Source organism: Mixophyes fleayi, chromosome 3 (genome assembly GCF_038048845.1).
Source record: "Mixophyes fleayi isolate aMixFle1 chromosome 3, aMixFle1.hap1, whole genome shotgun sequence".
NCBI classification, from domain to species: Eukaryota; Metazoa; Chordata; class Amphibia; order Anura; family Limnodynastidae; genus Mixophyes; species Mixophyes fleayi.
The window spans coordinates 238,011,275-238,155,453 of NC_134404.1; the positions used below are offsets into that span (position 1 = coordinate 238,011,275).

Below are 144,179 nucleotides of genomic sequence, written 5' to 3' on the forward strand. Positions count from 1 at the left end.
CTACTGAGGCTGATTGTCAGCCCTGTCCTCCTCCTTTCTGATTTGCCCATCAAAGTATTTAAGGCAGGTTAGCTAACCTGCTCCTGTGCTGTGTTTGGTGAAAGCCTTTTGGATTGACTTCTGTGTATGACCTCTGCCTGTTTCCTGGACTCTGAACCTTTGCCTGTGGCCCTGACCTTCTGCCTGTACCCGGACTCCAAACCTTTGCCTGTGGCCCTGACCCTGCTTGTACCCGACGTCTCCGCCTGTGCTCTGTCAGGCCAGTCAGACATTATCATCTCTGTCCAGTCCGCAGACCTCTGGCCTGTCCCTACTCTGTGTATTACCTCCCGTTCCTGTGTGCCGCTGTGTCACCATAAACTTGTACTACATTGAGTGTAAGACCTGGGGGCATCTGAGTACCTGTGAGCATAACCAGTCTCTACGGGAAATGCGGCTGCTATAGGTGAAGACCTCTTCCGCTAGTTCTACAAGTTTATGACGCACTGGTGGCCATAACATTATAACGGACCAGTGAGGATTGGAGGTAAATTCTGTCATGGAGGACAGCGGGACGAATCTTTCCCCAGCTCAGGTCCTGGTGAATCAGATCCAGACCTTGTCACAGGTGGTACAGAGTTTTTCTCGTCGCTTTTCAATACAAGAGGAGTCCTCCAGAAATCCGCAGGTTCAACTGAATTGAACTTGCCCGATCGATTTTCTGGAAGCAGATCCTCCTTCCGCAACTGTTATGGCTACCAGTGCGGCATAGACACATAGAACAGGTAGACGCGGTCTTCACTTTTAGCAGCCACCTTTCCCATAGAGACTGGTTATGCTCACAGGTACTCAGATGCCCCCAGGTATGCTCAGAGTAGTATGTGTTTATGCTATGTCAGGTATAGGCAGAAAGGTCACAGGGACAGGCACAGGTTCAGGATCCAGGGACAGGCGTAAGATCAGGGTCACTAGCAGAGGTTCAGAATCCGGGTTCAGGCAATAGATCAGGGTCAGAAGCACAGGTTCAGAGTCCAGGAACAGGCAAAGGTCATACACGGGTAATCAATCCCAGGTTAAACACCAAACATAGGAACAAATAGCAGGCAGCAGTACTGGAGACAGGACGCTATAACCGGCAGTGAGGCTCAGATCTCACTGCCTTAAATAGTAGTAGGAGCCAATCAGGACAGAGGAGGATAGGGCTGACAATCAGCCTCAGGAGGTAGCTAATTAATTACTAGCTAGAACTAGCATAGGTAATAACATAACCAGGAAGCATGTATAAAAATATAAGTGAACCAGTTTAAATCATATGAGAGCTCCCCCTGGTGTTGGAGGATGTCCCTACACCCTCCTACATCTATGCCACAAGGATAATAACAGCACAGACACTAAAGCACACGCCCGGCTGCTAGTTCACGCCAGGATGTGGCGTACCGCCGCGGCTCGTGACAGCAACTTCAAGGAGAGTTGCAAACTATATTTTCGCCTGAGACCACGCTCCTCTGGCTCTGAGCAACCAAGACTTGGTATTATAATCTCCTTACTGCAGGGCGATCCCCAGTTCTGGGCCTTCACTCTCCCACCAGCAAGTCCCTCCTTACAAACCGTGGATGCTTTCTTCTAGGCCTTAGGCTTGCTATATGATGACCCAGACAGAGTGGCCTCTGCTGAGTCTCATCTTCGGGCTTTGAGACAAGGACGGCGCACAGCTGAGGAGTATAGTGCAGAATTCAGACGGAGGTCGACTGATAGTGAGTGGAATGATCTGGCACTTCGGAGTGAGTTCCACTTAGGCATTACTGAACAAATTAAGGACTCCTTAGTGCAGTATCCCACGCCATCCTCACTTAAAAGTTTGATGCAACTTGTAATAAAAATTGATTGCAGAATCAAGGAGAGAAAAGCCGAGAGAGTCATCTTTACCTCCTTGCTCACCAAGTCATGTTCTACCTTTCTGGACACCCCTGAGCCCATGCAGTTGGGCGCTTACCGTCTGCCTCCTGAAGAGCATTACAGACGGCGCTCCCTGGGCCTCTGCATGTATTGTGGCCAATCGGGCCACCTAGTTCGTACCTGCTCTATCAAGTTGGGAAACGCCTAAACCTAAGTGCTGGTGAAGGGGTGCGCTTAGGTCTCCAAATAATCTCTTCAGAAAATTCTGTATTAGTCCCTGCACGCTTAATCTTTAAAGATTATTCTACAGATGTGTCAACCTTCCTCGATAGTGGTGCAGCAGATAACTTTCTAGATATCCAGTTGGCTCAGTCACTTGGTATTCCTAATATCAAATTGGGTTCAAGCGTTACCGTCTGTGGTTTGAATGGTAATCCTTTAGTTGGGGGTAGAATACTCGCTAAGACTCCATTGGTTCGCTTATCTGTAGGAGTCCTCCATACGGTGGACCTCTCATTCTTCCTGATCGCCTGTCCCTCTGCTCCTTTACTTCTGGAGTATCCTTGGCTTCAGAGGCATAATCCCCTCATTGATTGGAAAAAGGGGGAGATCATCTGTTGGAGTCCAGAGTGTTCTTCTACATGCTTGACCCTACCTCTCAGAGTTCTTCAGCCTACTCCGGAATTGTTACCTGAGCACTACCAGGATTTTAGTGATGTGTTCTGTAAGAAGAAAGCTAACTCTCTCCCGCCTCATCGGGATTATGACTGTGCTATTGAACTTGTACCTGGTTCTAAGTTGCCCAAAGAGCGCCTTTATTCTTTGTCTATCCCTGAGACCCAGGCTATTGAACAGTATGTGGAAGAGAACCTGCAAAAAGGATTCATCCGCCCTTCCAAATCTCCTGTAGGAGCTGGTTGTTTCTTCGTGGCCAAAAAAGATGGCAGCCTCAGACCTTGCATAGATTTTCGCGGCCTGAATAAAATCACGGTTAAGAACATGTATCCGCTATCGTTAATTTCCATCTTATTGGACCAGCTTAAATCAGCCACCATTTTCTCGAACATTGACCTCCGAGGTACCTACAATCTTATACGTATAAGAAAGGGAGATGAGTGGAAGACGGCCTTCAACACTCATTCAGGACACTATGAGTATTTAGTTATGCCGTTTGGTTTGTGTAATGCTACGGTGGTCTACCAAGACCTCATCAGCGATGTTTTACGGGAACTCCTTGGAAAGACAGTTGTTGTGTATCTGGATGATATTCTAATTTATTTGCAATCCTTGGTTCAGCACCGTCAACATGTTTGTGAGGTTCTGCAAAAACTACGTCAACACCATCTCTATGCAAAACTGGAGAAGTGTGAGTTCGAGGTCTCCAGTGTAGCCTTCCTGGGGTACATTATCTCTTCGTCTGGTTTCGCAATGGATCCCAGTAAGGTTCAGGCAATTCAGGACTGAATCCTTCCTACTAATTTGAAGGCTATTCAAAGATTCCTTGGCTTCGCCAATTACTGTTGAAGGTTTATACGCTCATTTTCTTCCTTGGTGGCTCCTATCACTGCCCTCACTCGGAAAGGTGCTGACACTGCTAATTGGTCTCCAGAAGCGTTGGCGAGTTTTTCAGCCCTTAAAGAGGGAGCAATCCACGTCATTACAATCTTCACTGACCACAAAAACCTTCAGTATATCTAGACTGCAAAAACATTGAATCCCAGGTTGGCCAGCTGGGCTTTATTCTTTACCCGGTTTAATTTCATCATTACTTTTCATCCAGGTTCAAGAATAACAAAGCTGATTCTTTGTCCCGAAGTTTTATGGCATGCCATCTTCAGCCTCCTGACCCGCAACCTATCATTCCCTCCTCCTCCATTCATGTCGCTCTAACTCAAGATCTTGGAGCTACACTCCGCCAGTTCCAAAAGAATGATCCAGCACAGACTCCTGCAAATAAATTGTTTGTTCCGGTTCATCTCAGAAAGTCAGTCCTCATTGAATGTCATGACAATCAATCGGCAGGACATCCAGGAATCCACAGGACCATCGAGCATTATTTCGCTGGGTTTGGTGGCCCACCTTATCTTAGAATGTTATGAATTATGTCCGCGCCTGCCCAGAATGTGCTAAAAATAAATCCTCTAGGAACCGTCCTCCTGGTCAATTGGTACCTTTACTAACTCCAGGTAAACCTTGGACACATCTCTTGATGGATTTTATAGTTGATCTTCCGTGGCCCTCTGGTCATAACACCATCTGGGTGGTTGTTGATCGTTTCAGCAAAATGGCCCACTTTGTACCATTACCCAAGCTACCGGACGCTAGAACCCTGGCCACATTATTCATTTCACACATTTTCCGTCTTCACGGTCTCCCAGAAGACATCGTCTCGGACCGAGGGTCCCAGCTTATAGCCCAGTTTTGGAGATCCTTTTGCAATTTACTCGGGATCAAAGTCAGCCTGTCTTCTGCTTACCACCCACAATCTAATGGTCAGACAGAAAGAACCAATCAATCTCTGGAGCAATTCCTGCGCATATATGTATCCAAGTATCATGACAACTGGTCCTCTCTTCTACCTTCAGCGGAGTTTGTGTATAATTCTTGCCATTCTGCAACCCGTACTTCTCCTTTCTTCTGTAACCTCGGGTTCCATCCGAAAGCAAACTCTTTTTCCTCTGTCATTCCTGCTGGTGGTTCCGGGACTCCTGCCTTTACATCTCGGCTAAGGTCCATCTGGAAAAAGGTACACTCCGCATTACGTCAAGCTTCCTGCAAGTCCAAGTCCCTTGTTGATCGTCATCGTGGTCCTTGTCTATTGAACGTTGGAGATCAAGTCTGGTTGTCCAAACGGAACATCAAATTAAGGCAACCTTGCAAAAAACTGGGACCCCGATTTATTGGACCCTTTACTATTGAGAAGAAAATTAATGCTGTGGCATAGAGACTTAAGCTACCACCATCCTTAAAAATTCCAAGTACCTTTCATTGCTCTCTCTTGAAAAAAGATGCTTCTCCTAGCAAGTTCAATTGGCCTTCTTCAAATAGGCCTCGACCTCTTCTTGTGAATGGAGATCGTGAGTTCATCATGGAAAAAATCCTTGACTCAAAAAAGGTTCAAGGTCAGATCCAGTTCCTAGTGCATTGTAAGGGTTATAGCTCAGAAGAGCGATGTTGGGTACCGCAGAGGCATCTCCACGCTGATAAACTCATAAAGGAATTCTTTAAGATATTTTTCATGAAACCAGGGTGCCTTCACTCCTCAAGGGGGGGGGGGGGGTACCTTCACGAGCCACGGCTGTTCGCCGCATCCTGTCCTGATCTAACAGCCGGGAACGTGCATTAGTTACAATGCACTGTTATTATTCTTTGGGGTTATCTTTGTGGCATAGAGTAGCAGGGTGTAGGGACATCCTCCATCTCCAGGGGGAGCTCTTGTATGAGTTTAATTTGTTCATTTATATATTTATACATGTTCCTGGTTTATGATATTACCTATGATAGTTCTAAGCTAGTAATTCATTAGCAGCCTCCTGAGGCTGATTGTCAGCCCTGTCCTCCTCCTTTCTGATTTACCCATCAAAGTATTTAAAGCAGGGAGTGCTTAGCCTCTCTGCCGGTTATAGTGTCCAGTTTCCTGTTAGCTAACCTGCTCCTGTGCTCTGTTTGGTGAAAGCCTTTTGGATTGACTTCTGTGTATGACCTTTGCCTGTGGCCCTGACCCTGCTTGTTCCTGATGTCTCCGCCTGTGCTCTGTTAGGCCAGTCAGACATTATCATCTCTGTCCAGTCCACAGACCTCTGGCCTGTCCCTACTCTGTGTATTACCTCCCGTTCCTACCGCTGTGTGACCATAAACTTGTACTATGTTGAGTGTAAGATCTGGGGGCATCTGAGTACCTGTGAGCATAACCAGTCTCTACGGGAAAGGCGGTTGCTATAGGTGAATATCTCTTCCGCTAGTTCTACAAGTTTATGACGCACTGGTGGCCATAACACTTACAAGTATTTCCTCATTTATTTGTTACTTGCTTCTGTATACGGCGCTACGGAATCTGTGGTGCCTAATATATAATAATAATCTGCTCTCATCAGCTTTTGTTGTCAAGTGAGTCATGGGAAGGCTCCTAATCACTGGTTGCAGGACATGTTTGACCAGTATGCCCTTGAGGTGTCTTGAGTTTTTTGATGGGGTTGCCACTTCTGTTAAGTGTGTTGTGGGCACCTGTTCAGGCACCTGACAGTGATGTCTCCTGTTCCTCTCAAAAGTATTGTACTCAGCCTGCACCACTAACTGTTTGGATGTGTGGACTGTCCTATAACAGTAGCAAGTTGGTCACAGCCGCTTGGAGTCTTCATCAATTTCAGCAGGTTCTGAGTAAGGCAAGTGTGCACAAGAGAGAGTCAGTCACATAAAGTTCTTAGTCCTGCTTGTATATCACGTCAATGTTATACTGTTGCAATGTGAGCATCATGTGCTGGATGCGTGCAGATGCAGTGTGTCGAAGTCATATAATTGGATGAACGAAAGTATATTGGTTTATATTGTTTTGCCGTGCGATTGCGATCCGTACGCCACCTAACACAGCGCATGGTGCGATCGCACGGTAAAATACGCACGCACACACTCGCATTATAACATTTAGTTATTTATATAATTCATATTCATATTGGTTCCGTTACACTGTAATTTATGAGCAGATAGTATTTGGTTTATTATTAGTCTATATATATATATATATATATATATATATATATATATATATATATATATATATATATATAATGATTATATGTACATTTTAGTGTTATTAAAGGTTTAGGTTATAGGAAAGGTGTCATGTCTGATATCATATTGATCCCCTATTCATCAGCAGCTGTCCGATGCAGTCGGCGAAGGGATCGCACATTGCATACTTTAGATATTGATATTAGGGAATAAACCTTTGTATGATGCTGGCTATGAAAGGAGCAGACCCCCTGGAGAGACGACCCCCACCTTTGGATTCCTTAGATTGAATCAGCCTATGACCTGTTTACCCTGGAGCCACCCTTTGTCTGGACCTATAGAAACAATCTACGTCATCTCTATTGTTCTCTGTAACACTGAATGTGTATACATGATCATAGTCGGGCACCCAGTCTGCAGTCAACTCTGACACAGTATTCTAAGCAGATATACTGTCCATTGGGTCCCGTGGATGCACAGCGAATGCATGCAATAAGAGCGCGGTATGCATGTATCTTTTGGTATTGGCTGTGCTGTACTGTACTGTATTATTTAATAATGTATTGAATTGTTAACTTTTTACATCTGCTAAAATAAATCACTTTGTGCGTTGGAAAGACATACAATCGATTGGGCAATGCTTATTTGAAAACGATAGAAGTACTTTAATAAGTGGGAAGCAGTTTCAGTAGTATGGTGATCAGTGGTTGATCGTCTCTACTGTTACAGGATGGCCATAAATATAGTTGTGTAACTTTTGGCATGATGTGTGCATATCATGACTCTGTTTCTGCTAAGGCTCTGGAAACAAAAAAACACTGGGTTACTGCACTAGAGGCAGACCGCACAGCATCCATGCTGGGAGGCATTAGCTGATAGTACTACCAGAACGTGTACATTAAAATATGGAAGTGTTTGTCAGTAGCTGTTTGGCAAAGTGGAGCAGTTACCTCGCTGTACTGTAGTTTGTTATGTCCTCCGTAAGCTAATTAATCATGCTGAGGAAACAATGGAGCCCAAGTTTGTCCTGAAGTGGTGGCATTTGGCAGAAACACTTGTTATCTTGGGATCAGGCTTGGCGCCCTTGTCTGTGAGGTGTCGAATGTAGGGCATTTCATTGCAATGAGTGGCCTCGGATCTCATCAACATCTATTGCACATGGCTGGCCAGCGAAGAGTTGCTCCATACATCTTTGAAATACCTCTCAGCCTGTCAATATGCCATGAGGCATACTGATTAATGTACATTTTTCTATTGGATATATGAAGCTTGTGTAGAATAATTTGACAGAAACCGCACTTTGCATCCAAAATGGATGACACTTTCACATTCGGCATGTCAGCAATGACCTGCTCCACATTTTTCATGGTTTCTTGTTATGTTAGGTCTTGATCTGCAGTATTTGGCAAAATGATTCCATTCGCCATGAGTTGTACCTTTTGTTAAATGCTGGACATCTAGGGTCTGATTCATCAAGGCACGCATAATGAACGCAGTCTGTGTTTGGTATTAAATGCACATATTTATTGCTTTGCGCACTCCCGACTTCATCAAAGCATGGATCTAAAGATACGTGCACTGTTGAATTTGGGTATAGGTCTACTGTGCTCTTCGACACAAAACACTGCACAATATGTCCAATATCTATGTGGAATATAAATTTGCCAACGAGTGCACAGAAAAGAATATATATATATATATATATATATATATATATATATATATATATATATATATATATATATATATATATATATATAAATAAAACGAACGCCACCTGTCAATAAAGGCATTAATGATCAAACGATGATCTTTTAGTGCAGGAAGTTCTTAATGTAATGTCTACTGAACATAAAATAGTTGCATACAATACAGTTGATCCTGATTTCAAAGACGTTATAGCATGCATACAAGACTGTCATCACTACTGATCAGGACTTTGAGATGCTCAGAGCTTGATTTGGAGGTGGCTGCATGCGCTTGAGTTTGACACGCCCCTACAATATTTTGACTCTGCAAAACTCCCCTTCCAATGCACTCCCACAAAATCGTAGGCTGAAGTGTTAGAAGCCGCAGTGGTGCTCAGCTGCCGTGACTTTCTACTCACCTGCGTTTCGGCCGTCTCCATGAAGAATGGGACATCACTACCTGTTCTCGTCCGGCCGTTGCCTAGGCAACAGTCGGGACGCCGTGTAGCCATTTCCCAGCATTAGGGGCAGCCGGGCGCGTGCGCAAATCTGCCAATTTATTCATATTTATTAAGCAGCTCCTTAGGCTGATTACTCCTGCTGGCCTCCTCTGCAGCCATTGGCTATTTATTAAGGCAGGGAGGGCTTAGCCTCCCTGCCGATTATAGTTCTCAGTTGCTGCATGCTAGCCTGCTCCTGTGCCTTTGAACCTGTTGCTGTATGACCCTTGGCTTACTTTATTGGACTTGATTCTTGCCTGTTGCCTTGACCTTTTGCTTCAGTTCTGGATTCTCCTTGTTTTCTGCCAGCCCTGACATCTTGCCTGACTCTGACCGCATTACGTGCTTCGGACCTAGACCTCAGCTTGTTTCCTGACCGCGTTAAACTCTACACCCCGCTACTCTGGCTCTACGGTACGTTCATACACCTGTACTACTCTGAGTATAAGACCTGGGGGCTTCTGAGTACCTGTGAACATAACGACCTCTACGGGAAAGGCGGCCGCTATAGGTGAAGACCTCTCCATCTGGTTCTACAGGTTTATGAAAAGACCGGTAGCCGTAACATGAATTAAATTTCCTTTTGGTTCGAAGACGGAGCAGAGAGGGCTGCGTTCACGGACGTATCTCCCAGTTCTGGGCATGCACAAGATGCGTACAATATGCTCAAAATCGGCACATCTATGCCTTAATGAATCAGGCCCGTAGGGTGCTCTGGCAGGTGCTGGCCACTGTAGTTTTGACACCGCACCTTTTGTGGCAGCACATGTTGATGTGTATACCACAGAAAATCCTCTCTCTTATCAGTTCATTTGAAATGGCGCCAAAATAGCATTTCTTTGCCGAAATCTTTTTAAAATTGAGCCACTTGTCTTCACTGTGCTCACTGAAAACCAGGGGTTCAATGTGATGGGGACCTTTTTCCAGACCTTTGCGCTTCTGACACCATGTAGAAATGTGCAGTAACCACAGAACAGTCGCTCAGTATGTGTGCTCAATTCAAGCTCTCCTGTAGTGTGATTTTTCCAGAAGCCTGTCTGTTATACTGATGACATCACAGACTGGCCACTTCTACAATGCCTAGCATGTGCTGATGTGCACTGACCATGGAGATAACAGAACATTAATCTTGAAGAGCTAATTACTGAACTAATGCCCAATACACAATGTTTGGGACAGGCCCACCAAATGTGCTAGAAGATTCCGCTCTGGCCACAACCCCACCAGCAAGATGAGGATTTTATGAAGTCTAATAGGTACTAAATACCAACTAGTATAAAATTTTATGAGAGTGTATTTGATTATGATTGCAGAAGAAGCCTTAGTCACTCTTCTCCTAATTTTATACCACGCATACTTGCCTGGAAGAGAGCACAAATTTCTCTACCAGTCCTCCTTGTACTTCAATAATGCGAGATTGTGAATTAGTTCAACATATCATTTTATATAGAATAGAGATTATACCAGTTCTGAGAGTTTTATAATAACAAATGTTTGAAGTGAGAAAAAGGTCTTAAGAGTTTATCACTTGGTAGGGACTGTAAAAATTTTCAAGTACCTATAAATTGTAGGTCGGGGACTCTATTTGACAGGGAAGTGATCTCCATGTTGTCCAGTCTATAAAATTGAAAACAAGTTTGGGTCCAGAGATAGTCTTATGCAGGGATGAGAAGAACAAGATGCATGGGGAGGAAAGTCTGGATTATCCTGTATTGATGTTAATGAGGAGGAAAATATTGTTAGTTTAAAACGACAATACACTTGCAATATTTATAGAGAGAGAAAGATAATTTAATGATTGGCTCTACCAGATTACCAGGGGCAGTGCATATTCTAGATGATCCCAGCACAGGTACCAATGATAGAACTCCAGCAGTGGACATTTCTATCTGTAACCTACTAAAAATAGTAAGGAGGATGAACAAAGGCATAAATTCTAGTGTGTTGCATAAAGTTGGTAATTCCCTGCCCCTATTAAAATATATATCTAGGTAAGACAGAAAATATTAGCCTGGATGATTTACCATTCTAGATAAATTGAGTAATGTCTCTCTGGACTTTGAGGATGTTCCATGGGGACATGAACCGGCATCATCTAAAAGAAATATAGCATCCTGGGAAGAGCATTATTTTTAATGGCTACAATTATTCTCAACCAAGATATATTCCCATGGGCCAGCATGTCATATCTTATATATATATATATATAATCAGGGGAAAAAAGACTGGAAAATATTACCTGTATTGAGAGTAACATGTCCATCTTTATCTAAAATGTGTATAGGGAGGTCTTCAGATTTAGGATTATTCATTTTATAACCTGAAACATTAGAATATGAATTTAAGGTCTCAAACAAATTTGGGAGAGAAGTATAAGGAGAAGAAAGGATAAGAAGGATATTATCAGGGATTATTTATATGCCTTATTACAAACTTTAATTCCCTTTAGGAGTGCAAAATAGGAGGGGATAATGGACAACCCAGTCTAGTTCCATGTCTAATATGTATGAGCCAAGAGAAGGGCCCACTTCTAGTCAATTTAGGTGAGGGGTTTGTGTACAGAGCTCTAACATATATGAGGAAATCATCACTAAATCCAGATTTATTCAATGAAGACACATGATCTTGTCAAATGCCTCCTTGGCAACTAAACCAGATTAAGCCTCTAAGGCTACACTACTGAGGGTGAAAAAAAAAAGCTGAGGAGTAAAGAGAGAGAAGGGGTTCAGTGTGGTCGAAGAGGCAATGCGTCCTGCACATATAACTTCCCAAGAGCACAGAAAAGCATAGAGGGTAATTGGGTCTCCAAAATACGGGTAAAAAAATGCCCTGAGGGGGGTCCCTTCTCCACGGGGCCTATTAGGTGCAGAAATAAGGGGAAAAAGAAAAATATGAAACTCACGTGTTGTAGCATTTTACTGGGAATGAAGAATCGTAGAAGGAGTACCAGCGTAAAAGCGTGAGATTTTATTTTGTCATGCGGGAGACTGGTGATATTATCCATTGAGGCCACGTACCAGATCCAAGAAACTATGCTTTGGAGGCCTGGAGGGCGGGCGGCGGTTGGGGCACTTCCAGCCTTTAGCTATCTGCATACACGTTGCGGCACAAACATTTTGTACCATCTTATCACTGTGTCTAGTACCACTAATTCACTAATCTGTATTTAACGCTTCACTTTACAGCATAGTATTGGAGCAGACGTACCCATTACTCAGTGTCAGGGGTCACACAGGACAGACAGTCTGACACAATGTCAAAAAGAGACTAGCCTACAATCTGGGTAAATATCCATGGTACCTCTCATACTACAAATTCCCCTCAGGAGAATGCCGACCATCACTGATGCAAAAGCCGTATTATATGTTAATTATCTGAACCTTGCTTATAGAGTTTAAATGAATTTGCTGGCCACTGAATGGCACACAACTTTGCTTCTTGTCGCCCATTGCAGGTTATCAGCAATTCCTTAAATACCAAATCTTCAATGGATATTTTACATTCACTTAGCAAATGAGTATATTTTTCTTTTCTGTTCATGACAATAAGCACCGAACTGTCGCTATGCTGCCATATATATTCCATGTTTAGTCCCATTCCCATCTCATGGATGACTGTGATGCCTGGCACACTTGACAGTTTATTTTAAAGCTTTCCTATATGGGTTGTTTACTGGAGTTATACAGAAATTTACTGGGTAAAAAGTGTACACACTGTGTACAATCTGTGACCCTGCATTGTCCAAACCCCAGTCACATGGCTTATATAAAGCTGGTCCCCACCTTCATCTGCGATACTCCCCTTCCACACTCCAGAACCTAATATATTACTATTTCACGTCCTGTATGTCTGTATGATAGTAAGGGGCATCCTTACCATCTTTCTTTCATGCAGAGAACATTCTATCAGCTGCTCTGACAGTGACCTGTCCAGCTGTTTGGGTAACACCATGCCAGTTGGCTTTCCCACATCACTTTTCCAGTCTCCTATTCTGCCTTTACATCCGTCATCGTTGCTTGCGGACACATTTTACTTTTGACTAGACATTAAGATTAGACATTCTACACTGACTTGCTACTGCTGTAGCAGACTAGGAAGAATGCATGGGTATCACAACTTTATTGACTGAATTTCTTATTAAAGATATATTGAAGTGGACAGGTGACTTCAAACATGTTGATGTATGTTCTAATTGGAAAGGCACAATATTATTAGCCAATCCTGCTGTAACTTTCATTTGTATTTTTTAATGTAACTAGATACTATTGATCTGTAATAACTTGTCCCATATTTGCAGACAGCTGCAGAGTAAACTGACTTAAGGCAACAAAGCTAAGTTGGAGTTTATTGTTGAAAAGTAATAATCGTGAGCAGCATAATTTGCCGTGTATAATATGTGCTATATGCTAGAACGGAGCTGGCATCAACAAGTAGGAGTACATCTGTCCTCACATCAGTTTCACATTAATCAGTATAATGCACTGCTCATTATTAGGCTTTATTAAGTGCCATCATATCCTGCAGCACTGCACATTAGAAAATAAAGGAAACCTATTGATTACAATAAAGAGAAATACAATGAGGCAAAAAGGTAAGAATGTCCTACTGCCTAGTGCTTACAACTTTTATTAAATAAGCAATATTTATGCTTCACAGTTGTACAGTCAAAGCACACCTTAAATAAGCCTTCATCTCAAAGCAGGAAACCACTTAAAAAAAAAACAGCAAAATGTTATGAGAAACACACTGTCCTAATTTAAGGGTAGGAAAAAAGTTCTGGTGAAGCACATTAAACTGATAAAATATTCAATGATTAGGTTGTCAAAGAATGAGCTCAAACTTAATAATAAAATAAATTTCTGTTGGAATGCCTCGAGTAGCGATTAGTTTCTGCATTCTTCAGCATCATGGATTCCATGCTTCTGCCTTACCATCTCACCAGTATACAGTCTCCATTTTCCATGGAGTAAAACTGCAGGGTCTTTAAGTCATTCTCTAGTTCAATCTCTTTGCCTTCCATCTGTTGTTAAAAAAATGGTTATATTATAGGCAGATATAAATATAATAAGATGTTCCCGATCTACATAAAAATAGTAATTTAAAGTTTTAATATTGCACAATAATAGCAATTCACTTACAGTGGTGTTTCACAAACTGTTAAGCCACCTGATGAGAAAAGCCATACCCCTTTAACAAAAAAGAAAAAGATAATCGCCCTGTCCTGCCCATCCTACATTCAACATATTAAAAGAGCCGTGACTGACCATGTAAGTAGAGGTACAGTGCCAGTCAACACTTTGCTAACGGAATGACTGCAGTAGATTGTGCAGGTGACTGGTGTGCTCTGCATGTAACCTGTAATCAGAGTTATGACTAAGTAGCCATCTGCATCTGGGGACTGGGTGGCGAGTGTGAACCTAGTTTTCACCCTAGAATGATGCTGCCTGACAAAGCATTGTCTGAGTAACAGTGTAAGAAAAAACATTAATAATAATATACACCTAAACATTAGTGCTGCAAGTGGACAACATTAATCTACCCAAAACCTGTAAGATCATCGTGTGCACAGCTACAGTGAATGTTAAAAACAAACCTAGAGACACAAGTGATTCTCATATATGTTGGGATACAAGGCCTGGATGGATGATTTGCAGGAATTAAGGTGTCATAAGTAAAAACATTTTTCTTAGGTGAAATTGGTCATATATATGTCTGCCTGTCTAGATGTGTATGTTTGTATGTCTCCCCCTGTTCTCCTATTGCTGGGCAGCAAACCTCTCCTTCTATCCACTTTTTTCCCCAGACATAGCAATTCACTGAACACTACAAATAGTTACCTTGTGATGGTCCCAGTCTGTGTGAAAAGATCCAATCTAAGCAGAGAATGTGTCCAGTTTATATAGACTGCATTATATTAATGCAGTCCAGTGCACAGCAGCAGTTAAAATGTTTTTAACTTAATGATAACAATGAAACATTTGTTTATGTATTGGTCATGCTAAGATTAGGATATTGGCATTTATAAACTCAGTTACCAGGTATGTGTCTTTAAGATTGTGTACCCAATGGAGGACAAGTACCCAATGTAGGTCCAAAGTTCTCCTGTTCAGAGCAAGTCACCTGAGCCTACAATTGCTACCTGAACCTAGGTAACAGTTTAAGTGTATTGTTGGGAATTGAAACTACTCTTATACAAAGGCTTAAACTTTTGTATTGTCTATTTTTTTGGAAATGATTTTTGCAAGATTCCTTAACAGCCGACGTCGAACACTGAAACTGTTTTCTTATTGCAAGGACCCGTTGCAACAATTTTAAAAGTTAAAAAAATAAAAAAAATGCAATGGGGATGATTGGAGAATATATTTTGATTGAAAATTAAAAGAAAATTATTTGCATTTCTTTCTCATTTGATTCTAGTTTTATTTATCACAACATGCTTTGTCAAGAAAAACGGGTGGAAAAAAACAGCACAACTATAACAACAAAAGGTGGTAAAGGGACAGCTTGTTATATGTATTCACGGTTTGTATTTGGTTTTAGTGCACTCTTTCGCAGAGCACATCATTTATTTTTTGTATCAATATTATTACAGGCAGTCTGCCCCCTCTTTAGGGCAACTTCACAGTAGGATTCAGTTTGAGCTTTACAAGTGGTTCAGTCAAGACATGCCCGGTGACCTCAGTATCTTTGGTCCCAAGGCAGTGCTCCTCACCCATTCATTTAAACACCCAATTAAAGCTACTTGAAACATTCCTGACTTCATTGTCTTTAATGTGTGCTATAGTGTGGGGAGGCATAATGACCATATGAATTAATGATCCCTAGGTCACTGTGTGTGTTACGAATGACAGACATGTGCACCCTGACTGCACTGCTTGTAAAGCACAGGCAACATCCTAGTGTGAATAAGCTCTTAGACTACTCCCTTAATAGATCACAGTTATCTTATGCTTTCCTTTTGTTCGCTGAGGAATAGATGGATGTTACTTTTCTGTAGACTTTGGTCATGTTGTGTAATATGCAGTATTATATTATAAAAAAAAGGGGGAAGGGGGTTTATAGGAAAACGCAACTTGAAAATATTACTTACTTTGGAACTTTCATATGACAATTTTAACTCTGAGCCAGGCACTTTCAATAAACGATAGAGCAGTCCCTTTACCTTTTGCACAGTCATAGAATCTACAACAAAATAATAGCAAAAAATCTTTAAGCCTCAAAAATCAGGCAATTTTCTAATTTTTTATTAACTTTTTCATTTCTCCTTACCATGCACATTGCTTTACTGCAACATAATCATATGTAGGAATTAAGAGCAAATCTTAATTTTAACTTAATTAAAATCCAATTAAGCAATATTATTTGTACTATTGTTAAACATGTTAAATGAAATCAAGTCAAATCTAAAATCACTTCTTTGTTGGTCCACCCAGGTGACAGACATCTTGTGATGGCTGATGATGAGCCCACACTTCCATATACACACATATATATATATATATATATATATATATATATATATATATATATATATATATATATATATATATATATATATATATTTATTGGGCCTTATGAGAATGCCTATGATAGCTAGCGGATAATTCAGCTCTGAATAAAACTATGAAATAACCCAAACTGTTGACCTTTTCCTAACGTCAACATTGTATCTAGTGTACAATTTTAATGAGACATCACTGAGCAGTAGGAATACCTTAATCTCAGAAAAGAACCTGTGTACTATATTGCTCTTTGAACGCAAAGAAGCGTGGACAGAAGAGAACAGCACACAAGCAACTTCAGAGTTTTTCTGAATCAATAAATTATAATCAATTTAGAGAAATGTATTAGCATTATAGAGTGTTTAATAATGAATTAGAACTACAATTTAGAGTACTATAAATACATGACAACAAGGAATATAACCAAATCAAGAGCTTGATGTACAAATCAGAAATATAAATGACAATTTAAGATTTGGAATAAATATAATGCAACACTGTCTGTATATTACATAATGGCCAAATAAAATCAGCCCACAATTGATCAGGAGTATTCTATAGCTATAGATTGCTTCATCAATCCACTGTTACCATGTGCAAAGAGTATATTACACATAATATAAATAAATAAAACAATTGCATAGTTTTGGCTGGTTACTTCCAAGCCACAATTTCACAATGTGTTGAACAAGTCACTTTAAAACCAACACCGTTAAGTAAAACCAAAATATACTCTTTAATTTCATCAAAATCATATTCAATGTATGTAAACTTAAATGTCTGCAAATGTGGGCTATTACTTTAACTTTTTTGTTAATATTAAAATTTATTGGACACTTACGATTTTAAAAGTTATTTGTTCTGTACAATTCACACCCGCAAACAAATGGAGCTGCGATGAGGGTAGGCATGTATGCATGTCAGCAAAAAAATACTTTCCGATTTTTATCAGATTTAAGTACTGTTGAATACTTTCTAATAAAGAGTGTATCTAACCAATGGTTTACCCTACATGAGGCTTTTATACTCACCGCAAAATCAATTTCTCCGACTCCACTGGGGGACATTGCAACAATTGGGTATATTGTAGATGGATCTGGAGTAAAGGCTCTTTAACTCTCAAACATTTTGAGTGACTCTCCTCTGCTATGCCCCTGCATCTGGAGCCAAATTCAGTTTTTGTATAGCAAATTCCAGAAGAGAAGGCCTAGCAGAGCGTAACAAGAAATCGCTTAAGAGGAAACCCCAACAACAATAAAACACCAAAGTAATGAGAGGGAGTGCAGTGTCTCCCAATGTCAGAGAAATTGATTTTACGGAAAGTAAAAAATCCTCTTTGTTCTTTCTTGCCATTGGGTGACACTGCGACAATGGGGATATACTAAAGCTGCCACTGTAAATTGTAGAGCAACCCAGCATAATTTTTCAGCCAAAGCACCGACAGCCCTAGTAGAATGAGTCTTTAGGACACCAGCACTGGTCTAGCCACTTGAACATAACCAAATAAATGGTGGACGTAAGCCAGCAAGCAATGGCTTGCTTAGATGCTGACCAAACATAATTGTGGACATCACACAGGATGAAAAGGTCATTAGTCTTATGAACGAAAACCGTACGGTCGACATACCACCAGAGGGCCCGACCACATCCAGAAGATGCAAGAATGCTTCAGAAGTCTTAGACCTCAGACAAAACGCTAAAATGACTCATGGCTCAATTGAAAATGGAAGACGACCTTCGGCACAAATGAGTGTTTACTAATCAGAATGAAATTTCAGAAGGTGGGGGGAATTACAGCACAATGTCCCCAACTCAAACACCAGACAATCAGAGAAAATAGCGAACAAAAACACCACTTTCCAAGTAACATAACGGAGATCAGCAGAATCGAAAAGGTTCAAAGAGTTTTTAGTAAGTGCCCTGAGCACCAAATTAAGATTTCAAGGCTCTATGGCATGTACAAAGGGGGGCTGGGCATGTAGAGCGCCTTGTAGAAAAGGGCCGAAAGATAAATTCAGAGCACCAAAACTTGCAGTTTCAGAGAAGAGAGACGGAGGTCCTTATCAAAACCATCCTGCAGGAAAGATAGCAAGCGGGAAGTTTAAAAACTGTGACCTTTACACTACCAGATGTAAGCCTGCCACACAAGATAGTAATTGTCAGAAGTAGATGGTTTCCTTGCCTTAATCATGGTCCGCATAAACTTGCGCGAGAAACCATGGGACTGAAGAATAAGGGGGTGTCAGCTGCCACACCGTCAAACCAAGACAACCACCATTCTGCTTCCCTGAGCGGCAGTGAAGAGGACCTTGTACCAGAATATCTGAAGGAAGAGGCAACCAGAAAGGTGGACATACCGCAACGCCTACAACATATGAGTACCACATTCTGCACGGCCAATCTGGAGCCACTAGAATGGCAGGAACCCATTCTCAAACACCCGTGGGAGCATGGGAAACGGAGGAAACAGGTATTCCAGGCGAAACCACCACAAGATAGACATACCATCTGTGTATCCCGCCTCCAGATCCTTGGATTTCACCCAGAAGAGAGGGACCTTGTTGATCCAGAAGAGCAATGACCTCAGTGTGATTCTGCTGCGGATAAGGTAATTGGCCTCCTAGTTCTCCACCCCTGGAATGAAAATGGGCAATATCACGGGACATAACATTCGCCAAGGCTATGATCTGTGCAGTCTCCACATTGCCATGGCACCGCGTGATCCCACTTGACGGTTCAGGTAGGCTACTGCTTTAGCATTGTCTGATTGGAACTTCAGGGGCCCATCGGCCAGAACCCTTTGTACCTGAATGAGCACCCTATATTGCTCTGAGTTCCAGAACATTGATGGGCAAGGACTCCTCCTGCGGAGAACAGAGGCCCTGGTACAGTAGATGACCAATGACCATGCCCAAGTCTGGAAAGACTGAGCCTTGACCAGATATGCTCTAGTCAACCACATGAGGAAGCGACACATGGCTGTGTTCCTGTCCAGATGAAAAGATCTTTATCATTTCAGGAGCGGTCGTGAAAGAAGCTGGGCAAAGGGCACAGCTTAAAACGAGGAGAACTTCGAACACAGCCACCATGGTTCCTAGCAGTTTCATGCAGCGGAGAAGGGACACTTCCTGTTTGGCCAGAAGGGACCTGGTCTTGTATTGAAGGGAGAGAACACCTTCTGACACACTGTGTCAAAGTCAAGGCGCAGGAACTGCATCCACTGAAAAGGAATCAAGAATGACTTGGGTAGATTCAGAATCCAGCTGTAAGATGACACAAATTGAACAGTCAGTTGAATGTGCTGGAGGAAGACACATTCAGATGGCAACTTTAACAACAGGTTTTCCAAACGTGGCATGATAAGTGATGACCCAAGAGCACAGGATACCGGCTATGACAGTCATACTTTTGGTGAAGACCAAAGGGAAAAGCCGGGAACTGATAATACGCCTCAGGGACTTCAAAGCGAAAGAGACACCAATGATCTTCCAATATGGGGACGTGCAGGTAAGCATCCTTTTATGTCTAAGGATGTCAGGATCCTTTAAATATAGGCATCTCATATTTTCGGTCAGGCTTCTTCCAGGCCTCAGCAACCAACTCTAAGAGTGGAGGAGACTGAGGGAAACAGTCTGATTATTTTGCCTTTTAAAAAGGGAGCAGCCAGAGGAATCCATAATTTGGGGTTCTGCAAACCCAAAGTTCTGTCTAACACCCAGGATTAAATCCTTCATACCGTGTGATGTTGAAGTGTCCTCTCCACTATAAGCATCCTCCAACTCAGATTCCTTAGTGATAAGATGAAGAAAGATCAGATTCAGAAATAGGGGCACAATTGCCTAAGAGATGCGCTAAGAAGGCATTCCAATGAGGAAGCAGCCTTTGTAAGACCCTGAGTGGACTCAGCTAGAATCAACACCAATACTATACTCTCAGACATGGAGATCTGTGTAGGGTCTTTTCTGCCCCCTCCACACTGTCAGACAGCTGGGTCTGCAGAGTCTTGTGGCACCCACATGGCCGCAGGATCTGTATTCTCCGCGAAGGAGATCTGCTCCAGCGGTCCTCCCTGCAGGAGTCATGCTCCTTGCAAGGGAACGTCTGACAGCCATCGGAGCTCTGTGGGAGTTGTGCGACAGCTAAGTATACCACGCATTGCTCATTGGCTGTCACCACGACAGTGAAAGCAGCAGGCAGGCTGCAGAGGTAGAGGTCAGCCTACCGGCTACTCTCCCTTGATCAGGTACTCAGGGTGAAAGCAGTGGACAGGCATTCCCTCATCAGTAAATATTATTATTTACTATTAATAAGTAAAAAAAAAACTAAAGATAAAACATAAAATATAATTGCAAAAAATAAAACACTGCAAGAGACCACTAAAAAAATACCATACTCCAGAAGGCACTTTACTAAAACTGAATATGGCTCCAGATGGGAGAGGGATAGTAGGGGAGGAGAAAAACACTCAAAACGTTTGAATGTTAAAGTGCCTTTACCCCAGATCTCCCTAGTATACCCCATTATCGTAGTGCCTCCCAACAGCAGAAATGAGGAATTATAAAATCGGTGGATTACACTGAAGCACATGAGACAAACCCTTGGAAAGCAGAAGATTCTCTGCTGGCCTGCAGTAATTGGGAAATTTACATTAAGGAAGTTGTCCACCCTGTGATATCCCCGCTCCATGATAAGGACCTACCCTTATGCCAGCTTTTTCAGAGCTGAAAGACTTTTTACCGATTTGGGCAGTCACCCTGCTAGGATAGGATATTTTTATTGAATGCAGCACGTGACCCAATAAGTTGCCACGTTCAATATACAGTTATGGCCAAAAGTTTTGAGAATGACATGAATATTATTTTTCACAAAGCCTGCTGCCTCAGTTTTTATGATGGCAATTTGCATATACTCCAGAATGTCATGAAGAATAATCAGATGAATTGCAATTCATTACAAAGTCTCTCTTTGCCATGACAATGAACTTTAACCCCAAAACAACATGTCCACTGCATTTCAGCTCTGCCACAAAAGGACCAGCTGACATCAGGTCAGTGAATCTCTCAATAACACAGGCGAGAGTGTTGACGAGGACGAGGACAAGGCCGGAGATCACTCTGTCATGCTGATTGAGTTAGAAAAAGCTTTAAAAGGAGGGTGGTGCTTGAAATCATTGTTCTTCCTCTAGTAACCATGGTTATCTGCAAGGAAACATGTGCAGTCATCATTGCTTTGCACAAAAAAGGCTTCACAGGCAAGTATATTGCTGCTAGTAAGATTGCACCTGAATCCAGCAAGCGCCAGGACTGTCACCTAAAGTTGATTCAGCTGCAAGATCGGGCACCACCAGTGCAGAGCATGCTCAGGAATGGCAGCAGGCAGGTGTGAGTGCATCTGCACACATAGTGAGGCAAAGACTTTTGGACCATAGCCTGATGTCAAGAAGGCCAGCAAAGAAGCCACTTCTCTCCAGGAAAAACATCAGGGACAAACTGATATTGTGCAAAAGGTAGATGGATTGGACTGCTGAGGACTGGGGTAAAGTCATTTTCTCTGATGAATGCCCTTTCAGATTGTTTGGGGCATCTGGAAAAATGCTTGTCTGGAGAAAGAAAAGGTGAGCGCTACCATCAGTCCTCTGACATGCCAACAGTAAAGCATACTGAGACCATTCACGTGTGGGGTTACTTCTCAGCCAAGGGATTGGGCTCACTCACAATTTTGCTTAAGAACACTGCCATGTATAAAGAATGCTATCAAAATATCCTCCAAGAGCAACTTCTCCCAACCATCCACGCACAGTTTGGTGACAAACAATGCCTTTTCCAGCATGATGGAGCACCTTGCTATAAGGCAAAAGTGATAACTAAGTAGATCGGGGATCAAAAATTTTTGCATCCATGACCAGGAAACTCCCCAGACCTTAATCCCATTGAGAACTTGTGGTCAATCCTCAAGAGGCGGATGGACAAAGAAAAACCCACAAATTCTGACAAACTCCAAACATTAATTAAGCAAGAACGGGCGGCCATCAGTCATTATGTGGCCCAGAAGTTGATTGACAGCTTGCCAGAGTGAATTGCAGAGGCCTTCAAAAAGAAGGGTCAACACTGCAAATATCGACTCTTTGCATAAACTTAAAATGTAATGATCAATAAAAGCCTTCGACACTTATGAAATGCTTGTAATTTTACGTCAAGATAACATAGCAACATCTGACAAAAAGGTCTAAAAACACTGAAGCAGCAAAGTTCTTCAACTTCAGCACTTAAAGGAAAAGTGGGAGTCCTTTGGAAGTATATAACTGGAGCCTTTACTTCTCAAAGAAGAGTGGTTGCCTCAAGGTAGAAAATCTCATGTATTTTGCAACTCATTTAATAGAAAGATTTATAATTAAAATATAAATTTAATTGGCATATATTTATTAATATACAAAGGACAAAAAAAATTACGTTGTAAACCTCATACTCTGACAGTGTAATTAATGTCAAACAATAAAATGTGTTCCTATCTTTGTATATTTATGGGAATATTATATATTATATATATTTTACGTATACCTTTACATTTTGACAAACCTCGTTCTACTACCAGGAAAACACCACATTAACACAAAGTCAAAATATTGCTAGAATAACAATAGAAAGCAATAGCATGTATGTGTCTAACACTTGGGTATACCTATATAAAAATACACGGAAATATGTATATGATCATACACTATGTGTATATATATATATATATATATATATATATATATATATACATATAGTCCATAGACAAAAAACCTTACGGTTTAACATGTCCGATTAAGGTTCCTTACACACCATCTAAAACATAAAAAAAACTATTGAAACTCTTTCACACAAACTCCAAAAAAGCAATGAAATTACGACGATTAAGGCAGAAGCCTTAATGGACGTGTTCTTTGAGCAATACAGACATGGTGCCATCACATCCTGTGGTTAGCTGCAGATTCAGCACCATCATGTAGTGAGATTGCTGTCACTCACAAAATGGTGGATCTGCTAATTCACAGATTTGTGTGTTCACTGGAATACACACATACAGTACTATTACATTTTCTTAATTTAGCTTTATCGTAGTTTAGGGCCTGGGTGTCTTAGAAAGAGACAGTAAAGCAACTTCATAAAAAATTAGAACTACAAAATCCCTACAGAGCATTTTTCCCTCCAAGACTGTGCCTGCTTATTAAAGATACCTGCAGAACATAGCTCATCACCAAACAGTATCTGCTCCCGAAAGATCCCTGCAGAGCATTCCTCCACCCAAAACACTTCCTGCAGCTGACAGACCCCTGCAGAACATCCTTACACTCAACATACTACCCCCTCCTAACAGATCCCTGCAGAGCATTCCTCCCACCAACACTATACCTACTCCCAGCAGATGCCTACAGAATATTCCTCCACCTGAAACACAATACTTGCTCCCGACATACCCCTGCAGAGCATTTCTTCCTACAAGACACTGCCTGCTCCTTAAAGATACCTGCAGAACTTAGCTCATCACCAAACAGTATCTGCTCCCGAAAGATCCCTGCAAAGCATCCCTCCATTCAACTACCGCTCCTGACAGATCCTTGTAGAGCATTCCTCTCTCCAATATTGTGCCTAATCCTAAAAGATATCTGCAATACATTCCTCCTCACCAAATATGGATCCTGTGGCTGATGCATTTGGATTACACTATTGTGCAATTTGCTAAAATAGTCTTGGTGGTTTTATGTATCCTTTAAAGTTAGCTTAGGGGTTGTGAAAGAATGTAATGTCAGACATTGCTTACTGAAAACCAAACTAAGAGGAAAATAACTGTATCGCACCAGAACAATCCTATTATTTCAAGGTGGTGGAATATATAGTAAATAATATTTATTACACGTGCCGTCCCCTCTGTGTTTATAAACATTATAATAATATGGGTGCTTGAATTACTATGAACTGAAAGGGATTATCGGATATTTAGGCTGTTTTAACTGGCTCGATATTTCAGTCAGAGCAAGGAACCTTCAATAGATAATATTGAGATCTGTTACAACTATCTCTAGGAAGGGAACACGGCAGCTTTAACTGTCAGTGACAGCTGCTTTCAACTCACGCTCGTATAAAATATCACACAACAAGAAGCTACAGATTTAACCATCTATGCTATATAGTATTATGCTGAATGAGGGAGCAACTGTCACTATAGAATACGATTTACAGATACATTCTTTAGCTCTGCTGATAAGAGTTTAGACGACGCTATACAGAGCCCCTCCCCTTCTCTGGAGACTGAGTATAAATATATGAATACTATCTCTAAGAAGGGAATATGGCAGCCTTATGTATCAGTGTTAGCTGTTCTCACTTTATCAGTGTTTGCACACAGTGCCTAGCAGGAGGCTGAAGATATAGCCCTCTGTGTTATAAAGTACTGTCTGCAGTAAGGAGGTCCTAACAGCTATACAGCATAATTTATGGATATACTTCACAGTTCTGCTGTAAATGATTTAGGAGCCCTATATAAAGCTCCTTCCTTTCCAAATGTTACATTTATTATGATATACTAATACCTTTATTATTTAATAACTGTATTATTTAACTACAAAGCACCTATACCTTATTACCTTCATTTGAGTAAGGGACGGCACGTTTAGGCAGATTTTCTGCTGATATTAACAGTTATTGCTGATTTAGGTCAATTTTTCCATATACATGTTTTAATATTTCACTGTTCTAAGTATTATGACATTTTTGTGATATTATTTTTAAAGCATACCAATAAAAATTTTGTTTTTATTTTAATTTCATTCCGATATCCTTTGAGTGCCCTTAAACACAAACCTGCTCTCTGTTGATTCCTGAAAACCAAACTAAGTAGAGGCTTATACATCCATTTAATTTAACTCTATTGTTATTTTGTAGTTCTAATTTTTTATGAAGTTGCTTTACTGTCTCTTTCTAAGACACCCAGGCCCTAAACTGCGATAAAGCTAAACTAAGAAAATGTAATAGTACTGTATGTGTGTATTCCAGTGAACATGCAAATCTGTGACTTAGCAGATCCACCATTTTGTGAGTGACAGCAATTATTATTATTATCGTTTATTTGTAAGGCGCCACATGGTTTCCGCAGCGCCGTACACAGTACAAACAGTAGACCATACAGGGCAAAACAGTACAGAACATTAAACATAAAATACCAATACTTCGTAAACTCCGGGCAGGCAAATGCAGTAGAGACGGAGTGGAAGAACAGGTATGGAGACAGGAGGAAAGAGGGCCCTGCTCATACGAGCTTACATCCTAAGGGAGGGTGGACAGAATCAGGCACAGAAGGGAGCCAGTGAGGCAAAGGGGAGAACCGAAGAGATGAGAGGTTAAGTGGATGGTTGGTAGGCCTTAAGAAACAGGTGAGTTTTAAGTGCCCGTTTGAAGGAGCGCAGGTTGGGTGAGAGACGGATGGAGCGAGGGAGGTCATTCCAGTGAAGGGGGGCAGCGCGGGAGAAGTCTTGGATTCTAGAGTGGGAAGAGGTGATCTGAGTGGAGGAGAGTCGGCGATCATTGGCTGAGCGCAGGGAGCGGACAGGAGTGTGAATGGAGAGGAGGTTAGAGATATAAGGGGCAGTAGACTGGGAGAGAGCCTTGTAAGTGGTGGTAAGGAGTTTGAAAAGGATTCTATAGGGGAAGGGGAGCCAGTGTAAGGCAAGGCAGAGGAGGAGCGGCGTGAGAGGAAGATTAGTCTCGCAGCCGCATTGAGTATAGAGCGGAGGGGGGCGAGGTGGGAGCAGGGGAGGCCAGTTAGGAGAAGGTTGCAGTAGTCGAGGCGGGAGATGATGAGAGCATGGATGATAGTTTTGGTGGCATCTTGAGAGAGGAAGGGACGGATGCGGGCAATGTTACGGAGTTGGAAGCGACAGGCTTGGGCGAGGGATTGAATGTGGGGGGCAAAAGAGAGAGAGGAGTCAAGAGTGACTCCCAGGCAGCGGAGTTGGGTGACAGAGGAGATAGTGGAGTTGTTAACAACAATGGAGAGGTCGTGGTGGGAAGGGAATCTGGGTGGGGGAAAGACAATGAGTTCAGTTTTGGAGATGTTAATTTTAAGAAAGCGTGAGGACATCCAGGAGGAGATGGCTGAGAGGCAGTCAGTTACACGAGAGAGGAGGAAAGATTAGGAGAAGAGATGTATAGTTGAATATCATCAGCATATAGGTGATACTAAAGACCGAATGAGGAGATGAGAGCCCCAAGGGAGGAAGTATAGAGTGAAAAGAGTAAAGGGCCAAGAACAGAGCCCTGAGGGACTCCTACAGGGAGAGGGGAGGGGGTGGAGGAAGAACCAGACGTGGATACAGAGAAGGAGCGGTTAGCAAGATATGAGGTGAACCAGGCATGGACAGGACCAGAGAGGCCGAGGGAGAGAAGAGTTTGCAGTAGGAGGGGATGGTCCACAGTGACGAAGGCCGCGGAGAGGTCAAGGAGGATAAGTATAGAGAAGTGACCCTTGGATTTGGCTGATAGGAGATCATTGGTGACTTTAGCCAGGGCTGTTTCGGTGGAGTGGAGGGGGCGGTAGCCGGATTGGAGAGGGTCAAGGAGGGAGTTGTCAGAGAGGTGCCTGGTGAGGCGGCAGCAGACAATCCGCTCAAGTAATTTGGAGCCATATGGGAGAAGAGAGATAGGGTGGTAGTTTGCAAGAGAGGTGGGGTCAAGATTGGGTTTCTTGATAGGGGAGATAAGAGCGTGTTTGAATGAGGATGGGACAACGCCAAAGGAGAGTGATAGGTTGAAGAGGTGTGCGAGGTAAGAGCAGGCAGTAGGAGAGAGAGAGCGAAGGAGGTGGGAGGGGATGGGATCAAGAGGACAGCTAGAGGGTGGAGAGGAAAGCATAAGGGAGCGAACTTCTTCATCTGATGTAGGGATGAAGGAGCACCAGAGCCGGTTGATAGCGGGAGGTGAAGCGGTGAGGGTGGCGGGAGAGGGATGGGAGGAGGAGATGTTCTGTCTGATGGCTTCAATTTTGGAAAAAGGAGGCGAAGTCAGACGCAGAGAGGGAAGGCGGGACAGTGGGAGGGGGGGGGGGGATCTCACTACATGATAGTGCTGAATCTGCATCTAACCGCAGGATGTGATGACATACCATGTCTGTATTGCTCAAGGAACACGTCCATTAAGGCTTCTGCCTTAATCGTCGTAATTTCATTGCTTTTTGGAGTTTGAGTGAAAGAGTTTCAATAGTTTTTTTTGTGTTTTTTTTGTGTGTAAGGAACCTTAATCGGACATGTTAAACCGTAAGGTTTTTTGTCTATGGAATTTCATAGCTTTTTGTAAAGTTAAAATATTTATAATTTTCAAATTCTATGTATCTAAATTTGAAATCACTCACCCTCTGCCCACCAACAATTCTCTATCACATGCCACCCTGCCCCCTAAATTATCACATGCCCCTCCCACTGCCAACCAGGTTCTCTCACATGACACCCACTTTTCTCACATGCCATCTCCTGCTCATCAGCCTTTCACACATATGGGCCCTTGCTAACCAGATACTTTTTTATATGCCACCACCTATCAACTAGATTTTCTCTCACATGCCACTCCCTGACCATAAGCTTCTAATATCTGCCCTGCACACCAGCTATTCTATCACATGCCACCTCATAACCAACAGCTTTTCGCTTACATGCCACTCAACTCACCAGCTATTCTCTCACATTAAAACCCCTGCTCTGCCAGTGACAACTTCACAATTCAAAGAGCCTTCTCCGATCTCTGTACAAAATAGAGCATTATAGTGAAACCTGCACCACACAAAAAAATCTTCTAGTGACCCCTACACATGATAGAGAATCCCATCATAAAGAGAATCATCTGACCACTGCACAATAGGTAGCGCCTTCACTTATCCATATACAACACAACACAGAGAGCCATCCTCTGGCCACTGCACAACACAGAGAGCCATCCTCTGGCCACTGCACAACACAGAGAGCCATCCTCTGGCCACTGCACAACACAGAGAGCCATCCTCTGGCCACTGCACAACACAGAGAGCCATCTTCTGACCCTGCACAACACAGAGAGCCATCTTCTGACCCTGCACAATACAGAGCCATCCTCTGACCCCTGCACAATATATAGAGCCATCCTTTGCCCCTGCACAATGCATAGAGCCATACTCTGACCCTGCACAATGCATAGAGCCATACTCTGACCCTGCACAATGCATAGAGCCATACTCTGACCCTGCACAACAGAGAGAACCATTCTCTGACCCTGCACAACACAGAGGTCATCCTCTGACCCTGCACAACACAGAGGTCATCCTCTGACCCTGCACAACACAGAGGTCATCCTCTGACCCTGCACAACACAGAGGTCATCCTCTGACCCTGCACAACACAGAGGTCATCCTCTGACCCTGCACAACACAGAGGTCATCCTCTGACCCTGCACAACACAGAGGTCATCCTCTGACCCTGCACAACACAGAGGTCATCCTCTGACCCTGCACAACACAGAGGTCATCCTCTGACCCTGCACAACACAGAGGTCATCCTCTGACCCTGCACAACACAGAGGTCATCCTCTGACCCTGCACAACACAGAGGTCATCCTCTGACCCTGCACAACACAGAGGTCATCCTCTGACCCTGCACAACACAGAGGTCATCCTCTGACCCTGCACAACACAGAGGTCATCCTCTGACCCTGCACAACACAGAGGTCATCCTCTGACCCTGCACAACACAGAGGTCATCCTCTGACCCTGCACAACACAGAGGTCATCCTCTGACCCATGCACAGCACAGAGAGCCATCCTCTGACCCTTGCACAGCACAGAGAGCCATCCTCTGACCCTGCACAATACATAGAGCCATCCTCTGACCCTGCACAATACATAGAGCCATCCTCTGACCCTGCACAATACATAGAGCCATCCTCTGACACTGCACAGTACATAGAGCCATCCTCTGACCCTGCACAATACATAGAGCCATCCTCTGACCCTGCACAATACATAGAGCCATCCTCTGACCCTGCACAATACATAGAGCCATCCTCTGACCCTGCACAATACATAGAGCCATCCTCTGACCCTGCACAATACATAGAGCCATCCTCTGACCCTGCACAATACATAGAGCCATCCTCTGACCCTGCACAATACATAGAGCCATCCTCTGACCCTGCACAATACATAGAGCCATCCTCTGACCCTGCACAATACATAGAGCCATCCTCTGACCCTGCACAATACAGAGCCATCCTCTGACCCTGCACAATACATAGAGCCATCCTCTGACCCTGCACAATACATAGAGCCATCCTCTGACCCCCTGTACAATACATAGAGCCATCTTCTGACCCTGCACAATACATAGAGCCATCCCCTGACCCCCTGTACAATACATAAAGCCTTCTTCTGACCCTGCACAATACATAGAGCCATCCTCTGACCCCCTGTACAATACATAAAGCCTTCTTCTGACCCCTGCACTTAACATTTTTTATATTGTAAAGGCCACAAAAAGGTCCTTGCTACTACAACTGTCTAAAAAATTTGTACAAATGTGCTTAAAGAGTAACAAATATTTTTTTTACCACTTTATGTGGGTTTTTTTCTCATTCAGACTATCAATGTCGACTTTCATTTCTGCTGCTGATCGAAAAATGTTGAACTCTTGCTGAAAATATATATGTTGTATGCATATTTATGTGTTCATTGATCTGAAAGAAATACGTTGAACAAATGGGACATAAGGTGAATGTCTCCCACTGACTGCACACAATGTGACCAGAGTCATAATGTAATAGGTAAAATCCATATGCTGTAATTGCCATATGACTTCAAAATCATTGTTAATTTCCTTCCGAAGGTGTTAGCCTTTGCACATTGTAAATATCCACATATACATTTAATTTTCATCGTTTGTACTAAAGGAAAACCACAATGCAGAAACCCAGATGGTGTATGTCTGCAAACCTGTGTCTGTGCAAGACTGACCAACAGCTGATGCAGCTCCCGGTACATGAAGGGTGTCTCCCCTACTTGTTTCTCTATCACTCCCCTCTCTAGGAAATAACACATTATGAAACAAGCACATTTTAACCAACCTGCCGACTTTCTTTTCTTCTGTTCCGTGGAGAGAATATAGCACAGACACTGTGCAGAGATACAAGCAGAAGGGCTGAGACATACCAGACTTGTAACAAGACCATAAATAACTGTCCAGTGAAAGTTACGGATGGCTGAATATATCGGCTGTTTTCAGATAAGCAGCATGTCTTTGTATGTTTCCTTTGTACAAATCATTTCTGTACCCCGATGTTACAGGATAGATACCTTTCAGGGAGAAGCCTGTAAATGTCATCAAATACATGCCCACTGCTTGTGTATCCATTCATTCATCTGGAATACGTTTAGGTCCGCGCTCTCTCAGCCCATAGCAGAGGCATACAGTGTATCGGTGTGTGACGCTGGTGCACAGCAGCTGTAATTTGCCTGGTGTGTTATTATAAGATTAACAGCAAACAGGCACCAGAAACCCATGTCTGGATCCCGATGGGTTAAAGTGATGAAGCCCATCGAGCAAACATCAATGAATTAGCAGCTTTAACCCCTGCACTGCCCATAATGCTGCAAGTATCCGTGTCCAGATAAACGAGATTATTACCCGAGTGTTAATATAATGCACATATTATTAATATACGTCTTACAAACATCCTACAAAATGCAATTTATTGTATAACTGCAACATTTTATCTACTGACAAATTAAAACTGCAGCCAGCAACAAACGGATTAAAACATGCTGAAATGTTGTTAACTGTATGCATATTATTAATGTAACCCTATTCAGCAATACATTTACCATGAAATGATCTCTGTGTAAATGCAGACGGGAGCATTAATACTGCAGAAATGTACTCTGGATTCTATAGCCCGTGTTACGTGCTGAGTAGTTGCAGATTTTTTTTACAGCTTTCCAGGATCCCCGGGACCTCTGAAGGGGTTGAGCTGCTGCAGCCACTGCCATCGCTGGTGCTTTTTGTGCTGGACCCCTCGCTAGCCGCGGTCCCACCTGCAGGTCAGCCTCAAGCCTCTACTCCTTCTCTGCCAGGGATTTCTTTGTCTGGGTGCCTGGGGCGTTTGATTGCTCTTTGGATGTCTTGCAGACCAGCAGGAGAAGTACCCGTACACGTCCTTGCTTCACAGGATGACCAGGGAGAGATCTTTCCTATGCCTCCCTGCATGACAATCACTCTGCACAGAGCACTTTTAAACTTCCCGCCCTCCAGCTCAGTGAAGTGAATAAATTAACCACGCCTCTGACACTGTACAGACTTTTTAAACTTTATATATAAGGAGAGAGGTATCAGCGCTAAAAATACTACAGGGTGACCCCTCTCAGTCCCAAAACACCAACCAGCCCCCCTATACCTGGCAAATCTAGCTAATTTCTCCTCATCGCTAAAGGAAAATTCTAAGCGAGAGGGGTCAGTCAGCCATATTTGTACTCTCAAGTGAAGCCACTTTCAGTACACCCACCACAAGACTCTATCTGACATGCGCAACGTTATGCAGTTTTCTAAAATCCTGTATCTTTAAAATGGGGCATGTTTTACCAAATTGTAAAAAAACTGTAACTTTCTCAAACTTGTGAACCCCTTAAAGGCACTCCTCAGTCTTAATAGCTTTCTAACAAAATTTACAGCGCGTCTTTAAACACCCTGTACCGTGAGTTACGCTCCCCCAAAAACCCCAGAAAAACGGCGACTTTTGCGAAACAGAAAGTGGAAAAAAAACGGACAGATTTTGAACTTTAGATTGTTCCTAAATTGTCATTTTTTATTGTTTTTTTCTGAAATTTCACATGCGGCACCTGTGGACAGTTCTCCATTCGCATGCCAAATTTCAGTTTAATAGCTTTAATACATTTTAAGATGTAGACCCTAAAACACCATACCTCCCCTCTCACAGATTCCCTATGGCAAAATGACGTTTTTTAGATGTTACCTTAATATAAGGGCACGATTGTGCATTTATAATATAGTATTTGCTTCAAAAGTACTTACCAGGCAGTTTCTTCTTTATAATTTTTTGATCAGGCTTATTTGGACATTTAATAGTTAATGCTATAGAAGGGAAGAAAAAAATACACATGAATTAATGATCTGTAGCTGTATAAAAGCCCAATTTATGACACTGAAAGGGATATGGAAGACAGAATGGATTGTTCAATGTTTATGTCCCAATGCATGGGGGTGTAACACCATGATGTCAAAAAGCTATTAGGTAAAACTTCTAATACAGGCTTCCAAAGAAACTAACCAATGAAAACCCAGCTGTTAATGATGATGATAATAATTCATTTTACATCAGTGTGCAAGGCACATATTCATAGAATACATTAAGCATAGACAATACATGCACACAACTAGTGAGGTCTTGAATTATAACCAAAAAAGGAACAGAAAGCCATGTTACTAATTATACCTGGAAAGGTCCTTAAATGAAAGCATTAAAATGTTAATAGCTCCAATTACGTTTTTCCATCACAAGCAGGTAAATGTGAGTAGATTTCTCTCTTTTAACACAATTTTTTTTAAAAAAATTTGTGTTTCAGTGAACTCTCTGCCACTATTCTGTACTGTTCAATCTTTTCTTCTCTAACATCCTATTGGGGACACTGGATCACAATGGGGTATAGGTGTTGTGTGAGGAGCTCTGGCACTTTAAATAAATCTTCAATGGATGGGTTGCTCCCTCTCTATACCTCTACTGGCCACAGAAATTATTCAATTTAGATTAAGTTCCTAGTGAGTCAGGAGTCTATTCACTTTTGCTTAAGAGTCTTGGGTAAAATGGTCTCCTCCTTTAAGGCAGTCCAATTCGTCCAGTTCCACTTGAGGGAGTTCTAGAACAAACTCCTCTTAAAGTGAAGCAGATCCAAATTACAGCAGACCTCTCATTGCTCTGTCCCCAGAGCACGCTAGCTATGGTGGTTGACGAAAAGCAACCTCACCATTGAACGTCCTTTCCCCATGTGGAACTGGATCCTTCTCACTATGGATGCCAGCCTACTGGGTAGGGGGGCAGCTATCCTCCCATCAGAAATTCTAAGGTAGGTCGATAGTGGAGGAGGACTCGAAACTCCTGATGAACTTGCTGGAGCAGAGTGCAGTACTAAAGGCACTGGCCAGGGCTCAAAACATTCTTCTAGAAAGTCCCGTAAAGGTGCAATGGGACTATGCCACAGCTGTGGAGTATCTGAACCTCCAAGGAAGAACCACGTGTCTCCAGGCTATGAGGCAGACGGCTCACATCATGCAATGAGCCAAAAGACATCTCTTCAGCCCATCATGGGTGTGTTCATGCTCGAGTTGGACAAATGTGGGGTGGGCTACCTCCGCTGTCAGGTTGTTCATCCCAATGGTCTTAAAGAAGATCAGAAGAGAAAGTCCATGCAATCATCGTGACCCGGACCGGCCCAGGAGGTCCTGATACTCAGATGTCATCGGCATGCTGAATGCTCCTCTGTGGAAACTTATCTTGCATTCAGCCCTTCTCTCTCAAGGCCAATGCCAGCATCAACATTTAGCATAGCTATCTTTAACAGGGTGGCTATTGAAGCTGTTATCCTACAAGCTAAGGGTCTCTAAGACAGCTTGGAGTAGACCATGCTGAGGGCCCGGAACCAGTCTCCCCCATGAACTACCATAGAATCAGGAAGGCTTATATTTCCTGGTGCCAACGGAAAGCATTCCCAACAACAGTTTTTAGTCTGTCTTGTTTTCTCTCCTTTTTACGGGGGTTTGGATCAGAACACGAAAAGGTGGTATCAGCTTTTTCCATGCTTTTCCAAAGAAAGCTGGCATTCTTGCCCGAGGTCCAAACTTTTCTCCAGGGAGTGCTACATGTACAGCCTCCTTACATCCATCCAGTGGTTCCTTGGGACCTCAACCTTGTTTGTGCTCATGACGTCACAACAGATACCCTTTGAGCCCTTACAATTTGTGGATTTAAAACATTTGTCCTTGGAAGCTGACCTTCTTCTGGCTATCTCTACAGTTTGCAGGGTCTCGGAATTGAAGGCCATATCTTGCAGATCTCCTTTCCTGGTGTTCCACGAGGATAGACCAGATAGCTTAGAACGAAACTTTCATTCCAACCAATAGGTAGTTTTAAGATTCCACTGCAACAAAGAAATTGTGGTTCCTGCTTTTCATCAGGATAGCTCAGAGGCCGTGGACCCAATATGCACCTTGCGGATTTACATTGAATGAACAAGAGAGATAAGCTGTTTGGATAATCTCTATGTTCTGTAAGAATGCTACTGCTGAACAGCTGTGCAGGTCTACCCATGTGGTCAACAGTGCACACTTTTACCAAATTCTATAGGTTTCACACTTTTGCGCCTAGAAATGCTTCTTTTGGTCGCTAGGTTCTATGCACTGTTAAGGAGCATTCCCTCTATTAGGGGCAGCATTGGATGTCCCCATTGTGATCCAATGTACCCCATAGGATGTTAGAGAAAATGGGATTTTTGGCAGTTGCATAAAGTCCTGTAAGCGCAGCCAGAAGATGGCAACACAGTGAAGAAGTTAATTTTTTAGCAAGATTTACAGGCATGAATGAAAAATGTCCAAACTATTACTGGACATCTTTCTTAATTTGGTGTTCACATTTCAATATTGCAGCACATGGCCACCTTAACACTGTGTATCATAGTTATACATTTTAACATCTACTATACTACTGTTGTCTTCAGTACAAAAATCTACAATAATGTTTTTAGAGAAATTTCAGAAAACACTTGAGCTGTTTAACTTTTCTTGGTTCATTTTGCTCACTCACAGACAAACAGCCACATAAAACTTACTAAGTAATTGATTTTTCAAGGCAAATGGCTGCAGTGGCTTAATTTCTGCATCATCAGGAACCCCAAATTCTGTTAAAAAAAAAATATTTGTTGAAGACCATTACTAAATAAATCTTGCCCAATTTCTCAAATATTAATTTAAAATGTTGTTTAAAAACAAAATATCAGTAAAAAGGTCATACTAAAAGTTCAACCACCATGCTTCTCTTATTATTATTGTTATTTATACAAATATCAGTAATTAATACAAATACAAACAACATATCACCAGTGCAGATTTGCAGATATAAAGAAGTGGAACTGAAATGTTTGACATATGCTGTGAGGACATACAAATTATCTTTACACATTAAAGACTATGGGGCCAGAAATGTGTTCATGTGCTGCACAAATTAAACCCTGCATAGCACACCAACACACAGTAGGGCATCAAAAACAAGTTTTTACATTTCAGATTATAGCAAAGAGGATTTTTTTAATCACTGTAAAATACATTTCTATTGGGGGACACTGCGACAATGGGATATAGTACGTGGACTTGGAACAAGAACACTTTACATCTTAAATGGTTGAATGACAGCTGCTTCCCTACTATGCCCCTGTCATCTGGAGCCATGTGTAACAGCAAAAATACCTTTATAGTAAACAACAACCAAATAGTCAAAGCAAAAGGATGGAGTGCATTGTCCCCCAATGGGCTTGGAGAAATATATTTTTACAGTGAATGAAAAATTCTCTTTTCTTCCATTGGGAGACACTGCAAAAAAGAGGACATTCCAAAACTACCCCTAAGGGTGGAATTATCTGGAACAGCTGTGTGTAAGAACTTGTGCCCAAAGCTTGCATTGTGGGATGTAAAACCCTCCAAGCTTGTAGAATTTAGAAAAGGTATGGACGGACGACCACGTAGTGTTTGGCCGAAGCACCATGACCTGCCGCCCAGGAAGCACCAACTGCCCTGGTTGAATGAGCCTTTAAGCCAACCGGCATAGGTCTATCCACCTCAATGTAAGCCAAGCAAATAGTGGATATTATCCAATGAGCAATAGTTGCTGGGCAACTATGCTTGTGCACGTTATACAGAATGAAATGTTATTATTCTTTTATGAACTGAAGCAGTATGGTGCATCTAGCATCAGTTCCCCTTTGATGGTTTAGGTATGCTATCGCTGTTGCATTGTCCATTTGGATTTTCAGGGGCTTTCCAACCTACTCTGTAAGAGTGCTTGGTAGACCGCTCTTAGCTCCAGGACACTTATGGGCAATGAGGAATCCTGGGGAGACCAGAGTCAATGGAACCAAAGAGGACCTATAACTGCTTTCCACCCAGACAGACTGTTGTGTGTGGTGACAAGGGTCCACTCCCAACTTTGAAAGATCTGACCTTTTGTGAGATTTGTTCTAATCAACCTCCAGGTGAGCGACTGACGTGAGCCTGTGGACAAAGTGATGATCTGCCTGTCCAGCTGAAGGGTGGATTTGGACCATTTCAGAAGAAAGTTCCGCTGAACCAGTCTGGAATGAAACTGTGTGAAAGGCACTGCCTCGAACACAGACACCATGGTCCTCAACAATTTAATGCACCTAAGAAATGTTATGATTCTGTTCAAAAACTAATTCTTTATAATGACAGCCAGAAATGTGATACAAACATTAAACTGTTTATTGCACAAAAACACAGTCCAGGTGAAGCAAAACAAACAGAAACTGGAACCTGGGAGAAGCTGGTATAAGTAATGAGGACATAGATGTGCAATAACGAGGAGCAGAGATTAACTCCTACCAGTGAGTAGAAAATGTTCATAAGAGGAGAGCAGCACCTCTGGTGGCATGGAGGTACTGCATCCAGGAACAGGACAACGGCAGAGACCAACACAGAGTCCTAACAAAAGAGACACATCCTGTCTCACCAGTAAAGATTTGGTCTTGTTAAGAATGTAAAGAAATGTGCAGGTGCTGGTCATATGCTGATGGTGCCTTCAACAGGTCGTCTAAATATGGTACCATTGTTACACCCTGAGAATGCAGGAGACTGAAAACCAAAGTAGACACCGCTGCTCCTCCTCCCATATGGGAACATGGAAGTAGACATCTTTTAAGTCTAGGAATGCAAGAAAGTCACCTTTTCCTATGCCTGTAATCACTGACAGCAACAAATCCATCTTGAATCTCAGTACCAAAATCTGTTAAGGGTCCTGAGATTTGGACCAGAAAGAGGCTAAAGTAAAACCTAAAGCTATTTCCTAAGCTAGAACCTGAACTACTACCCCTGAAGCTAGAAGGTTCCGGATAGCTTTTCTTAAGCGCCAGTATTCTGTATTGTTTCAGGAACCTGACTACTGCCTGTCTTCTTATGGGGGGAGCCAAGGAGCTCTTCCAATAAGGAAGAAGCCCTAGACAGAACTTGAGTGGACACAGCTAAGGTTAAAGCCAGCCCCGCATTTGCTTGGGAGGCCACTGGTAAGTTGTGTGAAGGAAAAGGTTCACTTACCCCTCTGGCCTGAGTTATTACCAGAATAAGTTCGACTATGGATGTTACCAGCGATTTAGTCCAGGCTGGTTCCTCAATGGCCATATGCGAGCACGGATCACGGTACTCTGTTTCACATGCTGTGCACAGGGCAAATGGGTCGGACTGTCCACAAGACAATTTCAAATTACATTGTTGAACGTGCCAGCGGACCCTTTGATCTTGGAAGTCCATTTCTCAGACACAGTGTGGCAATTTAAATACACCAATACAGCCCTTACACACTGGTACTTTTTCCAGCTGGTAAGGAGAAATTTTTTGCAGCAATGCTGGAGAAAATATCTGCCGCTGTACAGGAAAAAATCTGCGGAAAAGAAAGCCCAAGACCAAGACAAAATGAGTCCACCGAATGAATACCATTAAACGCTCTCTGTGCGCCAGTAATGTAGCTGCTGCAACTTTACTGTCAGTTGGAGATATGTTTGCGCAGCTCATCCTGTGGCCAAGCTGCTTTCTTGACACAAGATCTGCTCCTTGCCAAGGGGATGTCAGCAAGTCTTTTGTGCGCCTGTACAGGAAGCTAAGTTCTGCAGTGGACGTCCATACCACAATATCCCTTGCCTTTACTACCGCCCCTACAGTGACGGACCAGAGAAGAGACAGCTGCATTAATAACTGGAGTGAAGGAACAAACAGGCTACTCACTCTCCGGGGAGGAAACCCTGTGTACCTTTAAAAGTGGCAATATTTTTTTTTATATATATATAAAAGTATAAAAATAAAATCCAGGACACAGAGCCCTAAAAAAAAAAAAAATTACCTACTACAAAAGCACTTTGGCTCCAGATAGGAGGGGCAGAGTAGTTAAACATTTAAAGTGCCCTTGCTACAGGTCCACCTACTATACCCTATTGTCGCAATGTCTACCAATATCGGGAAAGAGAAAATGCTGTTTGATAAGTACAGTCGTTTAAAAACATTAGTCCGTGAAATTGAACTATAGATACTTTCCTGCTTTTGGAAACACACATTTCCATATTCCCTTTTCTTCATGTAGCGATTACTTCTGGTAGTCCAAATCCAGTGACAGGCATATTCTGACCGTAACTAAAGTAAGCTGTTGGTATATATCACCACTGACACACAATGACTGACTGTAACTGAATGGAACTGGACAATCACTTTGTGTGTGTAATTCAACGTATATTAATTAAAAAGGTAGAGCTCCCACTTTTATTCTTTTACCTAACATGGTGTAATATGTTTAGTGTTAAAAAGTGATATATTTTCATCCAGAGTAATACAAAAGGTAACCACACTGTATCACATTAGAGGGGAGCTTACCATAAAGATGTGTAATATACTAGTTATATTCTGCACACTATTCTTGTAAGAAATAATCAACAAGATTTCATAAAAATAAATATTGTTTAAGGTAAACTACAGCTTAAACATATATATTAAAGTGTGGATGCATGGCAGTGCTAAATATCAGAATAAATGTTTATACAGTTTATGACCCATACAGGATGGTTGGACTAATAACAGCACACATATGCCGAATGCAGCAATTGATGGACCGAATTTTTAGTTGTGCTCTGTAGAATGAGCAGAGCAAAGTCAGGTTGAAAAAAAAATTAAACTGTAAGACTGGATCAGGCTATAGGTGAAGAGCTTTAGCAGCACTTCCCTTTGCATATTTACTGCTAAATATTATAACTGATGAGTAACCCAAGTTTGTCCATATTTCACAGGGGCTACTGTATAATCAACTAAGAACTGGATTATTTGAGTGCCACCTAACAAATATCAATGTGTAATTGATGTAATATATTTAACATCTACACAATTGTTTCAGATTATGTTAATAAAAAATGTTTAAATGAGTTGACAATTGAATTACTCAATGGTCATCTTTCAGTACACATACTACCTCACATCATAACTACCATAAAACATTGTTCTGTACGTGCTCTAAGAAGGAATGCATGACCGTCAGTAGAACAAAACTGCATACAAACAATTTTCTTTGTTTCAAATATAACCATGTTTTTTATAAGAAATAATATACCCCTTAACTGCACAAAATAGTGTAACCTTTGTGTAAAGGATTAAAGGATAACGTCTTTTCCCCATAACTTTGCAGAACTCTTAGCATATACAGGTCCACAACTGTGAGTATTCTAACAAGTATATCAGCATCACATAAATGCTAAACGGAGATAAAGCACAAGTCCTCATGCCCACCCGCAAACTTGAAGGATAGGCACTTTCCTGTCAGTGACAGCCTCTGGTTACAGTGGAATTGTTCCATTACATTCTCTAGCACATGACCAGTGAAACTTTTAACACCTGTGTTAGTAGGAAATCCCGCCAAATGTGAGATCACACGTAATATGAGATCAGATGTAATTGAGATCTATTGCTAGTTGGCATGCTAAATGATCTTGTAATACAGAAGTACATAGCAGACTATTTTGCACACACACAAAATTCTCTTTATATTAAATTATGTACCTTTGTTTTGAGCCCAATAATTTTGTCAGAGCTAACGTAAGATATACATATTTATTATTCATGTACTCGGGGAGAAAAGGAGAATACACTTTGGGGTAACTCTTTGGGGTTGCTCTGTTTGAAAGTAACTGAGAAGATTCATACAAAATGTGTTTTCTTCCCCATTTTGCATGGATCACCCACATAAGAGAAGAATGTTTTCATGCCCACCCCATCACCACGGTTACAAAAAGCAAAAAAGGAAATAAAACAAATGATCACTCGTGAAATCTCGGAAATGTAACATTTAGTCTGAGCATTATGGATATTAAGATATTAAATACTATGGTCATTAACAGTCATGATGATATTGGTTAAACTGTTTAGCATGCTGGTCACAACCTGGATTAAATGTTTCAGTGTTTAGTTGATATCCCTCCTTAAAACCCCATGGCGAGAGGTACGCATTAGAAAGGAAATCTGTTTGTGAACAAAATGTAGTATGACAAGGAGGACTATTCATTCTCAAGCCATTTTAAACAACTCTCCTTTTCAAATTATTTAACAAGTACATCAATTTATTAGCTGGGTACATGGCATGGCGTAGTCTGGGGGAGGGTGGTTGTTAGAGAGTCTGCCCTAGACCTTGTATTTTGTTTTACCAATATGTCTTCTTCACCTTTTTCTACCACTATATTTGTTACCTTATCTTCTCTTTCAGTTAACCCTCAGGATTTTCCCAACAGGACAAGGTAATGTCAACTGGACATGTAGCTTATATTGTTCAATTTCCTAATTAGTTTGCTATTTTTACAACTTTATTATTATGGTGAATAGTGCTCTCATTTCATGTAATACATTGTTCACCTTTCATCTGCTTGTTATTATATTAAAATAAAGAAAACTTTAATTTTACTATAAAAAGGTTATAGAGGGTAATTAAATAAAGAAGAGAATAAAATCTTTCTTACTTTCTATAAGAGCATTGTATCGCGGATGTTCTATTAGAAACTCCATGGAGGGGTGATTAAGTTCACTATTCTGATTTCCACCTGCTTTTAACCAGTCATTCCCAAACATTTTCCTGTAGTCAAGTTCAGCTCCCTTTCTTTCTTGCGCAAGGATCTGTCCAAAACATGAGAGAAGTAATATAATGACAATAATGAATCCTCTACTGTAAAATCTAAAAGATAAAAACAGTCAAATATATATAATTTTTTATTATAAATCACACATTTCAATTTGACATAAACTGACTGCATGAGGTGATCCTCATATTTAGGTATGTTTAATCTTCACTGACATTAAAACACCCCATTATCATGGATCATTTGTGCCAGCCAACTGGTGATTAATTCGGGTATGTCCTCCTTTGGAAATATTCAAGCCAATTGGGCCACCTGTTCCATTAGCACAACGGTAATGGAGACCTAGTATAGAGTTCTCATCAGATAGTATCTGCACCCTAATCTGCTTTCTAAAGTATATCAAGAAGTACCTAACACATGTTGGAGGTGGTATGAGGTGGTGGGGACGTATTTGGTGGGACTGTCCCAAGATCCATTTTTTTTGGAAAGGAGTGATTACCACCTTGAAAGAAATCTTGGAGAGTCATGTGCCAGATAGCCCCTGCTTCTGGCTCCTCAACATGATCAATATGGCAATTGCTCAGTTTACAAAATCTCTATTGAAGCACCTGAACTGTGCTGCTAAAGTGGTGATACCAGTTCATTGGAGGTCTATCTCCCTTCCAATCTGAAAAGAATGTTGTGCCTTGGTTGTCTTGTTTTGAGACTGAGCCCTTTAAATCCTTACAACAATGGCACTTTATCCTCGACTCTCTCTCACCTCCCTGTGTTGCACTGTTATGTTTTCTAATTGGAGCTTATCTGTTCTTACTACATACAGTATGTTTCTTTTATCGATTTTGTGACAGTCAAATTTAGGGATGCATTTTGCTTCAATGTGCGCTCCAGATCAGTTTCTATAAGTGCTGTATACCTTTTATTTAGAGCTCTATAGTAGTTCTATTTTGTATTGAGATTTTTCTGACAATTTGGGTGCTCCTACACTTTGTTTTTATTCAGATATTCCTGTAATGTAAGGTATGGTTGCTGGTTTTGTTTGATGTACGCTCTTAAAACTCAATAAAGAAATATTGTATATATAGAAAAAAATCCCATTATTTCAATTCTCTATAAATGTACTGTCTACAGAATACATTACTGTTGTAAACAGTGGTCAAAGAGGGCTGGTATATGATGGTATGCCATACTGTTCGTCACTTCTCCATAGTAACTTCATGGCTATGTGTATGCACATATTCCCGGGATAAACAGAAATGAAAACATGGGTCTTTTCTGCTTGCACCTCTATGATCGAAGCATCACCCAGCAACACATTTTGTGATGTTACTGACGCACATCGTTGCTAATAAAATAGACTCATCCCACAGCCTTCCATTTTACATTCTCATGCTAAAGCCAACTGTGACAGGATGGGCCACCTATGCCACCCTGTCTGTTGTGCTGGGAACTGGCTGGGCTTACTTTGCCACGGTTCCCTTTTGTTATCCCAAATGCGCCCTCTCACCGCGGTAGGAGGAGCTTACAAATGCTGCCACCACTGGACTCCTTTACAGGCATCTAGAACCGGGTTTCTTCTGGATAACAGACGCTGCTAATGTACCCCGTTACTGATGTACATGGGCTGGTACTCCTGACCTCTTCCAATATATCAGGGTTGCTGTGAATGGATCCCCCCTGGCCTATCACAATGGCAGGAGCTGCTGGGTAGCGGGCAGAGCGGTGGTACTGGATGCTGGGTCCAAACCTCAGAAACAGCCGGGAACGGATAAGATTTCGGGTCTAATCTGTAGGTCACAGGAATAGAGAAGTTTCTAAGCAGGTCTTTGAAGCAAGTGATCTTTATTTGCTCACCCTGGTTGAAGGTACCAGGGAGCAGGTCAGATGGAACGAGAAGAACAGTTTTCAATACAGTCAGTATTTTTTATACAGATTTGGACACAGCCTGAAAGGGTAAGCCAGCACTGTTGAGGTCTGAGCTATTGTTAGAATCAGGATGCAATTTGTTTACCCAAATATGGCTTTACATGCAATGCAAAGCTAACAATATTTACACTTATCTGTGATATTCTAAAACTTGCTGTGATTTCCTGCATCTTGTTTTTAGACGCAGAAAATTTAGTAGCAAGTCTCAATCAAACCCTCCTGTGCCTTCAGGTGCTGGACCCCCACAAATGAAAAGGTCTAATTAACATGAGATTAACATGGGTCCTTTCTTCAGACAGCTGCAGAATACACATTCCCAAAGAAAGTCACAAAACCCCAAACAAGTCATTTCCCCACATCACGATACATAAAATACTTCCTCCGCAATGGCGTATCAGATATATACCTCAGAAATTATGCATTTCCTCTAGCAAGGTTAAAACAAACAAGTTTCTTCCCTGGTCTCAGAAATAAAGATTTCCTTTCCCAAAATACACACAATATCAAAAATAAGTGCATTTGCAATTTTGCAGTTATATAAATAAGCGCCCTGCGCTATATCCTTTAAATAAATATATACCATAAGTGACCCAGTCACACAAAAAATCTAAATTAACTTCAAGCTTCTTACTGGCTGTCTAAGGTCCTTCCTCACCTCTAGGTCAATCACCTAATACTGTGTATTCAATAGTGACAGATTGACCATGACAATAGGAATGGTGTGACGTAGTGGTACCTGTAACTTGACAAGCAGTTAGGTGAGGGGCTTTATTAAAATATTTTTATTAGATTATTATTCATTAATCATAAATTCTTCTATTGATACAAATTCTGTGATACACTTGGTTGTTGTGCATATTTCTTTTATTTTTTTGGCATGTAACTAAGATTCACAGCAAAATCTCTTTTGTAATGCAAAAATGGTTGAACCTCTCCAATACTTGCAATGTGAAAAAGTGTTTTGTTTTTTTTATTTTGTTTTATAAGTGTAAACATTCCTCACCGATTAACAGAGACAACTTCCATAATAACATATTACAGTTTACGTATTAAGCCATGGTCAGTGAAAGGAGAAATTTGGACATGAAAAACCCTTAATGTGTGTATGATTCAAGTATGCACAAAAAGCATTTCAGTGAGTTGTCCATACATTTAGTATCTCTTTAAAATAACTATATATTTGTGCAAAGCTGTACTTCTTTATACAAACATTATAGTAATATCAGGTAATTCCTCATATTTGTTCACTGCATTTTTGATTCTCCCATGATTACTAAATGAGGAATTTCAACATACTGTGCAATTGTATCTCACATGTTGTCATTGGTAGATTCCTTTGTAATTTGAATTAAGATAATATTAAATATTCATAACAAGAAAATACATACCTCAGTTCTATTTAAATTTTTTAGCCTGGCTATCTTTGCAATTATAAGCTGACGGACAGTCTCAGGGTTCTTCTCAGAGTCCATTAGTGAGTTGTTCTGACAATTTAGAGACTGCAAGCTCTCCAGTTTATTCAACTGATTGATAAAAGACCACTGCATGGGAAACAAGACATATGTACTAACAAAATATACAGTAAACGGTGCTTGTTATAGTAAGCTTTTGATTTGCACTTTACAGATCTCATTAATAATTATGTATATGACTGCATCTCTGGAACCACAAACACAAAATGTATATCACAAAATTTTACCTTCAATTTTACCTTCAGTTGGATCCCAGGTGATAAGTAAAACTTATAGCAACAATCGTGACTCAATAATAATGAGTTTTCATTCAAATATCATAAATCTTTCCCTGAAGTTTATATATAAATGGGAGGTGTATTTACTGTCACTGCAAGGGAATGCTGCACTCACTATGGTGCTGATTTTTAAGTGCAAATTTTACCCAGGTGTAGAATTTGCAGCTGAGCAAACCATGTTGCACTGCAAGAGGTGCAACTGCAAAAATTTTGCACACAGGGCAAATACTAAATACTCTTACATGCTTCACACATACAGGCTGACGAAAGGAGGGGTTGATTTCACCTTAACCAGCCTGCAGCTCCTCTCGCACAAAATGTTGACTATAACATGTACTTATCTAGCCTTTTAGTGTTCCCCAGGGCGCAAGGGGGTGGGGGAATGAATGGTGAGTGTCCCATTAATTTGGGGTAACTTTACTCCATGTTTATATGCACCAGTGTTGTGCTTTGTGGCTGTATAAGTCACAAATGAGCAGTAATTTTTTAAAAGGAAAAGACAACAAAGAAAAATGTGGTTTTCCTCTTACCTCTGTCTGCTAATACCCAGTCTTATTTTATTACTGTATTTGTTCCTTATTGTAAAGCCCTACAGAATAGGCTGGTGCTATATAAGTAGTTGTAAAATAATGAGTAATTATCCAGATATAAACTGGGACAATTATATTTGTGGTTCTGACAAAGAAAACTGTTATTTATCTATTTTGAGTCTTTACCTTTTGCAAGTGGCAAAAGTATCAACTGGAATAGGAGTGTCACGTCAGACCTGTGGATAATTCACTTCACACTGAAAATTTTAAATAAAAGGAGGATCAAGGTATACTTTTCCTCTCTGATTACAATGATTACCAGAGCCGCAGCTTGTGGTTATGAGCCAATAGTTATTTATATATTTAGAACTCTTTCTCTGGTCAATTCTACAGCTACAGACCAGACATCAGTCTTACTGCTTTAACACATACTCAACAGACACCTTTTCTCCTAAGGAACTAAGCAGTACACACCTTTTATTCACGACGGCCACAAAAATTACAAATAAAGCAGTCAGTTGCACAAAACCAAGCAACAAGAGCACGGAGCAACGGACTGTACTTGAGGGATGGGCTTCCTTTAATAATCCCTGCACCCACCCACCCTCCTATAACCAGCTTCAGATGGGATACTTAGTCTAGGTACAGTGCTTTTGCAGAAAGTTGCTTAGGCATTTTTTTATACCATGTCAGTGGTGGGACATGCTGGGAGACTGGCAGTTATACTATAGGTTTCAGTACTTGATAGTTGAAATGATAAGTGAACGGAGAGCATGTTTCAAATGGTACCCATTAATTAACAAGTACTGTATCTTTAGACAGAATAAATAAGTCAGTTTACATGAGGTACTATCTGAAAGTCTCAAAACAAAAAATATTTAGACTTGTTGTGCAACAGAAATGTGTCCACAGGAAGGAATCATAAACCAATGTATAAAAAAAAAAATCTAGAAAAACTTCTGGACCACTTGAGACTAAAATTTATTACATACCCCTGGCAGCAAAAAACTTAACTAGCTATTCAGGCTACTAATACTGGCTTGAAATAATCACTGGGCTTTGATTAAATTATGAATAAGCATAGACATCTTTTTAATAACATAATAATTTAAGCAACTCACCTGTGATATATTATTGCCATCGACTGACAAACTATTTAACGCAGCAAACATTTCAGTATTGCACCCTAAATAATAAAAAAAAAACATTTTAACATAATAAAATTAAGAAAAAGAATGGTAGGTTTAAAAGGAAGAAAGAATAACAATAAAAACTTACCAAAATTAAAAACCGGGAAATTTATTGATGAAATCTTGTTATTTGAAATTATTAGATGCTTTAATCTATAATGAGCAAAGTAATTGTTACTTATTTGTTGAAATAAACATAAACTAAACATATTTATTTATTCATTTGAGATTCCTTCTTGTTGTGAAATGCAGCTGAGAAATACATATTGTATAGAGGGCCATATCCAACTCTCAGTGCAGCGGAAGGCAAAAATTTTGACGCTAGAAAATTGAAACTTGTGGTCGACGTAGGTTGATATACAGTTGTATGCCATACTGCCACTTCTCCCACAGCTTTGATTGTAACACAATCCAATCCCATTCACTTACATTTTCCATACCACTGCTTCAATTTCCACTTCAATCACTAATTGTAAATAAATTTTGAATGGAACTTAGTTATGAAACCAAAAGCCAGAGCCAATTTAAAGAGTATGGTAGTTGCTCCATTCTTCTCACATTACTGAAAAACTGAGTGGCAGTTGCTGCTATAATATTTTTAAATATTAAACATGACCACTTTATTGTCAAGAAATAATTGAAACTATCTGAAACACAGTTGTATTGAAAATAGGTTATTAACAAAAAACAGCTGTTAATATAAATGTTTCTATATCTATGTTACCGTGAAAGACCGAAATTGGAGAATGTCGACTTTCACCAGCGAATGTCAACAAACACCAAATACGTCGGTGAAAGATCGAATATTTCATTACATTCTTGTACATTCGGACCCTCACTTGTGTATGTCGACAATTAGTGCATGGTGAATGTCGACATTCACCGGTGTAAGTCAGAAATAAGGATATTTAACAAATATTTCGGACATACACCAAGCGACTATGTGAATGTTGACATTCACTGGTGAAAGTCGACATTCTCCAATTTCGCTGTTTCACCGTAACATCTATATATCTATCTACACTTTATGGATAAAGGTATTTGGTCACACCTGTTAATTATTGAATTGAGGTGTTTCAAACAGATCCGTTGTCAGAGGTTCTAAAATCAAGCACAGAGACATGCAGTCTCCATTTTCAAAATTATGTCCGTCTGCACGAACGAAATGTAGCATACAAATATGTGATCTATATATTAATCATAAATGATACTTCTCATTAGGGTGCACTCTGTGTAGTATAAAGACATATACAATAACAGAGAAAAAAAGAGAGAAATACTACTAATGGAAGGCACACCTATTGTTCTGAAATACATCCAAGACGAGACGGGAGAATGGAAAATAATTTTTGTCGTATATCACCCAAACAGCAGATCAAAGACACACATTAAAAAAATTACTTTTATTCAACTTAATTAAAACTGAAACTAAAAGCGAAATATAAAGTTTAAAATATGTCAGTAAGGGAAGCAGATTCAATGATCTCTAAGGGCAACTGGTTATTAAATCTCTTACATGTCCATGTCTGTTATTCACATAACTTTGTTAAATAAATATATATATATATATAATTTGGAATGCATGGTGTAAACATATATTATCCCATATTTAAATAGATCATATCACCTTTATTTCCCATTCATGGTCTGAAGAACAAGTTAACCTCCTGACCATGTCTGCTGTCACATGACTGGCACATCAAATATTTGCATTAGCCAGCAGGTGTACCTAATAAAGCGGTCACTGGGTGGGTGTATGAGTGTGTGTGTATACAGGTAATTTCAGTTTCAAAGTAAAGGAGAGTCCCCTGCTTGAAATCTAATTAATGCCAAAAATGTTGTCAATCCCAAAATTTGTGTGCGGAATAAGCTGGGACTTATGCACATCATTCTGCTTTTTCGGGTTTATTCAAAATGTACAAGAGTTTATACATGTGTGATTTCAGTGAATACATTTTGCTTCAAATAAGGCAACTTGCCTGGTCAAGTTTCAAATAAATTACTTGTATTGGTAATTACGATGTTCTGATTTAGAAAAAAACAACAAACAAGCCTGTGTGCAAGAAACTATACCTTGGTAAATCGGATATTGCATGAAGTTGGCATCCATGAATAAGTAAATTGTTTGAAATATCTAGAAGCGTCAAAGACTGGAGACAATTGACAGGCCTATAACAAAGACAAAAACTTGGTAAAAATGTACAAATATATCATTACTTCCAAAATATTATGGTAAAATCATTTGGTTTCTATAAGAAATAAAGGGAACCCTCTCAGCATTCACCTGCAAACCAGGTCCTACCTGCTTTATTGTCAGATTTGTTTATTATAGCTTGTAACACTTGTCTAAAATACTTGCCAATTTGTTATTACAGATAGGTGTCTCTTTCTTTGATTACATTTTTTTTTCAACTTCTTGCTGGGAATTGTGGGATAAAGTGTGGCCCTACTGAACGTTAGAGGGCTGCCCATTCGGCGCCTGAAGAGTATCGGGTTGCCTATCACTGTCTTAGCCGCTGGTCGGCACAGCTGCTCCGCCGAGGCACCATGACGGGCCGCCCATGATGCACCTACAGCCCTGGTGGAATACGCCCTCAAGGATTCCGGAACAGGGCGAGATGCACGGACATAAGCCAAGCGAATGGTGGAAGTGAATGGACTGTTTTGAGGCAGGCCAACCAGTCTTCTCACCGTCATAGTGGACAAAAAGGATGTTTGTCTTTCGGACAGAAGATGTACAATGAACGTAACACCGAAGTGCACGAACAACATTCAACAAAGGTAGAGTCTCATTCAAAGATGCTGAAGAAGGACGAAATGCTGGAACAACAATTTTCTGATTCAAGTGGAACCGGGAAACCATTTTTCGGAACAAATGAGGAATTTGTGCGGAGGACCGCCCTATCCTCATGGAAAACTAGGAATGGAGAATGGCAGCAAAGTGCTCCCAGCTCTGACACCCGCCTAGCCGAAGCAATAGCTAGAAGGAATACCGCCTTCAAAGTGACATGACGTAGGTCTACTGAATTCAAAGGCTCAAAGGGAGGTCTAGTAAAAGCCCGCAGCACGAGATTGAGGTTCCATAGTTCCACGGGATGAACGAAGGGTGGCTGAACATGTAAAACACCCTGGAGGAATGTCTGTACATCCGGTAGAGCCGCCGCCGGCGCTAAAAATATATAGAAAGTGCAGACACTTGCACTTTAAGAGAACCCAGACAGAGTCCCTTATTCAGACCTGCCTGTAAAAAGACGAGTAATCAGGGAAGGCGAAAACGGGCAGTGTGAAACCCCTGAGATTCCTACGAGAGGATGTATACTTGCAAACCCGATGATAGATTGCAGAAGATGAAGATTTTCGTGCTCTAATCATGGTACTCACTACACACTTTGAAAACCCTCTTGCCCTGAGAATCAAGGTCTCAACAGCCACACCGTCAAATTCAGCCGATCTAAATAATGGCAGAGAAGAGGGCCCTGGACAAGAAGGTATGGACGAACCGACAGATGGAAGGGAGGCTCCACTGCCATTCCCAGAATGTCCGAGAACCATGCCCTGCATGGCCAATTTGGAACTACCAGAATTGCGGGGACACGTTCTCTTTTTAACTTTTATAGCACCCACAGAAGCATTGGGAATGGAGGAAACAGATACACTAGACTGAAGCGCCATGAGATCGTCATGGCAGCCGTGTACCCTGCTTGAGGAACCCTTGACTTTCGAGCAATAAAGAGGAACCAGAAAATTTAGACGGGAAGTCATGAGGTTAATCTATGGAGTGCCCAAACGCTGAATTAGAAGCGCAAAGACCTCCTTGTGGAGGGACCACTCCCCAGGATGGACCTTGTGATGACTTAGGAAATCAGCTTCCCAATTGTCCACCCCTAGTATGAAAATGGCAGACATTATCGGAACGTGACGTTCCGCCCAGGATATGATCCTAGATATTTCTCGCATTGCCATGGAGCTGCGCTTTCCCCCCTGGTGGTTCAGATAAGCCACTGCTGTGGCATTGTCCGTCTGTATCTTTAAAGCTTTCCTGGTTAGAAACCTTTGCCCCTGAAGTAACACTCTGTAAATTGCCCTCAGTTCCAGGACATTGATGGATATAATGTGGACTCCTGAGGGGACCAGAGACCCTGAAACCTGAGAGACACGACGACCGCGCCCCAGCCGGACAGACTGGCATCTGTGGTGTCCAAGTCCAGGCGCGGAATGACTAGATTTTGTCTGCTCAACCACCATGAGATAAATAAGCACGTGGCTCTGGACAGTCTGATGATCTGCCTGTCCAAGTGTTTGTGAGATCCGGACCATTTTAGAAGAATCTCTCTCTGGCGAGGCAGAGAGTGGAATTGTGCGAAACGCACCGCCTCAAACACCGACACTATGGACCCCAAAACAGCTTCATGCAACGGAGAAGAGATGCTTCCCGTTGCAGAAGCGAAAGGACCTTGTCTTCCGGAAGGTAGACTCACTGGGTTACTATGTTGAAATTGAGACCCAGAAACCGCATCTGCTGAAATGGATTTAGCGAGGACCCACCCATGCTCCTCTAGAAAGTGAATGGTGATCTGGATGTGGTGTAAGAGCAGAGCTGTGGACGGCGCCTTCAGTAGGAGATTGTGCAGATAGGGAATGATAGTGACTCCCTGGGATCGCAAAAGTCCTGCCATTACCTTGGTAAAGACCCTCAGGGCAATGGACAAGCCAAAGGGTAGAGCCCTGAATTCAAAATGATGTTTCTGTACTGCAAAGTGGAGGAGACATTGATGTCCCTCCCAAATTGGTACATGTAAATAGGCATCCCTGATGTCTGTGGAGGCGGACCTGTTCGTTTAGGGACTGTAAATTTAGTATGGGACGGAATGAACCGTCCAGTTTGGGGACCAGGAAGAGGTTGGATTAAAAACCCCTTCCTCATTCCTGCTGCGGGACCGTAATAATTACTTTGGGCCATAGGAGCTTCCTGATGGCGTCCTGTAGTGCTTTGTGCCTGATGGTGCAAGAGGGAAGAGTTGTGGTAAAGAAGCGTCTTGCGGGGAACTGAACTAGGTTGATGACTTAACCTTGTGTTACAATCCCCTGCACCCTAGTGTCTGTGGTTCAAACAAGACGTCGCTCCGGAAAATGTAGTAAACGATCCCCCACCACAGTATCCTGGAGAGGGATACTGTTATGCCGCAGCCTTGTCCCCTGTCCTGGTATTCCACGTCTAGCCGAGACTTATCCTCTACGAAACGCTCCTCTAGAGGCCGATGACTGGCCTCTGGAGGGAGTTCCACAACATCTCCCGAAAGACCAATCGGACTGAAAAGTAGCCTGTCTCGGTTTAGTGGAGCTAATGGGCAGAGAGTTGTCCCCTGTGGCTACCTGAAAAATCTGTTCTAATTCAGACCAAAACAACATGATACCATCAAAAGGCAACGCTTCCAAAGTGCGCTTGCAGTCCACATCCACCGCCCAGGACCGTAACCACAAGGTACGACGGGCTGCAATGATAAGGCCTGAAAACATAGTGTTGACTGACACTGCATCCATAGATGCCTGACCCACATAATCGGAAGCCTCCTGAATGTGTTCTGCTAATGTAAGAAGCTCCGCTCTAGGTATATTATCCTGGAGAACTTTAACCAACTGTTCTGACCACAGCTGAATGGCTATATTAACCCAGGCTATGGCCATGTTGGGTCTAAACAAGGTAAATGCCGCTATATATAAGTGGATCGTAGAACAAGGTCACATTTCTTGTCTGTTGGATCCTGCAGAGAGACCCTGTCCTACGCAAGAATAGCCGAAGAAGTGGACAAACGAGCAACTGGGAGATCCACCTTAGGGGTTTTCATAGACAGATTAAAGTTAAAAATAATGAAATGGAATATGTGGGTATCGGGTATAAACAAGAAATACAATCTAGAACACAGCAAAACATGTGAGTTTTAGCAATCACATTATTCAGTAGTAAACTCAACATTATATTAGAAGTATGTGCATGCCGATAAAACAATCGCATTAAATAGGATTTAGTGTTCAATAAAATATTTCCTGCTAAATGCAAGAAACTGTCACACTGTAAAGGGATAGCTGTGACATTTTAAGATGTTTAGAAATGTTACAAAAACTCCTCTCATGTTACAAGAGTAGTTTGCTCAACAACAGTACATTCCCATGTACAGATAAACTTTACCTTTCTAAAACAGCAATATCATTTGAAGCAAGGTGTAGCTCTTCAAGTACTGGCCACATAACAGCACACTGCAAAACCTTTCAAAACACAGAAAAGTATTAACTACAATTATAAGAAATAATTTTCAGATTTATGAAGTCAGCTTTACACATTTTAATTTCTATGTGTTTATGGGATAATATGCAACAATTATCAACAAAACTCCAATTGTGTCTGGGATATTGAATGAATATGGTCTTTGTAAGTAAGTTATGGAGGTGTATACATTTCCAAAACCAAACTGTGATAACTTGGCTGTAAGTCCATTTGGATTGTTTTAACTCCCAGTTTAAAAGTGTCGGACACAATCTTTGAAATAAATGTATTAGCAGTACTAAGAGCAGAAATAAGCCATTGCATTGTGACATAAGTGTGTGAACATTTCAGTTTTAACAGTAAAGTCTACAAAAACTAACAAACACTACACAGCAATATTAGTGGATACCATACATCGGTGGTAGTCAGTTTCACAGTACTGACTACCCCGACAGATGACAGCACGACATGAGGAGTCCGACTGAAGAGTAGGGCGACCTGCAAAAAGAAGTACTTACCGGAATGCAGATGTGTTCAGATGATAACTCGCTGTGTTGCCGGCTCCCGAAAATGATATCATGCTCAAGCGCAACTTGTCTTTAAGTCGGTGAATGTACTATTTTCGGGGTTAGGGGTGTTAGGCATATTAGGGTTAATCATTAGGGTTAACCCTAACCATTAATCAGGATTAACCCTAATCCTTAGGGTTAACCCTAATCCTAACCCTAATATCCCTAACACCCCTAACCCCGAAAATAGTACTTACATGTCATAAATGACAGGCGGCTCCGTCCATCGCCGCCTTAAAGGCAAGTCGCGCTTGAGCATGACGTCATTTTTCAGGAGCCGGCAACACGAGTCGTCATCTGAATTGAGGGATATATTTTGAAAGGTGAAGGAAGGTTCAGTGCTATATAGGGTAGTATATGACTAGTTGATTTGAACAAGTACCACATTGTACACTAGGTAGTCATTATAACTTCTAAGCATAAAATGATCATAAAATGAACAGCAAAATATAAAACAAATTCCATTGATTTAAAAGGCAATTAAATTAGTTACACTGAAACAACTTTATGATTCTTGCTTTTGAAACTTAGCCTAAAAGTAGTGGGAAGTACAACAAAATAATTAGCAAAGAAACAGAACAAGCAATAGAGCCCTTCTGCTCCACGGGAGGTTTCTGTCCTCCCTGAGCTCGCATATTATTATTATTATTATCTTTGACTTATAAGGAGCCACAAAGGGTCCGCAGCGCCGTACATTACATATACAGAAAACAGAACCAAGACACAACATGATACACAAATATATACAAACACAGGTGACAAGGTAAAGCAAATCAAATTATATCTGACAGATAGTGAAAGGGATGGTAGAAATCAGCAAGAAAAAGGCCGAAGCTTAATAAAACAGGACCTAGCGAAGCAGGGCTAGCGAAGCAGGCCAAGAGGTACAGAGGGTGAAGGAACAGTAGAAGGAGCACACAAGGAAAGAGGACCCTACTCATGAAAGCTTACAACCTAAAGGGAAGGGGGAGACACATAAAGGGTGGTACTAACTGGGGGAGAGAGCCAGGACAAAAAAGTTAGGAGGATTGATAGACTTGAATAAAGAAATGAGGCTTATGGGCACGCTTGAAGCCTTTGAGAGTAGATGCTAACCTGATGGAACGGCCCAGGCAAAGTCCTGAAGACGAGAGTGAGAGGAGGTGATCAGTGAAGTAGTGAGGCGGCGGTCAGAGGCAGAGCGGAGAGGGTGGGAAGGAGTGTAGGTAGAGATGAGATTGGAGATGTAAGGAGGGGAAGATTGACTAAGAGCTTTAAAGGTGAGGGTGAGGAGTTTAAATTTAATTCTGTAGGGTATGGGGAGCCAATGTAATGGGCAGCAGCATTGAGGATATACTTAAGAGGATCAAGGCGAGAATCGGTAGGACAGAGAGAAGAAGGTTACAGTAGTCAAGGCGAGACATAATAAGCGAGTGAACAAGGGTTTTCGTGGCTTCCGTGGTGAGAAAGGGACGTATCTTAGATATATTCCGAAGGTGGAAGTAACAGGATTTTGAGAGGGACAGAATGTGAGGCTTAAATGAGAGGGAGGAATCAAGGATGACCCCAAGGCATCGGACTTGGGGGACAGAAACGAGGGTAGTGTTATTAACAGAAATAGAGAGGTGGGGAGGTGGGAGAGTCCTGACGGGGGGGGGGGGGGAGACTATAAGCTCGGTCTTGGAAATATTGAGTTTAAGGAAGCGTTGGGACATCCAAGATGAGATGGCCGAGAGACAGGAGGAGACACGAGACAGAAGGGAAGGGGAGAGGTCAGAAGATGAAAGATAGATTTGGGTATCATCAGCATAGAGGTGGTACTGGAGGCCAAAGGAGTGGATGAGGACACCAAGGGAGGAGGTGTAGAGGGAGAAAAGCAGGGGGCCAAGAACGGAGCCTTGAGGAACGCCAACAGGTAGAGGAAGAGGGGGTGATGTAGAATTATGAGTAGAGACTGAGAAGGTGCGGTTGGTGAGGTAAGAGGAAAACCAGGAGAGGACAGTGTTACATAGGCCTAAAGATTTGAGAGTTTGCAAAAGGAGTGCGTGGTCAACAGTATCGAAGGCAGCAGAGAGGCCAAGAAGGTTAAGAAGAGAGTAGTGTCTATTGGATTTAGCGAGGAGAAGGTCATTAGTGATCTTAGTGAGGGCAGTTTCAGTGGAGTGGAGGGGGCGAAAACCAGATGGGAGCGGGTCAAGTAGTGAGTGAGAGGAAAGAAAGGAGGTGAGACGGTTGTAGACAACCCATGCAAGGAGTTTGGAGGCAAAAGGAAGAAGCGAAATAGGGCGGTAATTAGATAGAGAGGCGGGATCAAGGGACGGTTTCTTGAGTATGGGGGAGAGAGGAGCATGTTTAAAAGAGGAGGGGAAGATTCCAGACGAGAGGGAGAGGTTGAGGAGGTGTGCAATGTGGGAGCAGGCTTTGGGAGAGAGGGAGCGGAGGAGGTGGGAGGGGATTGGGTCCTGTGTGCAAGTGGAGGGGGGAGAGGAAGAGAGAAGGGTATGGACTTCATCTGCAGATACCGGAGTGAAGGAAGAAAAGGAGGGTGAGCTAGCTGGAGGGGAGGGGAGAAAGGAGATAGCTTCAGCAGAAGAGGGTGAGAAGGGGGACAGAATGGGCATGGAGGGGGTAGAGGGTGGGGTAAGAAGGGACTGCTGGGAGATGTCATGACGTATAGACTCAATCTTGGAGGTGAAGTGGGTAGCAAAGTCGACAGCAGAGAGCGTGGGGGAAGTGGGAAAGGAGGGAGTTGAAGGTGGCAAAAAGCCGACGGGGGTTGGAGGATTGGGAAGAAATGAGAGCTTTGAAGAAAGATTGTTTAGAGAGGAACTATAAGAGGAAAGCATGAACTTGAAGTGGAGAAAATCAGCATGAGTGCGTGACTTTCTCCAAAGCCGTTCTGTACTGCGGGAGCATTTTTGAAGATAGCGGGTACGTTTAGAGTGCCACGGTTGTGGCGGGGACTGACGAAGCTTGACGGTGACAGCCGGGGCGACAGAGTCAAGTGCAGCGGTAAGAGTGCGATTGTAGAAGGAGACAACCTTATCGGGGCAAGAAAGAGTGGTGATGGGGGAGAGGAGCGAGCCCAGGGAGTAGGAGAAACTGGTAGGATCAACTGTGTCAAGATTACGCCTGGTGAGAGTAACCTTGGGGGACGGGGACGATGAGAGGGGTGGAGAGATACTAAAAGAGAAGAGATGGTGGTCCGAGAGAGGAAAAGGTGAATTAATGAGGTCAGAGACAGTACTGAGGTGTGAAAAAAACAGATCTAGGGAGTGGCCACTGCGGTGGGAGGGAGAGGAGGTCCATTGAGAGAGACCAAGGGAGGAGGAGAGGGAGAGAAGTTTGGAGGCAGCAGGGTCTGAGGGATTGTCTATAGGGATATTAAAATCCCCCAAGATCAGGGAGGGAAGGTCAGAGGAGTGAAAGTGAGGGAGCCAGGTGGCAAGGTGATCAAGAAATTGGGAGACAGGACCAGGAGGACGGTAGAGAACAGCAATACGAAGGTGGACTGGGTGGAATAGGCGGATAGAGTGTACCTCAAAGGAGGAAAAAGAGAAGGAGGGTTCAGGGGGGAAGAACCCGAAAAGAACAGCAGGAGGAGAGAAGTATGCCGACGCCACCACCTTGCCATTCCCCAGGTCTGGGTGTGTGGGAGAAGGACAAGCCCCTGAAAGAGAGAGCAGTTGGAGAGGTAGTGTCCTCAGGGGATAGCCAGGTTTCAGTGATGGCAAGCAGGTTGAAGGATCTAGAGATAAAGAGATCATGGATAGAGGTCAATTTGTTACAGACTGATCTGGCATTCCAGAGACCACAGGATAGTGGAAGAGAGGGAAGAGGAGAGATGTGGATGAGATTGTTGGGGCTGCTCGTCTGCAAGGGTGAGTATGATATGGAGCGAGGGGAATGACAGAAAGAGAGGGTTGGAATTGGACGAGACGCAGAAATAAGAGGGGATTTGTCAGCAGACAGGAGATGAGGGGCAGGGGAGCAAGAGGTAGGGGAGGAGTGGAGATGGGGCAGATAAGGGGGTTTATGAATGGGAGAGGCCGAAGGTAGGAGTGACGTGAGGGAGAAGATTAGCTGGGGGGAAAGAGAGGGAGGTGGTAGGTAGGAGCAGATTGACGCTGAGAGAAGAGCAGCGAAGGGGACAAGAGGGAAAGGGTGTGAGTGGGGAAAGGGAGGAGAGAGGAAAAGATGTAAGAGGGGGCAGCGTGTTAGATCAGGGGCCCAGAGGCACAGAAGAGAAGAGAGGAGTGAAATAGGGAGGGGGATGGGAAGTGAGAGGGGGGAGTGAGGAGGAGGAAGAATATGGAAAGGTTGGACATGGGAAGCAGGGGGATAGAGGAAGAGGACAGAAGTGAGAGAGGAGTAAATCATGATAAAGCTAAAGAAGGTGTGGAATAGACAGTTGAAAGAATTCAGAAAACAAGAATGGTAAGAGCGTACAAGTGGAATGAGGAAATGGTGAGAGCACAAGAGGTGAATAAAAAAGAATGCAAAGGTAGAAGGAGAGAAAAGAGGAAGAAGAGATGTAAAGTATGAGTCAGGGAGTAAGAAGCAGAAAGGACAGCAGAGATAGCAGATGGGTGGGTTTAGAAAAAACAGGTGAAACAGTAACATCAGGCATGATTGGAAGGCAATAGTATAAAATAAGGCATAATATTAATAAGTGCACTGAGCTGGTTATACAAATCCACAGGACAAGAGGGAGCCAGTTCAAAGCTAAGCAGAGCAACAGTGTGGATTAAAAGTGGGAATCCAAGCAGCATAAGAGGAATCACCAAGTGATAATACTACAGCAGGCCTGAATAAGTGCGAGAAACAGTTCAGCAGGGAGAGTCCAGGCAGTTAGCAATCCAGGTGGTGAAGGATATCAGAGGTCAGGCTGATTGTTGAATGTTGTCCTTATGTAGCAGTGTTTGCAGGTGGAATGTTCCCCTCCTGTTATCCTCTTGTATATCTCTAACTATACTAGTTAATACACTTGTAAGAATTTCACTTAGAAGAATTCTCACTAGCTAACAGCCTATAGGCTTAAACAGCCTAACACTGCTGTTTAAATAGGTTCAAATAGTCATGTGACCACTTTCATGAGTTAACCCCCACTAATCACACACTACAAACAAAGTAATAAAATTCTTAAACAAACAGATAGAGGGTAACCATACCATATAACTACAATATCTGCACAATTGATAGTACTCCGCCCATAGCAAACATTTAACAGTGACACCTCTTTCCCATATCGTTTACCTCAAGTAAACAACTAAATTTCACCTCTGCTGACATTTGTGTCTAGGGCAGCTGAATGGACAGAGGTTAGCTTTCTCAATCAGTGATCATCCAGGACCTCTGACCCTAGTCTTTCTGCTATTTCAGATGTGGGGGTTTATTATTAAGTATTTGGGATTGGTGGAATTGTCCTTTAAGATATATTTCTATTCTCTAGAGTGCCATACATTTTAAGATTTAAAATCTGGGTTAGCAAACATAGAATTGTTTTTTTTTATTACCTCAGTCCACGTAATTCCTGTTCGATTTAGAGAAAGAACTGTCATATTACCAAAGGCTTGTGCCAAACAGGATGGATTTGATGAGAGATGAAGTCTGTTTTCACTACAAGCGCAAAAAAGAAATAACAAAAATAGTTAGCACCTAGAATTTATTTTAGATTTATACTAAGGCTCAGAAGCGGAGAGGGATACTCCTCCGCAGATACTTTGAAGTTTTGGTCACACTTGCTCAGTAGACAGTTTTTAACTACATTAGTTAGCTATCATATAAAATACATTTTAAAAAATGACAGTTTTAATTTAAAATATTCCTCAATGTGTGTTTTACGGAGCAGCGAGAAATATAAATGCCTTGCCTGAGGTCAAGATTTTTTAATCTTTTAAGTTGACAGGCAATGTCTGCCATGCTTTCCCAGGTGGATAGTAGATTTTTTGATAAATTTATGGTAGAAATATCTAATTATTGATGTTAAAGAAAATGTTATTTTATAATAAGTTTAACAGAAACAGCTTTAAAAAGAAACCTCTGAATTGAGAACAGATTAAATAAATTGTTCATAAATAATGATAATTATTTGGACTGCACTTATTAAACTGTCTCTTTTCTCCTGGAGGATAAGTTAAGCTGAAGGAAGAGGAGACTACTATTTTACTTTGGAGATACTCTGAAGCTGAGATGTAACTCAACTGTATGGCTAAAGACGGCAGGAGGAGAAAAGGTTTATGAGTGCTCTCTCAGAGAATATTGGATAAAAATCTCGTAGGGAAGAGGTGGTGAAAAAAAATAAAACAGGAGATAAGAGATACATTTGATATACTACAGATTTATATAGCACATACAACTGTATTAACCTAAACTACAAGGGTGACTATAAAACAGTAATTTCCATATTATATATATCACAAGATAATGCAATATAGTTCCTATAATACTATCATATTTTGTCACAGTGTCAAAATGTATAGCCTTTTCACAACAGCACTATATCAGTATCAAATTAGACTTTTTAAATTAAATTATGTTTCTCTAAGACAATAAAAAGGATACTTGGGCATGAATTATATATCTTTCCTGTATAACCAGCATTGCTGACTGCACATTCTCGTAGTGAAATGTCAACCAATGTGTTCAGCTGGCTGAAAAGAAAGAAATAAAGTTTGTTTATATATACTTTATACACATTCATGTAATTCAAATCCACAACAAAATGAATAATTATTTTTTTTTCAAAACAGATATTTAGTTTACAGCAAGACTTTTCATGAGAATGTATGGGTTCAACGATCTGTAGAAATTTGAATATGAAATTTGGTGGTTTTGATTTTAGAAATGACTATAGATTTTTTTTGTGTACTGTGCAAGTTTAAAATCTATTATTCAAATATATTAGCAATGAGAATGAAAGCATACCTTTGTTCCTCTTGAATGGATTCAATTCCAATAAGTTCCACAGTTTTTTTTCCAATTACCATATTTTCATTCCATTCGTTGTTTGAACTATAACGCGTTGTCACCGCAGTTAGGAAACTCACACCAAATTCTGCCTTCTTAGGTCTAATAAAAGACCCTCCAGTAGGATGGCTAAATGTTTAAAACAAGCATATGAAAAGAGGGGTGAAATTTATAAGTATCATTATATTATAATGATAAATATTATAAATATCATTTGATATTTTTTCTTTAAAAAAAGTTTGCTTTGTATCCCATAGATTGTAAGCTTGCGAGCAGGGCCTTCTCACCTCTTTGCCTGTATTACCCAGTATTGTTTATTACTATGTTTGTCCCCAATTATAAAGCGCTACGGAATTTGCCGACGCTATATAAATAAATGATGACGACGATACAAAGAACTTCCAACTTTAAATACATGTATATTTGTTTATACCAGTGTTTATTGTGGCAAAATGAGTAATTTAACGTGTGTGTAGCAGTGGCAGGCTTCAGGATGTGGCTGTGCTCAGGCCTTACAGACAGGCAAAACAATGCACCTGTCCTAATCCACTTTACATAGGGGAGGTGTGTGGTTCAAGGAGGGAAACACAAGAGTTTGACATCTGTCTATCTGGATAGAGCAGGTGAGTAGCTTAGGGTTTGAAAGGCTTTTGTTTCCTCTGGGCGGGTCATCGATGCTGGAGAAGCTGGTTGATCGAATAAACAGATGGTATATGTTAGATTGCTGGTATGAATCACCAAAGGGAATTTCAATGTCTATTTGAACTTCGCTTACTTTTTTATTGTATGGATGGCAAATATATCAGAATTACTTTGTGAGAATCATATTGCAGGTGTCAGAGTAACAAGTGGTGTCAGCAGTTGGTTGCTTAGAGAAACCAGATTCTGCTCACACCCAGTCAAATACACAAAATGGAGGAAATTTTAAAGTGTGTATTTCAAGCACTATTGATTTAAGTAGCTACAGCTCAGGAGCAGACATTTAGGCTGTCGCAAGCACACCTGAACCTTTTTATACAGGCACAGTAGAAGGTAGTACAACTCACCTCTGCTTTTCATAAATTAATGCCTGCTGACAATTTCGAGGTGTACCAGATAGCGGTTGTTAAAAGGGCCGCTAAGTGTTTAAAATTTTATGGAGAAGAGGTGGGCTGAGATTTTAACACCATGCTTGTGCAGCGAGGCCCAACAAGCCTATAAGGATTTAGTGAAAGAGATTCTTACTTGGACTCAAGTTACGGCTGCAAGTTCAATAATTTAGTGACTGGCAGTCTGAGAGGGAGAAACCAGTTGGGTTGCAGTGTAGTTTAACCAGCGCTTTGAATGAGGAAATGTGGGTCAACTTCAGGTCCAATGTCTAAAATTACAGGAACTAATAGAATGTAACCGGTCATGCTCTGCTCCAATTTACTCTTGTTAGTAGGCTGTGAACCCAGCTGCAGGAAAATCTTGATTGTTCCGGGTGACAATAATGGACTGGAAATCAGTACTGGCTTTAGTCTATTTGAGAATGAACTTACCCTTTTTCCAATACTATGTTGCCCAGGGTTGTGAACAAGCAATTACCAAAGGTTAGGTTAACCGCATACATGGAATATTGATTGAATTAATGTAGACATTTTTGAGTATACATTTAGCAAAATATTATATTTTTATTAGTTTGCTGTATTCTGTTTAAATTTAGAGGTCACTGGCTTATTTACTTCCACCCCCCTTTAATATCCAAGCACTTTTAAAATTATTCCAATATTTCTTAAAAAATTTGTTGCAATATTTTTGCAATAGTAATTGTTTCATTTTTGTTTCCACTGTTTTATCCATGTATTATTTGAGTATTCATTCTAAGGGGGGTATTCAATTGTTAGCGAGACTGGTGAAATACCTGCGCTCGGAAAAATATTACTGTTAATACGGTAATTGCGCGTAAATACCGTTAATACGGTAATTTACTCGATGGATTTCAGCTTGCAGCTCAGGGAGCTGCGAGCTGAAATTCAGCGAGTAATTACCGTATTAATGGTAATATTTTTCGAGCGTGGGTATTTCACCCGTCTCGCTAACAATTAAATACCCCCTTAAGGGGGGGAATTCAATTCCCCCAGAAGTACCGCCGCACTAAAATTATTACCGTTATTACGGTAGTTTTAACCCGGCTTTCTGCTTGCAGCTCAGGGAGCTGAGAGCAAAAAGCCGGCGTTAGAACTACCGTAATAACGGTAATTACGCGCACTATTACCATAATAACGGTAATAATGTGCAGGCCGCGTTACTTTTAACAGTAACGCGGCCAATTGAATACCTCCCTAAGTTTATCTAAGTTACTACTGCCTACTAACATTTCTTGAACACACAAATCACTTTTATTGAACTTTAAATTTATTAACATCAGTATCAAATATCCTTGATAAATTATGTACAGTGTGTCACTCCTGGGCCTTTTTTCTTAATAGTGGTCAGCCAAATGTAATCAATCCAAATACAAACTAATGCATATTATTTTAGGAAACCTCATATTTTAAAAGCCAAACAACTAAAGCTGGCTACACACTATAGAAAACTACTTCAGATGCAAATTCTGTAGTGACTGAGCATGAGCATGCTGGTTCATGCCTACACAATTTAGGAAGTATATAAAACCAAATCAATAGATGTGATATGATTTGGTACAATAAAACATGATCGTGGGAGCATACACACTAATACAATATCTGACCAAACGGTCAATTATTGTGTAATCTGCACGATAACTGTATCAGTGTGTGCCCAGCTTTATAGAATACATGTTTTTATTTTTATGATACTAAAAAATGTGCAGTATATATATAAAATCTTTTTAAAAAGTAATTTAAAATAACACACGCCACGTTTTCTTGCAGGTCATCTTTATTGCTTTATTACTGCGAGTTCCAGAAAAACATTAATAAAAAATAAATTCCTTACATCTATAGTCAATGAAAGATATTGCTTCAATAAACAGCAGTATTAACCATACCAACCTTGCTTGTGGCTATTTTAACACTATCTAAAATGACATACTTTTACAACAAGCAGGACCTGTGATAACTTCCTGGTGGAAATTATTTATCTACATTACTATTTCTGAAACTTAGAACAGGGAACACTACTGAACACATAACACATCTGCTCTGCAAAGCATAAAAACAGAAAAGTTGCAAAATTCCTATTAAGTGTAAAGAAATACATGCAGCAAATTCAACGCATACATAGAATATGAAAGGCAATGAAAAAAACAACTGCAATATTCATCATCAAGACATCTGTATACTGGAGTTATACATGTATGTGGTTGCTATTTATGGAATAATGATAATGTGCCATTTTACCATCAATTCTCATTACTTTTTTTCCCCCTTTAACCCTTTTAAATCATTACCCTGCTTATGACTCTGACCTTTCTATTTCTGAACCCTGGTTTGGACCCTGATTCCTCTAGATTTCTTCCTAGCCTCACCATTGTTTTGAACTTTTACGACTCTTTGGGTCACCGTCTGCCCTGACTTTTGCTGTGGACCTAGACTGTTCTTTTTATTGCCCCCTATACTGATCTTCGCTGTTGACCTTGACTACTCTCTGGATTGCTGCTAGACCTGACCTGGGATCCAGACTTGCCACCTGCTCACACCACTGGGTGGATGCAGGGCCGGATTTACAGCTAGGCAACCTAGGCACCTGCCTAGGGCCTAGCGGCTCTCGGGGGGCCCAGTTGGGGGGGGGGACAAGAAAGAATAAAAAAAAACCAACAACCATTTCGGCCCCGCCTCCGCGACTCGTGGGGGAGGGGGGGTATGCCGCGAGTCGGGGGGGGGGAAGGGGGGGTAATGTGGTGGCTGGTCTCCTCCCTCCCTCCTGTGTGTGGCCTGCTGTGTGTCACATGGGACGTGCACCACATGACAGATGCCGTTCCATGTGTAAAGGGGATGAAGACACAGAAGACTGCACAGCTCCTAGATGGAAAAAGGTAAGTTGGGGGAGGGTAGTATGTTAATAGTGTGTGTATTGTCTGTTTGTGAGGGGCCACTGTCTGTGTGTGTATTATCTGTGTGTTAGGGGCCATTTTCTGTGTATTATGTGTGTATGAGGGGCCATTGTCTGTGTGTATTATGTGTGTGTGTGTGTGTGTGTGTGAGGGGCCACTGTCTGTGTGTATTATGTGTGTGTGTGAGGGGCCAATGTCTGTGTGTATTATGTGTGTGTGTGAGGGGCCATTGTCTGTGTGTATTATGTGTATGTGAGGGGTAACTGTGTGTGTGTATTATGTGTGTGTGAGGGGCCACTGTGTGTTTTATGTGTGTGTGAGGGGCCACTGTCTGTGTGTATTATGTGTGTGTGAGAGGCCACTGTCTGTGTGTATTATGTGTGTGTGAGAGGCCACTGTGTGTATTATGTGTGTGAGGGGCCACCATCTGTGTGTATTATGTGTGTGTGTGAGAGGGGCCACTGTGTGTGTATTATGTGTGTGTGAGAGGGGCCACTGTGTGTATTATGTGTGTGAGAGGCCACTGTCTGTGTGTATTATGTGTGTGTGTGAGGGGCCATTGTCTGTGTGTATTGTGTGTGTGTGAGGGGGCATTGTCTGTATGTATTATGTGTGTGTGAGGGGCCATTGTCTGTGTGTATTATGTGTGTGAGGAGCCACTGTGTGTATTATGTGTGTGTGAGGGGCTGTTTGTGGGAGGGAAATAGGTTTATTTTTTAAATGGTAACACCATTAATTTAATGTTTTGGTTGGAGGGAGGCCTACTTATAAAATGTGGGTGCTATATTTATTTAACACTGGGGCTGGTTGGCATTCACTAAATTTCATGTACCCATTTTTTTTTCCCAAATAGGGTCTCCAACATTCCAGGAACCAGACAAGCAGCAACTGATCTAAAGACACAGCAGCCACAAGCCGTGAAAGTATCGAGAACAGGTAAGAGAGAGCAGCACAGTCTGCCAACTATCCTGAATCTGGTGAGAGTTATATTATGAGGAGGTCTGACTTGTTTAAATGTTGCACTATGGGATTCATGCAGAAGACTGACATATTAACATGATTATTACATTGCAGCACTTTTTCATGTTTCTGTAGGTAGAGGGCTGCAGTCAGTAACTGTAGTGGCGGACGGTCTATGACGTGGTAGTGATAGGAGACTGCTGTTTTTTCATTACTGGGCTTGCTAATCCTGAACTGCAGTTTCTTGACATGTTAATTATGAGTAATACCTAAGTTTAGTGAAAGATAAGGTACAATTTGTGTGAATTGAAAGGTAAGCTGTGGTGGAAGTGGGGTTTATATGGTACTAGGCCATACCGCTACTTCTCATACTGCCTTCATTGTAAAATAATAAAATTCCATTCACTTGTTTACATTCCCATTACATTTTTCATACCGCCACTTCTAAATTTCCACTTCGAACACTGAGCTTAATATTCATCGTATGGAGTATATGACCAGCATAATTCAAAATTCTGCTAGATTCTTTGACAAAATATGGGGTCCATGGTCATTATTCTTTAACTGCTGGGACCACAGTGTGACGTGTAATGATAAAGGAGGGCACAGTGTGATGAGAGGGACAGTAATGAGGGGCCACAGTGTGATGCAGGAGGAGCAGCGTGATGCGGCGGCACATAGCTTACCCTTCTACTTAACTATAGGGGTATATGCTATGCTAAAAAAAATATAGAGCTATGGATTGATTCAGGCGGGGGGGGGGGGGGGGGGGGGGCCAGACCAATATCTTGCCTAGGGCCCCATGAGGTCTAAATCCAGCTCTGGGTGGATGAGGACTATTCCTTGGAGGATGAATGAGTTCAGCACAGAGACACTCACTGGTCTGTATTTCTAGTTATAGCACAGTTTTATGTGACCATAATCTTCTATACAGTGCCTAAGTAAGCTCCTGCATGTCTAAGACCTTCCTCTTTAAAGGAAGAGCATGAGGGGTCTGAGACATTAAGGAAAGTAAAGCAAAAAAAAAAAGGAGTAAATTTGTTCCTGGGCAAACCATGTTACAATGCAAGGGGTGCAAATTAGTTTATCATTTTTCACATAAGGAAAATACTGGCTGCTTTTTCATGTACCACACAAAAATACTTGATAGTTTTATTTTTACACTGAAATTTAAAGTTGATCTAGGGACTTGCCCTCTCCGAACTATAAATCTTTCTCCACATTTTAAAATTTACCTCCCCCTCCAAAGCAACATGGTTGTGTCCATGTGCAAAGTTACTCCTTTTTATGATTTGCTCTTCTTAATCATCAATTATTTAAATAGTGCCACTAATTCCGCAGCGCTGTACAGAGAACTCACTCACAACAGTCCCTGCCCCATTGGAGCTTACAGTTTAAATTCCCTAATATATACACCCACAGACAGAGAGAGATAGAGATAAGAGCCAATTTGATAGCAGCCAATTAACCTACTAGTATGTTTTTGGATTGTGGACCGAAACGTAAGCACCCGGAAGAAGCCCACGCAAACACGGGGAGAACATACAGACTCCACACAGATAAGGCCATGGTCAGGAATCAAACTCGTGACCCCAGTGCTGTGAGGCAGAAGTGCTAGCCAAACCACCATGCTGCCACAATGATTCCTTAATAACTCAGGCCCAAGGAGTTTACTCTGTGTGCTGCTGTGATTCTGTTGATAAACTATTTACTGTGGTGGACAGGTATTTAGCATCAATTATATTGTATTTTATATATGTATATAGGATATACATGAGACATTTTTATAAATGGGAGCTGCAAGTTCTGATAATTAAGCACAGTTCAAGTTTGAAAGTAAAGTCAGAAACAGAGAAACTGAAATCTATTACAGATAAATTAAAATACTGGACAAATCAATCAATCTAAATTGTTCATAAATTGTTTTCCTTGTGTGCGATGCGATTACAATTCGATGAGGGTAGCTATTGCATGTCACCATTAATGTGGTTGCGTGTAATTGCTTCGTAGCGGTGAGATGTAACTGCATCACTTGTATTTATGTCACTGCATTCCCATAGACATTCATTTCTGCAATAGGAATTGCTAATGACAAGGTTTCTATTTGATCAAAGAGATCTCAAGACAACGTGAATTGCTCTCCCATTAAATTTTGTATTAACTCAGAAACAAACATCTCAATGCTATACTACCTTAGACATTAGATATACTTAAATTGTACCAATATTCATTTACTGAGTATTGGTACAGATATAACATTATCTTGGGATGTCTAACAATCTCTATTCTACATTCAACATTCCATGTGTTTAGTACACAATCCTCATTGTCTGGTTCTGTGCTAAAATTACTAGCTCTTACCCTAAAATCAATATCGTAACAATGAACATTGCCTTTGTATAGCCTGTATACTTGAAATCGACATCAGCATTAATATCATTTATGATCATATCTCAAGTGAATAAAATTTACTACTGACTATTGGAAGGCAGAGTTTCACAGAGAATCTCTTGAGCTGGCTAGCTGGTCTTGATGATATATTTTTGTTTTGTTAACCTCTCCCTTTTTTCCTGCATCTGATTACTCTTGTAAAATATGTTTGTTTTAAATGTGATACCCTTACAACTAAATAAATAGCTTATGTGCTTTTGAACCATAGCAATCGAACTGGACAATCACTTATTTACATCTCCAATAAGTGGGGGCTCGTATGGACCTTCTCAACTTCCAAACTCACAGACTTCTGAATTTTGATCTACCAATAAATGGTGGAGAAGCGTCTACTAAGGTAAGAAAATTTGTTTATTACATTTTTCTACCTGATATTGATAAATCGAATATTCTGCTTTGTGAGTTATGAAGAGGCTGAAACTTGGGACAATGTAAATTGTAGTATAGTCCGTTATATAGTATTGTATTTTTATTACTGATGAGTAGGGATGCATACATAGAAATATACACATTTATTATTACTTTGCAAACTCAAGATTTTTCTCTAATTCAGGTTTTCATAGTAATGAACTTTTTGTATAATTATTTACTTGCTAGTTATAAATTGATATTGAAAGTACCAGCAAAAGAGATTTATAACACATTGTATGAAGGGCTGAAGCAAAGCGTTTTTGGTCATATGTGTTTTGTGAATTGAACTGCGAGTGTGGTTTCTGATTGTGCGGTTTGAATTACGTTCTTATTTGTTTTGCATTCTAAATTTGTGTGCTGGTCTTATGGTGCCCATATAGAGGTGATAGGGATAGATAATGTTAAGTAAGTGGAGGGAACTTGTCCAACTTGCCCGAATAATCGGGGGCATTGGTCGGTTAAGGTACGACAGGGTAGGTTAGATGAGAATATTGCGTCTGTACGAAACGCACGCAAGAGGTGCAAGAGGAACTGGCCAGGGATTAGTATAACTGCACCACGAAACAGGATTTCTGGATGAAAGAGCCAATACCATCCTCCACAAAACGATACCAAGCTAGTGGGAGGTTAAGGGATTATAATCATTTGTCCTGAGATGTCAGGAGACATGGGCCTTGCAGACATGTTAGAATCTGTATTGGTTAGTAATTAAAGCATACAGCTCCAGCCTTCACTGTAAAACCTACCTACACACTGTGACCATAGCAACTGCAGAAAGAAGACCAGTAAGGCGGGCAATGTGATCCAGTCTAACCATTCAGGGAGCACTTTTGAAACCTGGAGATATTAGTAGATCTCTCATGAGGGCGGGTGTCATGTTGCCGTAAGGCTCGGCAATGTATATTATGGACACCAATTGTTTATGCAGAGCACATTTGATAAAGAGATTTTACAAAATGTTAATGTTAGAATCTGTGGACTAAAATCTAGAAAAAGATTAAAACAAATAGAACGCTTGGAGCTGTGGCAGCATAAGGGTGAAGATTGGAGAGCTAGCTAATAAGTGAGAAATGTAAATCTTAAGTTGCACCCGTAAATCTGGTTAGTAATGCACCTGCAATTCCCAATGCAGCCCCGCTGCCTTATAATCACCAAGACTACCCTCAAATTGGCAGAAATGACAGTGGGGGGGAAGATGATGATTCCCTCCCTTGTGGCCACCATTGTCTTTATCTTGTTTTATCTAGACTATGCTCAGTTTCTAATTTCCTTAACACTCCTTTCCCCCTCTCAGATCATCACCTTATTAGTTACTCGCTCACTCCCAGTTCTTTAACCTCCCTGCTGTCAAACTCTTCCAAGCATCCTCATACCCGCAGGAATATTAACTCTATTGATTTTCACGTTTTAAACTTCTATTCAACACCTTCTCTCCCCAATTTCTACATTCTCCTCCCCTGATATGGCAGTTCCTCATTTTCACCAAACCCTAGCAACTGCCCTTGATCAAGTGGCTCCAGCGACTCTTCATACTCCACGTAGACTTCGTTGTCAACCGTAGCACACTAAAGTAACACGAAATCTACAAAAACTTTCTCGTAAAGCTGAATGTCACTGGCGTAATTCTTATACCTTTACTGATTTCAGTACACGTACTGCTATCTACCTCTCCTATCAAAGTGCTCTGGACACTGCTAAACAAGCATACTTCCAATCTCTTATCTATGGTCAGGCTTTGAACCCTAAACGCCATTATAACACATTTAAATCTCTTCTCAATCCTCCCACCCCAAATCCTCCAACTACCATCAGTGCCCAAGATTTTGCTTCCTATTTCAAGGACAAGATTGATAAAATCAGACTTGAATTGATATCATCTCCCTCCACTAGCAATCAGCTCAATTCCTTCCCAGTATCTTCTGACATCCTCTCTTCATTTGATCCCACAAATAAAAAGGAAGTTTCTACTCTCTTCTTATCTTCCTACTCTACCTCCTTTCCTCTTGATCCCATACCCTCACAAATTGGTAGGTCCCGGTCTCATGTGCTCATTCCACCTCTGACTAAAATCTGTAATCTCTCTCTCTCTACTGGTATCTTTCCATCGCTATTTAAGCACACAGTGATTACTCCTATTCTAAAAATTTTTAATTCTGACCCAAACTCTCTCTCAAATTACCGCCCCATCTCTCAGCTCCCATGGCCTACCAAACTTCTCGAGCAAATCGCCTACAACCGCCTCATACGTTTCCTTTCTGCAAACAACCTATTGGATCTTCGTCAATCAGGCTTTCGCTCTCAACATTCCACAGAGAGTGCGCTGACCAAGGTTGTCAATGACCTGATCACAGCTAAAACTAAAGGTGATTACTCTCTTCTAATTCTCCTGGATCTCTCTGCCGCATTCATCACTGTTGAACACTCTCTCTTCATACAGACACTACAATCGCTAGGTCTTAAAGACACTGTCCTTTCCTGGTACTCATCCTACCTATCTTATCACGCTTTCACTGTTAATTTCTCTGGAACAACCTCCACTCCGCTTCCTTTATCAGTTGGAGTACCACAAGGCTCAGTCCTAGGTCCTCTGCTATTCCCTACACCCCTTCTCTAAGAAAACTAAAAAGCTCCTTTGGATTTCAGTATCATCTCTATGCGGATGATACACAAATTTATCTATCCTCTCCTGATCGCTCACCATCTGTGTTGTCTCGCTTTACTGACTGTCTTTCTATCATTTCATCATGGATGTCCTCTCGCCGACTCAAACTTTCAAAAACAGAATTAATAATAGTCTCACCCAACAATTGAAGCTTACTGCCTGACATTTCTATTTCTGTTGACAACATGACCATAAATCCCACCCCGAAAGCACACTGCCTAGGTGTAATCCTTTACTTGCAACTGTCCTTTGTTCCCCACATCAACTCTATATTTACATCATGTTGCATACATCTAAAAAACATTTCCAGAATATGTACATATCTCACACAAGACACTGCAAAAACTGTAATTCTTGTACTCATCATCTCCTGCATCAACTATGTAATTTCCTCCTTACTGGTCTTCCCAAAATCAGACTCGAGCCCCTACAATCTGTTTTGCACGCAGCGCTAGATTGATTTTCCTTTTGCATCTGCTGAGTCACTGCGTCAGTCTCTTCATTGGTTGCCTGTTTTTCAATGAATCCAATATAAAATTCTTCTCCTAACATACAAAGCCATCAACAAAATTGCATCAACATATATTTCCTCACTTGTCTCAAAATATCTCTAATCTCGACACCTCCGTTCTGCACAAGATATGCGCATCTCTCTTCCACTCTCATCACTTCCTCCCATTCTCAGTTACAGGACTTTTTTGGGGCTGCACCCACTTTATGGCATTCACTTCCTCGTATCACAAGAGTTTCATCTAGACTTCAAGCCTTCTCTGAAAACCCACCTCTTCAGACAAGCTTATAGTATTCCTAAACCACCCTCTTAATCCCCCTAGTTTACCCAATTTCCACCCTCTACACAGCTAACACAAGACAACTACCCTCTAACAAACATAGTTGTGTGACTGTGCATACAGCCCACTAAATACTTTGTAACCTTTGCATTCTAACTGGACAAATATTCAATATGATGTAGCGCTTACCCTTTTGTATCAAACCATTGTCCCATAGATTGTTTTTATTTTTATAAACAGTTTCTATTGAGGTATACAATATCACATATACAATTGAATGCATTATGAAATAAATACATATGTTCACATTTTTCAAACAATTCAATAAGTCATTAACATCCCCTATCTCCTATTCTCAAATAATCCATCTTGTCTAGGACTTAACCATTAGAAGGTGGAGATAAGTCAATTGGAGGGTCCGCTGAGACCATTCTTAACCCGTACCACTCAGTATTGTGGAAGCTATTCCAAAGTTGTGTACGTATGATACGGGGTAAGAGAGTTATAAAGCTCTCCCATGCGTCAAAGAACTGCTTTACTCTAACCTCTTTCTGCAAAGACGTCTCTATCCAATCCATTCGGAATATGTGATAGAGCTTTTCTTTAAAAAAGGAAAACATAGGAGGGGAATCCTGGGCCCAGACCTGGAGTATGCTCTTCCTGGCCGCAGCCGAGACTGCTAATAGTAGTTTATTGCATCCTTTACTAACTTTGCAAGTATTTGGAAGTATTCCGAATATCGCCCATTCTGGAGATAGAGGCGCATAATTTACCAGGTGTGTATTAGAGAATCTCCAAATCTGGGTCCAGAATCGTTTAATTGGGGGACACTCCCAAAAACAGTGTGTCAAATCCGCTCTCGGAGACCCACATTTCGGACAACAGTGTGATTCTGATAGACCTATCTGAAATCGACGAGATGGAGACAGATATGCCCTATGATAGATATTTAGGAACATTTCTGTGTAGGTCATGGCCGGTAATATTTTAATGGAATTGGTCAGTGCCTTTAAAAGAACCTCTGGTGTCAGGTGAGGGAATTGTTCCTGCCACAATGAAAGGCCAGTTTTAGAATGGTTATAGTCAAATTGGGTACGTAATAGGGAATAATGCTGTGAGATGGCTTGACGGGTCAGGGGAGGTCTCGAAAGCATAGCCTCCAAGGGATTATCCCAATCCTCCGGAGAGATTTTACTCAGTACTGTATTAATGTAATGTTGGCATTGAAATATTGCTAGATGGTGAGGGGCTAGTTGTGGATAAGTAGAGCTTATTTGAATATAAGTCATAGGTTTTCGCGTATTTGTATCAATTAGTGATCTTATTTTAGTAATTCCTAATTTCGCCCAGTTAGTAAATGGGAAGGAAGCCGATCCGTCCTGAAAATTAGGGTTGTTTAATAATGGGAGGTTCATTGAAATATAAGGGCTTAAATGGTATATGTGGCACAGCCTATGCCAAAGTTTACGCACAGTATACAAGATTGGATTATTTATAGTCTGAATTGGAAGTTCTTTTTCATGTAGATGAATAAAGGCTAATAAGCTAAGGTTAGGAATGAAATTCTGATCTAATGTAGTATTAGTTTAAGTATCCGTGTTATGCAACCAGTCTTTAAGGTGTCGCAATTGGGCCGCTTGGTTATATTTGGTAACATTTGGTAAATTCAGCCCTCCTCTATTTTTTGACTGTTGTAATTTGATCAACCCAATACGCGTTTTTTTGGAATTCCAGATAAAACGTCTAAATTCTGCATCCAGTTTCATTGCATCTGATCTGGTCAATAATAAGGGTAAAACTTGTAATGGATACAATAGTTTAGGAAATATGATAATTTTAATTATGTTTATTCTACCTCCATAGGAGAGGCATAGATGTTTCCAACCTTTCATCTCATGTTCCACTACATTAATCACCCTAGAGATATTAAGGTTATATAGAGTGTGAATATATTTTGGTAGTTGGATGCCCAGGTATGGCATGGCCGACTTTGCCCATGTAATGGGAATATCCCGTGCCCATGTTGGGACTATGACACCCTTTCCCAGATACATAGCAGTAGATTTTTCAAAATTGACAGAGAGCCCAGAGACAGAACCAAACTCCACTATTTGGTCCATTAGGGATCTAAGTGAGACTTCAGGATTAGATATGTAGATCATTACATCATCAGCAAAAGCTGTAATTTTGATTTCCTGATCTCCAATCCTTATTCCCTCCAGTTGCATCCAGTTTTGCAAGACTCTAAGCATAGGGTCCAATACCAAATTAAAGAGTAATGGAGAGAGTGGACATCCCTGGCGAGTGCCTCTATACATTTCCAGTGGGGAACCCGTGATACCATTGACCAATAGAGATGTTTTAGGGAAGGTGAGAGAATTTTGTTTAGAAAAGGCCATGCAACAGAATCGAAAGCCTTTTGAGCATCTAAACTAAGGATCATGTTTGAGGTGGAACTTACACTTGAGGCCACAATCGCTGATATGGCTGTCCTAATACCTTTGACCGAGTGGCGTCCTGCTACAAATCAAAGCTGATGGGATGTTAACAACCCAGGAAGGATACCTTGTAAACGGTCCGCCATGATCTTTGCTAAAAGTTTGTAATCTGTGTTTAAAAGAGTAATAGGGCGATAAGATCCTTCAATCATAGGGTCCTTACCTGGTTTAGGGATAAGGACTGTATGGGCTACATTAAACGATGGGTATACAGGATGCTCCCTATGTATCATTGAAAACAAATCTGCTAAAACATGAGCCAGATCTCCTTCAAGGATCTTATAATACTCTGCCGTAAAGCCATCTGGGCCTGGTGTTTTATTGAGTTTCAAATGCTTGATTGCAATCTCTACATCTCGGGAAGTGATATCTTTTGCCATAACTTCTCTCTGTTCTGGCGTTAATGAAGGCAATTTGGCCTCAGTCAAAAGTTTGGACATTAGCTGGGGATTTGGTGTAGAGCCCTTGTATAAGGCCGAGTAGTAAGCCTGGAAGGTTTCTAATATATCTTCCGATTTGGTAAGAATCTTAGAAGAATTATGGGCTTTAAAAGCAATTATGTGACTTTTACGTTTCTGAGGTTTGGTTATATTTGCAAGTAATTTGCCAGCTTTATTTCCCCATCTGAAAAATTTATGCTTTGAAAAATCAATTTGTTGTTTTGCTTGGGAAGTCAAGAAACTCTCTAAGAGTTGTCTCGCCTCACGATAAGTAGACCATGACATATCCGACTGGTTAGAAGCAAACCTGGCATATGCTCAAATTATCATAAATTTCCTTAGCCTTCTTACGATGCCTAGATACATGCACAATTATGTGTTCCCTCATAACTGCCTTTGAAGCGTCCCAGAAAATAATTTTGTCATCCCATTGGTCAATGTTATCATCTAGATATTCAGCCCATCTGTGTCTTAGAAATTGTTGAAAATGATCTGAATTGTATAGGTAAGTAGGAAATCTCCAGTGCCTAGACCTCCGTCTTGAGTTCGGATTTTGGATCGTAAGAGAGATCATTGCATGGTCCGAGATAACTATATCAGCAATGTCTGCCCTACGAACCCACGGCATTAGGGTGTCCGTGACTAATAAATAGTCTATCCTCGAAAAAGATCCATGTACACTAGAATAGAACGAATAGGATCTGTCTGTTGGGTTTAAGAGGCGCCACGGATCAACCATGCCACACCTGGACATCAGGCCAAAAAAGCATTCCGAGGCCCTTGGGTTAGTTGTAGAAGATGCGTTTGACCTATCATATTTTGGATCAATAACAGAATTTAAGTCACCTGCTATCACAAGGTTAGGGGTGTCACGTTGTAGGACAAGTTGAATTAGAGACTAGTAGAAATCACGTTGTGATCCATTGGGGGCATAAATATTCAAGAAGGTATATTTTTCATTATTAATTTGTAAAGAAATTAGTAGATATCGGCCCTCAGGGTCTATGACTGTATCTAAAACTGTATATTGGAGGTGCCTAGCTATTATTATGGCTACGCCTCTGGTTTTTGTTTTATATGAGGCCGAAATACAATCCCCAACCCAGCCTCCCCGCAAGATAAAACCATCATCCTTTCTCCAATGTGTTTCTTGTAGAAACGCTATATCTATATGAGCTCTTTTGAGGTGGGTAAGGACTTTTATACGTTTAATAGGAGAATTAAGCCCACCCACATTCCAAGATGACAAATTAAGGGTCTGTAGAGTATTAGGTTCCTGGGAATCCAGCTGCGTAGGTTGCATTCCTAACCAATACCCACAATGGGGCAATTAGTCAAACCAAAGGTGTGTAGGGAGAGGTTGCAAACAAACCCCACCAAAACCATCAATAAGTAAACTTGATCCAAACCATGGGATTCACCACCCCACATTTGTAAAATGAGACATTGGATATTTAACCTTTTTGTGAAATATGAAAACAAAGTATATAAAGCATTACATTTTCTATACCTCAAACTTTTTCTTAACATTTTCCTAACCAAATTTTGCGTGTGATCCCTGGAAGTATTACCAGAGATCACAGAACCTTCAACAATGAACATTTGTAACATAACTAAATACATACGCACATACATGTGTATACATATAGAGAGAGTTCACATTATCAACATAATCAGGTATCACATAGTCACTATGTGTTTTATCAAGCTTCTAACACCATGTTATATAGGTCTAGAATGCTATACCATTCAAGTCAGTGCATTAGAGGGAGAGCGCGTTCCAGCTAGTGATCTTGAATACGGGGTAGGCACTTGAAAATGACTTTTTGCCATCTCCGGATTTTCAAAAATAAGTGTACGGCCATTCTCCACTACTCTGAGCTTAGCTGGGTACAGAAGAGCGAAACTTTTGTTATTACCAGCAAGAATTTGCAAACTGGTGCAAACTCTTTTCTCTTCTGTGACAACATAGCTGAATAGTCTTGAAATATCAGTATTCTATTACCCTCAATCTCTAATTGTTTCTTCCTCCTGAATGCTATCAATATTTTCTCCTTATCTTTGAAGTCTGAGAACCTAGCCAAAACAGGTCGAGATCTAGTAGAGTTACCCTTTCTAATTGAGCCCAGACGGTGGGCTCGTTCTATTTGTAAATTATCTAGTCCGTCATGTAAATTGAGAGCAACCACTAGATCTTGGCTAAGGTAAGAGGATAAGTCAGGCCCTTTCACCGATTCTGGAATACCTATAAATCTTAGGTTATTTCTTCGACTGCGGTTTTCTAGATCATCAATTTTTTCTTGCATTTGTGACCATCTGCGCGAATCTTGTTCATATCCGTTTTGCAAGGCTAGAACATTATTCTCCAGCGTGTTAATTCTAGTCGTGTTTTCTGCTATTTTGGCAACAGCTGCATCAAAGGTATCCTGAATAGCTCCGAATTTTTTGTCTATAATAGGAAGGAGAATGTCTAGAATAGTCTGAGCCGTGTCTGTACTTGTAGTATCAATGCATTTAGTAAGAGGAGTTTGGTTCCCTTCTTCCACGTCCCCCGTTGAGAGGGGCGAGGAAGGAGAGGAAGCATCTTTGCTCGCTCCAGGCTTGTTTTTGCCCGTTTTACTCTGATCCAGCTTGCTGTTTCCACGCTTGGATGAATTTTTGTTACAATATTTTTCCATTTCTAAGCAGACCAAGTACAATTATAAGGCACTAATCTAAGATTCTGACAGATGTTGTTATATTAGAAATTCAACAATATGCGACTAAGGTTATGTTGTAAACTCTCTTCTTACATTAAGCTAATCACATATTAGTGGATGAAAGAAAATTAAAATAAAAGTATTAAAGAACAAAAGCATCAAACTTCCTTTTTGATCCTGTAGTGTCGATACTATACCAGTGTAAGGATATTTATATGAACTATTGATTTAGACGTTCACATCAATACTTCAACTCTAATAAGCAATATTTAGTAGTAAGCAACTCAACACATGAAATTATACGTATCTAATTTCAGGAATGTTGCAATGGTTATCTGCGTTCTATAGGTCCGCTTGCGTGACAGAACTCCGGGGAGAGAATGAAGAGATTTGTTAAAACGCGGTCAACTAGGTGTACCGCCCACCGGAAGTTCCTGTTGTTAGATATTTAATCAGTCATTTAGGCAGGGCGAGTTTCGAAGCTTTTAGTTGTTATCAGCCATGGAGAGATGATGAGAGGCACAAAGAACCACTCTGTTATATATAATTTATTCAGTGGTAGTGACGTAGCTTGTACTGAGTCAGATTTGTTGTGAAATCAAAGATGATCTTTGAAGCAGTACTATAGATGACCACTAGGTGGCAGAAATCGTTGGTTGTAGACTGCTAGACATTAAGTAGCTGTATTGTAGAGCTTTCATGTAGAGAGGTATGACAGATCTGCTGTGTTTATTGGGTTAGGATTGAAGTGTTGTCATGCATCCATAACATGTGGCCCCTTTGTTAAGTGACTGGAACTGCAATGTTATTATCACAAGCAGGTAATCGATTGGTATTTACACAACTATTCTGCACTGCTGTAAGGTAGAATCTTCGTTACAATGCAGCTGAACGCATGGTAATTATCAGTATCCACAGTGTGTATCATCTACACTGATTCAGCGTTGGTGCATCATCCCCAAAGTTATTGGGTAAAACATTTAGCAGTGTTGATGTTCACTGTCTCTGTTTGTTATGCAGCAATAATGTGTGGGGGCTGTTCAGGTGGAATGGAAGGGGTTAGTTCCTCCTTACCTCCGCTGCATACCTCTTTTTTTTTTTCCTCCACAACGTCCCAGGATGGCTCCCAGCAGGCACCACGGGGTCGGATTCACCGGAAGAGAAGGCAGTGATGGCGTTCTGCCACTTCTGGTTTCACTCCACCAGCACCACGCGTTACAGGGAAGGCTTTCAGGCGGGGATCTCTGCGTCTGTGCACCTTACATGAGGGACCAGGCTCTCTCCTCTGAGATTTCCCCTCCCCCTTCAGTCCTTCTCAGCCGTGCCTCCTCTCCGGGTAGTCCCCTCTGCCCCGTCTCAGTCGCTGGAGCGCTTGGCGGGTGGGCGCTTTTCCCCACACAGGACTCAGGGCTGATTTGTGTGATTGGGGCAACCACAATCTGCCGTTAAAATGTATTTTTGGCTCTTTCTGTGCGGAGCTCCGTTTAGATGCGACTGTCCCGCTCGGCTTCCAAGCCATGTCCCCGTCTCATAGATTGTAAGCTTGCGAGCAGGGCCTTCTTACCTCTATGTATGTATGTATTACCCAGAATTGTTTAATTACTGTTTGTTCCAAATTGTAAAGCGCTACAGAATCTGCTTGCACTATATAAATAAATGTTGATGATGACACCTAGGGCCAGGTTTCTTCAGGAATTTAGAATGGAATTTCCTCAGTAAGAAAGGAGTGTTGATGTCCGAAGCGTTGACCCAGGAGTGTTCTTCAGGGTGGAACCCCTTCCAATCCACCAAGTACTGGATTCCACCCCTGGACCTTTTAGAGTTGAAGATTTGGTTGACTTCAAATTCCTCCCCATGATGAACCTTGAGAGAAGCCGGATACCGAATTGTTCAAGAGGAAAAATGATTGATGACCAAGGTGTAAGTAAAGAAATATGGAACGTATTGGAGATGCGGAGAGAAGCTGGAAGTTTCAATTTGAAGCAGACAGAATTGATGACCCGCAAGATTTTAAAGGGGCCAATAAAACGTGGAGCAAATTTCATGCAGGGCACTTTGAGCCGAATGCTTTTGGTAGAAAGCCATACTCTATCTTCAATTCTTAAAGCAGGAACAGTCCGAAATCTTCGGTCTACAAAAGACTTCTAACACTTGGAAGAATACTTGAGACCAGATCGAAGTCTCTTCACAGTGCGTCAACTGCAGAAACCATTTGAGAACTTGGGAAGTGAAGGGTGAACTCTGTAGATCACTGAAAAGGCGGTAGCAGAGGTAGACTGGTGAAATAGGTTGTCATGAGCAAATTCTGGCCAGGGTAACAGGTCATACCAGTTATCTGGGTTGGCAGAGGAGAAGATCCTTAGGAAGGTGGAGATGATGGAAGACCAATAAGAGGAATGAAATGGACCATCTTAGAAAATCTGTCAACAACTACACAGATCGTGTTGAACCCTTTGGAAGATCATACCAATATGAGACCATGGCTTGGTTGGTACAGGGAGAGGAAGCAGAGGAAGTTGACAAGAGGACTTATGCTGTGCACAGGTATTACATGCTGCTACAAAGTCCCTAACGTCTGGTCGAAGAGAGGGCCACCATTAATCTCTGGCAATGAGCTCTACAGTCTTCAGGAAACCGGCATGACAGGAAAAAACGGGAGGCATGAAACCAATGAAGGATTTTTCTCCGGCATGGAGGAGGAACGTAGGTCTTGTCTGGCGGTGGAACACTGGATGGAGCCACAGAAGAGGAAGGGAATCATTTGGGATCCAGGATAGGGCGATTAGGAGAGTCTTCCAGGTCTTGGGCGGAATCAAAAGCCAGAGAGAGCGCATCAGCTTTTGTACTCTTTTGACCAGGTTTAAAGGTTATATGGAGATTGAAGTGTGACAAGCAGAGAGACCAGCAAGGCTGACGGGGGTTCAAGCACTGAGCAGTAGGTTTAGTAGATTTTTGTGGTCCGTGAAGATCGCAACTAGACACTGTGCCCCCTCCGGAAGGTAACGCCACTCTGAGAGAGCCACTTTCTTCATGGCCTTCACTCCTTGTTCCCAACAGTGTAATTCTTTTCAGCAGGGAGAAATTTGCAGCAGTACCAGGCACATGGATGTAGTTTGTTCAAATGAGATCTTTGCAACGGGACGGCGCCAACTCCAAATGCATCGAACTCAAGGAAGAAAGGCCGGGAGGTATCTGGTTGCCGGAGGATAGGTGCAGAAGGGAAAGCTTCTTAGAGGAACCTGAATGATCTCAGGCCCTCTGGAGGCCAGTTCTTGGTATTGGCTCCTTTCGCGTGAGGGCCACAATCGCAGCCACTAAAGTGGAAAAGCCCATGATAAACTGTCAGTAGTAATTTGCGAATCCTAGGAAACGTTGGATGGACTTAAAACCAGATGGCAAGGGCCAGTCTAGAATTGCTCTGACCTTTTCAGAATCTATTTCTAGCCCGGAACCCGAGACAATGTAGCCAAGGAAGGGTATTTGCAAAGCTTCGAAGGAGTACTTCTCCAGTTTACAAAAGTGGTGATTCTTGCAAAGTCTTGAGAGGGCTTCGGACACGTAGAGACAATGAGCATGGATGTCTTGAGAGAATATCGACTAAATATACAACTACACAGGTATAGAGAAGGAAGGTCCCTGAATATCTCATTAACAAACTTTGAAAGACTGCCAAGGCATTGCAGAGCCCGAATGGCATAACGAGATACTCTTAGTGATCATCACGCATATTAAAGGCAGTCTTCCACTCGTTTCCAGCACGAATCCTGACAAGATTATAGACTCCCCAAAGATCTAATGTGTGAATATTTTGGTGCGATGAAAGAGTTCAGTTATTAAAGGAATGACATAGTGGGTTTTAATAGTGACTGCGCTAAAACCATTATAATCTATGCAGGGGCACAAGGACCCATTTTTCTTATTAACAAGGAAAAACTCTGCCCCAGCAGGTAAAGTGGAGGGCTGAATAAACCCGTTTTAGAGGTTTTCCTTTATGTAAATCGGCCATGGCCTGGGTCTCGGGAAGAGACAGCGGGTAAACTTGAGGTGGGATCTTGCCAGGCAGGAGATCTATGGGGCAATCCCGGGGTCGATGAAGTGGATGTCTGAAAAAGAGGAATACTGAGATGGAAGAACTGCTGGTTTCGGGTCCGGCATAGTGGAAACAGGGTTAAGAAGTTCGAGAGACAGTTTAAGACCTGAGAGACCGTGTGATCTACAGGTTGCCCCTCCAGCCAGAAAATGGGAGAGCCACGGGAGGCCAAGGATAATTGCACTTGTGGTATGAGCAAATACAAGAAATAAGATTTGCTCCAAAGCAGGGCACCGACTTGGAGTGTAAAAGATGCGGTTTGCGGGAGGATGACTCTGTTGGAGAGAAAAGAACCATCAATGGCTGTGATAACAACTGGAACTTTCAAAGGAATTGTGGGCAGAGACCACTGTAATACCAAAGAGAGTGAAATAAAGTTCCCAGCCACCCCAGAGTCCAAGAATGCTGGGGAGTTAAATGTTTCAGTGGGACCATGTAAGGTAACAGGAATGGAGCATATGTGGGGTAAAGAAGAATTGTGAGAGGATTTTGATATCCCCAGCCTGACCTCCCCAAGCAGGTTAGGGTTTGGCATTTCCCGAATGTTTTGGGCAAGAACTGAGAAGGTGTCCAGGATTCGCACAATAGATGCAGATTGTTTTTCATTCCCCTCTGGTGTTCTTCCAGAGTTAGACAAGAGCGGCCCAGCTGCATGGGTTCACCCACAGGAGCAGGAAGTTGGAAACGGGGAGCCAGCGTAAGTGTGGAGCGACAGATTGGTTCCTTCTTGGTGATCCTCTCTCTGAACCGAAGATCAATTTTATTACACAAGCAGATTAAATCATCCAGGGAAGATAGCACGCTTGGGAAGCCAAAACATCCTTGATACGGTCAGAAAGGACCTGCCAGAAAGCTGCAACTAGCGCGCCGTTGTTCCACTGAAGGTTAGAAAAAAAGAGTGCGGAACTGGACCACATATTAATTTACCGAATGGGAACCTTGCTAAAGCCTTAAGATACTGGAAGCTGCCAAGGTGATTCATCCAGGCTCATCGAAGATCTTACAGATAGCAGAAATAAAGGTGGCACTGTCGCTGAGTATGGAATCATTCGGCTTCCACAGAGGAGGCCCAGGCTTGTCCTGATAATAAGGAAATTATGTAATGCCACCTTGGTCCATCGGGAAATTCTGTGGTTGAAATGGGATAGAACATTGCTTCAAGAAACCGCAGCACTTGGGATCCCCATCGAACTTGGAGGGAGAAGGTATATGTAAAGCAGAGGCTGAGGCAGGAGCCATGTCAGGAGCATGAGATTCCACAGCCGGTGGAGAGGAAGTTGCAAGTAAAGTAACTTGTAGTGTATCCAGATGGGCCGCCAACGTCTGGAGACACTATAAAAGTTATCACTGGGTGGCTTCCTGTTGTTCCACCCTGTCAAACAGGTGTTGCAGTGTAATCCTTTGCGGAAGGTTCTCCTGAAGAATATTCATTTACAGAGTATTGGTACAGATTCAACATTACCTTGGGATGTCTAACAATCTCTACATTCAACATTCCATGTGCTTAGTACACAATCCTCATTGTCCGTGTCTGTGCTAAATTATCTAGCTCTTATCCTAAAATCAACATTGTAACAATGAACATTGTCCTTGTATAACCTGTATACTTGAAACTGTTGTCAGCATTAATATAATTTACTACCCTCAACTCAATAAACTGTACTACACAACGTTTCCTAGAAAGGGACTATGATCAGGACAGAATAGAGCAGGTATTCGATGCTATCAAAAATACAGATAGAGAGAATCGCCTCTCTAAAAAGGACAAAATGTCAGAACCCCTCCAAATCCCCTTCAACACCAAATATAATCGAGATTCCAAACAAATAGAACACATCTTCAAGAAACACTGGAAAGTGCTATCAGGGAACGAGAAACTAAAAGACATTCTTACAGAAAAGCCAAAGTTTATTTACACTAAAGCAAGCAACCTTAAAAATTCAACTCGTGAGCAGCACGAGATCCCCTAGAACCACCAACCCCAGCCGTACATGGCTCAGGGAAATGGGAGAAATGATTTTATCACTGCAACAGATATCAGGCATACAATGTAGGCCGCATCAGCAACACCAAACACGTCACCTCCTTCACATACAGGAATACAGTATTGACAATAGATTGACCTGTGACACTGTAAGAGTTATATACCTACTGCAATGTCCCTGTGTTTACAATACATTGGGAGAAATATTAGGAAATTATGTGTAAGGATATCAAAGCACCAAAGAAACATCAGGAAAGGCTTCAAAAAGCATAGTGTGTCAGAACATTTTGCTACCCACCCTGCACACGATCCCTCTTTACTTAAACTTATTGGTCTCAAAAAAAGTTATATAAAACTCAACTCCCAGGAAGAATCCAAATGGATTTATAATATGAAGACCCTAACACCAGAAGGTCTCCATATAGATTTTGATTTGCCCATTTCCTATAAATTTTCTTATAAACATTATTATAAGTAATCTTTTGGTTTAATAGCCCACTAACTACTTCATGAATAATGGTTTTATTATACCCGTAGTATATTAAAAGCAAAAAATTTATGGAGGATTAAATGCACTCATATTTACGCAGAGATCATTCAACCAACTGTACTATATATTGCATATTACATTATTTTTGAAGTCCAGCACTTTGTATCTTTTAGGATCCAAAAAGTGTTTTTTTTTGTTGTTTATATAAAATTAAGGTAGACATTTTCACTATAATATCCCAATATGAACTTTTGGCTCTTCTCATTGGCCACAGCAAGTGTCATTCATCTAACTGGACCCAATGGATGGGTTGAAATGAAGTACACCCTCCAATATGAAGATCGGGAGTCCCACTGGCTGTATAAACTGTCAATTACAGCGGTAGCCTATAGCCAATCGTTTAGGGACCAACCAATCACACAGCAATATCAAAAAAGGCACCTTTATAAACTCTTCGCCACTTATACAGACCATCTATATCCCTGAGGAAGCCTGAAGGCTAAACACTTTGGATTACATGCCATTTGCATGCCTTTAACAACTACGATCCTTTGATCTGCTCTCCAGCAAGAGCTTAATAAGGAACAACCAGACGAACCATCTATCGCATGCGCATTCCAGAAGAAGTCATGGCCGCGAGCAGCCCGTCTCCCAGACAACCACCGCGGCGTTCACCCCTGCAGCGGCACAGATAGAAGGTACTCCAAAGGAAGAGCAACTCCAGCAACCCTACACTGGGTACGTTTCTGGTTTAATACGTCCGAACACCACTCCAAAGTGAACTTGCCGACCCCAGATTCATACTCATGGGCGGATGAAAGGAATTGTGTGATCACCACTCTGCATCCGATCAGCAGTGATCTCACAATTTGAACTTTTACGCCTACCATATGTGATCTTGGATTAAAAAGACTATGTTATTGAATACTTGGACAATTTCATTTGGATATACTCTTTCTGCCTAACCCCGTAATTGCTTTGTGATTCTACCACCATTTAACCCACACTGAGATCTGCTTACCCATGCTAAAGGGTTGCGACATCCAGGAATATTCTATTCATGAGATTAAGAGACTGAGACAATTGGTTGACTCATTACTTGTTTAAACTGCAAATTATGCATAAGATGATGATTTATGACAATTTTTGTCTGCATTGCAATGGCACTGTATATTTATATAACAGGTTGCAACCTTTATGATTATTTTATATGTACAAGCAATAAAATTGCACTTTTTGATTGTATCTGCTGACTCAGCATTTCAGGTATAATATCCACCGATCACCATTGCGCAAAAGGGATTATCTTTCTTCTTCTAAACTGTACTACACTGACTATTGGAAGGCAGTGTTTCCCATAGAAGCTCTTGAGCTGGCTGGGCGAATATATTTTAGCTCTTTTAACCCCTCCATTTTTCTTGCATCTGACCATTATTGTAAAAAAAAATTTTTTTTAAATATGTATCTAAAGATGTATATATCTTAATAAATACATAGTAACATAGTTGATGAGGTTGAAAAAAAGACATCATCAAGTTTAACCTATTTTGGATCTCCTGCAATCCCGATCTTATATTTGAAATTGATCCAGATGAAGCAACCGCCAATCTGTTTCAATCAGGAAAAATCTCGCCTGACCCAATATTACAGTCCTATTTCTCCGTAGATCCACAAATATCCTTCATTTTAATTAATGGTCGTAACCCTGGATACCCTTTTCCGCTGAAAATGTGTCTAATCCTATCTTGAACATATCAATTGAATATGCCATGACAACCTTCCCTGGCAGTGAATTCCATATCTTAACTGAAGTCCTTCCTTTGCTGGTTGTGAAACTGCCTCTTATCTAACCTTAGGGGGAAGACCACGTGTCCTGTGGTCATTTCTTCGGGTAAAAAGTTCCCATGAAATCTCTCTGTATTGAACCTTAATGTATTTGTACATAGTAATCATATCCCCTCTTAAACACCTCTTTTCTAAAGTAAACATGCCTAAACTGGCAAATCTTTTATCATAATTTAATGACTCCATACCCTTTATCAATTTTGTTGCTCTACTCTGAACCCTTTCTAGTTTCACAATTCCTTTTTTTGTAGAGCGATGGCCAGAACTATATTCCATATTCAAGATGAGGTCTTACAAACAATTTATATAGTGGCAAAATTACTCCTTCTTCCCTTGCATCTATGCCCCATTTTATGCATGCCAATACTTTATTGACCCTTGCAGCTGCTGCTTGACATTGAGCACTATTGCTAAGTCTACTATCTATGAGCACTCCCAAATCCTTTTCCATTAGATTCCCCTAAATGTATCCCATTTAGTTTATAGATTGCAAGCTTATTTATCGTATTTTTTAATTCATATTTATTTGAAATAGTTTTTGTGGTTTGGAACCACAGCGATCGAATTGGACTTCACTTAAAAGAGGTTATGTTCATATCCTGTTAACTGGTTCTAGAACAGTCTAACAAAATATGCAAAATATTATCCGTTTGCATTTTTTCTCTTCTAATAGTCAGATCTCAGATATGGAGTATATCCACAAGTAACTCTGTGTGTACCTGGACAGGTTCTTCCCAAAAAAAACAATTATTAGCAGACTATGCATGCAAAAAATTGTTCAAAGACTGCACACAGGTACGACTCACTAACAACTCTGTGCAGCCTTTGAACATTTTTTTTTATATATATTTTTTTCTGGTCACATTTCTTTGTGACCATTTTTTACCTACTGCAAAATGTTTACATATAGAATAGACTATTGGCCAATGTGAATTTGATGGTATAATTGTTTACCAAGGAAGCTTGTCATCTATGTTCTGTGAAGGCAGTGTACTGTCAACTTAATGCACCTCATATCAACTGGGCAGCTCCATTACTTTTTTTTTTTTAATCTGTTTATTGATAGCATCAAGACTAATAAATTACAGATAAACAGTTCAATAAAAACTGAGGTTAACAGATTTTTTTGTAACCATTACTTAACTTGACCAACAGCTGAACACAGGAAATATGCAAAAGATGCCCACTTATTTTGTTTTTAATAAAAAATAATCCGGGGATGGGAGGGGGACAAGAGCATGTGCTCTAGAGTGCAGAAGAGGGATCAGAGGCGAAGGCATATAGGGTAGGGAATTCAATTGACCCATTCATGTTTTTGCAATTCAAAATCAGTGGGGGTTGTCCAATACTCTGTAATTTTATCCTTTCTTTGTGTGGTATACAGTCTGCATGGAATTACCTGCATGTAAAATATCTTGTTCCTTTATGGGAGCCATCATGTTTTCCTCTCAAAGGATTGTCCCATTCTACTCCAAGCCAAAGTCCTAATATAATTCATAAAACACTTTAACGAACACAATAGTATTTGATTAAGTTATACATGTTAAAATGCAAACAATTAAGAAGAAAGAAACAAAAAAAAGACATTTTACTGCATAATCAGATCTAGAAAATTACAAAATCCACAGTTCACTAATTATTTTTGTTTATCAGATCACCTCTGATTACTAGGGGAGTTGCTATGCAGTACAATTCCTGAAGATCTCCCTTATAAGTATAAAACTGGTTGCTAAGCAACTATGTGAACACCTGACAAATTTTCACCACACCCCAAAACACAGTGTTTGAAATCACACTATTCTGAAATAAATAACTTCTAAGGAAGTTTGCCACATTTGTTTGTTTGCAACTTTGTACCCAAACAAAATAATTCTTCAAATGTCATTTAGATTGGTTGCTATGGTCTCTTGGTTCTGGGGAGTGAGCAGGGCAGAAGAATGGCCATTTAAAACAAATTTTGTTAGTTTTTTGTTTTGTTTTTTTAAAACTATGAGTGCAGTAGGACTTCATCAATGTTTCGCCTGCTTCTCAGAATTTTAAGATCATTTGAAATAGTGACCTAATTCTAGCTGGCACGTGGGCTTTTATAACTGGGATGCAGGGGTGATCTTTATAAAAAAATAAATAAATCCCCAGTGAGGTCACAATGAAGATCCTAGCACAAGAGGATGTAGATCTACCATGGGGTGGTCATTAAAGGTTTAATATACCTTATAAGTATTAACTATGCTCTGTAAAGTGTATAAAAATCAAGTAAACCTATTTTCCTAAAGGAGGTTTTTCTATCAAAAATAAAAACATTTTGCTTTCAAATATTTACAGAGTGTCAATATAATGAATGTAGTGAATATTTTTGGAAATAGTATATGGTTTTACACTTCCCGGTATATTTTTCCCATTATTTTAATATGGGAAACTCTGCACTGAACAACAGTACATATAATAAGCACAAAAGCAATTTTCACAACCCTTAAAGGATATTGGTAGTACTCCCTATGTCACTTTGCATGTTGCCACCAGTACAGATGGTTTGGGGCCTTTCATTTCTAGCACATGGGGCTGGTTTGTCTGTATTTAGGTATGTGATTTTTATGTGTTTCCTTAGTATTTCCCTGATGAAAGTTTCTGAGTAAACTGAAACATTGGATCACAAGAGTCTCTTTTTAGTATATGATGGTGTATAGATTCCCTGAGTGCCGCCTTATTCCATTTTTGCATCTATACAAGATCCCAGAAGGGCAACAGGGTAAGTAATATATATTTTTTTTGGAGTGCTTGGTATTTTGATTCTGTCTGTGTATATCAAATACACAGTATAATCATATGTAACAGAATGTATGCCCTTTTGTTTTCTCCGCATATTTATATTATATATACATTTACATGTAAGGAAACAATCAACTATACCTGTCCATATACTAAACTTTGATCTATTTAACATTGCGAAGAATACACAAAACACCTTTATTTTGTCACTATTTAATAGTAAAATATATAAACCAATATGAAGAAGCCATGTGTGAAAAAGTACACCCCATGATTTAGTAGCTTGCAGAACCACCTTTAGCATTTTCTGCATGAGTATCTGTCTCTTACATCATTATTTGAGGTATTTTAGGCCAATCTTCCTTTCATCACTGCTACACTTTATGTATGGGATTGTGATTTGTACTTTGACATGGCATTTACAAAACTTGGATTATTTTTTTAATTTCAACCAATTGTAGATATGCTGTTGTGCTTATGATCAACATCCTGTCGTATTACTCAATTTCAGCCAAGCTTCAGTTGTGTGATAGTGGTCTTACATTTTTCTCTAGAATACTCTGGTGCAAAAGGGAGTTAATGGTAGACTCAATAAGTGTGAGACATACTGGTCCTGTGGCTCCAAAACAACCACAAATCATCCCTTCTCCACTACCATGCCTGAAGGTTGATTTTAGGTTCTTGGGATGATGCACTTTATTTGGCCTTGTGGGGACATTGCAAACCTAAGCCGTACTGTGATGTGTTTTCTTTGGAGATAGGGGGCTTTCTACTTGCTACCTTTCCTTTCAAGTCTTTTTCTGAGGGTAGACTCATGAAAATTTACCATTTCTCTGAGCATCATATGTACTGATATTTGTGTGAATTTGCTGGGACATCTACTCCTGGGAAGATTAAAAATAGTTGACAATGTCCCTCATTTGTTGAAATTTCTCATTGTAGAATGATGAACTTCAAATTGTTGGAAATTACTTTATAACCCTTTCCAGTTTATGAGCAGGAGCAATTGCTTCTCTAAGATTATTACACGTCTTTTCTCCATGGCATATAGTGTAAATAGAAATCTGAATGCTCCTGATTGAACTTCAAAAGGTTGTAGGAACACTTCCTGGTGATCAAATAATGACACACAGCTCATTATCAGGAAATGGTTTAAATTACCAACTTTACTGATATAGAAGCAGTAAGGGTGTTGCTACTTTCTCCTTCATCCATGGGAAACACTGGACCACTGGGGTATAGAGTGCAGTGAGTGTATCACTTTAAATTTACAGGCAAAAACTCAAACTCCTTCCCCGCTATTCCCCATTGGCTGCTTCTGGATCTTCAGTTTCTCAGTGCCCACAGGAAATGGGCACTCGTTCTATGGCTGTTATAGGCAGCCTCTGAATTTAGATTATGTTTTACATTATCTTAATTATATGTCTCAGGTGGAGATGCCTGAAGCGAGCTGCAAAGGTGCTGTGACTGACTCCTTCTGCTGGCAGCTCACTCCAACCATGCAATTGCCTTTGGGGAGACCCAGCCATTATTGCTCCCCGTCCAGCGTTTTTCCCCACGGGTGAAAAACCAGAGACAGAGAAAAACATATTGCCTTAAGGGAAGCCATTCAGTCCCTTATTTGGGTGGGACTAGTTATTTCTGTCCAATCACAGCAGAAGGCTTTTGTTTTTTACTCAAATCTTTTCCTGCTCCAGAAACCAGATGGCTCCATTATACCTATCCTGTACCTGAAATCCTCACATGTTTCATTGCGGTTAGATAGGTTCAAGATAGAGTCTTTAAGACCAATATCAGAAGGAGTTCATGATGACCAGAGACAGCAAGGAAAGGTGCTTGCATGTTCCAGTCTGTGAAGGACAGCGGTGCCTTCTCAGATTCGCAGTTCAGTCCCATCACTAGCAGAGTCTGACCAAACCCTCCAGCCTGTCGACAGCAATGAGGGTGTTCATAAAGATCATGGCAGTGATGGTGGTCCTTCTCAGATCCAGGGGGAATGACCGTCATCCCTACTTTTGGATCATCAACTATAGGTAATCCAATCTAACCTATTCCCAGCAGATGATCTTCCTGGGAATAATATTCAACACCTGTCCACATAATCTGTAGTGAGATATGTGAAGAACCCGTTTGCTTGCAGACAGCTGTCAGTTCACCTGTGCTGGAAGGTCCTCAAAAAATGGTTTCCACCTTCAAAACGCCACAATTTGCCCTATTACAAATAAAGTTGATTTTGAACTAATCTCACCATCCCTTGACCAGATAGACCTTCAGACTGTCTCCAGAGGAGTGTGCATCACTCTGCTGGTGGCTGAGAAGCAACAACCTCAACAGGGATTACCCATTCACCATCTGGGACTGGAAATTGGTGACTATGGATGTCAGTCTTCCGGAAAGGGGGGCAGTGGTGCTTCAACACAAGTTTCAGGGCCTTTGGACTCTAGAAAACTCCAAGTTCCCAATCAAGATGCTCGAAATCTGAGTAGCCTGCAATGACCTAGCCGCAGAGCAGCAGTTCTTATGAGGAAGGGCCATAAAGATTCAATGGCTTACTTAAATCCCCAGAGGGGGACCAAGCATACCCAAGTAAAGAGAGGACATGAGAATTTTTTATTACAGAAGTCTTCATCCCAGGAGTAGAGAACTGTTCTAATCATCCTTTAGTATTCTAAGCAGCTAGTAATCAGGTGGGATCAACCAGACCCGATGGCTTCTCTTTCAGAATTTTTTTTATATATTACGTGAACCGCAGACTGGTTGCAGGGAGTGATGCATGTGCAGCCTCTAAACATCCCCAAAACAGCTCTGTCAGATCTCAATCTGGTGCTGAATGCCTTGCAGCATTCTCCTTTCGAACCTATTGATTTGATTAAGTTAAAGTTTCTTACATGGAAAATAATTTTCCTATTGGTGATCTCCACAGCTAAAAGTTTCAGAGCTGGAGTCTGTCTTGTATATTTTCCATGAGGACAGGGCTATGTTTAGGACTAAGCCTTCCTTTAAGCCCAAGGTCATCTACAAGGTCCACCTGAATAAAGATAGTGTGACTCCAGCCTAAGCCTCCAAAGGAAGAGGGTTCTCTAGACGTGGTTAGGGCTTTAAGATCCTATGTACATAAGACCAGTCTCTAAACAGAGACTGCTAGGTGGATTACTTTGGTAATTTGCCATGCTTATATGTAGGCAGATTTGTTCCTGAAAATGTGAGGGCACAATTCACTAGGGCCTCCGGTGAGCAACTGTACAAGACCACCCGGTCTTCAGTGAACACCTTCACAAAGTTGTAAATACTTAACACTTTTGTGTCCAAAAGAAGACAGTTTTGGACTCATGGTGCAGAGCACAGCAACTTTTGAGTGTACCCTCTAATTGGGGGTAGCTTTGGGATGTCTCCAGTGTTCCCTATGGATGAAGAAAAAAAAATATGGGATTTTTATACTTGCATTAAATTTTTTTCTGTTTCCCTGCTAGAATTCTTGTTCTTACTGGATACCATTTTTCTCTCCTCTCACTCTTGTTCTATACTCCTGGTTCTGTACTTTGGGGGTTTGTTAGAAAAATACTGAAGACCCAGAGTCAACCAATAGGGAATGGGAAGGGGAGGAGCTTGAGTTTATGCCAGTGAATATAAAAGGGATCAAGCTCCAGTGAATGCACTTTATACTCCAGTGTTTCTCATTGAATTCAGAGAAAAGGGTTTTTTCACATATGACTTCTTCTTGTTGGAGAGAAATAGAGAGAGACCCCCCATTCACTATATCATACATTCAAGAAATAATGCCTACCAGTTGTAGGTGGCACCATTCCAACATAACAAACTGTTGCATATTCCCCATCGCAAATGATACGTCTACCTTGGGGGTCATTGGGAATGTCATCATTCATTGTCCTGAAGTCTTTTATAAACTGAAAAACATATAAAAACAGAATCTTATACACTGTACAGGTAAGAATAAACTATTACCTAATGTATTATGGTAAAGTAACAGCAAAAAAAAAAAGATAAGTGTCATATGAAAATGTCAAATGATCTTCATTATAATCATTTCTCCACTACAGAAATTATGCACAATTACTTTTTCTTTTAATTGAAGCCAACTACAGCAGCACTACACAGCCTCAAATTATGCCCTTAGGGAATGTGTTATTGTTAAGAAAATATTGCAATCAAATTTGAAAAAAAAGCTTGTAAACACAGAAGCTGTCAAAAAAAGAAATTCCTGCACCAATAGACAACTATACCTAAATAAAATAAAATCAAATAGAAAAGCAAAATAATAAAAAAAAAAAAGTAGTGATACCTCACCTTTCTTTTGAAATTAGTTTACAGTATACAATGTAATCAACAGATATTTAGACACGGGCGATTGATTTAGAGTTAGAGAAGCGCTATGCAGTCTTTAAAAGATCACTAAACCTCATCATCATCAACATCAATTTATATAGCCCCAGCAAATTCCGTAGCGCTTTACAATTGGGAACAAACATTAATAATACAATACTGGGTAATGCATACAGAGAGGTAAGAGAACCCTGCTCGAAAGCTTACAATCTATAAACCTAAAAACACATGTTGCCGTATATAAGCGTAAATATATGTAATGACCAGGAAACAACAGTAGTGCATACATATGCGGGTTTAATAAAAGGTGCCGGAAACCACTTGGAGGGTTTTCTCCACTTGACCTCCCAAAGGTCAATTTAAAATAGAAATTAGGGTATGTGGAACACGTGCTGAAGAAGGGTTAAGACCGTGGAAACGTTGTGATGCCTCACTTTGCAATAGATATGCTGAAATACAGCTTTAAACACATAGAGCGTGCAGTAAACCATAATTTCTAATCATATTTTATTTTACCTTGTATGTGTAGAAAAATATCATAATCACAACTTTATCTCAGATATATTGAGCTCTAAGAAGCTCCTGAAGTTGTTTCACACTGCTTTGTTAATTAAGTAGCTCTTTTAAAAAAAGCCAACTTGCATTTTAGGTTTTGTAGTCCTTTAAGTTAACAATAAACTAATACAAATACAGAAAAACCTACCAAAAATAAAACAAAAACTATAATGTTGTAGCGTGATATGTTGGTGTGTGATTGACACTACATTTCACTCTGCATTTCTGCAAAGCAAGTCTGAATAGCTGTCAGTCACTGACTGCTTGATTAGTTAAAGAAGTACTTCTTTCCTAGCCTGGCAATCCACAGCACAGTGAAATAGTGCATGGTGGACATTTTTACTTAAGCATACAGAGTGGAAAAAGGACAGGTGTTTAGTATAGTAGTTTTAAGATTATAAAATATATATATATATATATATATATATATATATATATATATATATATATATATATACACATATATATATATATATATATATATACACATATATATATATATATATATATACACATATATACACATACACATACACACACACATACACAAACCCATGCATACCAATTAATATAAAAAGACCAGACTCGTGTCATTTCAGGCATATTATTCAGCTCAGGAATGCAGTTTTTCATTTAATATCATCATCAGATAAAAGAGAACATTCCAATTGCACCTCATACACAAAGTGCTGCCTTGAGAAATATCATTTTATAAAGCCAACATCTGCTTGTTGGGGAGATGGAAATTAAAAAACGTAAAACAGCCAATGTATGTAGTGTTAGATGGCACAATGGATGCCTTCAATAAACATGTTGATATGCATTTAGTTTAAATAAAAAATAATATGATTTTAGTATGTATATATATAGCAAAATATATATTGTGAATACTCAACTGCAATTATTGGGATTGACATGTTTTTATTCTATTAGAACTAGTCTGATATTGTGAAATATATTTGTGCTACATATACTGATAATGAGGTATCTGTTTACCCAAAAGTATCTCTGCAGGCTGGCTCAGTCTTGCAATGTGTGCAGCGCGTTTAGTTTATATAGGGCTTAGGGCAAACATGAAAAAAATGGTGTCTCCTAATCTAGGAAATTGTTGAAGTTTAATAATTGGATGAAAAGTGGCAATGAATATTTTCTGTACACAAATATTGGTTGCAAATCGATTAGTACGCAATCGATTTGAGGATATTTCAGGAAATAACAACATGCAAATAAGTTTAATCTATTTATTTTAGTTAATATAAAATATATAGTGTGCTGAAAAAGCCAATTAATATTTTCAACATTTCAATTACATTGAGTTTTGTCTCATTCTGTTCACAATTGCATGAGAACGTTTCCAGTATTATTTATGTAGGGTTCGCACATTGCGAATGCTAGTTATAACTAATATTACTTTTCATATAACAAGTAGCAACTCCAGAGAGGTTATAAAAGAACCAGTTTATACAAGTCCAGGGCTGGGAGCCTGAAGGTAGACACCTGGCGCCTCAAGGAACAATGACTAAAGGAATCGTCCACTAACACGTCGAGTTCTTGAGAGGTCATGACCCATCGACCTATGAATGTGGACCTTAATACTGCAACTGTTTATTCTTTGTGATGTAGCAGTTTTTACAACTGTACAGTGTTTAAATTGCTCACCTCTGACTTTAGAAACCAGAGCGTTCTGATAGAAGCTTGTGTTCGTGTTAACAGGCGCATGCGTATGCATACTAATCTTTGCATTGTAATGCTTTGCAAATAAAACGTATGTGCTTTGGAACCACACTGATCGCAAAGGAGAATCTTTATTACAAATTATAGATACAGACGTAACAAAATACAAACCACACATGAAGTACTACATACTAAGTAATTGTGTGTACTCAGACGTGTACTTTATGCTTATGTATTTTGCCAAACTGCTGTTATAATTGGAATCAATTGATTAATTAATGTGTCATGACCCACTTACATTGTATTTTAAATGCTCTATATTATTATTATGCAGGGTGACAAGTGGGGTACCAGGCAAGATGAATGTAGGTGGCACTTGTCCTGTATTTTATAAACATTGCCATGCGCATAGTTTAAAAATGTTTCATCCTTCTATTGTCTTCCAACCCTAAAGGCACGAACTGCTAGATCTCAGGAACTGCACTTTGTGTATTAGCAGCCAATCACTGAAAACGAGAAACATTGGTCAGTCCCAAGCACAGAATATCCAAAAAAAGGGACGAACTTTGGGTGCTCACAACGATGACCGTTTTATGCCCCCATTAAAACCAGACTTCAGGGAGCCAGATTTAGCAGGGACCAGGGCAGACACCAAGCACAGACAACACCCCCAGGAGACAAAGGCCACCAATTAAAGCTGTCAGGGATGTGGCTCCGCCTCCAGACCCAGCACCCCACAGCACCTAAGGGGGACTTAAAAGATGGGGCCAGGGAGCTAAAGAAGAACTGGATTGATTGGACTAGTTGGGTATTACAGATAGCGCTTGACTGTCTGGAACTGCCTTTTTGGAGAAGATGATCCAGGGATGCTTTTCTGAAATTTAATCTTCGCTGAACTTTGCACTTCTGTGTAATCGCCAAAAGTAGGGTAACATTAGGCCTTAATCGCTGATTGCTTGCAGGAGTACTTGGAACTATGATCAGGCAACCAGTACTGTCAAGTGGAGATTCAGGGCGGTTTGCTTTTTTTATGTGTGTAATATGTGTATTTCTAAGATACTCTCATCTATTATGATGCAATACTGTTTATATATAAATTAATTTTATCTAATACACCTTTCAGCATCGTGTTTGGCATGATTATTTTTTGACCAGATGCAGTGTTGTAATTTTTTTCCTTTGTTTATGGTTTGCTAAGCATCATCTGTACTTTCTCCCATTCTGTATGTGTTACCTTGTAAATATTCCCTAAGAGTGCTTTAGCCCCTTTGACAAATTATTTGAATACTTTATGTTTCAAAGAAATATGCCTAGGAGTACAACTTGTATCCACACAAACAGCGCCAGGTAAAAGAATATGGTGGGCGAATCAGCCCTGTGGTGCGGATCTAGGGATAAATGTATCATACCCCGGTTTTTCATCTCGCGGGAGATCGGCGTCTTCGCAGCTAAAATTTAAAGGGGGCGATGGCTTGTAAAGGCAAATTTTAGCTGCGAAGACGCCGATCTCCCGCGACATGAAAAAACCGGGGTATGATACATTTATCCCCTGGTGCTGAAATTTTTCTCTGTAAATTCTGGGTACACTCTTTGCTGGTTGCCATGGTTAATAGAGCCAGTACAAGTACAAGTAGAAGCATTACCTTCATAGGAAGAGAAGAGGTATCAATATTGGTAACGTTTCTGCTTTTAAGAATCCACACACAATTCTCCCACCACCAACTGAAATGGTTATTCCACTACATTACATTTCAATTCTTGCTCCACTTATTAGATTGTAAACTTATTTGGGCAGACCCATCTTTACATTCTTTTTTTTTAAGTCATTGTATCTCATTTATTTGGATCATGTTCCCCTCAATGTACAGCACTGAATAAAAAGTTGGCACTTTATTAAGATAATATTGTACATTTTTCCATATTCAATCATAAGAACAGATAATGTAATCTATACCCATCACACAGAACAAGACAAGCGGTACTAAAAAGTATACAATACAAAACTAGTAATGTGGAGTTGCCAATAAATACAGAATAAGAGCATTACCAAGAATTACATACAAAAAAACAAAATGTTGCACAGTTAGCCAGTATTATAAAAATAAAAAAAAAACCCTGACGAATGCTTCCAGAAATAAAACAACTTTCTATGGAATTGGTGTAATTGACAACAATGAGAAAACCGAATGAGATATATGTACTTGTGACAATAGTTCAGATGCAGTGTGACAAAGCAGCAATCCCACACACACACTTTTTATTCTTTTTTTGTTAAATGGCAAGTGAAGTACCTTTTAAACATGCATCTGACAGTCATTTTCCTTAGATGGCCTCCTAAAAATCTCCTTTTCAAAATTTCTTTAGATGGCACACAGGTATGGCTGTAATGTGGTGGTGGGGGGGGGGGGGGATTTACAGTGCAGTCAGAGCTCAGAGGGGAACTCTAAAGCTTCTCTTCTCACTGGATCATGTGACTGTGGTTGGCAGTCACATGACACTGTGCATAACTATAAATCATTAAAAACAGCCTGAACAAACAAAAGCAAGGAAAATTACCAAGCTTGTTCGTATAACCTTTCACACTGATGTTATATATAAACAAAACAAAACAAAAAACCTCACAATATCCCTCATTTTTTCATGGGACTGCTGCTTTAAACGATAATGTCTTAGTGTTGTTAAAGTAAACCACAAAATAAAGAATCAGACCTGTATGTTTTATGCAGTATATTTGTGTTGGTACATATAGTCTTAATGTAAACAATGGAGCATATGAACTTTACCTTCTCCATTGAGGTTAATTTACCTTGCTCTCAACAATTAAAGTGTGTGCTCCCTGTGGTGTTCTGCTTTCATGTACTCAGCAAGAGTATTATAAGAACATGTTGATTGGCAGAGAACTGAAAGGTGCATCATATCCACAGCACTATCAAAAACCATCAAGTAGGAGCAGCTGCTGTACTTGCATAGTCTTTCTTTCTTGATGCATGTGAACGGGTACTAAGAAGGTGACAAAAAAAAAAAAAAAAAGATTATAGAAGACTCGCATACTTTACAGTAAAAGATCATGGTCAGATTTAAATATTTGGATAGATCCAAATGCAAGCCTTCAGGTCTCTATGGGATTTTGACTAGGCAAGTATCTTACTCAGATGTCAAGTAATATAATTCAATAATAGACTATGAAAACCTTTCTTTGTTAATTGGCTAACTTGAAAAATGCAAGGCTGTGACACCAACAGAGAAGCAAGCATTTATGAACGCTAAAGAAATAGCATATTGATGCAGCATTATTTTATTTTTTGCAAGAATGCACTTATGCAGTGTAAATAGCAGTGATCGTTTTTATTTGTGATTACTTACAAATGTTTTGTTTTAAGCTTAAAAGGCAAAACAAAGTGAAATATAGTTTATGCAAACATAAATTAGTTATATTTACAAAACAGCATAAAGACAGTAAGGAAACCATGAATTAAAATATGTTCTACAATCTTTTATTCTTACAAAGTCATACTAGTCACATTCTAAATCAATAAGCATTGTACATTAAACTACAAAATCTGAATGCATATTTTATTGCTACGATGCTAAATGATACATTTTGGGGATGCATAGATTACATACTGTAAGATCAGACTCTAATATAACACAGTTATGTGAAATTAATGTAATCCCTAAATATTTAAATACATTGCAATACCATGCTTGCAAAGCTTATTACATGTTTTTGAACAGGTTTTACATTTAGGGGGGTATTCAATTGACGGCGGGATCGCCGCAAAGCCCGCGCTCGAAAAAATATTACTGTTAATACGGTAATATCTCGCTGGATTTCAGCTCACGGCTCCGGTATTTACGCGCAATATTACCCCCCTTAGAGTTTAACATTTTTTATTTTCAAAATGTGTACAAATGTCAGTGCAAGATACATGGGGGGACACTTATCAAAACTCGCAAAATATGAAAAATATTTTTCAATCCTTATCGCATTGATAAGGATTGAACTATTTCTCATATTTATTGTCACGGCTCTGATGGTGTTTTGCAGATCCCTTGCCTCTACTATAGAGGATGGTGGAGGCAGAACACAATAATATTCTCAGGATAAGTTCACGGCTTACAAGCATCAATAACAACACTGGAGAAAGTAGTAGTGCTGCAACGTATTATATTGAATGTTGGTACAACAGGAATGGAAAGAATTAGATATATATATTGGCAAAAATTAATACACGGCAATTCGTTGTAATGCAGACATTGATCACATATGCTACTTCATAGTTGGTAACCCTTGGCAACAGCATGAGATGATATACAGTTCAACGCAGTGATGATAAACAAGAACACTAGGATCCAATAGAGAACCACACAGCAGATGAATGTTAATCACTGGTACAGCGTACAGTTCAAACAGAGCAGTATATAGAACTAGCTGAACCGAGAGTAGAGATGACTCAACATAGCAGGTGGTACTGGAAACACTGATTCTTATAAAGTAGAACAGCAAGCGTTAAACATCACCCAAGGACTTGGATGAACACTGACACGTGCAGTAGAATGTTGCCTAGAAGTAGCAGAGACATGAGTAGTATCTGAACCATGCGTGGAACTACAGGTAGCAGGATTCGTTGTAACTGCAATGGTAAATTCGCTGTAGTATGAAGCAAATAAACAGAGAGACGTAACTTGAGCCCAAGTACTAGCCACCGGCACAACAAGTAGTTCACAATAACAGTCCAGTAAACAGGTAACAGCAGAGTAAGGATAAACCGTGTCAGACGTGGAACTACAGGTGACAAGTAACTTGATAGTAGCTCTTACAGCGAGATGCAGCGATCTTAGCCAGCCAGACTTAAAGGTGAACAAATAGATAAGGCACAGGTTTAGCAACAACTCACGATACTCGTTCAGCGTGCAGATGAACAGCGGAGAGGAGTTTGTAGCTTGCAGGTGAACAGCAGCGAGGAGTTTGCAGCTTGCAGGTGAACAGCAGCGAGGAGTTTGGAGTTTGCAGCTTGCAGGTGAACAGCAGTGAGGAGTTCAGTCCAGCGAGCAGGTAACGGACACACGGAAGGCGAGGTATACAGCCAGATCCAAACGCAACCAGAGTAACATGAAGAACAGGTAATGAGCCCATAACCATGGGAGGTTAATATAGTGCACCAGGACCAATGAGGTTCGGGAGGAGGTCCAGATCACAGTAGCCATGAACACCTGTGAAAGTAATGTCTCTGAGGCAGAAGCAAGCAGACTCATGGTTCTTAAAGGGAAAGTCACAGTGCCGGCACCCAACTATGGGACCGGCGTGTGACATTTATTAAGAAAGCAACACAGGAACAGCAGTTCTGAAAAACTGCTGTTCCTGTGAAGTGGAAAACATACTTACCACTCAATCTTTGTTCCCGAAGCAGTATGCGATGAACGGGGCTCCTCTTCTGACTCCAGTGCACATGCGCTGAGTGAACCCCTCGGGCATGCGCACAGACATCTCTGCTCTCGCTCTGCAACTATAGTTGCAGAGAGCAAACGGTGAGTGACAGGGAGGGATCATGTGATCCCTCCACACATGCGCTGTCCAGGTCTGCTCTTCGGAGCAGAGCTGACAGCACTGAAACTTTTCATTAATGATAATGTACGCCAGCTCAAGCTGGCGTACATTAACATGTTTGAAAAGTTAATTACATTTATTGTTAAATAGCGTTACTGAGCACTCCCCATACACTGTTATGGGGAGTGCTCAGTAAAACGATAGGAGATGCAAAGCAGCAGATATCTATGATATCTGCTGCAATGCTACTATCATAAATAGCAAATTAATGTTTAATGTTTTACAGGGGGGAAACCTTTCATAAATTGGCTCCATGGAAACCTAACCCCACTTACCACACCCTGTGTCACCTAACCCGATATAACAGTATTAATCCAAAAGCCAGTCCACTAGTCAATTTAGAGTAAATGGGAATTCACCCATTTCAATTAAAAGTTTTCAAAGATTTTTATCATCTCAGAATTACATTTCTTTAATGCTCTTCTTGTTTCAGTCTCTGGCCTAAACTGATGGAAGTTTAAAATGGAAGTCTTTAAAAAAGACATTTTTAAAACCTTTAATGTATAAGGTATACATTATTCACTAAACAGATTTTGTTTGCTTTCCACTTTTCCTAAGTTTGCATTCATCTGTATGGGACACCGTCTTAAATTTCATAGACAAGAACTCTTTATAGCTACACAATATTGTATCATAAACAAGCAATGCCCTTGTCCCCTAAAATGGATTTTCTTCCCCTCCTAATCTATTCATTAACTAGACATCTGGGTTTATTCCCAATTTGCTTTTTAGAGAAGCCTTGGAAATCTCTGAGCAATCATTGGTCTTAAAGCAGTTAAAAAAAAATGGTTCAAATAGGAAACCAATTATAAAAAATATTTAAATTTGTTTAGATTGTGGAATGAAACTAAAATTCATATGGGAGGAGCAATATGTTCATTCATTAGTTTGCTTGTTATTATATTACAGTTGCAATTTACAGTCCCATGTGGCCCCAGTAAGCTTATGTCAATTTTATATCATGTATAAAATGAGCACACTGAACACATTTTTCACAAACTTTTCTAAATACACCAGAGCTTTTAGTTTCATCCCCCAAAATTCTACATTTGCCATTTCCATATACTATTGAACCCCAATAAGATGTTAGTGTTTCATATTGTGTTTTTTTTTCAACTCATCGTAAGTTTGGAGATTGGGTGATCTACACCCAATATTTAATAGATCTGCACAGTATCCCGGCATGCAGGAGAGACCCAGCGTTACTGGAGGGATGTGTGTGTGTGTAATACCCCCTGTCCCGGTGTACAGACAGGTAAGTGGCTCTGTGTCTTGACACTCACCTCTCTACACTCACAAGAAGCGAGCACTGCACACGGAACTCTCGCGTTACTGAGTTCTTCTAGTTGCATTTGGGCTTCCGGGTTGTACGTCATGACACCAGAAGCATCGATGACGCATGTGTGTCCAGGTCTTACCTCCTAGATAGAACGCCGTTTCAGAAGTTAGGAAAATAGGCTGCAGTAATAGAGAAAGTAATCCCCAAATCAACCGAAGGAACTTTTTTTTATCGTCCTATATAGAGAGAAACAAATCAGTTTATCTGGACCAGTTAATAAATTCTTATCATGTCAGAGGACAGTTTTGTGCCATCACAAGGGCAGGGACAGGCTGCCGACGGCTGCACACTATGTGCAGGTCCGTCCAGCCGTGACAGGCAGGGACAGTGTGCTGCCCCGCTGCTCTGATTGTGTTTTAAACACAGTCAGAGCAGCCGGTCAGATCTAGAGTAGGAATTATCCTGCTTGAACCTTTGAAAGTAATATCATCCATGTATTATGCTATACTTACCAATCTGACTCCAGGGGGTATATTTACAGTCATGGCCAAAAGTTTTGAGAATGATACATATATTATTTTTCACAAAGTATGCTGCCTCAGTTTTATGATGGCAATTTGCCTATACTACAGAATGTCATGAAGATTGATTAGATGAATAGCAATTAATTTAAAAGTCCCTCTTTACCATGACAATGAACTTTATCTCAAAAACATTCCAATGTATGTTAGCCCTGCCACAAAAAGACCAGCTGACATCAAGTCAGTGATTCTCTCGTTAACACAGGTGAGAGTGTTGACGAGGACAAGGCTGGGAATCACTATCATGCTGATTGAGTTAGAATAGCAGACTGGAAGCTTTAAAAGGAGGGTGATGCTTAAAATCATTGTTCTTCCTCTGTTAACTGCAAGGAAACGTGCAGTCATCATCGCTTTGCACAAAAAGGGCTTCATAGTCAAGGATATTGCTGCTAGTTAGATTGCACCTATATCAACCATTTATCTGATCATCAAGAACTTCAAGGATAGAGGTTCAATAGTTGTGAAGAAGGCTTCAGGGTGCCCAAGACAGGGGCGGATCTAGAAAAATGCTGTACCCGGGGCGATTTAGGGGGGGGCGGTTTATGCCCCGCCCCTTTCTAACATCTTAGGCTGCCGACGGCTGCAAACTATGTGCAGGTCCGTCCAGCTGTGACAGGCAGGGACAGTGTGCTGCCCGGCTGCTCTGATTGTGTTTTAAACACAGTCAGAGCAGCCGGGCAGCACACTGTCCCTGCCTGTCACGGCTGGACGGACCTGCACATACTGTGCAGCCGTCGGCAGCAAGTGTCTGCTAGGGCGGGCGATCGCTCCCCCCCTGGATCCGCCACTGGCCCAAGAACATCCAGCAAGCACCAAGACCAGGGGAGGGCTGGCAGACTTTAGCCCGGGGGGCAATGCACACAGCACTGGCCATTAAGTAGCGGCCCATCCTTAAAGGGTGTTTTTTGTTACAATATATATTTATCTATATAAAAAGAGGCTATTTTTGTTTTGCTTAATCCATATATATATTTTTATACCCAGGACCAGAGCTGGATTTAGGCTCTCTGCACTTTAGACAGGGTAACCCCCATGATGTAGTATGATTATCATTTAAAAAAAGTACACAGGCAATACTGTGTGCACTGCTGTTAGGTGCACACAGTTCTGCCTTCGTGAGCAGTACACGGTGAAGCGGGACATACCTCCTAACTGTCCTAAGCGAAACAGTCGCCTAAATTCGGGACTGTCCCACCAGATTCAGGACAGTTGGCAGACTGTCCTGCTCTTTCCTACCTGTTCTTGTCACTTTTACCACTTGTGGCTGCTGGATACTTTAGCTCTTTGCTGGTTTTCTGGATCCTGGAATATTGGAGGCCCTAATTGGGAAAAAAAATGGGTACATAAAATTTAGAAAACTCCAACCAGTCCTAGTGTTAAATCAAAAGCACTTACAAGAACAGACGAAAGTATGGTCCCAGTATACACATAGAAGGCACTCCAGTTCACTGGATAGAGGGAAAGATATGCAATGTTTCCAACTAAATAATCATATAAATAAACGTCTATTGGCCAAAATAAGCCTTTATTACATAAATCACATATAGGCGACATATTTTAAAAACATAAAGTGATGAAAAATATAGAGAGAAAATGTTAAAAATTAGTAAAACCTTGGAAAGTATCAGCCGATAGTTGTGTGATATTATATCTCAAAATATATATATGTTATCAGATTCACACTATTATTTAACTCTCATTGAGTAATAAAGCCAAAAAATGATCTCAAAAGGGGCATATGTCAGTATTTTGATTATAGAGATATGGGCAGTAGATGGTAAATAGATTTAATACATCATTTATGAATCCTTTTTGAGTACAAGTATTTTATTATAGACCTTTCTTAATACCAGCTCTTATCATAAGATATATTCACATATAGGGTTATATAAGTGTCTCAAAAAGATTTTTTAAAGTTCTTAAACTAAGGATATGAAGCCTTTTATGATTAATAGTATCAAATCATATAGACATAATAGGGGAAAGTACCCATTAGTACATTCAATGTCACCAATAATAGACCCTCCTATGTCTCATTAGATAATTCATAGCATTACTTGGTGTATTAGTGCTACCCAATGGCTATTATCTCTGCCATGGGACATTATTGAAAATCAGTTGGCTTGATTTATACTGCCGCATCTGTTATTCTTGGTTTGTTCTTTCAGTTAGAACATTGGTCTGAGGGTGGTAAGCGGAGGATAAAATTAGCTCGATTCCACAGAGATGACAAAAAGCTCTCCAGAATTTAGCCACAAACTGAGTACCCCGGTCTGAAAAGAATTTAATCTGGACATCCATGCAGCCGGAAGATCTCTTTAATGAAGATTTGGGCTAACAAAGAGCTTTTAGGGGTATGAAGTGGGGTGTTCTGGAGAGACGGTCTGCGACTACCCAGAACACAGAAGGTCGGTAATAAAATCCATAGATAAGTGGCTCCATGGGCGATCAGGCATCGGGAGGGGGTGTAGAATCCCGTGTGGACCTTGTCTGGGAGGTTTATTTTGTGCACAGATGGTGCATAAAGAGACATATTGTCATATATTCGCAGGTAAGGTCGGCCACCAATAGTTGCAGAGAATAAGTTCTTGGTTTTTTTTTATGCCAGCGTGACCAGCGAAGCAAGAGGCATGAGCTCATTTAAGAAGACAGTCTCGAAGATGAAGAGGCACAAAGGTTTTCCACCTGGGAATGGCTTGACTGGTGGGTGTAGTTGCCAGAATACACTTAGGATCAAGAATGTGTTTTAAATTGTTTGGTTCTTCTTGATCGGTGGAATCAAAGAAACGAGAGAGCCGGTCTGAAAGTGATCTAAATATTGAAGCGAGAGAAAAACAGGGACCACCTTGCTTGTCGTGGGTTTAAACTAAAGTAGCTGATTGGAGGTACAGCAGATTTTTGTGGTTGGTAAAGATGGTTATAGGGAAGGATGCTCCTTCCAATAGATGTCTCCATTCTTCTAAGGCTAGTTTAATAGCAAGTAGCTCACTGCCACCTATTCCATAATTCTTTTCTGCAGGGGACAGTTTTCGGGAGAACAATCCGCAGGGAAGGAGTCTTCCTGTAGAAGATCTTTGTGATAGGACAGCACCGACACCAACTGAACATGCATCAACCTCCAGAATAAAGGACAGAGAAGTATGTGGTTGTTGTAGGACAGGAGCAGAGGTAAAAGCCTTTTTAAGCTGTGAGAAGGCCTCCACTGCTTCTAGTAGCCAAACTTTGGAGTTAGCAGACCGTTTGGTCAAAGCAGTAATGGGTGCTACAAGAGAAGAGAAGCCTTGAATGAACTGTCAATAATAATTGATGAACCCTTAAAATCTTTGTGTTGCCATTAGACCGAGAGTTTGGGGCCAGTCCAAGATAGCTGTGAGTTTCTCTGGGTCCATTTGCAGTCCCAAACCGGAAACAATATAACCCAGGAATGGTAGCTGCTTAGATTCAAAAATACATTTCTCTAGCTTGCAGAATAATTGATTTTGCCAAAGTCGCCTCAGGACAGTTGAAAGGTTCATGGTGGGTTCTTAAGTCAGAAGAAAAGATAAGGATGTCATCCAAGTAGATTACTACAGAGTGCTAAAGTAGGTCTCGGAAGATCTCGTTCATGAAGTGGTGGGACATTACATAGCTCGAAGGGCATTACATTGTATCTGAAGTGACCATCATGCGTATTAAAGGCCTTCTTCCATTTATCCTCTTTCTTGATTCAAATTAAATTATATGCACCTCAAAGGTCTAGTTTCATGAATACGGTAGCTCTTTTAATTCTATTGAAGAGTTGTGAGATGAGAGGTAATGGGTACCTGTTTTTTTACAGTGATAGCATTCAAACTCCTATAGTCGATGCAGGGACGAAGACCTCCCATCTTTTTTCTTAACAAAAAAGAACCTGGCTTTCTCAGGGGATGTCGATTTTTCTAATGAATCCTCGCTTCAGATTGTCGTCAATATAGGTTGACATAGCCTGTGATTCAGGCAAGGAAAGAGGATATATACGACCCCGTGGAGGACACTTCTCAGGTATCAACTCTATTTCACAATCCCAAGGACGGTGAGGAGGTAACTTGGAAGCTTCTCGTTCACAAAACACATCCGCAAATGTGGCATGTTGGGCAGGGATATCCTGAATGGGTGAAGTGAAGCATAAGGAGTTGCTAACCGGGAGGATCTTCTGAAGGCATCGAGAGAGACAGGAGGAACCCCAGGATAATACTTGCGTTTGTTTCCAGTCCAAGACAGGAGAGTGAGATTTAAGCCAGGGAAGACCTAGCACCAGTGGATTAATGGCCTTGGGGATCACCATGAAGGAGATGGATTCGGTATGAAGAGCCCCCTTCAATTTGCAGGGTCAGAAGCATGTGCGACTCTTAATAGAGCCTCCCCACAATCTTGCTGCCATCAATGGCAGTGATAGAGATGGTTGGGGAAGAGGAACCATAGGCACAGAGAGCTTAGAAATGGTATCCGCAGAAATGAAATTCCCTGCGGCTCCGGAATCAATAAGCGCCGAGAGGGGAACTTGGCGATCAGAGAGACAGAGGGTAACTTCAATAGAGAAATCAGTATCATGCGGAGAGATTTCAGCTATACCTAACCTGCCTTCTCCTGATCTGGTTAGGCTCTGTTGTTTTCCGGGCGCTTGGGACATAGATTGAGAACATGTCTGGGGTCACCACAGTAAAGACATAAGTTATTTTTAAAATGTCTCTCCCATTCTCCCAGGGTAAGTCGTGTACGACTCAACTGCACAGGTTGCTCAATTGGTGTCACAGGAACTTGAAACCTGGGTACCAAGCATGGAATGGTACGCCGGGAGGCTTCCCTCTCCAGATTTCTCTCTCTGAAAATTTGATTGCAGAGGGTGATGAGTGCATTCAAAGTTGCTGGAAGTTCCCTTCCAGCTAGTTCGTCTTTTATCTGATCAGTTAACCCCTGCCAGAAGGTAGCGTTAGTGCCTCCTCATTCCATCGTAGTTCTGAATCTAAAGTACGGAATTGGATGGCATATTGACCCTGTGTTAAGGTTCCTTGATGTAGACGAAGAAGCCCAGAGGCTGCACTAGAGATTCTACCAGGCTCATCAAATATCCTTTTGAACGTTCCCAGGAATGAGCTATAGTTCTGGAGGAGGGGATCATTGCGCTCCCACAGTGGGAAGGCCCACGCCAGAGCTTTCTCAGACAGAAGAGAAATAATAAAAGCTACCTTTGTCTTATCAGTGGGAAAGTTGCAACTTAAACTGAATAGCACACTGGTTTAAGAAGCCCCGGCAAGACTTAAAGGTCACCATCAAACTTGGGTGGAGTGGGTATGCAGAGTTGCGAAGAGGTACAAGGAGTGACAGGAGTGCCAGCCACGAGAGGAGAGGAAGGTGGAGGGTTAACTTGGGCTGCCAGAGTGTTCTGCAGAGAATCCATCCGTGTGGAAAGGCCTCTAAGGAATTGTAGGAGCTGAGCCTGATTTTTCTCTTGTTCATCACGTCATCCGACTATTTGACCCAGGAGTTCTCGTGGCAGGGGATTGTCCGCTTCATCCATCTTTAAATGGGGTCAGAGCAAACTGTTACGCTCAGAGGAAACCCACAGTCAGTATTTGAACCAGCTGAGCAGGGCGCGGAGTCTAACAGCCTCTCAGGTCTTCACCAAGAACTGCTGCAAGGCAGGATGGGTTTGGCTGCTGAAAAACTGCAGGTCACGGCCCATGATAAGTCTACAGACGTGGGAGACAGATAGACAAACGGCAAGATAAAATTGAATGGGTACCTGCAGCCGATGTCAGAAATACAGTGGAGATCTCAAAGGACTAGTGAGAAACAGCCGGGTCTGGTATACAATAGCGGATGACAGTCATGCCAAGGGAAGATCCAATAGAATAGTGAGGTCCAAGCCGGGTCTGGTACACAATAGCAGATGACAGCTGTGCCAAGTGAGGACCCATAGAATAGAGAGGTCCAAGCCGGGTCTTGGACACAATAGCAGTCGTCAGGAGGTGCAAGGAGCAACACAGGAGCAGACACAGGGAACGAGAAGTCAGGTGAGTAATCTGTTGCTCTGACACAGAGCTTGTGTCAGAGCGTGATTTATATACAGGAAAAGGAGGAGTTTTGAATTCCTCACCGGGAATCATCACACGATCGGTACTGCCACAACGCGGCAGTGACAGGCGGCCGGCAGCGCGGAGGATCATGGAGCGGGTAAGTATTTCAGAGCTAAAGGTCTAAAAACACTGAAGCAGCAAGCTTTGTGAAAACCAATACTTGTGTTATTCTTAAAACCTTTGGTCATGGCTGTACTAAACTGCAGGTTTGAAAAAGTTGAGATGTTGCCACTAGCAACCAATCAGATTCTCGTTGTAATTTATTTAGTACATTCTAAAAAATGAAAGTTAGAATCTTATCGGTTGGCTATAGGCAACATCTCCATTTTTTCAAACCTGCACTTTAGTCAATATACCCCCAAATCAGAGTTTGATCATAGGCCTTTAATGCTTTCCTGTTTATTCTTCAACTGAATTAACCTGGAATGAATTAAATAACATAGGGTTAAAGGCATTTTAAAAACAAACTAATTGATTCTAGGTTATTCCAGTTGGAAAACAAGAAAAACACGCAGAACATTATTGCAATGTGAACAGGAGTAACATTGGAATGTATGCTGTATCCTCTTGAAGAGTCGTAGTTTCAGAGAAAATAAAAGTCTACTCTATGTGTATAACCTAATTTCTGACTGGCTAAAGGACCATATACCATTAGTAGTCTAGCCTTGTATAAGGATAAGAGCTACTTTGTTCATATAGAGACTGCTAATTCCTGTCTAAGCAAAGGACATTTATGTGTACTAGTGGTCAACATGGAAATATAGAAGTGGTGGTATGTAAAATGTAAGTGATTGGAATTTTGATAGTTTTACAATGCAAGCAGTAGGATAATTGATGGTATGGCATATAACTGTATAACAGCCCACTTTGACCATTGATGTATACCTAATGGTCACGTGTGAGGTATAAGGTTACGCACTAGTTATAGGTAAATACCAAATAAAGTAGGCTGCAAAGTATATTTAAAGCAGCTGTAATTTGTGAGTTAAAAAATCAACTAACATCATAATTTATTATTATTACTATTATTATTATTATTATTAATAGTCTTTATTTATAAGGCGCCACAAGACTTCCTCAGTGCCTTACATAAAACAGACAGTGAACCTTCCAGGGTAATACAGTACAGAACAATAAACAAAAATACCAGTACTTCAATAACTCCAAACTAAAATTGCATAGTGGAGTTGGATGAGAAAAATAGGAAGAGAGGAAGGAGGGAAGAGGGCTCTGCTCATATAAGCTGACATACTAAAGCGAGGGTAAACAGTCAGAAGGCACAAGGGGATCAATCGCAAGAGGAGCAAGAAGTGAGGAAATCAAGCATGGAGAGAAGGTTAGGTGGATGGCTGGTAGGCTTTGAGGAACAGATGAGTTTTAAGTGCCTGTTTGAAGGTACACAAATTAGGGGACAGTCGGATGGAGCGTGGGAGGTCGTTCCAGTGGAGGGGGCAGCCCGAGAGAAGTCTTGGATTCTTGAGTGGGATGAGGTAATCATCAGGGTGGAGGAGAGGCGACGGTCATTGGCCGATCGAAGGGAACACGATAGAGTGTGAATGGAGAGGAGGTTGGAGATGTATGGGGCAGTGGAGTGGGAGAGGACCTAGTAGGTAAGGGTGAGCAGTGTGTAAAGGATTTTGTAGGGGAATGGGAGCCAGTGTAAGGCAAGATAGAGAGGGGAGGCAGAAGAGGAGGGTGATGTTGTGGAGTTGGAAGCGACAGGATTGGGCGAGAGATTGAATGTGGGGGGCAAAGGAGAGGGAGGAGTTGAAGGTGACGCTCAGACAATGGAGTTGAGAAACAGAAGAGATGGTGGTGTTGTTAACACTGATCGAGAGATCAACATGGGATGAAGATCTAGAAGGAGGGATGACACACGAGGGAGACAAGAGATGCATAGTTAAATGTCAACAGTGTAAAGATGATATTGGAGACCGATGGAAGTAATGAGATCACTGAGGGAAGTAGTGTATAGCGAAAAGAGTAGAGGTCCAAGAACTGAGCCCTGAGGAACTTCTTCAGGGAGGGGTGGGGATGAACTAGAAATGGAGAAGGAGTGGTTAACGAGCGAGGTAGGAGGAGAACCAGGCAAGGACAGAGTCAGAGAGGCAGAGAGAAAGAACGGTATGCAACAGGAGGGGGTGGTCAACGGTGTTGAATGCTGCAGAAAGGTCCAGGGGGATGAGCAGGGAGAAGTAACCCTTAGATTTAGCAGAGAGAAGATCATTAGTAACTTTGGCAAGGACAGTTTCAATAGAGTGGAGTGGGCGGAAGCCAGATTGGAGAGGGTCAAGGAGGTAGTTGTCCAAGAGGTGCCTAGTGAGGCGGTTGCAGATACCCTCTCAAGTAATTTAGAGGCAAAGGGCAGAAGTGAGATGGGGTGGTAATTAGCGAGTGATGTGGAGTCAAAATTGTTTGAAAATGGGAGAGATAAGGGTGTGTTTAAAGAAAGGGGACGGTGCCAGTGGAGAGTGAGGGATTGAAGAGGTGAGCAAGATAGGAGAAGGCAGTAGGGGACAGGGAGCGAAGGAGGTGAGAGGGGATGGGATCCAGATAGTAGTTAGAAGGGGGAGAGAAAAGAATGAGGGATTGAATTTCTTCACCTGAGGTAGAACAGAAGGAGTACCAGAGTAGGATAAGATGGGGGGAGGGTTGAACGTGGCAAAGAGGCGCCGGGGATTGGAGGACTGAGAGGAAATGAGGGACTTAAAGAAGGATTATTTGGCAAAGGAGAGGACGGAAATGTAGGAGGAGAGGATAATTTTGAAGTGGAGGAAGTTGGCCAGGGAGCGAGATTTTCTCCAGAGGCACTCAGCAGCACAAGTGCACTTCTGAAGGAAAGGGGTGAATTTGTAGTTCCGGTGGCGACGAACAGATGAGGCAGGGGTGACAGCATCCAGGGCAGTGGTGAGGAAGTGGTTATAGAGGGAGGTCCCCTGGTTAGGGCATACCAGGGTGGGAAGAGGACAGTTTTGAGGGAGAAGGAGAATGAAGTAGGGTCAAGAGTGTCAAGATTGGATTGCACCTAGTGAGGGTAGTGTTAGGCGGGTGAGTGGAGGAGGACAGAGTGAAATTGAGGATATAGTGGTCAGATAGAGAGAAGGGAAAGTTAGAGACGTCAGAGAGATCACATTGGTGAGAGAAAATAAGGTTAAGGGAGTGACCAAGACAGTGGGCAGGAGAACAGGTCCATTGTGTGAGACCAAAAGAGGAAGAGAGAGTGTGAAGTTTAATGTAGAGACGGCCAGCGGGGTTATTAATAGGGATGTTAAAATCATCAAGTATGATGGAGGGGAGGTCAAAGGAAACGTAGTGGGAGAGCCATGCTGCAAAATTGTCAAGAAAGAAGGAGGAGGGGCCAGGGGACGGTAGATGACTGAAACACGTAGGTGGATGGGGGAAAAGTGACGGATAGAGTGGACTTCAAAGGAGGAGAAAGAGAGGGAAGGCACAGTGGGAATAACCTGAAAAGTACATTTAGGGAATAGGAGGCCCACACCACCTCCTGGACGGTCATCCGGTCTGGTGGAGTGGGTGAAGGAGAGGTGTCAGTAGAAGAAAGCTAGGTTTCAGTGATAGCAAAGGATAAGAGAGTTGCAGGTGAAGAGGTCGTAGATAGAGGGCAGTTTATTAGGGATGTTAGATCTGTTGTTTCAGAGGGCACAGGAGAAGGGGAGGGAGGGAATTGGGGAGATGTGGATGAGATTGGCAGAGTTGCTGGAGCATGGGGGGGGAAGAAGTTGGGGGGCGGGGGAGTGGGCTTGGGGAGAGAATGGGAATAGTGCATGATCGTGGGGGCATGATGAAACACAGTAAGAGGGAGAAAGTGGAGGGGGGAAAGAGCTACAGAGGAGAGAAGACAGGAAGGGTGTAGAGACAGAGGTGAGGAGCAATAATAGGCAACCAGTAGTGAGTCACACTAAGATGATGCTAAATGAAAGACCAATAAAAATAAAATAAATGCAGCCAATAATAAATTGGTAAGGCTATAGAGAGTACAAAGTGAGGAGAAACAAAAAGAATACTGTCACAAAAGCCAGATAGTGGGAATGGTCTTGATATCTGCTTGAGTGACAGTTTACCCCCAGAGATGTGCGAAGTCTAACGGAGGAGAGGTATTCACCAGGGATTCCTGAAAGGGAATATGGTCTTAGCTACTCTCAACCCCAGGTTGTGGTCCTCTAGGGGGCGCAGAGCAGATAATTTGGAGAACCACGAAGTAGTTGTAAGGCAGAATGGAATGTAGCCTCAGGTATATGGAAATTCAGGAACTGGACGAATGCAGTGCGATGATCAGCAGTATAGCCACGAGTCTCGACAGTGAAATAGGCTGAGCAGGTAGTACTGTGAAGCGATGAGCTGCCGGACTCAGAAGGACCGGGATATACGCTAGTGTAGAGAATCAGGAACAGGACAGATGCTCACAGGTCACAGGTCTTAACAGCAGAATAAGCTGAACGATGATGCTGTGAAGCGATGACTGCAGGACTCAGAGGGACTGAGGTATACGCTAGTGTAGTAATTCAGGAACAGGACAGATGCTGAGCGATGCAGTATCGTCACAGGTCTTAACAGCAGAATAAGCTGAATGATGATGGTGTGATGGTGTGAAGCAATGAGCTGCAGGACTCGGAGGGATTGAGGTATTTGCTAGTGTAGTAATTCAGGAACAGGACGAATGCTGAGAGATGCAGTATAGTCACAGGTCTTGACTGTGGAATGAGCTGAACAGGTAATTCTGTGAAGCGATGAACTGCTGAGAGCAGAAGCAGTGAGATCCACACAGGTGTTTTTACTCTGGAACAGAACCGATGATGAGTGAAGCTGCAACCGATGAATGAACGGCCTAACCCACGAAGTCAGGAACAGAGGTAAGTATAAGCACCAACAGGAGTCAGAGGTGATGCGTCCTATCAGGTAGGGAGACCTGACGATCTGACAGCCATAGAAAGGAGGAGGACCCTTATAAAGGGAACTGGCTGGTGATCATCCAATCACCGCAGAGCAGAGGTTTTGAAGGTTCCCGGGGTTGTGCATGTGCAGAATACTTGGCAAGATGGCGTCCGAGGATAGAGAAGCGCCAGACTGTACAACTTATAGCAGAAACCAATGTACATCAGGATCAGAATGGAACTAACTCGGTGAGATGCGTGATAAATACACAAAACAGTTTGTGAGGGACCTCAGGTACAGGTGAGATATCAAGAACAGGTGAATCTGGAAGGTGTAGGAACTGGCAACGGAGCAAGAGTACAGATGAGTCCAGGCGAGTGATAACTGAGTCCAAGGGAGAAATCAATCCAGGTGAGTCCAGGACAGAAGCAAGGTCCAGAGGTAGTTGAGAGGCAGGCCAGATAATATGTTCAGGAGGGGGACCTGAAGGTGGCCACGTGATTGAGCCTAAATGAGAGAAGGTAACAGGACAAAAAGTGCTAGTTGCTGGTCAATGGTGGTTGAAGGCATAAATAACAGGGATCTGGTGGAGGCATGAAAAACCGGGATCTTGTGAGACACAGCAGGAGGGAGGGGATCGGTAATGGGGGCCTGGGAGAAATAAATCAAGAGTGTGGAGCAGATGGAGGGGGAGCAGTGGATGGAGGGGAGATGCAGGGGGAGTCCGGAGGCAGCAGGAACGGGAGACAGGTCTAGAGGGCAGGAGTGAAGAGAAGGCCTAAGCAGGGGGCCTGGAGGCAGCAGGAACAGGAGACAGAGCCAGAGGTCAGGAGTGGAGAAAAGGGCCAAGCCAGGGCCTGGAGTAGCTGTCGGCGGCGGTGTCCGAGGGAAAGATCAGCAGGCATCGGTCATCAGGAACAGGTGGTAGGAGTTGGCATCCAGGAGCATTCAACAGCATGCAACGAGGCATCAGGTAGGAAGACAGGAGGGCCAGTGGTAGATTAGTCACTGGAGAGTAGGCCCAAGCCACGACCTGTAGTAGGCGTGGCAGCCGGCGAAAAAGTGGTCTCCAATAGGTGCGTCGGGTGTAGTCCAGAGACATTCATTCAACAGCAGGAGATCCAGTGGATAGGAGGTAAGTGACAAGCAGAGCCAATGGCTACTCTAGTTGAATTTGGAGTCCAGAAAGTGGACCCCAGCAAAGAACACATGCGCAACGTCTATTTAGTTCGGTAGCCAGAATAATATATATATATATTGTGACAGAAGCTCTGGGCAAGTGGTAAATAGCAGGTACATAAGTTCCAGGTTCCTGTCATTTGTAGGTTAAACACAATGAATCTACTAAAACAAGATCTAATAGGGCGCTTCACTCAGGTGTGCAGCTGTGTAAATACCACGGAGTTTCCACACACAACTCCACAATAAAATACACTGTAATACATAAAATGGTACGTACACTGGCGCTCCCGTTCTTGAAACACAGAGAACTTCTAAATCAGAGAGATACACTCCCTCAATCCTCTCATCATGTGAGGTACATAATAAAAAAGAAAGAAAACCAACATAGCATAATACCGTAAAACATCCAGTATAGTCCACCACCACTATGGGCATGTATGGAGTGTTCAAAACTTGGTGATGATAATAAGTTTCAATACAGCACCCGTGATCCTCCAATTTCCTCCCCCTCAGGGTATGAGCTTACATTCAGGAAGTCAAATATAGGCCTGTAGAATAATTCTCCGTTTCCTTACAGACGTCTCACCACGTGTGTTGTCACACTCCACTCCAAACATATAGAAATATACAAAAGAAGGAAACAAAGCAACCGCACTGGTGCATTATCTCACAAATACATTTATTCCTGATAAAACAGTGTAGCTAGTAAAATCAATGAATATGATCAGAATCAATAAAAATGGCCCCGTACCAAATGTCCAAGATAAAAGTGCCTGTATACAATAAAACACTGCTGCAGTTCAGGTCCAAAGTACACGATAATGTCACCTGGGCATTTGATCATCGGGTCCTCAGCCAACGCGTTTCAACCCGATATCCTGGGTCTTTATCAAGGCATGTCTCTTCACATTGAAGTGCAGGTTTAAATAATGCACAAACCCCATCTGATCACTCCCCAACGCTGACAAGTCCCTCCCAGCGTGGACAGCTGATCATCTCCACCATTTATTCAAAACGAGGTCTGGATGCGAAAAACTTTATGGACAACGGACATCTTGACATGAGGAAATAGCAGTGTCTTAAACACCAAGCTACAGATCGTCACCGCCCTCTGTTGCAACCAAGATCTAGTTGTGAATAACTTTATCAATCATGCACATCCGGACATGGGGAAACGATGTCACATAAAAATGAAATAGAAAATAAAAAGTGGACATTAATAAAGAGTATGCAATACTCCAATAAAAACTTATAAAAACACATATTGAATCATATAAAAAACATGTAGAAGCAAAAAACAAATTAACACATCACAGTAGAAATACAAATAATAAATCTTGTGAGATCTGGTCCTCACTAATGAAAAGGTACACAGACCAATACACAAACTATATATAAGAAAAAGAAACTCTGATGGAAAACATTTATATATTTAAGCTCAAACTCTGAATTCAAGCCTGTAGGTGCTAAAGCTTGTAAATTAAAAATCCAGCGCATCTCTGCCCTGGCCAACATTCCCACCAGATCCCTATTCTTCCATGAGGTCTCTATAGATTGTATGCACCAAAAACATTCTATATAGCGGGGTTCACATGAATGTTGCTGTTTAAAATGTAATGAAACAGAGTGTGTTTCCACACCTTTTCTAATGTTATACAAATGCTCCCGCAGTCTAATTTTGAGTGGACGTGTAGTCTTGCCAACATAAATTTTACCACATGTGCACTTTAACAAGTATATGACATTCCTTGTGTTGCACGTGATAAATTGATTAATCCGAAGTTCATAGCCATTAATCACTAACTCTGTGGTTTTAGAAATGGATGATTTGACTGTCTGACATGTTATACACAAACCACATCTGTGGAATCCCACTGTCCTTACTGATTTTCTATTCTCCTCTTCCAGACAACTTCTTACTATGTTGTCCTTAATATTCTGTGCCTTTCTAAAAATAAACATTGGTGTATCTGGAATTAAACTCCCAATGGTCTCATCTCTTTTAAGTAGGTCCCAATGTCTCGTAAAAATCTTTCTAATCTGTTGATGATCATCAGAAAATTCTGAAATAAAGGCCCACTGGAACCTATCGGACTTCTGCTCTCTTTTCCCATTATCTGCAATTAAAACATTTCTATCTGATTGTACAGCAGTTTCCATAGCTATATCCAATTTGTTCACATCGTACCCTTTATTAACAAAAGACTCCTTCATCTCACAAACTTGTTTCCTACATACTTCATCCTCCGAGCAATTTCTCCTTATTCGCTGCATCTGCCCCAGAGGGATGTTATCCAACCACTTAGAGTAGTGGTTGCTATCACGCTGTATGTAACTCAATGTATCAGTTGACTTCCTATACGTCATAGTTTGTATTCTATTGTCTTTGACGTAAACCGTCACATCTAGGAAATTAACCTTCGTTTGACTAATGTCAAACGACAGTTCAATGTTCATCTGATTCTTGTTCAAATGGTCACAAAAGATCAAGAGATCAGTCTCAGATCCCTTCCAAACAAAGAAGATATCATCAATGTACCGGCACCAGGACACCAAGTCTGCCCCAAACGCATGGCCCGACCAAACATTGGACTCCTCCCAATGTGCCATGAAGATGTTGACGTAACTTGGGGCAAACTTGGTGCCCATGGCAGTGCTGATACATTGAGAGTAATAATGATCCATGAAACGGAAATAACTATGGGTCAAAATGAACCTTATTCCATCCAATAAAAAGTTTTGCAAACCCAATTGGAGATCTGAATTTTCCAAGGTCTTAGATACTGCCACAAGCCCTAGTTCGTGTGAAATTATCGTGTAAAGTGACTTCACATCTGCTGTAACAAAATACATCCCAGGGTTCCACTCAATCTGCGAGATCCTTTGAAGAAAGCTCTTAGTATCTCTTAAATAAGATCTCGCGTTTTGGGCAAGAGGTTGTAAATAGAAATCAATCATCTGGGACAAGTTGACCGTAGCTGAACCAGTGCCCGACACAATGGGCCTCCCTGGTGGTTCTTTAAGATTCTTATGTACCTTTGGTAAGGTGTAAAGAACTGGGGTGCGTGGAAAAGGGATAATCACAAAGTCAGAGATTTCCCTCTCTAATACATTCTTTTCAATATATTTATCAATCAACACCCTTAAACCATTTACAATGGAGTCAGTGGGATCAGATCTTAATTTTTTATACGTCTCCCCTGAGTTCAGTTGACTTAAGATCTCCTGTACATAATAATTTTTGTCCATAACAACTACCGCTCCTCCCTTGTCCGCGGGCTTGATAACCAACTCTTTGTTCTTCCTCAACCCTTCTAATGCCTTTCTCTCTTTAAAGGTTTAATTTTGCTGTCTTTTCTTTTTATAATGTTCACTCTTATGGAGTTAATCTTACGGGATAGGAGACAGGATTTAAGAGAATTGGAAATAGAGATTCAGAGATTGAGGGAACAAGTGACTTCTTTTGAAGATTCACAGGAGTTTAAACATATAGAGACAAACATAGAGAAAGCCATTTATAAGGATTCAAGAGAAACGATGGAGAGAAAACGGAAAAAATTCTTGAGAGATAAAATGGCTTTGTTGGAGAAAAATATATCTCCTATTAAGGAACAGAGAGATAGTTCACTTAGTGATCGGAGATCCAGTCCCAACAATGGAACAGGGGGAAAAAAATCTGTGAGGGTTAGAAATACGCAAACACAAGAGGGAAGGTTTAACTGTCATGCGAGAAATAGAAGAGGGAGTAGGAGGGAGGAAGAAAAGAGGAAAATAACAAGGAATATGAGAAAGGATGAATGAAGTCACAACAAGTATATGAATGATGATAGGAGAACACCTCCCCCTTTGCATAATAGACATGAGGGAGAGGACAGATACAATAAAGGTGAGGGATATTGTAATCAGGATATGTATACGATACCAGTGGGGAATAAGTACCAAATATTGGGTGAGTGGGTAGAGGAAGAGAGACCTACGGTATCACATCAATCTTTTTTAGGGAGGAAACCGCTCAGGAACGGTTGGAGGTAATTAAGAAAAAGAAAACTTGTAGGGGTAAGAAAGGGGGGGAAGAAAAGAAAGAAAAATAAGAATAAAAATATAAAAAGAGGTGAAGACATAACAGCTTCTTCTATGCAGGATGGCATTAGCATTATTGCCCCCCACTCTGATGAGATGAGTAGTTCAAGCGTTATTAATTTGAGTAACATCCCTCTTACTAAAGATGAGATGGCTGTATTGGAGAAGGGTTTGAAGTTTGCGCCTTCCTGCAATATGAATAAATTTCATACATTCATAGACTTAGAAAAGTTTATAAGGAAAATTACTATCAAAAAATTCTTTGCTTTAAAAAATCAACGGGAGAATATTGAAATTGATATGAATATTAATAATGAGAGTGTTTCTGAATACAAATTTAAGAAAAAAATCTATGTTTTTTTCCTTCCCACGTTAAAGGGAGCTTTATAGACTCTTTTAATAAGATTGTGTCAGAGGAAATAAAGACATTTAAAAAGAGTGAACATTATAAAAAGAAAAGACAGCAAAATTTAACCTTTAAAGAGAGAAAGGCATTAGAAGGGTTGAGGAAGAACAAAGAGTTGGTTATCAAGCCCGCGGACAAGGGAGGAGCGGTAGTTGTTATGGACAAAAATTATTATGTACAGGAGATCTTAAGTCAACTGAACTCAGGGGAGACGTATAAAAAATTAAGATCTGATCCCACTGACTCCATTGTAAATGGTTTAAGGGTGTTGATTGATAAATATATTGAAAAGAATGTATTAGAGAGGGAAATCTCTGACTTTGTGATTATCCCTTTTCCACGCACCCCAGTTCTTTACACCTTACCAAAGGTACATAAGAATCTTAAAGAACCACCAGAGAGGCCCATTGTGTCAGGCACTGGTTCAGCTACGGTCAACTTGTCCCAGATGATTGATTTCTATTTACAACCCCTTGCCCAAAACGCGAGATCTTATTTAAGAGATACTAAGAGCTTTCTTCAAAGGATCTCGCAGATTGATTGGAACCCTGGGATGTATTTTGTTACAGCAGATGTGAAGTCACTTTACACGATAATTTCACACGAACTAGGGCTTGTGGCAGTATCTAAGACCTTGGAAAATTCAGATCTCCAATTGGGTTTGCAAAACTTTTTATTGGATGGAATAAGGTTCATTTTGACCCATAGTTATTTCCGTTTCATGGATCATTATTACTCTCAATGTATCGGCACTGCCATGGGCACCAAGTTTGCCCCAAGTTACGCCAACATCTTCATGGCACATTGGGAGGAGTCCAATGTTTGGTCGGGCCATGCGTTTGGGGCAGACTTGGTGTCCTGGTGCCGGTACATTGATGATATCTTCTTTGTTTGGAAGGGATCTGAGACTGATCTCTTGATTTTTTGTGACCATTTGAACAAGAATCAGATGAACATTGAACTGTCGTTTGACATTAGTCAAACGAAGGTTAATTTCCTAGATGTGACGGTTTACGTCAAAGACAATAGAATACAAACTATGATGTATAGGAAGTCAACTGATACATTGAGTTACATACAGCGTGATAGCAACCACTACTCTAAGTGGTTGGATAACATCCCTCTGGGGCAGATGCAGCGAATAAGGAGAAATTGCTCGGAGGATGAAGTATGTAGGAAACAAGTTTGTGAGATGAAGGAGTCTTTTGTTAATAAAGGGTACGATGTGAACAAATTGGATATAGCTATGGAAACTGCTGTACAATCAGATAGAAATGTTTTAATTGCAGATAATGGGAAAAGAGAGCAGAAGTCCGATAGGTTCTAGTGGGCCTTTATTTCAGAATTTTCTGATGATCATCAACAGATTAGAAAGATTTTTACGAGACATTGGGACCTACTTAAAAGAGATGAGACCATTGGGAGTTTAATTCCAGATACACCAATGTTTATTTTTAGAAAGGCACAGAATATTAAGGACAACATAGTAAGAAGTTGTCTGGAAGAGGAGAATAGAAAATCAGTAAGGACAGTGGGATTCCACAGATGTGGTTTGTGTATAACATGTCAGACAGTCAAATCATCCATTTCTAAAACCACAGAGTTAGTGATTAATGGCTATGAACTTCGGATTAATCAATTTATCACGTGCAACACAAGGAATGTCATATACTTGTTAAAGTGCACATGTGGTAAAATTTATGTTGGCAAGACTACACGTCCACTCAAAATTAGACTGCGGGAGCATTTGTATAACATTAGAAAAGGTGTGGAAACACACTCTGTTTCATTACATTTTAAACAGCAACATTCATGTGAACCCCGCTATATAGAATGTTTTTGGGGCATACAATCTATAGAGACCTCATGGAAGAATAGGGATCTGGCGGGAATGTTGGCCAGGGCAGAGATGCGCTGGATTTTTAATTTACAAGCTTTAGCACCTACAGGCTTGAATTCAGAGTTTGAGCTTAAATATATAAATGTTTTCCATCAGAGTTTCTTTTTCTTATATATAGTTTGTGTATCGGTCTGTGTACCTTTTCATTAGTGAGGACCAGATCTCACAAGATTTATTATTTGTATTTCTACTGTGATGTGTTAATTTGTTTTTTGCTTCTACATGTTTTTTATATGATTCAATATGTGTTTTTATAAGTTTTTATTGGAGTATTGCATACTCTTTATTAATGTCCACTTTTTATTTTCTATTTCATTTTTATGTGACATCGTTTCCCCATGTCCGGATGTGCATGATTGATAAAGTTATTCACAACTAGATCTTGGTTGCAACAGAGGGCGGTGACGATCTGTAGCTTGGTGTTTAAGACACTGCTATTTCCTCATGTCAAGATGTCCGTTGTCCATAAAGTTTTTCGCATCCAGACCTCGTTTTGAATAAATGGTGGAGATGATCAGCTGTCCACGCTGGGAGGGACTTGTCAGCGTTGGGGAGTGATCAGATGGGGTTTGTGCATTATTTAAACCTGCACTTCAATGTGAAGAGACATGCCTTGATAAAGACCCAGGATATCGGGTTGAAACGCGTTGGCTGAGGACCCGATGATCAAATGCCCAGGTGACATTATCGTGTACTTTGGACCTGAACTGCAGCAGTGTTTTATTGTATATAGGCACTTTTATCTTGGACATTTGGTACGGGGCCATTTTTATTGATTTTTATTGATTCTGATCATATTCATTGATTTTACTAGCTACACTGTTTTATCAGAAATAAATGTATTTGTGAGATAATGCACCAGTGCGGTTGCTTTGTTTCCTTCTTTTGTATATTTCTATATGTTTGGAGTGGAGTGTGACAACACACGTGCTGAGACGTCTGTAAGGAAACGGAGAATTATTCTACAGGCCTATATTTGACTTCCTGAATGTAAGCTCATACCCTGAGGGGGAGGAAATTGGAGGAAGGATCACGGGTGCTGTATTGAAACTTATTATCATCACCAAGTTTTGAACACTCCATACATGCCCATAGTGGTGGTGGACTATACTGGATGTTTTACGTTATTATGCTATGTTGGTTTTCTTTCTTTTTTATTATGTACCTCACATGATGAGAGGATTGAGGGAGTGTATCTCTCTGATTTAGAAGTTCTCTGTGTTTCAAGAATGGGAGCGCCAGTGTACGTACCATTTTGTGTATTACAGTGTAGGTTAAACACACTGATTAAGAGATGCACCTGTGAGGTGCATGTAAAAAGGCAGCTGGGATATGCAACAAGTGGCTCAGACCTGGGGAGGAGGTGAGCTGCCTCCTGAGATACTCTGCTACAGTGAGCAATCATTTGTTGTAGTTCTGAGAGAGGGTCTTGCTAAATGTATTGGCTAGTAGACTGACAGCTAGAATTTTGTTTATATTTTGTTTTGTTTACTAGCTGGTGAATAAAGTGGCTGTGGCTGTTATCCTGAAACCTCTGGACTTGTGTGGTTTACTGCTGCTGTTCACCAAGGAGATAGTACCTATTCCCCTGATTATACTACATATAGTGGAGAATTGGCTTGCAAAGATCTGCGCATGTCAAGAATAGCAGGAGTTTTGGAGATACTCTCAGTAACCAGCTGTGTGTGTGTGCTTGGAAAGTTTAAAAGGGACAGACACCATGGAGAAATATGTGTATGTCTTGTCGTGTGGATAAAAGCAGCTAAAATTTGAATGCTTTGGTACAGCAACAGTGGGACACAGAACCATGTGGATGTGAGTAATAAATCCTACTGTGAAATACTGTTTAACCATAGTTGCTGCATATATGGGGATTTGAGAGGAGTTAAATGTTGTCAGCGAAACTGGCTATTTGTGTGTTTGCAAAGACCAATAAGACACAGATTAAAGGCAAAGAAATCAAGTGTTTTCATGAGTTGAATTGCTCTACAGCAGGTGTGTTCATTAAGATTGGGAAGAAAACCCAAGTATGGGGTAAATGTATTATGGTCCGATTTTTTCAACTTGCCGGAAATCGTCGAGTTTACAGCTAAAATTTAAAGCGGCGCTGGCTTGTAAAGGCAAGTTTTAGCTGTAAACTCGCCAATTTCCGGCGAGTTGAAAAAAATCGGACCATAATACATTTACCCCTATATGTTGCTGAATTCTAGGAAAGGTGTGTTTCTGCAAAGCACAAGTTGGGTGTGGCCTGGTTCTGTGCATAAGCAAACAGCAAGAGACTTTAAAGAGAAAAGTTTATTGAGAATCTTAATCAGTATAAAGTGGATGTTTCTGTGTTGAAACAACAAGAAGCATGCAAATGTGTTTGCAAGACTATTGAGCAGAAGTTAAAGGAAACTTCTTCTATAAAGAAAGTGCTTTGTTCGTATAAAGATAAAATTGGCTGCTTCTCAAGCTACAGTGGGCAAGAAAAAGCAGACGCCTACTGTCTCAACCCAAAAATAGACTGTGTGAAAATTTAAAGAGACAGGCACCCAATTTTGTGAAAGTACTCTATGTGACAGAGTTTTATGGACCCTAACCCAGGACATCGCCAGCTGATTAAGAAGGCTACATTCTGCCCTTTTCCTGCACCAGGAGGCAACATGGAAGATATGTTCAAAGCATTGATACAAGTAGCTTAGCAGGAAGCTACCAGGGTACAGCAGGCAGCTTTTTCAGCTCAGTAGGAAACTAACAGGCTACAGAAGATAGCCAATGTAGAGTCAACAGGCAATTTTAAGCCATTGAGGAGTCCCAGAGGCAACAAAACCTAGACCTAGAAGCAGTGGTGCAGACTTTTGCGGCCCTGCTTGTCAAGATTTCCCCGGAAGTCACAGATAGCTCCAGCTCTATACCGGCTAGTCATTTTCTTCAAAAGATGACCAAGGGAGATGATGTAGAGGCCTATTTAACAACGTTGGAGAGAACGTCTGAAAGGGAAAATTGGCCTAAAGTTCAGTGGGCTGACCTGTTGGCTCCCTTCCTATCTGGGGAGTCGCAAAAGGCATACTGTGATGTAAGCATCATTGATGCCAAGGACTATGATAAATTGGATGGCGGAAATTCTGACCCGTTTGGGTGTCACAATGTCTCTCCGGGCGCAAAGAGTACATCGTTGTGGATGATCTAATTCATCTCACAAAAAAATGGCTACAACTGGAGACTTTGACAGGCCCCCAAATTGTGGAAAGGATCGTGATGGATTGCTATCTACGGGCCCTGCCTGCAATTTTTGCGCAAGTGGGTAAGCGATGGAGACCCCAAAACAGCAGACCAGCTCGTGGAGATGGTCGAGAGGTATCTGGCAGCTGAGGAACTAACAAGTATACCCCCCAGCCCCTAGTTCTGCTACGCCGATCTCCAGTGACTTCTGGTAAGACTGTTCCAGGTGAAAAGGGTGCTGGGTGGTGGAATGAGCTGAAACATCCAGAGACTGACGGTCGGGAACCTGGAGATTGGCCAGTCATGCCAAGAAGGTCCCAGCCTCGTATAAGACTTGATAGAAATTTGATAAGATGTTTTAGATGTGATGAATTAGGCCATATTGCTGCTAATTTTTCACTTACCTCTGAGCCTATGCAGTGTGATATTTTTTATTTACAGCGCAGAGTGTCTTTCTTCACCCAGCAGGCCTGCACTGCAGACCGACACCCTGAGTCAGACAGACAGATGTGTGTAGTTACCATAGGAGGCAAAAGTGTAAAGGCTCTACTAGATTCTGGTAGCATAGTGACACTTGTGAAAGCTGAGTTGGTGAGTCCCGTAAAACATCAAGGGGAAAATGTTGTGGTAACCTGTATACATGGGGATACACGACATTATGCTACCACTGAAGTGAACATAGTAACACAGTTTGCTTCTGTGGCATTTACTGTTGGGTTAATTCCCAGTTTGGGGTTTGAAGCAATACTGGGGCGAGATTTCTCTCACTTCTGGGAGCTGTGGGGAACCCAGTTGGTTACACAAGTAAATAGCCCAGACCCAGTTAATAATGTTATAGATGCGGTGAGCGTGGGAGTGTTCTCAGAACCTTTAACGTTTCCTTTCTCAAATATGCTTGGTGAGACAGAAGGTGACGAGGGCAGTAGTGGAGCACAGGAGAATGTACCTCCTACTGAAGGAGAAAATCTTGCGGAACCAGTTGATTGTATGCCTGAGCTTGAAGTGAGAAAAGATATATTTGCCTCAGAGCAGTTAAAGGACCCCACTCTGTTAAAGGCTTGAGAAAATGTCAAAATGGTTGATGGAGAACCCCTAGAGCTCGATAATAGATTGTCGTACCCATGGCAATGAATCAAGGGTTATTGTACCAGATGTCCAAAAGGGGTGAGGATATTGTGGAGCAGCTAATTGTACCTAAGGCTTATAAGAGAATGGTCTTGGACTTAGCTTATAGTCACATAACTGCAGGGCATCTAGGGGTAGAAAAAATCTCAGAGAGAATATTGCAATGTTTTTTCTGGCCATGAATCCATAAAGCTGTATCTGAGTGTCAATACCATGCTCCTAGGCCACAATTTAAAAGTCTGCTTATCCCGCTACCCTTTATTGAAGTACCATTTGAGAGGATAGATATGGATTTGGTGGGTCCTATACTAAAATCTGCCCGGGGGCATCAATAGATTCTGGTGATATTAGATTATGCTACAAGGTACCTGGAGGTGAACCCATTACGCAGTACATCGACAAGGACTATTGCTAGGGAACTCGTACATGTCTTTAGCAAAGTTGGGATACCTAAAGAAATTCTCACTGACCAGGGTACTCCTTTTATGTCCAGAATTATGAAAGAGCTGTGCCGCTTGTTTAAGGTCACTCAACTAAGGACCTCTGTGTATCACCCACAGACTGATGGGTTAGTAGAGAGGTTTAATAAAACGTTAACGCATATCCTAAAGAAGGTAGTGGACAAAGATGGGAAATTTGGGACTATTTATTACCCTACTTATTACTGTCAGTTAGAGAGGTACACCAGTCCTCCACAGGGTTCTCACCTTTTGATTTGTTGTATGGGAAACACCCTAGGGCGGCGGTTCCCAAAGTGTGCGCCGCGGCTCCCAGGGGTGCCGCGGCGCTGTCACTGGGGTGCCGCGAGCCAGCCATAGAAAAAAACAAAGAGCACATAAACTTACCAATACGCGCTGCGCCGGGACCCAGCAGCCTCCTCTCTCCCGCAGCTGTCACTGACGTCGATATTCAGTGACAGCTGCGGGAGAGAGGAGGCTGCTGGGTCCCGGTGCCGCGCGTATTGGTAAATTTATGTGCTCTTTGTTTTTTTCTATGGCTGGCTCGTGGAAGAGGAGTGAGAGGGAGTGTGACAGCGGGGCAGACAGCGGGCAGACAGAGGGGCAGAGGAGTGTGACAGCGGGGCAGACAGCGGGCAGACAGAGGGGCAGAGGAGTGTGACAGCGGGCAGACAGAGGGGCAGAGGAGTGTGACAGCGGGGCAGACAGCGGGCAGACAGAGGGGCAGAGGAGTGTGACAGCGGGCAGACAGAGGGGCAGAGGAGTGTGACAGCGGGGCAGACAGTGGGCAGACTGAGGGGTAGACAGAGGGGCAGAGGAGTGTGACAGCGGGGCAGAGGAGTGTGACAGCGGCCAGACAGCGGGCAGACACAGGGGCAGAGGAGTGTGACAGCGGGGCAGACAGAGGAGCAGAGAAGTGTGACAGAGGGGCAGAGGAGTGTGACAGCAGGGCAGACAGCGGCCAGAGGAGTGTGACAGCGGGCAGACAGCGGGGCAGAGGCGTGTGACAGCGGGGCAGAGGCGTGTGACAGCGGGGCAGAGGAGGGGGACATCGTGAGAGAGGCAGTGGAGGGGGGGACATCGTGAGAGGGGCAGTGAAAGGGGGACATCGTGAAAGGGGCAGTGGAACGGTACACAGCGTGACAGGGGCAGAGGAGGGGGACACAGCGTGACAGGGGCAAACAGGACTGCTCAATAATTATTTTGGAGGGGTGCCTTGAAAAAATTTGGAGACTCTAAGGGTGCTGCGAACTGCAAAAGTTTGGGAACCACTGTCCTAGGGGGTTACTGGATATCGCCAAGGAGACATGGGGGTGGGGGGAAGGAACCCAGTCCCTATAAATCTGTGATTGAACATGTTTCCAAGATGCAAGAAAGAATATCTGCAGTGGTGCCAATAGTAAGAGAGCAACTAGATCAAGCCCAACTGGCACAACAACGGGTGTATAACCGTAATGCCCAGGTACGCACCTTTGCTCCCGGGGACAGAGTGCTTGTTTTAGTGCCTACTGTAGAAAGTAAGTTGTTGGCTAAATGGCAAAGACCCTTTGAAATAATGTAAAGAGTGGGGAAAGATAACTACAAGGTATATCAGCCAGGGAAAAGAAAACCAGAACAAATTTACCATGTAAACCTTATAAAACCTTGGAAAGAAAGAGTACCCCTGTTAGCTACCCCGGTTTCCCCGGCACTTGCTTTACTGCTGGTTCCGGAAGTAGTAGTAGCTAACACCCTCTCAGTTGCCCAACAGAGTGATGCTAGAGAGTTTCTCATAAGAAACAGAGACTTATTTGTGGATGTACAACAACAATCATTAAACATGATATAGTCACTGAACCGGAGGTTAAGGCCAATATGAATACCAGAGGCTCAACGGGAGTTAGTATCGAAGGAAATTAAGAAAATGTTAGAATTGGATGTAATTGAAGAATCACATAGTGAATGGTCAAGTCCTATTGTGCTCATTCTGTAGCCTGATGGTAGTTTACGCTTCTGCAATGACTTACGTAAATTAAATAAGGTCTAAATTTGATGCATACCCAATGCCTCGAGTGGACGAGCTTATTGAAAAGTTGGGTACAGCACCTTATTTAACCACTTTGGACCTAACCAAAGGGTACTGGCAGGTACCGTTGGCAGACAGTGCCAAAGAAAAGACAGCTTTTTCTGCCCCAGAAGGTCTCTTCCAGTATAGCAGGTTACCATTTGGGTTACATGGGGTGCCAGACACATTTCAGAGACTGATGGATAAGATACTAAGGCCCCATAGACATTCTGCTGCAGCCTGCCTCGATGATATAGTTATCCATAGTCCAGATTGGCAATCCCATCTGCTCAGGGTTCAAGCAGTGTTGGATATCTGGGGTATACCATTGACAAAGGTCTGATAAAGCCCCAACTTAATAAAATTGAGGCAATACAAAACTGGCCAAGAAGCAAGTTAGGGCTTTCCTGGGAATCACCAGGTGTTAAAGAAGGTTTATTCCCAATTTTGCCACTATTGCTGTCCCATTGACTGACCTAAGGGTAGGAAATCAGTGATGATTACGTGGAGTCCGGAAGCAGAGAATGCATTTCAGGTATTAAAGATAGCATTGTGCACTCAACCAGTTTTAATGACACCTGGGGGTAAATGTATTAAGCTCCGGGTTCTTCAACACCCGCGAGTTCAGCGTCTTCGGCAGTTAAATTTAAAGCGGTGCTGCCTTGTAAAGGGAAGTTTCCCTTTACAAGGCAGTGCCGCTTTCAATTTAAACGCCGAAGACGCCGAACTCGTGGGTGTTGAAGAACCCTGAGCTTAATACATTTACCCCCTGATTTCAAAAAGGAACTTGTTGCATCAAGTGTAGGAATAGGTGCGGTGCTATCCCAAAGTAAGAATGGTGAAGAGCATCCTATTATTTATTTAAGCTGGAAGTTGAATGTGCATGAAAGAAATTATGCCACTATTGAAAAAGAAGCCCTGGCAATTAAATGGGCATTAGAAACATTAAGATATTATCTTTTGGGACGGAAGTTTAGGTTAATGCTCCGTTGAAGTGGATGTCTGAGAACAAAGAAACTAACGGAAGAATAACTAGGTGATTCTTGGCCCTCCGAAATGTAAAATTTTCCGCAGAACATAGGCCAGGAAGTCAACTGGCCAATGTAGATGCACTGCCCGAATCTATTGTTTAAGGACTACAAGTTTTCCGCCCCACAGGTTGAAACAAGTGGGGGGGGGGGGGGGAGGGAGGATATGTGACAGAAGCTCTGGGCAAGTGGTAAATAGCAGGTACATATGTCCCAAGTTCCTGTGGCTCAGACTTGGGGAGGAGGTGAGCTGCCTCCTTAGACACTCTACTGCAGTGAGCAATTTGTTGGAGTTCTGAGAGAGGGTCTTGCTAAATGTATTAGCTAGTAGCCAGATGGCTAGGATTTTGTTTATATTTTGTTTTGTTTACAAGCTGGTGAATAAACTGGCTGTGGCTGTTATCCGGAAACCTCTGGACTTGTGTGGTTTACTGCCGCTGTTCACCAAGGAGATAGTACCTACTCCCCTGATTATACTGCCACTAGCGTATGTAACGCTCCGGTCCCGCAAACGGGTACCTGTCTGATTACATGCATCTCATTGATCTGGAAACTGCCATGTTTCAGCATCAGACACCATTCATTCATTCAGCTATTATCGGATCTGTGCAGGTGTGAGTCTATTGCACTCCAGGGACTCCTTCCTCTTTTCATTGGCTAAGCATTATTGGAGCACTAATTAAACCTCCTGGTTTCACCTGTCTGATGCCTGTTTTTCAAGCTCACTTCCTGCAGCCTGTGGTTCTGGTTCCTGTTCTCCTTGTGGTTTGCCGCTATTCCAGCCTGCTCTCAATACATGGCCTGTATTGAACTATTGCTGCTCCAGTGCCTCTCTTACCATCTCCAGTGTACTTCATCGTGACAGGTCTGGTTCTCACATCGCTACCACTCAGAGCTACTACTATATCGGTGGCTCATCAGCTGCTAATCCAAATTACCTCATCTACTCCAGTCCGTTCTCAGCCTGTGGCTGTGTGGAACTATTGCTGCTCCATTACCTCTATTACCATATCCAGAGTACCTCATTGTGACAGCCTCTGTTCTCTCACTGCTGCCTCCCAGAGCCGCTACTACGTCTGTGACTCATCAGCTGTTGTCCTGAGTTGCCTCTGTTACTTCTGTTTGCTTTCAGCTCATGTCCAGTGTTGAACTACCGCTGTTCCAGTACCTATACTATCTACTCCTGAGTATACCATTGGGAAAGCTCCTGTTCTCTCATTGTTACTCTGCAGAGCACCTATTCCTCTAGTGACTCATTGACTGCTGACCATCAGCATATAATGTTGTTGTTCCTGTATCTATACCACTTACCTGTGGGTTCCATCGTCTCCTCCTGCTTCACCTGTCTCCTCCACATCGTTCTGCTGTTCACTTACTCGCCGGACCGCGACCTGCAGGTTTGGTGCCACTAAAACTATCTTTCTTCTGTCGAAACTGCTCTTCGTTCCCACTCAACCTCCCCATCTCTTGAAGAGCCTATGCAGATTGGGAGAATTAGGTTAACACCCAGGGAAAGAGGAAGGAGACGCTTAAACAAGTTATGTATTTATTGTGGAGAATCTGGCCACTTTCTGAATTCTTGTCCAAGGAGGTCGGGAAATGCGAGGCCCTAGTCTGCTCCGGGGAGGTCAGACTGGGGACATGTGAAGCCTCCTCATCATCTGCTTGTCTTCTCACAGTCTCTATATTATGGGATTCCTCTGAAGAATTCTCCCAAGCTCTGGTGGACTCAGGTGCTGCAGGGAATTTTATTTCCTGGTCTCTTGTATCCCAATGTTCCATTGCTGTTGATTCCTTGGAGTCACCGGTGACCATTACTGCCACTGACGGCTCTCAACTCCCGGGAAGTATGGCTCGTTATCAAACCAAGCCTCTCACTCTCCGTATTGGGGTGTTGCATTCTGAAACCATCTCATTCTTCGTTTTATCACACTCTACTACTCCCATTATCCTAGGTCTACCCTGGCTTCGGGTACATTCTCCCAGCCTGGATTGGAATACCTCTGAAGTTTTGGCCTGGGGCTCTCAATGTCGGTCCAATTGTCTAACCAAAGTCAAGCCGATCAAGATTCTTTCTTCTTCCACAAAATTTTTTCTTCCGGGACTTCCTCCTCAGTATCAAGACTTCAGGGATGTATTCAATAAGGTCCAAGCTGAGCTTTTGCCCCCCCCCACCGCCCTTGGGATTGTCCGATAGAATTGCTCCCGGGGAAGGATGCTCCCAGAGGAAGAGTCTTTCCACTTTCCCAGCCTGAAACCTCGGCCATGTCAGTATATGTCAAAGAAAATCTACAGAGGGGCTTCATCAGGCAGTCTGTCTCTCCAGCCGGAGCAGGCTTTTTTTTTGTAAAAAAAAAAAGACGGGTCTCTCCGCCCCTGTATTGATTACCGAGGTCTCAATGCGGTCACGTTAAAAAAATCGGTACCCCATCCCTCTCATCACCGAGTTGTTTGACCACATCAAGGGGGCCAAAGTCTTCTCTAAATTAGACCTACGATGGGCCTACAACCTGATCCATATGCGCTCCGAGACGAATGGAAGACAGCATTTAATACCCGTGACGATCATTACGAGTACTTAGTTATGCCCTTCGAACTTTGTAATGCTCCAGCTGTCTTCCAAAGTTTCATCAACGAGATCTTCAGAGACCTGCTCTATTCATCTGTGGTCATCTACCTGGACGACATCCTCAACTTCTCCCAGGATATTCATTCACATCACCAGCATGTCATTGAGGTTCTGTCTAGTCTCCGGAAGAGCCAACTGTATTGTAAGTTAGAGAAGTGCTCCTTTGAAGCTTCCTCTATGACATTTCTAGGGTATATCATTTCCGGTTCTGGGCTACAGATGGATCCTGAGAAGGTTCAAGCAATCATGGATTGGCCATGTCCCGCAACCGTTAAAGCGGTGCAACGCTTCTTATGGTTCTCTAATTACTACAGAAAATTTATCCAGTGGTATTCCACCATTGTTGCCCCATCACACCTTATGAAAAAGAGGTCAATACCAAGGATTGGACGGAGAAAGCCTTGGAGGTATTCACATTTCTAAAACGGGCCTTCTCTTCTGCACCCATCCTCAGACAACCCAATCTCTCGCAACCATTTTTTCTAGAAGTGGACGCCTCTGCTATTGGAGTAGGAGCAGAAGTATCCTCCTAACAAACTTCTTCCTTGTGCCCTTTTCTCCCGCAAGTTTCTACCCGCAGAACGGAATTACACGATTGGAGACCGGGAGCTGTTGGCCATGAAGTTGGCTCTGTCAGAATGGCGTTATCTTCTAGAGGGGGCTCAGCATGTGGTTACCATATTTACTGACCATAAAAATTTGTTATATCTACAGTCTGCTCAGTGCCTCAACTCTCGCCAGGCTCGTTGGTCACTGTTCTTCTCTTGTTTTAACCTCCATGTGGCCTTCAAGCCAGGTTATCTTAGCAAGAGAGCAGATGCACTTTCCAGGGCCCTCAACTCTGACCTAAACTCTGATCTACCTCTCAGTCATCCCATTTTGGATCCTAAATGTTTGGTAGGACTCACTACGACTAATTCTCCTCCCAGGAAAATATTTGTTCCGTTTTCTCTTTGAAAAAAATTACTCCGCTGGTGTCATGCCTCCAGATTCTCCGGACACGCGGTGTTTCTCAAGACCTATGAGTTAGTATCCCGCTCCTATTGGTGGCCCACTATTCGACCAGACGTCAAAGATTTTGTAGCCGCTTTTAACGTATGTGCCCAACATAAAAGTCCTTGTGCGAGTCCTATCGGGTGTCACACGTCGCACTCCCGCTGTCCGGCGCGGGAGCCGGCATGTGTAACCTTGTCTCCGCTGCTCCCCCCGCCTGATTCCTATTCCCTGCTTCACTTACCTGGTTCCACGCTTCAGCTCTCCTCCAGCGCTGTCTCTCTGCTTCCTAGATCGGAAATCACTGTTCTGCGCATGCGCAGAATGTCCTAACCCTTTTCTCTGCTTCTACTGCCCTCTATTGGCTGCCTAATTGGAACTACACTATTAAATGCCTTCCTGACCTGAAATCAGTGCTGGTTCTTTCAGTCAGTCTCTGACACCCGTACTGAATACAGCTCCTGTGTCGTCTCAAGTTTCCGGGGATTCCTACTCAGCCTTTCCGAGTTCCTGCACCTCCGGGCTCCTACGCCACAGTATATTCCGCTATTCCCTCCTGGAGCTGGTTTCATCTCATTATCGCTACCATCTCCAGTGGCAACGCGGCAGGCTATCCGGTAGATTCGCTCCTAGCAACATCCCTTGGCTCATCTTCTCGTCAGTTGCCAGTAGCAACGCATACTACCTACATCAGTCTACGCTCTCTCTCTCGTGGTGCGCTGGGAACTTCCTAGGGGGCCGTGATCTGCAAGTGGAAGCCGCGAAGTCCATATTCCTTTGCGGGGATCACTGGTGAACAACATTTTGCTTGTTAGACTCCGCGCCCCTAGCTGAAGTCACGTCAATTCCAGTGAACCACCAGGATCCAGTTGTCCCTCGTTGGAACCGTGACATGGGGCCATTACAACCCTTGTCCATACCCACCAAACCCTGGACTCATATCAGTATGGACTTCGTTACTGACCTTCCACGCAGTAAAGGATGCAATAACATCTGGGTCATTGTGGCCCGCTTCTCTAAGATGGCCCACTTTGTTTCTTTCACAGGTCTGCCGTCTTCATCAGTCCTCGCCCAACACTTCATATAATAAATCTTTCGTCTGCACGGTTTTCCCATGTAAATTGTATCTGACAGAGGGGTTCAATTCACCTCTAAGTTCTGGCGTGCCCTCTGTAAATCCCTCGGTATACAACTCAATTTTTCCTCGGCCTATCACCCACAATCCAGCGGCCAAACTGAAAGGGTGAGTCAGGATCTGGAGACATTTATCAGGTTATTCTCTTCCGCCTCCCAGGACAATTGGGTTGACCTCCTGCCATGGGTCGAGTTTGCACATAACAATCTCTTCCATGGGTCTTCTGCTTCCTCTCCATTCTTTACGGTTACTGGGCTTCACCCTCTGCTTCCCAAATTTTCTCCTCTCCCACCCACCCATGTTCCGGCTGTTGAGGATACCATTTGTGTCTTTTTCACCATATGGACTAAAGTGGTTGCAAATCTTAAAAGGTCTTCCTCTTGTTATAAGACATTTGTGGACAGGAGGCGCCGAACGGTTACAGCACTCAAGGTGGGAGGCAAGGTCTGGCTATCAACTCGGAATATTCGCCTCAAGTTTCCCTCCATGAAGTTTGCTCCTCGCTTCATTGGACCCTATAAAATACTTTGGGTCATCAACCCAGTGTCCTATAAGCTTCAGCTGCCCGCTGCCCTTCATATTTCCAACTCCTTCCATATTTCTCTTCTCAAACCTCTCATTATCAACAGCTTCTCCCTTTCACTATCCACCTCCACAGTACCCAAATTTTCTCAGCAACAGGAGTTTGAGATCACACAGATCCTGGATTCCAAGATCTCCAGAGGAACCATCAAGTACCTGGTAGATTGGAAAGGCTTTGGTCCTGAAGAACGCTCTTGGGTCAACGCTTCTGACATCCATGCTCCAGCTTTGCTCCGAAGATTCCATGCTCAGTTTCCATGGAAGACTTTGTCTAAGCGTCCAGTGGCCACTTTTAAAGGGGGGGGGGGGTACTGTAACGCTCCGGTCCCGCAAATTGTACCTGTCTCATTACCTGCACTCCATTCATCTGGAAACTGCCATGTTCCAGCATCAGACACTCTTCAGTTCATTCATTCAGCACTTCAGGACCTCCTCCCTCTTTTTCATTGGCTAAACACTTTTGGAGCACTATTTAAACCTCCTGGAGTCACCTGTCTGATTCCTGTTCTTTAAGCTCACTTCCTGCAGCCTGTGGTTTTGGTTCCTGTTCTCCTTGTGGTTTGTTTGTGTTCCAGTCTCCTCTCAGTTCGTGGCCTGTGCTGAACCGTCGCTGCTCCAGTACATCTCTTACCATGTCCAGTGTACTTCATCATGACAGCTCCGGTTCTCTCATCGCTACCACTCAGAGCCGTTACTACACCTGTGACTCCTCAGCTGCTATTCCGAGTTGCCTCTGCTATTCCAGCCTGCTCTTAGTTCGTGGCATGTGCTGAACCATCGCTGCTCCAGTACCTCTCTTACCATGTCCAGTGTACTTCATCGTGACAGCTCCGGTTCTCTCATCGCTACCACTCAGAGCCGCTACTACTCCTGTGACCCATCAGCTGTTTCCACGAGTTACCTCCGCTACTCCAGTCTGCTCTCAGTCTCTGGCCATGTTGAACTATCGCTGCTCCAGTAACTCTACTACCATCTCTAGTGTACTTCGTCGTGACAGCTTCAGTTCTCACATCACTATCACTCAGAGCCGCTACTACACCTGTGACCCATCAGCTGTTACCACGAGTTACCTCCGCTACTCCAGTCTGCTCTCAGTCTCTGCCCGTGTTGAACTCTCACTGCTCCAGTACTTCTATTACCATCTCCAGAGTACTTCATTGTGACAGCCTGTTCTCTCACTGCTGCCTCCCAGAGCTGCAACTACATCTATGATTCATCAGCCCTTGTCCCGAGTTACCTCTGCTTCTTCAGTGTGCTCAGCCTATGTCTAGTGTTGAACTTCCGCTGTTCCAGTATCCAGGGCCTGATCAACCACTAGGCTGACCAGGCTGCAGCCTGGGGCGCTGGGTCCCGGGGGGCGCAGCACTGTGGCTATTTTTTTTTTTTTTTAATTTTTTTTTTTTTTTCTTCATTCATTTTTTTTTTCGGGGTGGGGGAGGGGGGTCGCCGCAGGGGGGTGGAGGGCTCGACGATCAAAAGCATTGGTGGTCAGTGGTTAGCAACACACAGCCAATCGCCAGGCTGCCTGTTGCTGTGCAGCAGACAGGAAGCAGGACGTCTTCACTTCCTATCTGCTGATCTGAGGAGAGAAGCGATGCTGGCACAACTACAGGTAAGTGAAGGGGGGAACTGCCCTGCATATCTATAGGGAGGGGGGGAACTGCCCTGCATATCTATAGGGAGGGGGGGGGGAACTGCCCTGCATATCTATAGGGAGGGGAAGGGAACTGCCCTGCATATCTATAGGGAGGGGAAGGGAACTGCCCTGCATATCTATAGGGAGGGGGAACTGCCCTGCATATCTATAGGAAGGGGGGAAACTACCCTGCATATCTATAGGGAGGGGAAGGGAACTGCCCTGCATATCTATAGGGAGGGGGGTAACTACCCTGCATATCTATAGGGAGGGGGGCAACTGCCCTGCATATCTATAGGGAGGGGGGGGAACTGCCCTGCATATCTATAGGGAGGGGGGGGGAACTGCCCTGCATATCTATAGGGAGGGGGGGGAACTGCCCTGCATATCTATAGGGAGGGGGAGGGAACTGCCCTGCATATCTATAGGGAGGGGGAGAACTGCCCTGCATATCTATAGGGAGGGGGAACTGCCCTGCATATCTATAGGAAGGGGGGGGAACTACCCTGCATATCTATAGGGAGGGGGGTAACTACCCTGCATATCTATAGGGAGGGGGGTAACTACCCTGCATATCTATAGGGAGGGGGGGAACTGCCCTGCATATCTATAGGGAGGGGGAGGGAACTGCCCTGCATATCTATAGGGAGGGGAAACTGCCCTGCATATCTATAGGAAGGGGGGGGAACTACCCTGCATATCTATAGGGAGGGGGGGAACTACCCTTCATATCTATAGGGAGGGGGGGAACTACCCTGCATATCTATAGGGAGGGGGGGGAAACTACCCTGCATATCTATAGGGAGGGGGGGGACTACCCTGCATATCTATAGGGAGGGAGAGGAGGGACTGTCATGCATATGTATAGGGAGGGAGAGGGGGACTGTCATACAAATCTATAGGGTGGGAGGGGGGGGCTGCCATGAAAATCTATAGGGAGGTAGAGAGGTTGATATGTATGAAGGAGGGCAGAGGAGGGGGGCTGATATATGTGACTGGGGGAGTTTTGATGTGACGGGGGGGGATAGCTAGCTAGCAGAGTGGAGGTAAGGAAAATAGCTGCAAGGGGGATGGATGCAGGGTGGGGGGTAAAGAAAATGGCTGCAGCAGGGGTTAAGGAAAATGGCTGTGGGGGGGGGGTTGTGGTTAAGGAAAATGGCTGCAGGGGGTATTTAAAAAATAGAGCAGCTTTGGGGGGCAGAATCTCATGATTGTGTGGTGGTCACATGGGTGGTCTCAGCAATCACTAGAATACTAAATATTAGTGAGATGGGGCTGGTAGAGGTTTGTATTTGATTGACAACAAATATTCAGATATTGCTTATATATGCCTGTCCAATGGGGTACTTTTAGCTGGCCATAATGGAGTGTTTTGTTTTAACTAAAGGGCCTAATCATTCAGGGTTTGCATTATAATACATTTTTGCATTTTCAAAAAAGGACGCCAACTTTCCAGAAGCCAGCAAGAGGATAACAAAGTTGCAATAGAGAAGAGCAAGGACAGGTAAGAGACAATGGCACAATCTGTCTAAATTTGAATGCTTTAGAATACACTTGAACATTCATATTCAGGAGCGTTCCTATACACCTATATATTCGGAGGAGGGGGGTGGCGCTGCGGCCGTATTAGCCTAGGGCGGCCAGAACCCTTAATCAGGCCCTGCCAGTATCTCTACTACCTGCTCCTGAGTACACCATTGTGACAGCTCCTGTTCTCTCGTTGTTATACCGCAGAGCTCCTATTCTCCTAGCGACTCATTGGCTGCTGACCATCAGCCTATATTATTGTTGTTCCTGTATCTGTACCATTTATCTGTGGACTCTATTGTCTCCATCTACTTCACCTGGCTTCCCCACATCGTTCTGCTGTACACTCACTCACGGGACCGCAACCTGCAGGTTTGGTGCAGCTAAGACCATACCTCCTTGCGGGGGTTCCGGGTGAAAACCACCTGCCTGTTAGACTCCGCGCCCGTGGGTGGGCCTAGCTATGTTCAGCAGAGCCTAGGGATCAATTTCCAGTAAGCCAACCGTGAGAAATAGTTAGTGTGACAAATCAGAAGACAGTGTTTCAAACGTTTTTTGTTGCTGTCTCACTATTTGCTTTTCCTTTCAAGATCTAGAACAGTCTCTCCATTATAAACTCATCACAGGAAAAGTCTTTCAAAAGGTGACAGGTTAAGAGGCGGCTTAGGAGTGATTCTGATGATATAGAAGACTACTGGTCAAAGCTACTGGCCACTCCAATCTAGTCTCGACCATCATTCTATTCAATTTGTTCTAGAAGTACTGTTTACTCTACATTCCCACTGGTTTCTGGCTGATCAAAAATATGTAACTTACTATCACTGCTTATACATTATAAAGTTATTGCCAATAAAATAAATACCCCTATCACTTTCTTTAACTCTAGGGATATCACATCTACTAACAAAAAAACTTGAGTATGACACAGCAATATATTGGAAACATTGCAATAAACCTTTACCCAGATATATTTCATCAGTACACCAGTACATACTTGAGAATCCTGCAAGGTGGCAATTGGATGACGTTGATTTGTTTTACCTGGAGAAAGTCCATCTGTAGGAGGGGTATGGGATGGCTCTATTAGTATTGTCTTCCTGACATTTTCTCTCAATCAAGCAAGGCAGGACATTGCCTCCCTACCAGCCTGAGAAGAAATGTCCGATGCACACCAGTATGCTCTTATCAGCTTGTACATACCTTCTTTACCCAGCTGAGACAGACCAGGTGCTGTTTCAGCTAGGTCTGGAAGATACACTCTGGGAGCTACAGGCCTACCTTGTCCATCTCTCCAAAGTACTCCTAACCTCATCCCTTCACCTTCCAGACTGCTTTTTCTTCAGGTAACACAAATCTCATATATCAACTAATTCATGTGTGTTTGCAATTTAAAAACAAAACAAACAAAAAACAAAACAAAACATTGATTCATCGGTTGTCATGTTGAAACCTGCTGTCCACTTGACAGCTATCTCCGCCCTGTTATTAAAGTCATGTACAGTTATGTGTGTAAGCTTTAACTTAAATAACAGCTACTTCAGTTGGTAACTGTGTTACTGTCACAAGTCCTTCATGTAATGTGAGTGTTCTAATCATGAACTGCTGTTGTTATAAACAGTTCCTCAGTCGCCTCAACGTCACCCCATATCCTAGAAAAATACTGATAACCAATGTATATCAATTGATTTACCTTTTACCAACTCACGTCATTCTCAATCTCACAAGTACAGCTACTTGGCTAAGTGAGGAGGGCAAAGGGGTCAATTTCTATAGTATCTTCGTCAATTATAACAATATCCAGTACATGTCTATCTATGAAAAATATAAAACATGAAGATTTTACATTTTCTAAAGGGTTTCACTCAGGGGAGGGCTGGCAGACTTCAGCCCGGGGGGCAAGCACACAGCACTGGCCCATAAGTAGCGGCCTATCCTAAAAGGGTTGTTTTCACTATAATATATATTTATCAATATAAAAAAGAGGTTATTTTAGTGTTGCTTAATCCAGTGGTACTTTTATTATTATAAATGTAAATCTTAAATAATGAAAATAAATAATGCAAAAAAAAACCAATCCTCCCTTTTTATTGTATGTTATTTATTGTATATGTTCCTTCCCTTTTTCACATACCTGTCTGATTATAATGGATTATATTATGACACCCTGGGAACATTAATACTGTGGCGATCACACTCACACAGTCATTTGTTGCTGCAAGGCTCCTGTAGTCTAGGGGAGGAGCACTGTACACTGTCATTTGAGAAACAAGGTGTAGGTAGTCTATGCAGTCCACGCATAAGTGGCCATTACATACTGCTGGATTCGGCCGCATCACCCATTGACAGAATTTACAGCTTGTAGTACAATAATCTGTCAATGGATGACATGGCCATATAAAGTAGTACATGATGCTGCTGATTATGCACGGACTGCATAGGCTCTGCACCGAGTTTGCCACTGGACCACTAGGTTCTCTCCCTCCACAACGTACCTTTGTGGGAGTAGATGCTGCCTTTCAGTGGTTACGCATCACCGGTGTCTTCTGCTTGCTGGTCTTAAGTTCCGTTGCTGCTTGGCTGGATCCTGGAATGTTGGGGTCCTGTTTGGATAAGAGATAGTTATTATTCATCTTTTGAAAAGTTGAGCAGTGAGTGAAGCATCTAGGCCTCCCTCCCCACAACCAGACAGACATTAAGCTTTTTCTGTTTAATAAATAGGTCTGCTTCCACCCAATCAGCTCCAGAATGTAATTAATAGCATTTAAGTGTAATGTCTATTTTCCTCCATATAGCCCCGACATCAAATTAATAGCACACATGTTTAATAATTAGGCCTCCTTCCCCCTAACCAGCCAACATTAAATTAAAAGCCTTCATCTCCCCAATCAATCCCCTATAATAAATTAATAACATTTAATAACTGTCACGGTTGGTTTACAGGAAATTGATCCCTAGGCTCTGCTGAACATGGCTAAGCCCACCCACAGGAGCGAAGTCTAACAGACAGGTGGTTTTCACCAGGAACCCCCGCAAGGACGTATGGTCGTGAGTGAGTGTACAGCAGAACGATGTGGGGGAGCCAGGTGAAGTGGATGGAGACGATGGAGTCCACAGATGAGTGGTATAAATACAGGCACAACAATAATATAGGCTGATGGTCAGCAGCCAATGAGTCACTAGGAGAATAGGTGCTCTGTGGTATACAACGAGAGGACAGAGGCTGTCACTATGAAGTACTCTGGAGATGGTAATGGAAGTACTGGAGCAGCAATAGTTCAAGTCAGCCTTCAGCCAGAGGCTGAAGGCTGACTGGAGTGGTGGAGGTAACTCGTAGCAACGGCTGATGAGTCCCAGATGAAATAGCAGCTCTGAACGGTAGTGATGAGAGAACTGGAGCTGTCACAATAGAGTACACTTGAGATGTAATAGAGGTACTGCCACAGCGATAGTTCCACACAGCTGCAGACTGAGAGCAAACTGGAGTTGTGGAGGTAACTCATAGTAACAGCTGATGAGTCACAGAGAGAGTAGCGGCTCTGAGCGGTAGCGATGACAGAACTGAAGCTGTCACAATGAAGTACACTGGATGTGTAAGTGAGGTACTGGAGCAGCGAAGGTTCAACATGGCCAGAGACTGAGAGCAGGCTGGAGTAGCGGAGGTAACTCGTGATAGCAGCTGAGGAGTCACAGGTGTAATAGTGGCTCTGAGTGATAGCAATGGGAGAACAGGAGTTGTCACAATAAAGTACACTGGAGATGGTAAGTGAGGTACTGGGGCAGCGAAGGTTCAGCATAGGCCACAAACTGAGAGGAGACTGGAACACGGGCAAACCACAAGAAGAACAGGAACCAGAACCACAGGCTGCAGGAAGTGAGCTTGAAGAACAGGCATCAGGTGAATCCAGGAGGTTGAAATAGTGCTCCAGAAGTGCTTAGCCAATGAAAAATAGGGAGGAGGTCCTGAAGTGCAATAGACTTGCACCTGCACAGATCTGAATATAGCTGAATGAATGAACTGGAGAATGTCTGATGCTGGGACATGGCAGTTTCCAGATGAATAGACTGCAGGTAACGAGACAGGTACATCTGTGGCACCGGAGCGTTACAATAACATTCCCATTTAATAAACATAACCCCCCCATCAGTCCAGACATTAAATTGATAACCTCTACATTTAACAAACAGACCGATTTAACCCCTCACTATCCCCGACATTAAATTATTAACATTCCCATGTAATACACATGTTTATTTCCCCACCAGCCCCTCAATCAAATTACGGGTTACAACTTTCCTCACATTTAATAGAGATTATTATTGCAAATTAATATTTTACTGTTTTATTTTTTATATTACTTTTTTATAGTATGTATTGTACTATCAAAAAAAATCCTCCCTTTTCTCCACCCTCCTGCCCTCTGAAATCTCCAGCCTCCTCTTCTCATCAGCCCCCTCTTGCCTCCTGTCCCCCTTCTCATCAGCTCCGTCTTCTCATCAGCCCCTTCTAGTCTCCAGCCACCCCTTATCATCAACCCCCCTTTTCTCATCATCCCCCTCTAGTCTCCAGCCACCCCTTCTCATCAGCCCCCCCTTCTCATCAGCACCCCTTTCTCATCAGCCCCCTCTAGTCTCCAGCTCCCCTTTCTCATGAGCTCCCCTTTTTTATCAGCTCCCCCTTCCCCTTCTCACGATCCCACTGTAATTTACTTAGCTGAGCTCTCTAGAGCTTTTTCCTCCTTCTTCTTCCTGCGTCCGAGCTGGCTCTTCATGTTAAAGCAGCTCCTGTGTTCTGGGCCGCCCGTAACTACTATACTAACTATTGAAAGAGCCGGCGCATTGGCTCTCTCTCACTGCAGCATCCTGACTTCTTTTTTTCACTTCAGGACGCTGCAGTGAGAGAGAGCCAATGCGCTTGCTCTCTTTCAATAGTTAGTATAGTAGTTATGGGCAGGCATGGTGCCCCCTACTGAGTTGGCGGCCCAAAATGTAACATGGACGACCGGTCCGGGGGCCTCATGCCCCCCAGCTGCTAGACCTATTTAAGGCATATCCTTACTGACTCCCAGTGCCAGAGGTCTATTTCCTGTCTCCAGCGTTCCAGTATCTTTTGCCTTGTATTTGACTCTTCTGCCTGCCTATGCCCTTTTGACCCAGTGTCACAAGCCGGTCCCATAGATAGGTGCCGGTGCTGTGACTTTCCTCTTCTAAGAACGGTGATTAAGTCTACTTCTGCTGCTAAGACACTACTTGTACACAGGTGTTCCTTGCTATCTTGTTTTGAACCTCCTCCCGATTCTCATTGGTTCTGGAGTATTATTTAAACTATCCATGGTCCGTGGCTCATTGCCTGTTCTTCGTGTTACTCAGTCTGCATTAGGTTCTGGCTGCCATTACTTGACCCTCCGTTTGTCCACTGCTGTAACGCCTCTTCGCTGTTCACCTGCCTCACTGAACTACCGCTATCTACTGCCGAAAGTACCTGTCACTTGTAGTTCCACGCTGGACTCATCTGAGACTCCTCTCTGCTGTTACCTGCACGCTGAACCTGGCTGGTGCAATACCGCTACTACTCCATTGATGAATCCACTGCCGAAGTTACCTGTCAGTTGTAGTCCCATGTCACGTTCACCTGAGACTCCTCTCCGTTGTTAATTTGGTCGCTGAACTACTACTGTCTACTGCCGAGGGTACTTGTCACTTGTAGTTCCACGCTGGCTCATCGGATACTTCTCTCTGCTGTTAACTTGCACGCTGAACTTCTTCTGTGAGTTGTCTGCTGCACTTGTGGTTATTCCTACGGCTCAAGTTTCCATATCTACCCGGCTGATTCCACATCGCTAATACGTTATTGACAAGCCTACTGCCGAAGTTACCTGTCATCTGTAGTTCCATGCACAGCTCAGATACACTTCGCTCCTCCGCTACTTCTAGGTAACGAACTGTTTGATGTACTTATGTTCATTCTCGTCATTGGGGATTGTTATCTGTAGAACCAGCAAGTTCAACGCTTATTGCTTTTCCATAATGAGAATTACCGTGATACTAGTAACCCACCTGCTACGTTGAATCATCTTTGTCTTCAGGATCAGCCAGTTCTACATTATCACTCTGTCTGGACTATTGCTGTACCAGTGATTCACATTTATCTGCCGTGTGTTACGTTATTGTATCCATGCATTCTCTATTCATTGTCCTGCGTTTGGACTATTGTTTTACTCATCTCATGCAGTTGTCAAGGGTTACCAACTATGAAGTAGCATGATGTGATCTGCATTCTGCATATTGCCCTATTTGCCATGTGTCTTGTATCTGCCGATATATTCTTCCATTCTATTGTACCATCAGCCAATACATTACTTTGCAGCATTACAACTATCTCCAGTGTTATTATTATTACTGATGCTTGTGAGCTGTGAACTTTTGCTCCTGTGAACATCATCATCCTCTTGTTCATTGTGTGTTGCCTCCACTATCCTCTGTTAGTTCTTGTCTGGGAGACTGCGACCTGCAGAATAGGAGCAGCGGAGTCCATATTCCCTTGGTGGAATCCCTGGTGAATACCTCCTATCCGTTAGACTCCGCACTCCTGGGCAAGTCCTATCTAAACAGAGGCAAGGGATCTACCACAATCATTCAGAGTCATGATACCCGGAATGCTTGACTACCCCTTTGGATTTCCCTATTGTTCTGCATCTTCAAGACGGTTACAGACCCGGCTTGTCTCACTATTCTCCTG

The 144,179-nt window shown here is 42.0% G+C and overlaps 1 protein-coding gene across 7 annotated transcripts; it reads right to left on the bottom strand.

Moving 5' to 3' along the window:
- Positions 1–13,401: 13,401 nt before the first annotated feature.
- On the bottom strand, positions 13,402–102,041 carry TBCE (tubulin folding cofactor E). Of its 7 annotated transcripts, XM_075203318.1 has the most exons (18): positions 101,950–102,009; positions 97,865–98,058; positions 92,273–92,393; positions 87,122–87,206; positions 60,363–60,533; positions 60,000–60,088; positions 59,308–59,407; positions 58,952–59,054; positions 52,813–52,889; positions 48,699–48,794; positions 46,714–46,778; positions 46,557–46,621; positions 44,544–44,696; positions 41,116–41,269; positions 35,179–35,247; positions 32,372–32,431; positions 15,882–15,973; positions 13,402–13,811 (listed from the first exon to the last, which is right to left on the bottom strand). In XM_075203318.1, the coding sequence occupies exons 3-18, from the start codon at positions 92,370–92,372 to the stop codon at positions 13,719–13,721; spliced, it is 1,572 nt and encodes a 523-aa protein (XP_075059419.1). In that variant the 5' UTR covers positions 92,373–92,393; positions 97,865–98,058; positions 101,950–102,009; the 3' UTR covers positions 13,402–13,718. The 7 variants fall into 7 exon arrangements, 5 of the variants coding, with proteins under 5 accessions (XP_075059419.1, XP_075059417.1, XP_075059420.1 ...); XM_075203316.1 differs by lacking the exon at positions 97,865–98,058 and having other exon boundaries at positions 101,950–102,039; XM_075203319.1 differs by lacking the exons at positions 97,865–98,058; positions 101,950–102,009 and adding an exon at positions 97,768–97,858.
- Positions 102,042–144,179: the final 42,138 nt, after the last annotated feature.

What these genes read in the sequence shown, in the direction of transcription:
- TBCE (XM_075203316.1), bottom strand. Translation starts at nt 102,018, where the DNA reads ATGCAACTAGAAGAACTCAGTAACGCGAGAGTTCCGTGTGCAGTGCTC. An exon ending in ATACAATGCTCTTATAGAAA is followed by an intron (nt 35,248 to 41,115) that starts GTAAGAAAGATT and finishes TTTTTTTAACAG; the next exon opens with AATTTGGGGTTCCTGATGAT. An exon ending in TATAAAGAAGAAACTGCCTG is followed by an intron (nt 15,974 to 32,371) that starts GTAAGTACTTTT and finishes ATTTTGTTGTAG; the next exon opens with ATTCTATGACTGTGCAAAAG.